This window comes from Photinus pyralis, unplaced genomic scaffold (genome assembly GCF_008802855.1).
Source record: "Photinus pyralis isolate 1611_PpyrPB1 unplaced genomic scaffold, Ppyr1.3 Ppyr1.4_LG2, whole genome shotgun sequence".
NCBI lineage: Eukaryota > Metazoa > Arthropoda > Insecta > Coleoptera > Lampyridae > Photinus > Photinus pyralis.
This window is the reverse complement of record NW_022170403.1, coordinates 7381141-7525319: the sequence shown is the minus strand read 5'-3', so window position 1 is coordinate 7525319 and position 144179 is coordinate 7381141. Positions and strand designations below refer to the sequence as shown.

The following is a 144179-nucleotide window of genomic DNA, read 5'->3' as shown; positions in this document are numbered from 1 at the left end:
GCCCACAACGATCACGACCGCGACCGCGGTTTTGTCGTTCCACTAGCTTAGAGGCGTTGTGGGCGAACTCTTAAGTGGAACGCTTTTGAGTACGGTGTGACGTCACGCGTGAGTGAACAGTTTTTCAACATGGACGCCGTTGAGGAGATCGTAATGCGTAAAGGATACAAAGTGGGGTGGATTATGAATTCAAAAGTTTGTAAATATTTTTTTATTTTTCAGTACCAATTATTGACACATACTTCTTCGCTTTACACAAGATATTGCTTCTTGTTAATAAAATATTGAAGACGACTTTTGAATTTCTATCATAAATGCTGCGGCCATACTTAATACGATGATAATGAACACTTCTCCCCAGAATTTCTTCTGGGAATGTTGCTTCGAAAACAATTTCTCTTCTTCATTCAAAACTAACATGCATTTTCATTAATCGTTGCATTACCATTTATACGAGTCTCATTCGCAATCCCTGGTAAAGCACTTTGCAGCAAACTAGTTGCAAATCTAAGATGTACAATAAAGAAAATTGTGTTAAAGCAGAATTTTCCTTAACAAATAACTTTAACATTCACGAATCAGCATATATACTTACCAGTTTGTGCATGTAGAACATCCATAGTGTAATGTCCACCACAAGGTTACGTTCTGAAACAACGTAATTATATTTTTTCCATAGCGAAAACGAAAAATTTGTAACGCATGCGTGTTCAAACCTTAGACCATATAATACATGGACTGCTATTCGCCCTATGCTTTCAATACAAAATGGATGGTCACGGATAGAGGGCACTGTAGTCGTGGGTATGTGAATCTCAGGGTAAACTAAAGTCGTGTAAACACCACTAGGATCGCTTAAAGAGCAGCTTTATAGTAACCGCGTAGTACGGGAAGCTTTAAATGCTCTTCATTATTTGCTATATGTCCACAAATAAGAATAAGTTTGCTTTTTTTGGGATATCTAGGCGATTAATCAATTGACGTTTGTTAATTTATAGGTTGACAATCTCAAATCGTGTCTCATCGGACAACTTCGGACAGACTCGTTTACCCTGAAACTCACATACCCAGGCGATGTCCTTTTTTGTCCTGTTTTTGAATTAATTGTAAGGTAAACATTTAATGTTCGGTGGAATACATATAAAATTTTTTTGTTATGAAATCAAAACTATTTCGGGTTTTAGTTAATTTGCAATAAGGTACAGATCATGGTGTATAATAAAGACAGGTGGTCGCGCGTGCTGATTTTCAAAAGAGGCTTTTGTGCGTCCATTAGAGCGTTGGACGGCGATTGAAGTTTTTGTTGGGGATTACTTTAACGTAAGATAAGGGTTACCTTTACTACAACTGTGTCAGAGAGAGGAAGCAGTGAACTTACATTATTGTGTATCACATGTTAGCAGGTGTTTTTGTTTTCCGCTAGATTGAATAGTGATGTTGCACCTTTATGTGACCTATTTTTTGTTTGTTTTATTTTGGACATTGTTGGTCCAATTCCATCTTAACAGGAGTGTGTTTATTTGTGTGTTTGAAAAATAAAACTTGTTTTTGTAATATCACGCAAGTTGTGTGTTCATTCGCACTCTTTTCACGACGAAAGTAATTCTTAGGCTCAACTACAATTAATTTTACTGATTCTGGCCCAACGTTTATTGTAAGTGTTTGTAAAAATTTTTAACAGCCCGTTTGGAATTTAAGGATTTTGATTTGGGATCAATGCACACAGTATTCAGCCAACCTATAAACATTTATCTGCCTAATTAACGATTCGAGATCACTGAGAAAATTGAATAGAACGATTGGATGCAGAACCCATTTCTAAATATTGTCCATTTGTACAGTAATTGGAATATAAACAAATCTAAGTGAAGTGATATCTTAATTTATTGTACGAGCCTACGAGATGCCACTTCCAAAACGATCATAGACAACTTGTAGTACCCTCTAAATCGTTTGGTGTATACACATTTGAAGCCAGACCTAAAAGTACAAGTCCTGCCGGTCAAGTGGGCCTCATTGTTTTCCAAGTGATGTTTTGTAGTGAAAGATGGACGGGGTGTCTAATAAGTTAGTATGGTGGGTTGATCATCCAGTCGTTGCTTTGATTAATAATAATAATAATAATAATGTATTTCTGTCAGTAGATCACAAACAATGATATAGCCAACGTCAAAGGTTTACAAACAAGATAGATAATATAAGATAAACACAAACAAATAAGGTACCTATAATAGTTGCATGGACTGTGCTGATCTCATGTTACATGTACATTTCGTTGAGGCTATAATAAGCTCTCCCCGTTAGATATTGTTTTAATCTTTTTTTAAATAAAGATGGCGTCTTGGCTATGTGGATGTTGGGAGGCAATTCATTGAAGATTCTGATACCATTGTAAAGTGGGCTATGTTTGAATTTGCTAGATCTATGTTTGGGTATCGATAACAAATTACCGTTCCTTGTAGGATACCTGTGATGGGTGTTCAGACGGTCAAACAGATTGATGTTGTTATATACAAATATGCCTAGCTTATATATATAGATCGATGGGACAGTTAACAAGTGGAATTGGGTGAAAGTATTCTTGCACGATGCTTTAGGTTTAAGTGCAAATATAAGGCGAATGATTCTCTTTTGTGCGATGAACACTCGAGAAGCCTCCGATGTACTTCCCCACGCCAATATATTATAGGCGATGTGTGGAAAAGCCACCGCATAGTACACATTAATTAGGGATTGTCTATCCAGGATGTGGATTAATTTTAAAATGATATAATATGCGACATTTAGTTTCTTGCATACGTGGTCAGTGTGATCGGTCCAGGTGAGTTGGTTGTCAATAACAATACCTAAAAACTTTGTCAAGTTGGGTTCGTTATGTGGCATCGGCGGGATATCTTTTTTGCCAAAATACAGGCCTACTGTCTTTTCCATGTTTAATATTAGACGATTTCTGGTACACCAGTCATTCATTTCGTCTTTCGCAGTATCGACAGCTTGTATAAGAGTATTTATGTTATCGGCTGAGACAGCTATAGTTGTGTCATCAGCGAAACTAACTAGATAACTATTTACACAGTTCGGCAGGTCGGCTACATACAGCAAGTAAATTAAAGGGCCCAGCACCGACCCTTGAGGGACGCCTAAGTTAATACAAAATTTATCTGAAATGGTTCCCTGCAAATCAACATATAAGTCTCTGTCTGTAAGAAATGAGATAATCCATTTTAGCATGGCACCTCTTATACCTAAGTTGAATAGTTTGTTCCGTACACATAAGAAGTTAACAGTGTCGAAAGCTCGACTTAGATCAAAAAATAACACATACACAAGTTTATTTTTGTCTTTCGCTTCATAGATGTACTGCAGTAAGTGAAATGTAGCGGTTTCCGTTGAGTGCCTTGCGCGGAATCCATGTTGCGATGCAGGCAGCAGATCAAATTTGTTTACGAAGGCTGTAATTCGGTTGTGGACCAGTTTTTCGAATAACTTGGAGAAGCAGCTTAGTATGGCGATCGGTCCGTAGTTCGAGACGTCATCGATGTTGCCCTTTTTCTTGTAGATCGGTATGACACGCGCGGTCTTAAGTATTTGGGGAAACACTCCCCTTATCAGCGACTCGTTGAATAGGAGCACTATATACGACGCAATGGCAGGTAACACTAACTTTAATATCTTCGAGGAAATACCGTCTTCGCCTGTTGAGCAAGATTCTCTTAGGGCTTTGGCTGTGGATAAGAGTTCGCACTTGGTTATAGGAGATACGAACATTGAATTATTTATTGGATGAACGGCCGTGCATGCCGTCTGGTTAATGCTTCCACGTTGCGCGACTAATGCGTCTGCAATGGAGGAGAAGTATTTTCCGAAATAGTTCGCCTGTGCCCATTTATCTTCGATGATGCCCTCGTTGGTTTTCAATTTGGTTGTAGTTGTAACACTTTTTTTGTTATCTCCAGCTTCACCTTTTACGATCTTCCAGAGAACCCTCGGTTTATTCGATGCCGTGTTGATTATATCAGCCTCTATGGTTTTCCACAGACGTGGAATGAGTATATAAATGTTTGTATTTATTCCACTTTCGGTTAGGGCAGATTTAATCCAGCGGCATGTAAAATACAGGAAAAGTTTCTTGGTGTCCCCATGCAGCAGTTGTGTTCTTTCTAATAAATATTCATGAAGAGCTGAAGCTGGGCAATTTTGTTTGCCATCGTAAAGGGTGCTCAGATGGTTTGATCCTTTTCGTTATGTCTATCTCATAGGCCGACTTGTTCTTTGAAACGCGATATAGTTTATTTATTATTATGTCATTTTCTCCCGTCTCCAGTCCAATGAGAAAATAAATAAGTGTAAGTCATTTAGATGGTAATAGAAAATTTCATTATTAAAGTGACCGGTTAGGAATGTTAAGATTTGCCCAATATTGGGTTGGAAAATAAGAATATCCGAAGTAGCTAAAGATTCGAAAAGCAGCAATCGTGGTTGTATTTCTTGTAAGGGGCAACAGATAATGCAAAGATTACTGTGTTTCAGATTACTGTAAAATCTGGAGTACTGAAGGTCAGATTATCTATAATCTCCTCTCTACTTAAAGCAATTATTGATTTTGCGGAAAATTTATAAAATTTGCAATAATTTTTGATTACGCAATAAAGATGTGGAACGTGTACAGTAAGAACATTGTTACAGGATTTAAAGCGACACGAATTTTTTGCGACTATCGATTGGGAAGCGTTGGTGAATAAAAAAATTAGGCCGCCTTTTAAGCCTGCAGTATCAGGTCCGGATGATGCATACTATTTTGATTCCGAATTCACAAGTAAAACGCCGCGCGATTCTCCTGGTGTTCCAGCAAGTGCGACCGCACATGAATTATTCCGAGGGTAAGCGTTTTAAAATTTAACGCACCATTGAATGCTTTCTTTTAGGTTTAGTTTTGTGGCACCTGGTTTATTAGATGGTCCTATGTCACAAAGTAAAGAAACTCCATTCAAATCTGTTAGGACAAATACAGGGAACTTTTTAGATGAATATGAATTGTTGCACGAGTTGGGGACTGGTAGCTATAGTGTTTGTAGATTAGCAAGGCATAAAGCTACGGGACATCACTATGCTGTTAAAGTAAATTGCATCTCTTTTTACCATTACTTTGGGTTAAACAAATTTACGTTTCAGATTATAAATAGAACTAATTGTGACTGCAGGGAAGAAGTGGAAATTTTATTAAGGTATGGCCATCATCCGGGGATAGTATCTCTTAAGGGCGTACATGAGGAAGCTGGCAAAGTGTACCTTGTTCTTCAGCTACTTCGAGGTGGTGATTTATTAGATTATATTGCAAACAAGGTATTTTATATTGTTCATCGTTCATTGTAATATCTTTATGTGTTTCTACAGGGTCGATTATCTGAAAGAGAAGCGTCGTCAATATTAAGGATTTTAGTGAACACAGTGGCCTTCCTGCATGAAAATGGTGTGGTTCATCGTGATCTTAAACCTCCTAACATATTATTCGCTTCAGAGAGCTGTACTCCTGAGAGTGTAACTATCTGTGATATGGGTTTTGCTAAACAGGTTAGATGAATGTTAGCTTTTCATAATTATTTATATACCCAAATTATATATAGATGAGAGCTGATAATGGTTTGTTAATGACGCCATGCTATACTGCCAATTTTGTGGCTCCGGAGGTGTTGAAAAGGCAAGGGTATGATGCTGCATGTGATATTTGGTCATTAGGGGTAATATTGTATATTATGCTATCTGGTCGGTGCCCATATTCCACTGCACCCAATGATAGCCCACAGCGAATTTTACAAAGAATTAGTTCCGGTCGCTTGGACTTTACGGTAATTAACCGTTGTGAATACTAATCCATTGATAAACGTACTTTTAATCGTAGGGCGAGCATTGGTCTAATGTATCTCAATCAGTTAAAGATCTACTGGTAGATATGCTACATTTGTCACCTCAAAGACGACCTTTGGCTTCTCATTTACGAAATCATCTTTGGTTAAATCCTGCTAGTCATCAGCACCCAAGTAATCATGTACAAAATCGTTGTAATATTACCCAAAATCGTGAAAGTGTGATTGTACCAGGCTTCCAGTCAAAATCTGATATAAATGCCAATGAAAAATTGCATCTAAAAGGAACCGTTGCTGCAACATTTAGGGCAATTGCGGTATCCCCAAAAGCAGCTCATTTAGGCCCTGTTGGCATGTCAGAACTTGCTCGTCGTAGATTTAAGAACAAAGGTACTGTAAGAGAATAATATTCATTCTTTTGTATTGTAAGTACATAGTGGCATAACAACTTCCTCTCGCTGTACATTTTATAAAATTAAGTCAAATGGTCTATAGGAGGGATTTAATGCATAATTAACTTATTTAAATTATTCTTCCACAAATGTAGTGGTTGCATTTTATAACCTGTACTCTGCATTTTAAGCAAATTTGTTTGTATATACTGTAAGTACTCATTTAAATATTTCTTGAAGCATTAAATTTTCATCAGACTTATACAGTTTTGATCTCATTCATGAATAAAAATCCCCAGAAACAGACAGAATAAAGCAAATATGCTATTGCCATGATACAGGCTGTTTTTTTAAAATTCTTATCACTATTTGAATTTCAGAAGATGAAATATCATGGAAAAATGTTTGTGTTGTGAAAGTATTTAAAACCAGGTGTCAAATTCTTGACAGAATAGCTTCCTAGCTGAAACCAAAAATTGCCAACATGTACGCACATACAGACGGAAAAAATAAGAAAGGTGCATTTTTTACGCATGCATTTTGTTTGCTTTTATTAGAGGGACCTACCATCCAAATTTCGTTAAAATTGCTCCATAAATAAGAAAGTTGGATGTTGCACATGCGCAACACTATTTTTTGCGCATGCATTTTGTTAGATTTTATTAAAAGGACCTACCATCTAAATTTCGTTAAAATTGTTCCATAAATAAGAAAGTTGCATTTCTGCACATGCGCAACACGATTTTTGCGCATGCATTTTGTTTGCTTTTATTAGAGGGGCCTACCATCCAATTTTCGTTAAAATTGCTCCATAAATAAGAAAGTTGGATTATGCACATGCGCAACTCGATTTTTTGCGCATGCATTTTGTTTTCTTTTATTAGGAGGACCTACCATCCAAATTTCGTTTTAATTGTTCCATAAATAAGAAAATTGCATTTCTGCGCATGCGCAACACGATTTTTGCGCATGAATTTTGTTTGCTTTTATTAAAGGGACTTACCCTAGAAATTTCGTTTAAATTGCTTCAGAAACAAGATCGTTGCGTTTTGCACATATGCAACACAATTTTTTGACTTTGACAATTTTTTTCTCCGTTTTTTGATAATATAACCCGGCCCAATTTTTTGTAGGTTGTACACAGGAAAATAAGGTCTTCCAAATAATAGAATAAAAATTTTAGGTTGCTATTTGAAAAAAAAAGTTCGATGCCGTTACGGCGCTCCAAAATTTTTTTTCAAAAATCCGGCCCGTTATTTTTCTGTTCGGTATGCCTAAAACATATATACAAAATTTCAACAAAATCCGTCGAGCCGTTTTCTCAGAAAATTGCCAACAAACGTACGTGCGTACGTACGTACAGACGGAAAAAAATTTTATTCTTTAAAAGTTGCTTAAAATGGTCTAAAACGTCGACATTTGATGAAATTTTGAAATGTTCAAAAAACGGCTATCGCAATAGCTACCTAGCACATGCTAGGAAGCTAAAAATCTGCACTTCGTTGGTCGTAAATCAATCGACTAACAGACACTAAAACCCTAGCAGTTCATTACTTAATTTTAAAATAAAAGTGAACTATTGTTTCTTTAGTATTCAATCTGTTTATATTTAGTTTTGTTTTTTAGCTTCCTAGCATGTGCTAGGTAGCTATTGCGATAGCCGTTTTTTGAACATTTCAAAATTTCATCAAATGTCGACGTTTTAGACCATTTTAAGCAACTTTTAAAGAATAAAATTTTTTTCCGTCTGTATGTACCTACGTACGTACGTTTGTTGGCAATTTTCTGAGAAAACGGCTCGACGGATTTTGTTGAAATTTTGTATATTTGTTTTAGCATTGATTAACATATAACGAGGAAGATAGACAACCACGCGGCACAATTTGCGCCGATTGCATGTTCTACTCGTTAGGATAGTTTGCATCGTCCATCTGCAGCATGGTACATGAACTAAAACGCAATTATCTCATACTTCCTCGCAGATTTCTACGTACCTAATAGCACTTTTAAAATCCAGGTCCGTAGTAGAAATTTATAAGCATACATAATAACCGATCAGCTCAAGTTTAAGTATTTAATTATAAGATAGTCTGCAGTCATAGATAAAAGACATAGGTATCACATATCTGTGCCGCAGTGAAATAATTGCGCAAATTCAAACGTCAGCATTTAATTTCATGTGTAAGATAAACAACGTCGTGCAAGACGCCGTGCATCAAAGATGCCGACTCTTCACCGCACACATTTATTGTTTCATTATGCAGAATTTTGCAAAATCAGCTGTCCCCTGATTTATCTTACGTGTTAAGCGAGGTACGAGAATAAACACGAAATCGTATTGTAATTGAAATGTAATGTCTAAACTCTAAAGGTACCCGTACCCGGAGCCTATACATGCGTTTAATGTGCCTAAATCGTGTTTGTAAAAACTAGTAAAATAATAATCATTATTGCAGTATCAACTATAAAACTATTAGCGGATAAATTTGTATGTGCGGATAGTGAAAAAAGTGTGTAGGTATTACATCTTTTGTTAGCCCATCGTATAAATTTAGACCAAGATCGCGTACGGTATACTCTTTGGATATTTGATTACTACCTATGCATGCGATTATGATAAATTGAAATGTAAAGTAAAAGTGTAAGTTTATTAAGTTGTTTATAACGATATCCGTATGCCGAGTTTATAAAAAGGAAGTTCGCAAAAAGCAAATCCGGCGGAAAATCTTCGGTATCAAAAATGCCTGACCAAAAAAAATCGATTTTTAAGATACATGTTTCTAATATCTACTACCACGTATGTCATATATTATAATAAATACATACAGGGTGATTCCTATAGTACCTGCCACCGTTTGGGAGCGTGTAGGTGGTGCGTAGGGGAGTATTTTGATATAGGACACTTGGGGTCGGAAATCTAAAATAAGGGTGCCAGAGCCAAATTACCTTCTGGAATTTCGCGCCTGTAGGTAGGCAACCCAACCGGCCGGCGGTGCACACGGAGCGATCTCAGGCGGCGATGTGTGGCTGACACATGATCAGAATTTTGTTTAAACCCACGAAATCCCGTCTGCAACGACGCGTATCAAGTGAATAAACACTATGGCAATAGTATAATAATAGTTGGCTAGATGTAGGCAGTGCATTGAGAACAACGGTGGCCACGTTGAACACTTGTAAACGTTATTGCTTTTGACTGTCGTTTTCCCTCCTTCCCTCCCATGTCGCTTCCTCGCGCTAACTCGCTCTGCATCGCTCCGCGCGAAACGTCGGTCGGTTGGGTTGCCTACATACAGGCGCGAAATTCCAGAAGGTAAATTTGGCTCTGGCACCCTTATTTTAGATTTCCGACCCCAAGTGTCCTATATCAAAATACTCCCCTACGCACCCCCTATACGCTCCCAAACGGTGGCAGGTACTATAGGAATCACCCTGTATATCAGTATATTTTATAAAATATTAAAACCGCGTTTAAGAATGTCAAAAGTAGTAGTAGATATTGGCAATATGTACCCTAATAATCGATTTTTTCCGGTCACGCATTTTTTGATCACATTGTATATTATAACTTTAAAAATATATGTAAATAAATTATGTAATATATTACATAATCGCGCACGGTTTGAAAATGACTTAAAACTAAATTTACATCTTGTAAAGACTATTTACAAAAATGCATAAGGTTCTCGTGGGTAGTAATGTCAAAAAGTAATATTGAAAATAAGAACTCTTTTTTAATCGCGTACTGTACGTAGCAATATTCATGTATGGGTTTTAATAGCTATTTATTATACAAGGGGGAAAAGTAGTAGATTTTAGCGCGAGCGCGATGTTTGATTCCCGACGCGAAGCGGAGGGAAGCAATCGCGAGAGCGCTAAAATCTAATTTTCCACCGTGTATAATACACTATTTTTTTCTATACGCTTATCATGTAAGTATTAATTTCAAAAACTGAAACATGACATAACCTCTTGAGTATTTGATTTGACATTGAATAATTGTTAAATTGCATGTTTTTCAAAAAAGCGTACGGTTATAGAAAAAAACTAATCTTATAAATCAGAATGAAAGTTGTAATATTCCGAAGCCGTTAAAAAAATAAATATAATTAATAAATATTCCATTGTATATAAATAAACATTTTTACAGTTTTTAAATAATTTTTTGTTCATTTTTTACACATCATTATACACTTCGAGCGGAAAATCTTACTTTTGGTCTTATAACGTAAATAAATATTTTAGTTATAAATACGATATTAAATAAGTTCCAAACTTAATACAAATTTGTATTGTATAGCAAAAGCTAAATAACATCTGATCGGTGCGATATCTTTTTTAAAAACCATTTTAATTTACCATTATTAAATGAAAAACCAATACGGCATACAGTACGCAATCATGGTCTATATTTATACGCTGGGCTGACGGCCTATGCGTGGATTTGGTGTTTATAGAAGTATACCAAGTTGAACTTTTAGTTTACCTTTGTTTAAATAATTGCGTTATGTTTAAATCTTTAGCGTAAACAATAATGGCAAGTGAAAGATTTAGTGTCACAAGTGCAAGTCACTGTTGTGTATATGTGAACTGTAAAAATTCAAGGAAAAATTCTCCACAGTTAAGTTTTTTTAAATTTCCTGTGAAAGATGCTTCTCGATGTCAACTCAATGGATTATAAATTGTGGTAATGTGTTATTGCTTGACATGGATGATGACGCTCTTAAAAACAAAATATTGTGTGAAAATCATTTTCTGGCATCCTGCATTCGAAGTGGTGGGGGTAAAAAACATTTACATATCTTTGCTGTGCCCCTTAAATATGACGTTAAGACAGGAGATATTGTTTTAAATGGTAAGGAATATTTTTCTTTTCTCTCAAACAGTAATCTATAACAAACCATAGGTAACGAGCTCGAAATTGATGGGTTAATCGAAGACGTTTCAAACCTTGTAGTTAAAAAATCTATCAGTGATAAAACGTACGCTGCCGCTAGTTCAAACAATTTACATTTTACGGGACAAGATTTACTAGAAACTCGTCATAATGATTCTGTTCACCTTTCTAGTTCGACTATTCTCGATGACATCATAGGTATGCCCATTGTCCAACACGTAAATCAAAATCAAGAGCAAAATTTACTTGGTTTAAAACAAAAAATTCGAAAATTAAGTAGTGCTTTGAAAAATACGAAACTAACAAATACCCGACTTCGAAAGAGGCTCTCATTTTCTATTAGTAACTCCCAATCTCAATTAAAAAACAAATCTACCGAAGTACAGACGTTTGTACAAATGCAATTATATCACCGTAAAAGGACCAGTTGGACCCCATCAGAAAAACGTTTAGCTTTATCGTTTTACTACAAATCGCCCAGTAACTATAAATTTATGCTCGATTTGGGTTTTGTATTGCCAAGTGTATCCACGATAAGAACTTGGTTAAAAGTTAACAATTTAAAGACTGGAGAAAATAACAATCTAATTGAGAAACTAAACGCCAAAGTAAAGCAAATGACGAACACGGAAAAACAATGCGTGGTTTTATATGATGAAATTGCTTTAAAAAAAGGATTAAATTACAACCACTATCACGATTTTATTGAAGGTTTTCAAGATTATGGTGATTTGGGAAGAAGAGAAGTATTAGCTAATCAAGCGTTGTTATTTTTTGTGAGGGGGTTATTTTGTAATTGGAAGATGCCTTTTTCTTATTACGTATCGTCAGGTCCAGTTAAGGGAGAAGTAATAAGTACTTTGTTGCAGAAAGTTTTGCAAAAATTGCAAGATATTGGATTGGTTCCAAGGATGGTCGTTTGTGACCAAGGAAGCAACAACCGAAAAGCGCTGGCATCCCTGGGAGCTTCAAAAGATAACGTTAAAATTTTTATAAATGGAATGGAGATATATACATGTTTTGATACACCCCATTTAATTAAAAGCTTGAGGAACAATTTTATGAATACAAAATTAAAAATTGTCGTAGACGGTAATGAAGTATCTTGGCACGATTTTGTCGATACTTATAAAATCGATCATAAAAGCAATGTAACGAGAGCAATGCTAAAAATTACAGATACGCACGTAAATCCAACAACCTTTCAAAAAATGAAAGTGAAGTATGCCGTGCAGGTGTTTAGCCACTCGGTAGCAGCTGCAATTGCAACATGTGCCGAAACTGGAGAGGTTCGATCAAGAACTGCAAAGAATACGGCTTCATTTTTAAAATACATCAACGACACATTTGACTGCTTGAATAGTCGGGTTGTTAAAGCAGCAAATCCGTATAATTGCGGATTATCAACTTACAACACCTTCACAACAACAAGGTTAGCCGAAGCATTGCAGTACTTCCAAAAAATTGAAATTTTTGAAAACGGGCGGGCGAGAAACAACATTTACTGTATAGAAGGGTTTCAGTGGACCATTAGAGCAATTCTGGGTTTGTGGGACTCCCTTGTAAAAGACGACTACAAATACATGCTGACGTCACGAATCAATCAAGATCCATTAGAAAACTTTTTTTCAGTGATAAGAAATAGAAATGGCTACAATGCTCAACCAACTGTAAAGCAGTTTCGTATAGCTTTACAACACAACATGCATATTCGTCTACAAGCCCCAGTGGACGGAGCAAATTGTGAAGTAGATGCAGACGACATCTTGGAATTGTATGACAACCACGACCATCCAAATAATTCTACTAGCAAAGATTATCAAAGGGAGGTATACACTAGTTGTAATGACAATGATTTAGAAGTTGAATACGATTGCGATTAAGACGACGACGAACAAAGAGCGGTAGAGGTAACTCATTTGGAAAGTACGAGAAAAACCGGCGTAACATTAGAAGATTGTACAAATGTGTATGTAGCTGGTTACCTATATTTTAAGCTATCAAAGAAATTCGATTGTAAAAAATGCAAAAATGCATTTTTAGATGAAAGTGAATGCCTTGACGATAAATCTCAATTATTTTTATTGAACAAAAATTATGGATCCACGCATACTATAAACTATTTAAGCAAACCAAATAAGTACTTTGCAGAAATTGTGACATTTATGCTACACAGCTTCAACACTTTATTTGAAAAGCATAAACTCAAATACGATGTTAAGAAAATTATCAAAAACTCTCTAGTGCTTAAAATAAAACAAAAATATGATACATGGTTTAATAAGCAATGTGAAGATCATCAGCTGTTTATTGTGGACAATTTAATCAAAATTAAATTGTATAGGTCAATTTCATGGGAAACAGGATCGACAAAACGTCGTAGTACGGCGCCGGCGGAGGGTTGTAAACCTCACCGTAAAGTAAAAATTTTACAAAATTAATTTACTTTTGTAATGTTTTAGCGATTGGTTCAATTCGATGAAATTGTACATGAAACATTTTTTGTAAAATTTTATTTGTTGCAAATTTCATTCAAGGCTTTTTGAGTAGTTTTAATTGAATTAATTTGTCTATTTTATATTAAAAACATTTCACATTTAAAAATAAAAGGCAAGTCTATCAGCAAAACATACATCTACAAAAAAATGATACAAATTATTTATTTTACTCATTTAAGCAGATCGGAATAGCCGATAGGCGAAAGCATTAATTTATATCGTTTTTTAAATTTTTTAAAGTCAATGTTTTGATCACGAAGGGGTATATATTATAATTTATATAATATGTAAATTTGGTTGTTTTTGTTTTCTATTTTATTTAACAGTACTTGCGTACAAGATTGTACAACGGCACGCGAGGTAAGCGCGGTGTTCTGCACACGTTACAATAGCGCGCGGCGTGCGGGCAGAGCGGTCACGTACAAAATTATTTACAAGAAAACGGTAATACATATCTAAGTAATTTTTTCACAAAAAACTATTTGTGACTATTGGCCACATTTCACACAATATAAGTATACACATTCTTTCAATAATAAAAAAGTTTCTCGCTTAATAAAATTTATGCCACGCATAAAGCAATTCCACGACTTTGTTTATTGTTTTGGCTATGTTAATAGTTTTTATTTACTATAAATTATACATCATTAGAAGCGCTCATTAATTATCTTTCAGAAACTGAAAGAATAACCTCGATAACTTATGTGGTCACTGAGATATGGCGATGTGAAGCTAAAAAAACGCGAATTTTTGAAACTCTATTTTTTCTTGTTTTTTGTAAATAAAAAATGTCATGACCACAGCAAAATGACGTGAATGGCCATTTCCGATGAGGAATTATAACACCTACAAAACGTAGTACGGCTCATGTAGTTATACCTCAAAAACATTTTTGGTACATTTTTTTGTCCGATCTCGCTCCACTATACGGCAATTTTAACTGAATACGGGCCGCCCGTCGATGTTGAAATCTTATACGCGATATCTGCTTTTTCAGTTGTGTTTGCATGAGAGCTGTAAACGTCGCTAGCGTACAGGTTCGTTACTTTTGACGAGAGGGGAGAAACGAGGAGGAAGCGTACGCTCACGATTTCACATTGCGGTTGTCTATCTTCCTCGTTATATGTTAATCAATGGTTTTAGGCATACCGAACAGAAAAATAACGGGCCGGATTTTTGAAAAAAAATTTTGGAGCGCCGGAACGGCATCGAACTTTTTTTTTCAAATAGCAACCTAAAATTTTTATTCTATTATTTGGAAGACCTTATTTTCCTGTGTACAACCTACAAAAAATTGGGCCGGGTTATATTATCAAAAAACGGAGAAAAAAATTGTCAAAGTCAAAAAATTGTGTTGCATATGTGCAAAACGCAACGATCTTGTTTCTGAAGCAATTTAAACGAAATTTCTATGGTAAGTCCCTTTAATAAAAGCAAACAAAATTCATGCGCAAAAATCGTGTTGCGCATGTACAGAAATGCAATTTTCTTATTTATGGAACATTAGCGCATACAATTCCACGAATTGACGGTTTTCTCTTCATAGCATGAGCTAGGTACAATGCGAAATTTCATCAAATGTTGACGTTTTAGATCATTTTAAGCAACTTTTAAAGAATAAATTTTTCCCGTCTGTAAGTGCGTACATATGTTGGCAATTTTTGGTTTCAGCTAGGAAGCTATTCTGTCAAGAATTTGACACCTGGTTATAGTAAGTTTTTTATTCACAAAGTAAAATGGTAACTGTGAAGTCACCTTTCAATTTTTTTCGATAAGCTTGCTGCCCGATTAAGGCATTTAGAAGCGAAATGATTGGCTATTAAGCAGATATGTGTGTGAAGTGGGTATTATCAACCAAAATTCAATATTTAAACCCTGTTTAAGTGTACACAACCCATAGCTTCTAATAGTTCAAAAAATCCCGTTCGGCTCCTACAATCAGGTGTAGGTGATTCACAAACTTGACCGAGATATTTATTAGTTACACCAACCCTTAAGGTTTGGTCGAAATCAGTTCATAATTACGAAAGCTAGAGTGTTTCTTGGAAGTGATACACAGGCTGATTCAAATTTGAGGGCCACCATGGGAATCTCGGGAACTGTAAGAGATAGGTAGGTAGATTAAATTTGGCAAAGTTGCGTATTTTGATGCTTAACAAAATGCAGTTTGAAACTGAAAAAATTCCAACTACTTACTTTCGGAGATATCCGGAAAAAAACGAAATTTTGCAAAATCATTTTTATTTTTTACTGAAGTTATTTAAAAAATTTTTTCAAAATAGATAACACATTATTATGGCCACTTTTTTCCCTCTACAAGATGCTAGTTTTAAATTTCAAATCCGACATTTCGTCTCCGGTTAACCATCATCAACTTTGTTTTTTCTTATAGAAGTAATTTTTACTTTTTATGTCATTTGATGAGTTTTTTTGTGATTTCAAAAATGTAAATATCACAATTTTTCTTAATATTATTAAAATATCTTCTTTTTTGCCTAGATAACTTTGTGTTGGGTAGTGTACGTACGTAGTTTCTTGCGTTTTTATGAACTAATAGCGCTATTTCTTATTAAAAGAGTGATTTTTAAAATCGGAAAAAAATTCTCTACCGAATGACACAAAAAGTAAAAATTACTTCCATAAGAAAAAAACAAAATTGATGATGGTTGACTGGAGCCGAAACGTCAAACTTAAAATTTAAAAGTAGCATCTTATAGAGGGAAAAAAGTAGCTATAATAATATATATAATAATATGTCGTTTATTTCGAAATAAATAAAAACGATTTTGCAAAATTTCGTTTTTTTTCCGGATATCTCCGAAAGTGCATTTTTTTAAGCATCAAAATACGCAACTGTGTCGCATTTAAACTACCTAATTATTTCTTACAGTTTCCGAGATCCCCATGGTGGCTCTCGAATTTGAATCAGCCTGTATATCTGCGGGTCGCTATAGTGAGCGGTATCCTTAAAGCTTCTGACTTGTGCTAACGCCGCCATATTGAAAAGATGGCGCTTGTAGCAGCATCGCTCCCCCCTTTTTTTGTTTTTTACGGGAATACCTCTTCGAGCGCAAATTTTGACGAGTCAAAGTACTATTTTCATTTCTGCCGTTTACTGGTGATTGATCCCATTGGAAAGCCTTAAACAAATTTCCTTTTCATTCAATCAAAAGTTGCCAAGGTGAAGATAGTATTTTCGTTTCTAGTATGCACTAGGGAGAACCTGTTTAAAGCATAACATTTTCTAAACTGTCGGGTAATGTTTTCTGTGAAAACCTTATCTCTCATATATCAAACCTTGAAGAGGCCTTTTTTTTTGAACGAAGATCAAATTTTCCATCTAAGAACGGTTTTGGGCTTGTGCGGGAGGGATGAACTCATCGTGTGCCATCCCAAGGATGTCAGATATTTTTTGAGAAATTTTTTGCTCCTAAGGTGCAAATGTTATGTTGCGTTAAAAGCGTTCTCTTCAAAATTTGCGTAGTAGTGACCATTTTAGAGGAAAATGTGGCAAATCACCAGAATATGTGGCAGTAATAAAAACGCTGTTTGGATTTGCAAATTCCAAGTATGGTTGTATACTGGAAAGAGAAGTATATTGATATACTAACGAGTGTGAAGTACAATGGTATGAACTTTAGTCTTCCTATCCAATACATATGTAAAAACACTATCAACATTTCATTGCAAAGTAATAAAAGGAGATCTCTTCCTAAAAAGTCGCTGTATCAAGTCATAGTATTAGCAAAGGTATTAGACACCCTTAATGATTAATACATTCACAGCAGTGGTCTAGCAATAGTTCATTCTTTTTCCTTTTGGGTTAACAGAATATATGCTGTAGTTACACCAACAGAAACCAATAAGAGGAATATACCAGCATAAAACAATTTGGGAGAACGAAAAACCCTAAAATGCATGTCTTGTGCGTTGTCCATGATGAAATAAGATTAATACTAAGAGTTTAGACACATATTTTGCATTTACAGTTTTAACAAATTTGACGCTGTCAAACTGCTATACCTACTGTCCAGGGATAACAATAATGCTTCGTCACTATGGTATCACCAAATTTTTTAATTGTATGTGTAAGAAAGGATTTTTCATTAAGAGCTTTCGAACTTTGAAATGAAATAGAACATTGTATCGTTCCAAGGTGAAATGACAGGACTAAATATGTATTCGTGCCAAACTTGACAGCTATCGCTTTACTAAGATGGCCGCTGTGCGCTGTTAAAGTTCGAGCGTCCCCATGATACTATAATAATCGGATATGCTCAACTGGCGAACGAATTTAGAACTTGTTTGCGCATTACGTCATCGGGTGACAAATTTAAATTTTGTTGTCGCTTGTCGCCAATGAATATTAAGAGAGATTTACACAGTAACATTTGTTGTTGTAAAGTGCATAACAAATGTGGCACAGGAAATGAATTGAATAGGATGTTTAGTTTTTCACCGAGTTCGCACTATGATATGAATGAGTCGATTTCGGGAAGGTCTCTTATCAAAAGTTGATCAGGGATAAAAATGTTTCATCGTTCGTTTTAGTGCACACTTTAGAGGTAGCTCTTATGACTAATTTCTCCAAGATGACCATTCCAAGTGAGAAGTGTAAGTTATTGAGCGATGAGACTTGGCAAAGAATAATAACAAATTATCATAAATTATACTTTATTACAATTCAAATTAAATTATCCTTAACGAAGACCATAAAATGCATACACGAGGAGGTCATAACTTAGCCTTTAATATCGAGGGTTGTAAAATACGTACATTTTAGTTGCTTATGTAATCTAGAGGGGCCAGACTAGTAACAACATTATTTAACAATTTTTACAAACTTTCTTTTCCTCGTATTTGACTGTTCTTTAATATAACGATTTAATTTTCGAATTCTAAAATACAATTTACACCTAAAAAACAGTTTTTTGGCATCAAGACTAACATCTACATTTTCAGAATGTTCTATTAAGTTTTTTATATAATTAATTTGAATTTTTAAAGAATTTCCATTTATTGCATCAAAAATCGCATTTAGCTGCCTACAATTTTCAAGAAAGTTATTTGTGGGTTTCATTAAACCGCCTTCAGACACGTGGTTAAGCCACGAAGATGAACAATCGCTGGAATCTGGAATGAATCCCAGAGTCTCCTTTTTTCTTAATTTGAAAACTACATATCCCGCTAAGTTTTCTAATCCGTCACATTGCAGTTGAGTCAGCTCATCTACTGAAGAAATTTCATCTGTTGTACCTTCGTCGTACCTATCTACATTTACTTTTAATGTACTTAACATTTGCCCAGTAACTGTTTTTACATTATCTATATCGTCACAAATATTTTTTAATGTATGTAGGTTCTCAATTATAATATTTGGTGCATCTACTGCCTGTTCTACATTTGAAGAGTTAGAAATGATTTCATCATTTCGTCCTAAAACGTAATTCCTTAATCGATATTTAAATTGTAAAGCAGTGGGATGGTCGTAGAGACCACCAATTGATCTAACTATTGAAAAAAAACCTTCTAACGGATCTTGGTTTAAGCGGTAAGTTAATAAATATTTTGCATTGAAATCTGTCTTAAGATCATTAAGCAATAATTTTAATGACGTATTCCCTATTATAATACCTTTTTGAAAAGGCAATAATGCTTTAGAATCAATTTTTCTTAAGCTAAGCATTGTATTCGACATGTCATCTATAATTTTGTTTTGATCATACAAGGACAAACCATAAGCCTTCATTCTATTTCGAGAATCACATTCGGGAACTTTTGAATTAAACACATCAAACCAATCATTTGTAATTTTGAGTAAGTGTGAGCATTCTAAAAAGCTATCACTTCGACTTAAACCTAAAGAACCTAATCTTTCAACGGCTTTTGCTATGGTGTGTGAAAACAATTTCGTTGCTAATTTTACCTTTTGCCGTTGTGGACCTTTGACTGTTAAAAAACTCTCATCGATTTTATGAGAAATGCGTAAGTCTAAATTTTTGTTGTTTTCCAAAAGTTCTACAATAGGTTTTGTGTTAACAATTTTGCCATTCAACAGGAAACCTGTATCAATGAAATGATTCCTTAAAAGTTTTATCATATGAGGCGCGTCCGCAAATACATAAATATTTTTTTTCGTTGCTGGATTTTCAAACCACGTCTTATTTTCTGAAATATTTAGCGATGTCCAAAGACCCCTGTTGCTACCTCCTAGATCTGAGTTTATCGCATACACTGGATAACCAATGTGCTCAAGATTTTTAATAATTTCGAATAGTAGTTCTTTAGTTATCTTGCAGTCGAAATCATAAAATATCGGTTGCTTCCAGTTTCCAAATAGACCTCGAGCCATAATTACTTGAACATATTTTGATGGGCTTAATGTTGTATCACTTTTTCTTTCGTACTCGAAACCAGCTTGAATTTTCATTTCATCAAACAGCACAACGCAAGCTTTGTCCATTTTGGATAGAGAATTATTTTCCATTAGCCTTAGTATTATAGTTAAGATACCTAAAAGAGATTATTTCAATGTTTAGAATATTTAGTTATAAAACCATGTACTAAATTTTACAATTGCTATAAAATACCTGGCTTGACGTCAATTTTCTCTGCCCACCGCCTTAATGTAGAAAGCCCTGGGAGTGGATAACCTCTTTTTCTCAATAAACGATAAGAGCGTGGTCCTGCTGAGAATAAGGATATTGAAGAAGCAATGTCTTCTACTCTCCATAATATGCGACTACTTGTGGATTTTAGTTTTCGTAGTTGACCATTCGTAAAAATTTTTTCCACTAATTGCAATTCTGCGGTTTTCTTTGCAAGCATACGTCTATCAGTTTCCGATTCGCGTTCAGCTTTAATTAGTTTTGCATTGACCATTTCCAATTCTTTGTTTTGATTTAGAAAATTGTTGTCCATTAATTGTAATTCTGCAGTTTTTTGGGCAAGCCTACTCTTTAATGCTTCAGATTCTTCTTCAACTTTTGTTAGTTTCTTCTTAATCAGCTCTAATTCTACGTTTTGTTTTAAAATGGCACTTTTAAATGTAATACAATCTTTGCAAGAATGTTGGGAACTAAAAATATATACGAGAAATTTTATAAGTAGGGATATATTAGAGCAAGAATTTCATTACCTTTCTTCCATTGTAGAAATCTTACTTTCTAAAGCTATTTGATCTTGAGACGAGTCTTGAGACCGTTCATCCTGATACTTGCATGTATATCCAAGCTTTCATCTTCACTTTCATTTAATTTTGGTAAATTTACAGAAGGAATGGCATCATTTTTTAAACACCATAAATGCCGTGGGTAATTTTGTAGCTTTTCTTTTAAACGATAATCACTTTCCACAAAATGTTCAGAACAAATTCTAGAATTTTCGACTTTAAATTTACGTTTTTTGTTGCAAACACGCACCCATTCATCACAAATATGTGTCAGTCTAGGAAAACGAAAATACCGACAATTTAAATTAAAAGTATAGCTGTTTCTGTTGGAATTATTTGTACAACTCATCACCGCACAATACACCATGTCGCTTACTTTCAAATAGAACGACACGCAAATCGCTACTGTCAAGCTGTCATTATGGCATGATACTATTATCATGTTACCAGTAATTCGTTTGTCACCCAGTGACGTCATTATAGATGCGCTCGCGTGCGCATGAGCATATCTGATTATTATAGTATCATGGAGCGTCCCTATTGAAAAACCCTTTATACAGGGTGTTTCTTTTTAAGATGGGCCATACGACAATGTAAAGGCGTTGAGTTATTTAAAATGGGCCATAGGGAAATTTACATTGCATACATTGTTTCAGTTATACCTTCCTCGCGAATCATCTGCCACAGTAGGTACTGTAAAAATTGTTTCTAAATCAACAAATTTATTCCAATGAGCTATAAACGTATAAAATAACAATCAGTGCTCGAATTGTTTTCCACCGGCAACCAAACAATACTCAATACTCGACACTGAATAACTCGCATACCACTCAGCTACTGTGCCCTCTCTTATACAAATTGCACTAGATGAACACCTTTTCGAGCGGCGGATTTGAGAACAATTTGCGCAATGTAAATTTCCCTATGATCCATTTTAAATAACTCAACGCCTTTACATTGTCGTATGGCCCATCTTAAAAAAAAACACCCTGTGTAATATAATATTATAATATAATGGTGGGTTTATACCTTCGGCCATTAAAACCTGGACTGCTAGCGTCGTATAATATCTAATATAAAATTTGAAGCCAACATCTGCAGCGCCATCACTGGGTATGACTAAAAATGAGAACTAAATCTGATGCGCTAAATATGAAATTTGCAAGGACAAGTATATCCACACAAAATTTTTAGACAATAACTGTTTAACTTTATACCTGACGAATTAATTTATATAATAAATAAATTTGAAGTAGATATAATTTTTGGATAATGATACCAATAGATCGTGGAATAAGCTTTGATTTAACAAATGTACATACATGTTTATTGCAGCGTCTAACCAATCTCCAGCCCTCCAGGATAACGTGTATAACATGACAATGAGGGTGTTATACAACTATTAAGATCCATATTTTGATGATCAGGGAAAGTGTTTACATTTTCACCTACTGTCATTTCTTCAACTTGTTCTTGGTCGGAGAAACTATCGACATTTTCATTTGATGGATTTGGAAAAATTGAAGGAACCAAATTTGCCTTTTACTTCGAAAAACATTTCTGTTTTAACGTCCTTGTTTTTGAGGTTTTTTACAAAGCAACTTCAGCGTCCCATTTTTAATTAATTATATAAAAGTAACACTACTAACACAAAATTACATAAAATCACTATAACGGCCAATTTCACAAAAAAAATCCAGGATTATTGTTTATTCCGGTATTAAGACATTTGATTGGATTTATATTGCAGTAGGCAGCCAATCAAATGTCGAAATTCTTGTTTAAACACAGATTTGTAGGATTTTGCTTATAATAATTCGCTTTCCTGCAACCGCCCGTAAACCACATAAAATTAAATCTCGTAACATTGACGTGTGTCAAATTTCAACGACCTAGAACAGAACACTATAAAAACTCCCCCGTAGTTAAAATGTTTCGCACTTATCATAGATTGCAACATTATATAGATATATTTCAATGATTATGACAACACATAATATGTAATGCAGGACTCAAAACTATACCTAGATGTAACCGGATAAGGTACTTTACCTTGAACAGCTTGAAATATTTTTAAATTACAAAATGGACGCTTGTGCTTCTTTCCCACCCCAGAGTACTGAAGGGCGATCTCATGATGCAACAGTTTCCTCATGATCAGATTTATTGTCCTCGATAAGGAATCACCTCCAACCAAATATAATAAATGAATCTAGAGTAAACATAACTTAAGATTTTAGAATGTATATACCAAGATGACTTACTAACTCCTTGAAAGTTGCTTCATTTTGCACAAGGGCTTCAATTTCGTTAACCTGATCCACTGTTTGCAATGGTAGAACAGTAGTAAATACAGATTGGTGCCCATCACCTACTGTGTTTACTCCTGTTAAATTTCTGTTGTCCAGTACATCCAGTCGTTTTTGGATTTCTTTTATTTCAAACTTGATCTCCACCTGGTTCTTCAATATAGAACGTAAAAGGTCTAAAATATGTTGTTTCAATAATTTGGCATCTATTATCCAATTTTAATATTTTACGTCTTGAATTATGGTTACAGACAATATAATGGCAATGCCTACCAGTATTAATAATGTTTGGTTGTGTAGAGGTTGGCGTAGTATGGCCACTTGTTGGCGTAGTATGCCCACTTGTTGCCAACGGTAAAGTATTAGCTGCTAGGGACAAAAGATTAGTGAATAGTTATTATTTATATCAAACTTACACTTTCCATGTAAACCGGCACGTTTATCAGTTGATGTATGAAATCGTTTTCTAACTAGCGGGGCATCTTCTTCTGAATCATTGTCCTCCTCTTGGTCTTGGAACCTTTAAGTAGCTGCTTTTGAATGTAACGGTACTTTTTATTATGTCGAACGCGATGAGAATAAGACATGATCTTTAAACTATAATTTCACAATGTGGGCACATGAACAGAAATACGAGCTTACCTTCTCCGATGTATAAGCACTCGTACTTTATAAACACACACACACACACACACTTAAAACTCGGTCAGTATTTTGATATTTCACAATAGGATTAACTAAAATTTTGTATACGAATTTTAAACTTAACCGTTAAGATTACTCAATGATAACCTACAAAAAATAAACGCTGCAAAAATGAGGTTATGAGGATGGTTTGGCGCGGCAATGGGTAATTGTCTCACTGCTCGTGCGCCCCGTACACCGTAATTGGAAATATTTACTAAATAACCAATATATTACAAGATAAATATATTCTTGACAATATTTTATAAATAAATGAATATATTTATATTAGAAATAAAATACTTTTTTCTACAACTGTCATAAAAACCTGTCATTTTCTGACGGATTTCGAAACGCGAAGTACTAGATTTTTAAACGGTTAATTAATAAGTAAGATTGCTCTTGACAACGTGCGCGAAATCGTCAACAGTGAAAAAAAGTATTTCGCGCACGTGACAAAGTTGAACTTAAACAGCAAATTTAATTAACAATCGGTTCAGTTGTAGAAAAAATATTGTATATAACGCTAGCGCGAAGTTATTTCGCGCATTTGACTGATATTTTAACTCGGCTTCGCCTCGTCAAAATACCTTCAGTCTCAATGCGCGAAATTGAACTTCGCGCTCTTGTTATATAATAGTATATTGTGCAATAAGTGCGTGAAGTGAGATTTTGTACACGAGCGTGGAGTGCTGCAAACCACGAGAGTGTACAAAATCCTTCACGCACGTGTTACACACTATACTTTTTCTACGACCATACATATAACAAAGTAACTTTTTATTGAACTAACATCACAGACAAATTAAACATTGGTTAATTTTCTTTGTTATAATAATTATTAATAGTAATGGTACAATTTGTCGGGTTGCTAATTTCTACCTTCGCTGAATCGCTTAATGGTTTTTCCATTACAGTGCTTTTAGCAGCAGTGTTATTTTGGACTGCCAATATTTTATTGGAAACTTCAATTTTCTTGTTGAGTGAATTTTCTACGTAACTTTCTGCGACGGTCGAAGATTTCCATCCTCCATGCTTTTTTAGAGTAAGTAAATCTCCGCCGGCTTCTACTAGTAATGTAGCAGAAGACCTTCTGAAAGAGTGACCGGTGTACTCTTCAGAATTGGGCAATTTTAAATATTTCGCAATTTCGCAAGGTACTTTGCCAATTTTATTTATGCCAATCACCTGACGAGTGCATTTTCTCCTTTGAAAATTAATAAAAGAACTTGGTTTCGGGATAGTTTTGTGGACGAAGTGACGCATATTTTTTATATAATTCCAAGTGTTCAGTTACGGTGAATTTCCTTGAAATCTTGTTCTTGGTGTCATGGACATTGGACATGCACTATAAGGATATTTCCCATATCTTGGATGTCGGTTGTCTTTAGTTTGTAAATTTCATCTCTTCTGAGAGCACCAGCCAATCCAAATACTAAAATGACCTAGACGAAACATAACAAGTACACATTTAAAGATTCATTTATAACAACTTACTTTAGCCAGTAAAAATGTTTCATCAGGTGCCTCCTTTATAAACTTCAAAATTTGTTCTTTTTCCAAAACTCTTGACTTTTTTGGACTGTATCCTTCATTTTTTCTTTTTAAATAGGCGCGTACTTTAGGATATTCACCAATATTTATGTTTTGCTTGACACTGAGAGTACTCTTCAACATCGAATAACTACTCCAAAGTGTTGAAGATTTAAAGTTTTTTGATAACTCAGATAAGTAAGTTAAAATAACATTCTCGGAGAAAGAATGAATGTTATTTTGATGCCTCCATTCCATAAATTTCTGGTACGTGTTCTTATATATGGTGAAAGGCTTAACTGGTAGTAGGGCGGTGCTCGCTTGGTTGGCTATAGCCGTGATTTCAGGCGGGGTGCCTGGCAAATCGGTATCCATCATATAGCTGCTAAATTTTATAGATTAATGTGCTGAAAATGTCTCTTAAAGCTACAATAATGAACTTACGATTGACAGTAGTAAATCTAGCGTCTAATAACAAAACGTCAGAATTGCAGCCAAAGCACACTACGCCATAACAATGCCGATGTCGAAAAGTGTGTACGCTCTTATGGCAGCGATGCGTGAAATAAATCCCATAACAATTGCATTGCATTTCACGCATCGGTATTAAATATTTCGCTTTACACATTAATATCGATATGTGAAATTTCATTTCACGAATGGAAGTAGAAAAATAACTATTTTTAAACAAAACTGACGTGTATGGGCACACCCGCATAAGTTTATATACATTATAGATACGACTAATAATAGCAATTTTTTATTGCTATTTGAGTTTAAACATTTTATTTTATAAACGAATAAAAAATATTACTAAATAAATATTGTTTTTCAAATATTTATTAAATATTGCTTGTACTTTATAAATATTTACTCAACATATAACATTGAATAAATGTAAAATATATGTATATTCAATATTTGGTGCTACTAGGGTAGTCTGATCTATATAAGCAATAGCAACATTTTATTTGTAGTTTTATTAATGAGGCCGAAGTATCATTTTCAACAATAGTTGTACAAATAACTATTCAAATCTTTATCTAAACAAGTACCGAAATTTATTAATTCTCTGAATACCTACTCCTTTATTTTCGGATTTATCGCTATTGTCTTGTCCTCTTAAAGAAGATTCAGACACATTTCGTTTTTTAACAATATTTAAGTCCGGTAACGGCCTGCTTAATTGCTTTATTTAAAGTCTATCTTCCAGAGAATGCATGGAAGAAGGTTTATTTAAATGATTTTTTAATTTGTGCATTTTACATAACAATTAATCCGGGAAATGTAATCTTACACAAAAGTAAAAAAAATTGTTTGACTTATCACGACTGAAACAAGGAAAACGGCGCAAAGCATAGTAATACACGCACACATTATTCAATTGTGCTTATGAGCCAAACTTCTGATGGCTCAAGTTGTACGTATAAAACGCTACTTCGGTTTCGCTCCTCCCACCCCTCTACTCCCCGCGGAAGTCCACACTTGTAGGAAAATACGAGCCAGTTTCAGTTCGGCACGGCTCGACCGTATGAGAAGTCCATGGATACCAATGAATTCTTCTTGGTACCTAATTTATCAAATCATTTACTTTTTTTGTTTTAAATTTTAAAACACAATTGTGTACTCTACTGAGCACAATTAATAATAGCTAATTATATTTTAAGAATTGATAATTAGCAGGTTCCTTGAGGTGGAGCCATGGCTCCTTGGCTCTTTATAGAGAGCCGCCCCTGATTCATATAACTACGAAAGTCTTCTTTACTATTTACATTAAACAAAAGTTCACTAACTCATAAACAAAACAAACAATTTAACCTCAATCCGTTATGTCAAACTGGGGTAAATGCTTGGCAAATACACAGCCGTCTATAATTACAAGTCATGCTGAGAAGTTTGGCAACGTTGTTCGAAAGTCAATCGGTGGGCCGATGTAAGTTTTAATGGCGTCTTGTTGCTCTTGAAAAATGGCATTTTCCTCTCTCCTGTGTTTCGCCTTGGCGGTTTTAATATAGAAGAAAGATATTTAGGCAGCTTACAATTGTGCATAAATATTATTTATTTACAAAAATGGATAATAACATTTTTATTTGACTTTAAAATTCGGAACGCTGTAAATTGGTAACTGCATCATAATGTGTTTTCCATCGAGATCTCCGAAATTGGTGAACTTCTGTCGAAACAGGTCGAGGTGAAGCACACGCTTGAGCACTTAATTTCGGTAAAAGGACAGTAAATCGCTGCGCATCAGCGAGGTTATATCAACAACCAGGTGTGATTCGGAATGGCAGACTTTAAGCCAGTCGCTACTCCAGTGGGTTTAGGTACGAAGCTTTTAAAGAGGAGAGCCCCGTAGACTTTAAATTCCCGTACCATGAACTCTTGGGAATAAGTTGAAAGGTTCCTTCAGAAAATATCGATTTGACATGTCCGTGCTAGAATACCTGAAATACAAACTAATTGTATTTTTTCACGACAAACACTTACCGTACTTACGTACCAGGTAGTGTGTAGGTCATATTTGAACTTGTACAGGTACTTTGAACAAATACAAGTGCTTGTAAAGGGTCCAGTAAGGAGTAGCCTGCTTTAGAGGTTATGACAACAAATCGATATATTTCGTTTAGCAACTTACCTGAATAATAATAATTTCTGTTGATTCCCTAGGGAGTAACACATATTTTCGCAATCTCGCTCTGTTAGAACAGGTAAATTGGAATATTACACCCAAAACACATATAAAATACACCCAAAATCGATCAAGTTGAATTAGGAAATCGGCCTACCATGCAGTGTTGCCATAATTCTCAGCACGGCTTGTAATTATAGACGGCTGTGGCAAATAACACTACATGATAACAGGCAAGCGCATTAGCGCCTAGTCGACTTCTAAAGACAGAAGTATGTTTCCCTGTTCCAATGTTGGCGATAGGCGTGTCCACTCGTTTATCCATATACTTCTCTTATAGGTATATATGAAAAAACACACCATTAAAGAGACTTCATCTTGATATCATGCGAAACCTGTTAAGGTGGAAACTTCTTTATGAAATCATACTGTCTGTTTGTCTGGGAGTGTTAACAGAGAGACAGGTAAAATCTGTTTTGAGCAATCGATGGCTTCGATCTGGTGTTTGTAGCAGTTTGTCAATAATCAAAATAGGATTGATTAAAAGTTCCAGATTATTAGTTGTGTACAAATTTTATTTAAACAGAGTCATAAAGCATTATTTGGGTGTCCAAGAGGTCAATTTGAACTATTATATCACAATGCAAACTTTAACCAAAAGATTTCAAAATCATCATTTATACAAATACATTAGCCCCATGGGCAAAAATTTAATTATTTTCAATTTCGATGGCCAGATGCATTTAACCAAGAGATTTCAAAATTGCTGTGTGTAATTTAAGTTAGGAAACTTCAAACCATAGTTATTCAAGTTTTTAAAAACTTAAAATTTTCATAGATTATTACAGTCCTAAGATAATACCTTTTAGCGCATTTTTGAAAAAAAATACGCTATTTTATTCGTTATGGCTGGCGGGAAAAGGAGTTCGCCCAATCTATCTCGAATTTTCACAACGAATAGAAGAATGGATTTTATATACAAATAGGTACGATTTTACTTGTACCCACCCCCTTTCAGAATTCACAAGCCGTCATTGCAAAATGAAAATTCCTTTCTGTACGGTACTGCATAAAAGATTTTCTACTGCAAATTTTCGTGCAATTTAGCTCACATCGGTAACTATCATTCCTGTTTTTAAAGAAGCTGTGTAGAAAGTAAGTTCATCTTTTCAATTGCTGCCATGTTGGAATTGGAGAGTGTAGTAGCACATAATTTTTTAATGTTTGCAAATATTCATCTACAATAAATTAACAAACCAAACTAGACTTATGAGAGGGAAGATTGTTCTGCCACCATTGTTTGAAATAAAAAGTAAATACAATTTCCTATTACGCTTATTTTACTATTTAATTGTAAGATTATGTTTCTTATTTTAATTACTATTATTTTTATCGTAGGTAAGTAGTGAAGTGTTACTCTTGCATCAATCATATTGTACATTTTTTATTATTGCCAATAGTATTGCTATTGTTATTTGTTATGTTTTGCGATGGTCAACTTACATAGTAAATATTTTTCTTTTAAAATTTATCTGAACCTTTTCATAAACATTTTAGGAAAGTGAAGATAAAGGAATATGTTCTACATTGATCATTTTGAAAATCGCTATTATGGATATTTAAAACTTGATGAAGAATATGAAATGGTAATAAGTATGTTTTTCGATGTAATATTACAAACACAACAGCTGTAATTTACATCCATGGCACTTAATTTTGAATACTCAGCCCTTAAGAAATGTGAAGAATCACTTTATTTTAAATCATTGATGACTTCATCATTCATGTCATCATTCCTTTTTTTCATGTAGCTACACTGGCACTATAATTCCATCAGGTACTGTGTTATTATTTAACTTTGTATTGATAATAGTTTGAACCAAATGCAAACAAAACCTACAATCTTTGATCGTTAAAAGATTGAGGTTTATGGTAAAAGTGTATGTACCATCAACACAAGACTTATAAATAAGAGGAATGTGTAAATAGTGTATCGTTAATCTGGGCACAGTTGTTCTGCTGGTTACTATGAGTGACTTTTACTTAGCCAAATTTTATTTTTAGGAATATCTCACAATGAATTCAACATAGTATAGAAATTGATTGGGTAGTTTAAAAAGTGCTCAAAAGTATATGTTTACTTGTGGTTGTTGTATTATATTTTTTGCTTACAGTGAGCAATGTTACATGCTTTGGCCTATATTAGGAAAACAGTTTGTCATAGTATAGAACTATCTTTTTTTTAATGTGAGTGCATTCAAAGTAATCACTTGCATTAAAAACTTGGCATCGTAGAGTGGAGGCATTTTCAAGATTTTTTCCCAACACATAAAAAACCAAAACTATCAGATGATAGATTTTAGTTGATCATTTTCTTATTTTTATCTCAGTGGACTCGACGGTATAACAATATAGAAATGAACAAGTGATGAAAACTTTGACACTCAATTGCAATCAACAAAAATGGAAATTGGTGTATTATTGCAACCAAGGTATTGTATGTGTATCGTTTTTCTTAAAACTGAACATCCTTTTCCCTATGTTCAGTTAAAAAAAACAAATCATTTTAATTGCTGAGCGTTGTACTTTTTCATCTGTGAACTCCCTTTTAATTATTTCATTTAACGTCAGACACATTTCTAAACCGACTATTGCCGTTATATCAATTTATAAAATGTATTTCAGTTTTAAGAAAAACCCACTATACGTGATTGTACAACTTTACGATATTAGAATAACATAATCACAACTGGCACAACATATAACCAAACGTGGCTGATAAACCGCAAAATATTTCCCAATGGTATGTCATTTCTTTAAACGGAGAGCTCTTTAAGCTAAGATATTTTGGGTTTTATACAACTTTACTAATTTCACCAAATTAAAGAGGCTGGCACACTATCTACATACTTCCAATCAACACTGTTGTCGATATATATTATGGTAGGTACATTATAGATATTAAGATTAAGATAAGCTACCAAACTCCTACCATATGTACTTCCACGATATACAGGATAGTTCACAGTAACTGATGAAAACTAATGGTAATAAATTAACATATAAGGAATTGAAACTTAAGTGCTTAAAGTGAGAACTTCCCACAGTGTATTAATGTAAAAATGTTCAAATCACTCTAGTTTTTCTTAGTTTTAGCACAGATAAAATACCCAATTATCTGTGGTTCTAGTGAAAGATTTACTGCGAATTGGTCAGTAGATGCTTTACACTTTTTGACTGACAAAGTAATTTGTAGATTCAAAACATTGTTCAATTTAATCTACTAATTATGTATTGTAGATCTAGTTGAACTTTTAGAATGTATGATAATGTTTCATTTGTACATGATATTACATGTAAAGGCCCGTATTCATATAGCGGAGGAATTCGGCCGAATGGGTTATTTCGAATTCTCCAAAATATGTTCGACGTTAATCTGTCCACATACCTTCGAACGACTGCTTTCTCATGCACTTGTTTATTTTCGTGGGTGTATTTGCAGTATATAGCCATTGTGAATACTATGGGGAGCCGTACACACTACAAAATATATCTAACAAATTCATCAATGTAAGCATATTCATTCGCTTGTTTTTGGTTGTACATACACATTAGCCGATCGAATCCATTCAACTGAATTCTTTCGGTATATGAATACAGGACTTTACTGGTGTGTAAGATGAGTTGGTCTCGATAAATAATGGAAGTTTGAACGCTATCAAATTAAGTATAATGTGCCCCATATTTCGAGAATGTATAATTTTTCCCTTTGGTGGTAATACACACAACTGCTATGTTGTTGTAAAGAAAAAATCTTGTAAAAAACATTCTATAATTCAGCAGCACACCTGGACATCAAATCATTCAAAATGCGAAATATTTGGGAGTTATATCCTTCATTTAGTCTTTGTGGACATGTTGACATGATTTAAGCAATTTTTTGAGTGGTAGGTACCTAATGGTAAATGTTCTTATGAAATTTTTTACAGACACTGTGTTAAATGTTCAAAAAAGATGCCAAAGCTCTTTTTTTCATTATGAATTCATTCCTTTCTTGACAGATCTGGTGCAGCTGTGTTATTAAGCTTCTTATAATGATGTTGGTTTTGATATTGGTAACATTATTGAATCAATTTTGAATGTTGTGATACCTACAACTCTAGTTAAGCCCTTCCCTAAGTTTATCTATAGGTATTCAAAGATTGGTTAGGCAGAAGTAATTAGTATTTGCAATTTAAATTAATGTATCAAGATATTGTAACAAAGCATAATAATAGCAATTTTTCTGTTTATAATAACTACTTATATTAGATACAAATACTGCATATTTTTGTATTTGCGAGTGAGAAAATAATGCCTACCACTTCTATGTACGTACAACATTAGATAATTGAATTCAAATATATTATATCAGTATTGTTCAAATTTTATGAATAGATTTCAATAAATATTAAACAATAGCTATTTATTTCATAAGGATATTACCGTTGTCATAATTAACGAGGATCCGAGTTTATTATGGCGGGTAATATCCAAATGAAATACATAGCTTTATCGAAACATACTAGATAAATTGTATCCCTGGTTACGACAAAACAAATACCGCTATTACTTTCTCCTTGGTTACGACAAAACAAATCTTAAATTTTTCTCATGATGGATAACGTCGAAATCGTTCCCCAAGATATTTTATTAGAAGCGGAAGAGGTTTCTTTAAATCTTGCCAATTGAATCCCGAGAATTATACGAAAAAGAGTACCGTGAATTCTGTACCTGGCGTGAGGCGCGTGGAGCAAAAGGAGCTTCAGAACCTATTTCACTTGCGTACTTTAAGACCAAGGTGAGTACTTAATTTGGAACTTTCCTTTTCGATCTATTCCTTGTTATACCTGTATTGTTACAACATTGTAGGCGCCTAGGCGGAAAAATATGCACCATCTACGTTATGGACTCACTACTCCATGCTGCGGACTTGTTTGGATATAAAAGAAAAAATGAAAATTAACAAATATAGGTACCTAGTGTCCTGATTGCTTTTTGTTTCAAATACAGATAGAAGTGTCCAGTGGCCAATCTATAGATATAAACGGTCATGCTAATAAATAAAAACGCGCTTTTAAGTCTCAATATACAAGTTGATATAAGTACCTGAACCCAATAGCTTAGCCGCTTTCTTCCATACAAGTTACGTTAATATTAGAACTCTTGTACCTATTATGGTAACTATGATATTATGAAGGGTAACTATGCTATTATGAGAATTTGTTATTTTGGGGTACTTTTCACGCAAGTTCACTGATAAATTAAGTACGCAATAAATGTCATGTTTCGATAAAACTATTATTATATTATTATATATTATGTTACAGAGGATGCTAGTGATATCTGTTTGTCTTGCCAATTTTTTTAATACACTTGTTTGAGCAAATTTTTAAACTGTAAACAGGTTGAAAAAAGTACATAATTGCAAGGTCGCCAATAATACTAATGCTACGATTTTTCAGAGCTCTAGTACGCCCAGTTACTACAATAAAGATAAAATATTTAAATAAGGACTCAACAAACGTTTCTCGCATCCTAATTCAAATGTGATTGTTAAAGTCGCTAGTACAAACTCTTATAATTGCTTGAAGACGGTTTTTTACGGGATCATCTTGCTCCAGATAGGTACTTTTTACAGGGAATAAACAGTGCCATTTGCATACAAGTGTTAAGTGTACATGAGCTATGGGCAGTGGACGGATAGTAAGCTGGTGACAAAGTAACAAAAAAAAAATGTATGGAAAGCTACAATTTGTTCAATTTCCAGCCATTCTATTTTCTTGGAATTGATTTTCAAATTCACATATGTAAATTCATATCCGCGAGCGAGGATCAAATGCAACTTAAATAGCACCTATTGACCAGTGCTACTTAAGATTTGGAAATTTTGAATGTAATCTTTACACAAGTGCACATGCAATAGGATATAAGTATAATCATATGACACTTCTATTCAACACAACACCGACAAATTAAATACATGTATGGTGCTAAACGCTTTCCTTTTAGTTCTGTAGGTCATACATTGTTTGAAATATTGCCCCAATTCTTCATCAACATCCTGTGAACATTTTAGCCTTTATAAATAATGTTGCACCCCAGAGTAAGAAATAAAGATAGAGATGCCTTGATGCTTGACGCTTATCAAAACGTGTCATATCGTCCTGTTTCTAAACTTTGCTGGCGGCGAACTTGTCACATTTCGCGAGACGATTTTTAAGGGAATATTAAACAACACATATTTAAAGGAACTAAATGGATTTGAAATATTTATCAGAGTTGTGGAAAACAAACAATTATAAGTTGAAATTAAGGCAGTTTAATAAGAAAATTTATTTGACAGATGAGAGGATTTCTGTTTATTTCTACAAAACGTAATTTCTGCATTTTTAGCTCATTTTATAGAATCGGTCCTACCTGCAGTGTTGCCATAATTCTCAACACGGCTTGTAAATATAGATGGTTGCATGGTATGATCATTGAATTTATAACTATCAGAAGCGCGGATCCCATATAACAGTTTGTGACCATGTGCCAACTGGCCGCCGCTAGGAGCAGTTCGATCGTTTGAAAGTCCGTGGGCGATCGAAAGTGGAGCGTTACATTGACATTAGATGGCAGCATTACAAACCATTTATTTTGACCATTCGAATATTTTCCTTTTTAATCGTCAGATGTCAGGAACTCCGGATGTTTTTTGTGTTATCATTGGAATGGTTTTATAAATAGGATTGGAATGTTCTAAAAATAGATCCCTTAAGAAGCATTGCGTAAATTTGTAATGTAAATAATAATACATTTAGACGAACGAAGCTTGCAGTCCTTGTCCTTGAAGGAATGCAATTTCATACATTCTATTCACAGGCAGTAAAATAAGCAGGTTCCACATTTTTACTGAAAGCGGGAGATTTTGTTATTAAAAAACGATCAAAAAAATTTTAAGGCAAAATATTGTCCGTTGCAAGCAGGCAGCTACATCATTTCCACATTCACATTTGATAACTAAATTTCGCGAATCAGCTTTTTTTATAACCATGCAGCATTGTGCACAAATAAATCGGTCCCAGTTTACGTGAATTCGTATACCTACTAGAGCTGAGCGATAAATGAAATTGTTATCGATTTATCGATAAGTCTGTTCAGTCTGATAATTATCGATTAATCATTAATTGATAACTATCGATAATTATCGATAACTTTAATCACTTATCGTTAACTTTCGATAATAATCGACAATTATCGATAAATCGTAAGGCTAATTTTCGATAATGATCGATAACGTTTGATAATTATCGATAACTTTTTATAATTATCGATAACTTTTGAAAATAATTAATAATGATTGTTAGCTGCTGATAATAATCGATTATTATTGCCACGAAAATTGTCTATCTCTGATATTTATCGATTAATAAATAAGTAGCGGAAATTATCAAGAGAAAACTATCGATACTTTTTCATAAATCTCATCGATATATATTCTCAATCGATATATTACATCATCCGTGCTTACACTCGATAACATTTTTGTTTTTTTGGTATTGATATTGCGAGAGATAATTTAAATAAAACAGGATCTTTTGATGCTCAAGTTGTCTGAAATCAAAGGTGATCAAGTGGACGATAATCCTCAAAAATGAGTACAGCAGTAGGTTGTGAATTGTGATCATATGGCAACTCAACAATGCTCTTACATCGCTTTTGTTGGAAGTAAACTGGTATACCTAAACATTGAAAAGTTTATGTCGTTAAAAATTCTCTCGATAATTATCTATCTTAATAGTTTATAGTTGTAAGATTAATCGATAGATTATCGGTAATTATAGGTTTATCGACCAATCCTTTAACATTTTCGATAAATTACACCGGTCTACAGCATTTTTGCGCATGGGACATATATACCTTATTTTTATTGCTTCTATAGCCACAAATAAGAATTAGAACAAAAAATGGTTATGTATTTGTTTTTGTGTGAAAAAAATGCAAAAAACCAAAAAATAAAAATACCTATAGAATCCTACTTACATAGGCATGATTTATTAAATGGTAACGTTTCTACATTTATAATTTGTTTATCTTAGAGTCTAAATGTTTAAAAATGGAACAGTTTTGCTGTTTTTGTCATGTTCAACTGAATCTGATCTTCCATCATGCTTCCAACTTCCTGGCCTTGGGAAGGTGCCTAAGTTCCATTGTCTCGAGAAAGTGTTGTCCTTATTCCGAATAAGCTCCCATATTATCCTTAAATTGATCTAAATGTGTTGTGACGTGTCTTTGGTGGGGCTATAATCAAGTGCGCGGGTTTACATTGTTTTACAACCAGTCTACTTCGTGCAGACACGATGTTATTTTATCAGCGCGTCTGGCTCACAACCGACTGTATTATTTGTGCATATTATTGTAACAGTTCATAACGTATATTCTTATAAATAAATAGTAATCGTATTTACATATCTAACACATTGGCGACGAATAGTGGATACGAAACCATGCTAGAAAACGAAAATAGTGGTGTTTCCCGGCCGGCCTCTGGTGGTCTGATGAGCGTGGGGCACATCGAGCCTTTCAACCCAGAAAACCCAGCGAGTTGGCCCGTCTATGCGGATCGCCTCAATTTCTACTTAGAAGCAAATGGAATAACCGACGATGTTCGAAAAAGAGCCGTTTTGTTAACAATGTGTGGGGCAGAAACCTACGAGATCGTGAAATCGCTCTTATCGCCGGAATTGCCAAGAAACAAAAGTTATGAAGAGATCATTGAAGTACTTGACAAGCATTTTACTCCGAAGCCGTCCGAGATTGTGGAACGATATTTCTTCTACAGGCGAAATCAGGAAGATGGCGAGTCGATTTCCGCGTACATGGCGAAGTTGCGCAAGATGGCGGAGCATTGCCAGTTCGGAAACACGTTGGAGGTCATGCTTCGAGATCGTTTGGTATGCGGGGCGAAGGACAAGAACATACAGCGCCGTCTGTTGGCTGAGAGAGAGCTTACCCTGCAGCAGGCATTTGAGATGGCTGTAGCGTCTGAGACCGCGTCAACTCAGATTACAGAGATTCGAGGGGAACCGACTAAAGGGGAGGTGTCCAAAGTTGCACATTCCTGGGATAGAGGGCGTGCGGAGACGAAAACAAGGAGTTTCGTGAATGTTATTTGTTTTCGTTGCGGAGGGCGCCATGATGCTGAATCTTGCCGATTCAGAAACGAAGAATGTAGAAAATGTGGCAGATCTGGCCATATTCAAAGAGTGTGCAAAACCAAGAAAACGCCAGAGAGGTCAGAAAAGTCAAAAAAAGCCGTGAAAAATGTCACCGAAAGAGAAATGCTGGAGGATGAAGAAGAAGTCGAGTACCTGTACTCCGTCGAAGAAGCAGTAGTCAATCACCTGGAAGAAAATATTGTACCGCCAACTAAAGTGCGTGTGTTGCTGAACGGTATCGCGTGTTGTTTTGAATTAGACTCCGGTAGCGCGTCGACAATAGTAGACTTTAGACAGTACAAGAAATTGTGGCAAAAAGGTGGCCCACGAATCGAGTCGTACGGTAAAATGTTAAAAGACTATCAAGGAAATTTAATCGAACTGATGGGTGCGTGTAAAGTTGAAGCGGAATACGCCGATAATCGCGAAACGCTGACTTTAGTAGTGGTCAAAGAAGATCGCTCCAACATCCTAGGTCGAAGCTGGTTTGTGCCTTTAGGATTCAGTGTCAAAGGTGTCAAGCAGGTGTCGAGTGATAGCGGAAAGGTAACATCAGTTATCCAAGAATTTTCGGAAGTGTTCAAAGACGAACTTGGCGAGTTCAAAGGAAACCCCATTAAGTTTGTATTCCAAGAAAACGTCAGCCCAGTTGTACTGAGGGCGCGTAGGGTACCTTTCGCACTAAAACCAAAAATCGAAGAAGAGTTGGATAAATTGGTTCGCCAAGGGGTACTAGAACCAGTGGAGCATCCTGTGTGGGCAACGCCGATCGTTCCGGTAATTAAGAAGAACGGGGACATTCGCATTTGTGGTGATTATAAATCTACGCTTAATAAATGTCTAAAATCGAATCCCTATCCGATGCCGACGGTGGCAAATTTATTCGCATGCCTGTCCGATGGAAAGTATTTTTGTAAGTTGGACCTGGCACAGGCCTACCAACAACTGAAAGTTGACGAAGAAGCCGCGGATGCTCAAACTATCATCACTCACAAAGGCGCATATCGCGTGAGAAGATTGCAGTTTGGTGTCACGGTGGCCCCGAATTTATTTCAGCGTTTTATTGACACGCGTCTCAACGGAATCACGGGAGTTTTTCCATTTTTCGATGATGTGCTGATAGTCGGAAAAACTGAAATAGAACTGAGTAACCGGTTACACGAAGTTCTTAGGCGTTTCGCGGCCGACGGATTGCGATTGAAAGAAGACAAATGCGTGTTCAACGTGCGGGAAATCGAATTTCTCGGGCACCGAATCGATTCGCATGGCATCCACCCCTCGGAGAAAAAGGTGCGTGCAATTAAAGAAGCTCCTGAACCCGAATCCAAAGAACAGTTGCAAGCGTTTTTGGGGATTTTGTCATTTTATAGTGGGTTCCTAAAAGATCGTGCGACTGTAGCTGAACCACTGTACCGTTTGTTGGACAAGACTAATACCTGGAAGTGGACAAATCGCGAAAGAAACGCATTTGAAGCTGTTAAGAATTTAATCGCGTCGGACAAAGTTTTAGTGCACTACGAGGAATCGAAACCGATCGTGTTGACTTGTGACTCATCCAGTTTCGGCATTGGTTGTGTGTTAGGACATCGTTGTGAAAACGGTCAAATCGCCCCTATCGCGTTTCACTCAAAAACCTTATCGAAAACGGAGCGTGCATACGCGCAGCTCGACCGCGAAGCTTTATCGTTAATTCTCGGAGTCAAAAAATTCCACAATTATCTCTATGGCCGACATTTCGAGCTTCAGACCGATCATAAACCCTTATTGGGAATTTTAAGCAAGGATAAACCCGTTTCGGAGATGCTTTCGCCGCGAATGTTACGTTGGACTCTTTTCCTGAGTAACTATAATTTTAATTTAGTGTACGTCCCTGGAAAGAAACTTGGGAGCGCAGACGGACTCAGCCGTTTTCCTCTTAAATCCGAAGAGTCCAAGCAAGTAAGTTACGGTGACGTGCTGATGATCGAAAACGCGCCGGAACCGCTGTGGACAGCGGAAGACATTGAAAAATTAACAAAAAAAGACAGGGTGTTGTCGCGAGTTCTTAATTTAGTGCAAAGAGGATGGCCAGATAAAGAAACAGACGTGGAGTTACAGCCGTTTTATACAAAAAGGAACGAGTTGTCGGTCTACCGAAACTGCGTTCTGTTTGGGAATCGTGTAATAATTCCTCTCGAAGGGAGGAAGAAGGTATTACAGGTTTTGCATTCCTCACACCCGGGAATCGTGAAAACGAAGGCCCTAGCCCGCAGTTACGTATGGTGGCCGAATATAGACATAGACATAGAAAAGGTTGTGAACCAGTGTGAAACGTGTCAGCAAACTAGACATTTTCCTGCTAAGGCGCCAATTCATCCGTGGGAATATTCAAGGAATCCCTGGAGCCGTTTACATGTTGACTTTTTTGGACCAATACAAGGTCAGCAATTTTTTATTGTGGTAGACTCGTACACAAAATGGTTGGAAGTGAAATGTGTGAAAACAACGTCATCCGGTTGCGCGATTCAAGTATTACGTGAACTATTTGCTACACATGGTGTGTGTGACGTAATAGTTAGCGATAACGCAACTGCGTTTACCAGCGACGAATTTAAGACATTTTGCAAGCAGAATTTGATAAGACACGTGACGGTTTCCCCTTATCATCCCCGATCAAATGGAGAAGCTGAAAGAAACGTCCAAACCGCGAAGGAATCGCTGAAACGTTTATCCGGAAATTGGTCTCTTAAAATTGCCAGGTTTCTGCACAGACAGCACATTACGCCGTCGTCTAGCACAGGTTACAGTCCGGCCGAACTTTTGATGGGACGAAAATTGCGTTCCTGTTTGGATAAATTACATCCTGATTTAATAGGAGAGAAGTTGAATCGAGAAGTGGAAGAGCGTGTAGAAAACCGGAAAGTTTCAAAATTTGCTGTAGGTGAACCTGTTTTCGCAAGGGATTTTTCGGTGAGTCATCAAAACTGGAAGCCCGCAGTAATAACAAGAACCACGGGACCACTTAGTTATCAAGCAGTCGATAACGATGGAAATTCTATCCGACGGCACGCCGATCAACTGCGAGGTAGGTCAAGTTTATCTGCGGTAAGCAATAACAGATCGCCGGGGTCAACGCCCGCTGTCGATCAATTTGCATTGGAGCGAGAAGTTTCGCCGCAAACGTTCACTGGGGACCTGCCCTTGGCCGACGAGCCCTTATGCGAGGATCCCAGAGCCAGACCGATACGAGAGCGAAGAGCCCCTTCATACTTGACGGATTATCAGTGCTAAAAGGGAGGGGTGTTGTGACGTGTCTTTGGTGGGGCTATAATCAAGTGCGCGGGTTTACATTGTTTACAACCAGTCTACTTCGAGCAGTCACGATGTTAGTTTATCAGCGCGTCCGGCTCATAACCGACTGTATTATTTGTGCATATTATTGTAACCGTTCATAACGTATATTCTTATAAATAAATAGTAATCGTATTTACATATCTAACAAAATGAGAATGTAACCTGTACATCTTTATTCTTTAGAGACATTCTATACCCCATGATACAAAACCAAATCCTGTCAGCTCGTCATAATTTTCAGCTCTATGGTTTCCCAGGAAACACTGAACGGGAAACCATGGACTATTGCCTTAAAACTGTTCCAGGATTTTTTTTCCTCTTTGCTAAGTAACCGCGGAAAAATATCACCCTCCATTTTTCTTTTTTTTTTAGGGAAAACAAAGATTCCAGCTTTAATTTTCGCCCCTGAAAGCTTTCAATCAAATCGCTGTAACTTTTGTAAAAGCAAATATTTTCGATGTCTTAATCGCACTTTTTATTTATTTTTGCTTATTATAGTCAGAATATATATTGTGTAAATCCCATGCGCAAAAAATTCTTTTTTTGTTGACCGGTCGACCATTTTTTTTAAATTTATCGATTGACTATCTATTAATCGATAATTATCGATAAGTTATCGATTAACCATTGAGAACAAATTTCAAACGTCAGAATTTAAAAGAAAAGAGGTTAACGACCTTTTTATTTTGTATCAAAATTGCCAGGTGTGATGTGTGATCCTAGATCAGGGGTCGGCAACCTGCGGCTCTTTTGATACCTATAAAGTTGCGGCTCTCCGTATTTATCTAAAGAAATTAGTTCATTTGTTCGAAATTCGCCTTTTTAATTAATCTTATTTTGTATCAAAAGTATACTTGCAGCAAATAATTATCTAATTTTTGACACTTGTTTACTTTCTGGTATTCTTTTGTTTTTTTTATTATAGCCAGCCTACTCCGATGTATAAACACGTAATTAATTAATGAGTAGGTACTTTTGTGAAAAATATTGAATAACCTAAACACTGCGGAGTTTAAGCACAGGGCACCCCTTATAAACATTTAAGAGAAGACAAAAGCGAATAGCGAAATAAAATAGTGGTAGTTCCATTTAAAAAAGAATAGTTATAGCACTTTGAACAAACGGCATTGAAACAACCAAATATTCAGGATGTTCTATTTAAAAAGATCAGTTATTAATTGACATCGTAAAAATGGAACACCCTGTACATTCAAAAATAATTTCTGTAGATCCGCAACCACCAATATTTTTACCAGGTATCTATCAGCTATGTAGGAAAAACCGACGGACTGTTGCAGGACCCTGTATATAGCCAAAAACTATAATATTGAATCAAAAATTATTTGTGGCTCTTTAAGAATTGGGAAATTTTGTAAATTGTAATTTTTAGCTCTTCCGTTTCAATAGGTTGCCGACCCTTGTCCTAGGTAGTTTAACCGACACACACAAAAATTAAGAATAGATAGGTAGGTACATTTAATTTCTGTTACAGTGATCAAGGATGCCTGCGTATTTTTTGCTTTCCTGTTCAAATGTAATTCAATCTTCCTTAAGGAATGTTAAGTAAGGTCACGATTCATGAAAGGAAGAATGTTTATCTTACGTCATTCAACATCCTGTGTGCCACATAAATGCCTTATAAGTACGTTTCTTGGGTATCTAGAATTCTGTATACAACAATTACAAATCGAGATAGTGGGTTCATTACAGATTCCTGTATAATAATTAACAAAGGTAAAAAACTGACATTATTATTCATCTTTCTCGATGGTAGAGACATCTACGTCTTGTAATTTAAACTATTGAAAACAGTCACATATCCTGCCATTTAACCTGCGCTTCTGATAGTTATAAATTCAATGGTATGATGGTTGTGACTCAACTGAAGAAATAGTTAATATTGTCAATTGGTATAGTGCCGGCAACAATTTAAGGAGCAGAAGAGACTTATTTTCTTTCACTTTAATATTAGTGATTGTTTATAAATAAATGTGATGCACAAGACACCGTAAACAACCCTCAGTTTTAATTTAACTGAGGATATGATAGGTACCGAACATTTTAATTTTTGTGGAAGAGAATCCCATAAGAAAAATAAGAGAAATAACGGCCGAATTTAATATCTGTTCAGCATAACCTAAAAACATACTATGTATTTACTGTCGCTTTTATTAAAATCCAGAATGATAGTGCAGAATGCATACAATATGTTTGGATGGCATAAAATTAGCTGTCTCGGAAGAGTTTTTGTTTTGTTTAAAAGTAGATATAGGAAATCCCTATGTCTACTTCTAAATAAATAACACTGTATACGGAAGGGCAGATTATATCAATCGATCAATAATAATATTTTGTCTCGGCTGTGCAACGAAATCAAGCACAAAATAAACATGACTACCTACTTCCAAGAATGGTTAAAAAAACTGTGATGTAAAAAATAATGCCTGCAGCTATACATATGCAAGAATTTGTTGTAACATTTAAATGAATGTATCTTTATTTTTAAAGCAATTATGCAGAAGCTTCTTCGCAGTGCTTTATATAATATATTTTAGGGGACTTCATTGTATTAGTCCGGGAGGTAGCGTCTCATCTTTGGTTTCTTTGTAGCATTCAATAATCGTCTCGCTATTGCGTGCATGAGGTGCGGAAGTTTCAATTTTGCCAGCCCAGTTTATTGGGATTTATCCTCGTTCAATTGATATCAATAAAGCTCGAAAAATATATTTTGAGACCCGCCCATAGTTTGGGGATCTAAATCATCAATTTATACACGCCGCCTTTATTTCCAAAAATTTTAAACAATCTTACTGTTTGTCTTATTTTCTCCTTAGCTTCTTCGACCACCAGAGGGCTATTTTCTAATTTTTTGGCACGGCTCCCTAACAGGGAAATAAAAGTTAGTAGCGCCTGAAAAATAATCTCACACAAACATACCTAGTCTCTCCGTGAGCAGCCGCAGCCGTGGTTAGGGCTATTAGTTTCCTTTTTTTGGTTTGTTTTGTCTCTTTTGATTTATTTTATGTCCTTAACAAATCATAAAATACAATGTTTCAATTTATGTATAATATTATTATAAAGCATGTGATACCATTTTACTCATGTACCTATTCTCTTTCAATCATATTTTTCTCCAATAATATGACATCAGCATGCATGGAAATGAGCACCTTGTGATGAAACCGAATTAGCCCGCTAAAATTCGATTTAAATATTCCCGAAATCGAGCCTGGCGCGACGAAAAAGGTCAAGATTGCGCTTTGTTTGGTTTTCGTGGAACACGTGTTTTTTTCTTCTCTGCTCTACATTGAAATGGGCCATAATTTACAATAAAAGTGTCAAATATTATGCTATGCGAGGAAACTTAATGATCCGTATCGACCCGTCTCGGAGCACGTTCAATTTTCGTCTAGGATTTACCTACACAGGGGAAATTTAAAGAGAAGTATTGGTGCTTTTGTTGAAAGCGGTAGAAAATCTTTACGTTCCGTATAGTGAGTGCGACTTCGAGAACTGCAAAGGTGACGTAGTCTCAATCCTTACCTGTATTACACCCTTTAGTAATTGTGTAATCGTGTTAGATTATTTGCCAATTTAATGTTATTCTCGTACAGCATTGATTATAGCCATTTATAACACATTCTAGATACAAATCGCACTTTTCATTATACTGGTTCTACTGTGAATGACTGACCGATTTACGTGTTTTTACTTATATTTAGATCATGCATGTCCACTTAGGGGCTATATTCAATACAAGTATGCAGTAGAACTACATTTTAATTTATAATTTCGCTTTTGTTTGCCTGAATATGTTACTGTGTATTTACAGGGTGCCTCATCTGGGGGCGAGTGACGTACGTTAGGTGGTTGATTGTTGATTATATCGTTATACTCCTACTATTTATTTGCGGGTGATTATGATTATTAATATTTGGCAGGGTGACTTGTTTCGAATATGTACTGTGCTATATTTGATAGGTACCGATATTATATCTCGATTTGGCGAAAATGGTCCGAAAAACAATTTTTTTACGTCTTTCTCAGTCTCTCGCCATCTTAAGCCACGCTTTTGAACCAGCTGACGCCCCTATCGTTGATAGGTTATGGATCAAAAATCTATAGTAGAAAGATGAACTTTGCGAAAATGATCCGGTCAAATAGGACGCTAGCTCCCGGACTATATGTCTTGCTGTAAAGTGATACAACCGAAAACCAATACAATTCATTTTATTAGCAGCTAAATATTACGTATCTTAAGCTACATAGTAAGAACCTTGTGCTCATGGAAATGGAAAATGTGTATGTGGATTGCGCTGATATCTCAAAAGTACTACAAAACAAATAACCTCACACCTTTAACATGTGTTTTTACCACCTGAAACACAACAACCAAGCATTTTTCTTTTCTAACGTTTGAAAAATCTTAAGGAGACCTAATACCTACCCTTTACTAGGAAAAGAAAATTCAAACTTCAAATACTTGACAGATATCTGCAAAACAGGCGAAAGTGTAGTAGTAACAAGCTCTGCCCCTCTCCCGATCCTCAAGCTGTTTGGTCATCATTCTTCAGATACCTTATAAAAACCGAGTTTCTGAAGACGACACTCACAAAAGGAAAATGGAACATCTAGGGGAGGTACATCTTCACGAAAGCACTAAACAAAATTTGAATAAATCCTCAAACAATTAATGTATGTACTTGCTTAGATTTCAATGTACCCTTGCTTCCTCCCTTTTTGGCCCGTCCAACTTCTCTTTCCTACTGTGTCTTACTTCCCACAGTATTAATAAGATAAATCGAGAAGGGCCGTAGCCAGATTGATTATTAAGAGCGGGTCAATAAATACCTATACCAAAGAGGTACATACATCGAGCCGCCTATTTTTGGCGGCCAAGTTGAAGCTTAAAGGTGCTCGTTCACTTATAGGCGAAGCGTCGCGAAGAGAAGCGTTGCGCTTTTTTTCGCCTTTGAAATTGCCATATAATTTAATGGCAACCCGCTCGCTTGGGCGGGACGAATCGAAGTGGCGAGTCGTTTGCCGCGCGGATGTTCTTCAGAGCAACTAGGAGTCGTTTCTCTCGACGCTTTGCGTAAATGCACGGGTGACAACCGAAGAGAAGATTCAACATTTTACCGATCCATGTCCGAACTCTAAAGGTGCTTGCTCATTTAGGCGAATTGTCGCGAAGAGAAGCGTGGCGTCTGGAACGGAATGAGGCGCTGCGGGAATATTATATATTTTTAGCATTTGAAAGTAGCGCGTTGTTCGGTGTAGATATGAGCAGGTCCTCGTCAGAAGAGGAGATTTTTGTATTAAGTTTAATTGCCAGTATGGAAGAAGAAGAACCAACCACCATCATTTGTTTAATGACTTTAGATAAGATAAAAAGAACGTTTTTTTTTAATTTCCGTAAGTCAGAGGAAAAGTTTTTTGAGTTTCTTAGTTTGTACCTTGAGTTCGGACATGTATCATTAAAATTTTGAATCTTCTCTTCGATTGTTATCCGCGCATTTACGCGAAGCGTCGAGGGAAATGACTCCTAATTGCTCTGAGGACCATACGCGCGTCAAACGACTCGCTTCTTCGATTCGGCCCGCCCAAGTGAGGGCGAGGGTGTTGAGGGTTACTATCAAATTTGTACACTTCAATGGCGAAAAAAAGCACAACGCTTCGCCTCAAGTGAGCGAGCACCTTTAAGGTTTGCCAAATTTTTCAGGGTTAAATCATAAATCTTAAATGAAAAATTTTAAATGTGACCATTAATTTCCCTGAAGCAAATTGCCATATTAACTCTAACTCTGAAATGCTAAATCTTAAATGCATAAATCAGCGTTTAAAATAAAATTATTAAAGCACCTAAGCGTTTAGTTAGAAATTCTCATTCATATCATTTAAATATTTTCGAGTACGTTTATTCGAAAACATAAATGGAATTCCTTCTAAATTTGGTCAATTTTCTCTGCTTCATGGATACATAAACCGGTACGCCTGATTCGATTTGCAATCAACGTATGCAGAGTGCATCTCGGAAGACTACTTCAAAGCAGAGCTACCTCGTCGTCTTATTAAGTTAGTTCAGCTCGACGAACTTCGAAAAATACTCAAATAAGATATTCGACCAAAACCAATATGGACCAGTATTAGATTACTATTGCTTGAGAGGCATAAAAAATATTGCCTTTATGGTCTTTGAATTCGATAATGCGTTTTTGGTATGTATATACGTACATCAGAAACTAAAGATGAAGACAAATTTTGTTCGTATATCGCTCACATATTTTGTAAGGATACGTGTCGGAGCCTATACTCGAGTGAATTATTTTTCACTGTTCCAAGAATTGTAGATATAGGTAATTATGGTGAACGTCACGTGAAGTAGGTAATTCAATCATATGGAGGATAGGTAAGGTACCTACTACAAAAATCGTAATAGATATTATACACTGTGTTTTTTTTAAAGAGACGGCAATGTAAAGGCGTTGAGTTATTTAAAATGGCCCATAGGGAAATTTACATTGCATCAATTGTTTCAGTCATAGCTTCTTCGCGAATCATCTGCCACAGTTAGCCAACCAAAGTGAGATTAAAAACTACCTGTTTACAAATAAATTTGCAAAAATGCGCTAAAAACATAACAAAACAAATTGAATGTTCAAAATGTGTGCCATTTACGGCTTGAGAGTATAGCGCGATCAATAAACTCCCTTTGCCTGTAGTGTTTTTTTTTTGTTCAAAACCCGGTCTTACTTATCAATCGCAGTTTTCTCGATAACTGTTCAATTTATAGGTATAGAACATTGTACATGAACCATACCTAGAATTGCATGTGTTTTCATTTGAAAAAAGTTGATGATCGTAACTTTAAAGGAAACACATAAAAAAATAATAAACACCTCCAATTAATTACTACATTATTTATTTAACAATGTTTGATTTTTGTTTAAATAGTTGCTTTGATTTGGTTGGTAATTGTAAAGTGGAATTTAGCCTGTTAAAAACATTAAGTTTATTCATTTAGAAATATTTGCGTGTAGTTATTGTAAAAGTTTGTCTTCGGTCAGTACGATGGGAGTTTATTACCGCCGTGTAAAGCTAATTAATTTCAATATAAGCAAATTATTTTTCACAGAAAAGACACAGGTGTCAGTTATTCAGACGCGCATTACTTCTGATTAGGAAGTGGATTCGGAAGTTGTAGAGGGGAAGAGTCGTTAAATAGAAGAGGCAGATGTTGAACGTTTTGTTTTGGTGAGCGTTTTTATTAGTGTTTGTTTTTGGAAAGACAGTCCGTCTACCTATATAATGGTGAAAGTTCATAGTATAGAAGAAAGTTACAGAGAGGGTTTAAAGAGTTGTTATAATTCAAATTAAGATAAAGCGTTGTTCACGCTTACGAAAAAATAGTCTTAAGTTGTCCCAATCGCGTCGTTAAGTTTGTCATCTGGCCCTGAGTGCCTATTTTCATTTCAGCTTTATTGATTGATTTATATCGAATACATATTGTTTTATCTGTAAATGATTAGCTTTGTGTTTAATCAAGCCCAAATTACACCTAAATAAGAGTTCTCGTGTCACAAATTTCGTATAATTCTTGTAATTCGTACATAAAAATTAATTTGAAATAAGTAAAAGAAAACACAGAGGGGACTTGGTCCGAATATAAACCTGGGTATTTCCACGATGATTTCTACTACTAATTGACCTTGTAGAAGTGAAGCTCAAAAACTAAAATTGCTTGCAAGTGAATACTCTTCAATAGCTCGTACATTAATTTGAATAACAGAAAACAGAGGAGGGGCTAGGTCCAAGTGAACCTAGCGGCCGCTCAACGTTATTGTTTTGTTATAATTTCAATTAACTAAATGCCAAATTAGATCACTCACTAGTAGGCGGGGGACACTTTGTTACCCTTAGGTCCAATTTTCAAATGAGTATAACTTGTTTGAAAAGTAATTTAAAAAACTGTTCGACAGTTTTGTTCCTTAACTCATCAAGTATGTGCACAATGAATTTCGTGGAATTCCTTCCATTTTCGTTGTATGGCCAAGAATTGCAGTGAAAACTCCTAGATACCAGATTTAGCCGGAATCAGAATTTTTTATTTAGTACCTCCATTTAGACGTGCGCCCTTTCGTGGTAGGAATTTTGAATTTTTTTGCAAAAAGGATATATCTGAAAACATATTCAAAGACGTGCCATAAGTCTTTCTATATCTTATGGTTGCTGAGAAAAAATTAAAGAAAAACGCAAATTTCACCACTTTTGTGGGGGTGGCTCCTAAACGAAACGCGTTGGACCTTCGGTTTATTTAGAAAAAGTGCTTGAATTGATCCCCTCTAACACCCACATTTTTTTTACATACTTATATGTAACACCCTGTATATTAAATCAATGCGACGTCGGCCGTTTGTACATATGTGGACCAGTTTGGCAGAATAAGCGAGGTTTTTTGACTTTTTTTATTTCTTCGAATTTCCATCATAGTTAGGTCGGTATTAAGGAAACGGTTTAAGATTTTTAGAATCTGATTTCAGTTATCGCGTTACTTGATCTTGATGACCTGCATAAAAAATAAGAATTTTAGCTGAATCCGTTAACTATATTTAGCTTCCTAGTTTGAGCTAGGTGGCTATTGTGATCACCGTTTTTTGGACTCTTTGGTACTCTAATGAAAGGTCTCAACGAAAGGAATTAATTTCTACCACCCATAGCCCTCCTCCTCGACCTCTTATCGTGATCGTGATCATGATATCCCTTATACCTCAAGAACGGATTGTCGGAAGAGGGTTCTCACAAAGGGCGATTGAGACGTCTGCAAGGAATACTATATCCATTGGTGATGTCAAATCAAAATGCCCTTTATCTGCACAAGAGTTGTGCACAATTTATACTTGTTTCAAATAGAAACCTTGAATATTCTTATTCTACTTAGGAAAATAATAATTTTTCGTGGGAAACGTTTTTGTCTAAACTTATTATTTTTTGAAGGCACTTCTAAAAGAGCTATTTTCGGATTGAGCTAGGTAGCTGTTCTGTCAAGATTTAGCAACGGGTTTCTACCGTCACGTCACTGGTCCACGCCAACCCATCTAACTAATATTTCTCCTAATGTGAACCCTTTATAAAATGGGTTGTGAAGAGACTAAGGGGCATTATCTAGGCTAGGGCATTACCTATTTCATTCACCTAATTATGCTTTCCATATTTATTATGATCAAATCATTAGCAGTCGGCCAAGTTCTTAGTTACACAGAAGAGACAGAGTTAAATGAATAGTACAGTATTAATTAAGAATACATAATAAACCAATTAGGAGGTTTCAATATGCCAACAATAACCGCCCTGGTGCCCATTCCATTGAGATAACAGGAAATTCCTGTAAAGCGAAATGTTCCGAGATCTGATTTATCGAAGAAAATTCACAATTTACTGCAGGGGATGAATTAAATCAAAAGTAAATATTAAACCATAAACGTGCCTATAACAAAATAACGAGGTACATTGTATTTGGAATGCAAGGCCCATCTGCGTGATGAACGTGACTTCAGTTATATTCGCTGAAAGATCGTTATTTGACCATTTTGTCCACTACGCGATTTCTTTGGCTAAATTCATTTTCATTTGTCCGTAAAAAGGGTGTACGAAAACATGACAGGAATTTTTAATTAACCGCACTACACGTACATTCCTAATTATTATACAGCCTTTTTATTTCGTTACATTAAATCAACGATACTTGCGGCAATTTCTTAAAACGTGGGATTTAATTAAGACTTCGCGAAACTTGCTCGTAAGGAGTCTTCCATGGCGAAATGGGTTTAGTAGTGCACTTTCAGCTTATACTTAACAAGTTGTTGTGGGAGTTTAAGATTTATCGTCTCCCTAATCTATTATTTATCAAAGCCCCGTGTCGCGCGATAAACGTACACCGTATACCACCGTGCGCGTTAATTTGTCTAGGGAATTATTCAATGCGGTTTTCGCACTTTCGCAATTATATAAAACATTTATGAAATGCCATACGATGTGATTTAAGTAAGTCATTTACATATTACTACTCTACTTTTGGGTGGTGGTTTTTAGATATTTAATTGCAACCATCCGTTGAATAACTGCTATGCAATTTATTTTGCTTGGAGGGTAGGTATGCGTTATTTTCATGGGACAAGTATTTTCATATTTCATTTCGACATTCCATTGGTTTTTCTCGGTGGAAAAGTTACATCTTCAGAAGTTTAAAAAGTGGACGACCGATCCCATTTCTTTGGAACTGGGTAAAGTACCTAGTTACGCAAAGAAAGTTTGGTGAAAAATACTGCCAATCCCTGCACGAATATTGTTTATCCGGATCCGGGATTGAAATCTCATGTATACCCAGATGCCGTAGAAAGCGGATTTTTTTAAATTGAATATGTAGCAATATGTAAGGCCATGGAAACATTTTGTCGAAACAATTTTTATGCGTGCGAAGCGCGTACTTCAAAGGAACGAAACAATACCAATTGTGAGAGCGCATTCGGAAGGAATAAATAAACTAAACAATAAAACAAATATAGAAAACGAGCTCCTAGGTATGACTATAGCATGTGCAAAACCAAATTTTAAATCTGATGTTAGTTTTGCTTTTATTTAAAGTGTATATGTATGAAATTTCATTTAATTGCTTCCATAAATAAGAAAGTTGGCACTGCACATCCTACACAAAACCAAATTTGGAAAATGGCACTACATTTGCTTTTATTCCAAGTGGCTATGTATCAAATTTTATTTAAATGCCTCCATAAATAAGAGAGTTGGCACTGCGCATGCGCAAAACCAAATTTTGAAACTGGTTTTATATTTGCTTTTTATTCCAAGTGGCTATGTATCAAATTTCATTTAAATACTTTCATAAATACAAAAGATTGCAATTCAGTTTAGAAATTGTCGAGATGCGAAAAGGGCACTGTGAATGTTGATCGATTAGGCTTAATTTTTGGAATTGTGTTTTATATGGCTAAAGCTATACGCATATTGAATTTCATGCAATTCGGTTCATAACTCACGGAGATGTCAAAAGGGTCTTCCTTATTTTTTGGACTACATTGCCAATTGACGAACTCCGATCTACAAATTTGATAAAGAGTCCATCTACTAAATTTTATCGTAATCGGTCCATTCGTTATCGAGATATCGTGCTAACGGACGGACAGACACCGCAAAATTATAAACTCGCTAGGAGTTCGTTAATATCGGACGGTGCAATATCAGGGGAATAACGCGGGTGAGGTAGCACTACGCAATAATAATAATAATAATAATAATAATAATAACAAAACAGATACTTCAGTCCTACACAAAACAGTAACATATGCAGACAAATCTTACACACCACTTAACCTACACGAAACTAATATACTCCCACCTCCATCCAAACTTACATACATCACAAATAACATACAGACATGGAACCAAAAGCCGTTACATGGACGATTTCCGCAAGAGGTTAGTCAGGATTGTGTTGATTCTATAGCAACGCACACTTGGTTGTCTGAATGTGATATCTTCCCGGAGACTGAGGGTTTCATGTTAGCAATACAAGACCAGGTCATTAATACACGCAACTATAAAAAACACATACATAAAGACAAAACAGTGACAAACAATTCTTGTCGACTCTGTTCACAAACATCAGAAACAATCCAACATATAATATCGGCATGCACACGACTTGCACAAACTGAATACAAACATCGACACGATCAGGGAGCTAAAATCATACATCAAAAATTAGCACTTAAACACAATCTCATAACAGATAAGACACCATACTACAAATACACGCCACAGATCATACTTGAAAACAACACACACAAATTATATTGGGACAGGACACTACTCACAGACAAAACTATCCACAATAATAGACCAGATATTACACTTATAGATAAAACGCAAAAATGCATTTGTATTATAGACATTGCCATACCCAACACTAACAACTTAACTAAAACACATGCAGAAAAACACCGCAAATACACCGATATAGCTATCGAGCTTAAGACGCAATGGAGAATGAAATCTACTGTTATAGTTCCCATTATTCTTAGTGCTACCGGAGTTATACCAAAGACAATACACCTCAATTTACAACTATTAGGTTTGGACAAAAACACATACAAACATTTACAAAAAGCAGTCATTATCAACACATGCCATATTGTTCGTAAATTTCTAAACATAACACAAGATACTACATACAGAAATGATCCACAACGTATACATGTAAACAACAGCACTCCCTCACAACACGGTACACAACATACTGTAATATCTCCACCTCTAACCCAAACAAACACACAAATACAACTTACCGAACAAACAAGTACAACACATGATACAACATATACTACATTCAGAGATTCACCTCTGAAGCAAACCACATTATCACGACCCATTAGTATTCAACCCAAACGCAAAAGCCTAAACAGCACTTTAGACTCACAACATGACACACAACATACTGTAATATCTTCACCCTTAACTCAACCAACCACACAAACACAACTTCCTGAACAAACAAACGCAATAAATACAAGTAACGCAACATGCACTACAAAGACGCCCTCACCCAATAAAGTTACACGGCCTAGCACAGCTAAAAAACACAATACTCTTTCCTCTCAGAAACACACCTCGTTATCACAACCCACTCGTACTCAACGCAAACGCAGCAACCTTAACAGCACTAGAGGCTCACAAAATACCGTAATGTCTCCACCAATAATGCGAGCAACAACACAAACACAACCTCTAGAACAAAGAAACACCATAAATACAAGTAACGAAACTTGCACTACAAAGACAGGTCCACCCAATAAAGTTACACGTCCTAGCACAGTTAAAAAACACAAAACTCCTTCTTCACATAAACACACCACGGTATCACAACCCACTCGTATTCAACCGAAACGCGAAAACCTTAACAGAACTACACGCTCACAACATACTGTAATATCTCCACCAAAAACCCAAGCAACAACACAAATACAACCTCAAGAACAAAGAAACACCATAAATACAAGTAACGCAACATGCACTACAAAGACAGGTCCACCCAATAAAGTTACACGTCCTAGCACAGTTAAAAAACGCAATACTCCTTCTTCTCAGAAACAACCCACTCGTATGCAACCCAAACGCAAAAACCTTGACAGCACTACTAGCTCACAAAATACTGCAATATCTCCACCAAAAACCCAAGCAACCACACAAATACAACCTCAAGAACAAAGAAACACCACAAATACAAGTAACACAACTTGCACTACAAAGACAGGTCCACCCAATAAAGTTACACGTCCTAGCACAATTAAAAAACACAAAACTCCTTCTTCACAGAAACACACCACATTATCACAACCAACTCGGATTCAACCGAAACGTGAAAACCTTAACAGAACTACATGCTCACAACATACTGTAATACCCCCACCAAAAACCCAAGCAACCACACAAATACAACGTCAAGAACAAAGAAACACCATAAATACAAGTAACGCAACATGCACTACAAAAACAGGTCCACCCAATAAAGTTACACGCCCTAGCACACTTAAAAAACACATAACTCCTTCTTCACAGAAACACACCACATTGTCACAACCCACTCGTATACAACCGAAGCGCAAAAACCTTAACAGCACCACAGGCTCACAAAATACTGCAATATCTCCACCAAAAATCCAAACAACCTCACAAATACGACCTCAGGAACAAAGAAACACCATAAATACAATTAAAAAACACAAAACTCCTTCTTCACATAAACACACCACGTTATCACAACCCACTCGTATTCAACCCAAACGCAAAGCCAAAGAAACACTTACACAATAAACTCCATTTAATAAAATTACAGGAATTATTATAATGATATTTTTGTTTTGTTTTCTTCTTTCCTGATAGCGTTGACTATTGTGGCCATTAATAGCTATGTTGGTAAGTATGAATTACATACTATCCGTAGATTTCCAATGCGAGTGTGTGAATATTTTTTTTTTTTTTTTTCTTTAGAACCCTACATAACTTCACCAGACACAGACACTAATCGTTACTTGATTTTAATCCGTGCGATTAGTTAACCAGGCTAGACCTGAGTTCTCACAAGAAACACCGACCATAATAATAATAACCCAAACGCAACAACCTTAACACAGGCTCACAAAATACTGTAATGTCTCCACCAATAACCCATGCAACAACAGAAATACAACTTCAAGAACAAAGAAACACCATAAATACAAGTAACGCAACATGCACTACAAAGACAGGTCCATCCAATAAAGTTACACGCCCTAGCACAGTTAAAAAACACAATACTCCTTCTTCTCAGAAACAACCCACTCGTATACAAACGAAACGCAAAAACCTTAACACAGGCTCACAAAATACTGCAATATCTCCACCAAAAACCCAAGCAACCTCACAAATACGACCTCAGGAACAAAGAAACACCATAAATACAATTAAAAAACACAAAACTCCTTCTTCACAGAAGCACACCACGTTATCACAACCCACTCGTATTCAACCCAAACGCAAAGCCAAAGAAACACTTACACAATAAACTCCATTTAATAAAATTACAGGAATTATTATAATGATTTTTGTTTTGTTTTGTTTTGTTTTCCTCTTTCCTGATAGCGTTGGCTATTGTGCCCATCAATAGGTATGTTGGTAAGTACGAATTACATTATCCCTAGATGTCCAATGTACGTGTGTGATTTTTTTTTTTTTTTAAGGACCCTACATAACTTCACCAGACACAGACACAGACACTAATCGTTACTTGATTTTAATCCGTGCGATTAGTTAACCAGGCTAGACCTGAGTTCTCACAAGAAACACCGACAATAATAATAATAATAGAGTTTATTGTCCTACAGACTTTTCAATCCAATTATAGGACAAAGATAACATTATAATAGGTAGTGTACATAAATGTTAAATAAATCTAATTAAAACAAGTTAAAAAGTAATCGTAAACGATTTACATAAAGCGCATTTCCACTTGCATTCATTTCCCATTTATAAGATGCAACTTCTGTTAAAATCGTAAAAATCCGGCCACAAATATGAAAATAGCGTTGCACATGGGCAATCCATTTTTGACGTGTTACTTCAATTTCAGTTTATGAGAAGAATTTAATTTCAATGCTTTTCTAAATAAGAAAGTTGGAACTGCGCATGCGCAAACCTAAATTTTAAAACTAATGTTTAGATTTTCCTTTGTTCCATCGCCTAAGTATCAAATTTCATTTAAATTCTTCCATAAATAAAAAAGTTGGCACTGCGCATGCGCAAAACCAAATTTTGAAACTGGCGTTTGATTTTCCTTTATTCCAAGTGCCTATGTATCAAATTTCGTTTAAATTCTTCCATAAATAAAAAAGTTGGCACTGCGCATGCGCAAAACCAAATTTTGAAATTGGCGTTTGATTTTCCTTTATCCCAAGTGCCTATGTATCAAATTTCGTTTAAATTCTTCCATAAATAAAAAAGTTGGCACTGCGCATGCGCAAAACTAAATTTTGAAATTGGCGTTTGATTTTCCTTTATCCCAAGTGCCTATGTATCAAATTTCGTGTAAATTCTTCCGCAAATAAAAAAGTTGGCACTGCGCATGCGCAAAACCAAATTTTGAAATTGGCGTTTGATTTTCCTTTATCCCAAGTGCCTATGTATCAAATTTCGTTTAAATTCTTCCATAAATAAAAAAGTTGGCACTGCGCATGCGCAAAACCAAATTTTGAAATTGGCGTTTGATTTTCCTTTATTCCAAGTGCCTATGTATCAATTTTCATTCAAATACTTTTATAAGTAAAAAAGTTTGCAATTCGGTTTATAAATGGTCGAGATGCGAAAAGGGCACTGTGAATTTTGAATCGATTCGATTCAACTTTGGGCATTGCGTATTATATGGCTAAAGCTATGCCCATATTGAATTTCATGCAATTCAGTTCATAACTAACGGAGATGTAAAGGCGATCGAACATTTCTAAACAAAGTTATCGTTCACACGGACAGATAGATGGACAGACAGACAAAGGAACAGACGGAGAGACCAACCGGCAGGCGACAGATAGCAATGCAAAATTATAAACGATCTCTAGGATCGTTAATAAACGGCAAAAGTGTAAAATTATGGAACATGTAAAAAACGGTTTTTTTGTTTTTTTACAATAACTTTTTTTGTAAGCGGTACAGAAAAAATTCCTTCCTTGGTACAAGACTCGACACCATAACGAACCAAATAGCGAAAAAAGTAGAACAATAGCTCTTAAGATAAAAACTAGTAGCGTCGCAAAGTTAGCGGACGGACGGACGGACGGACGGACGGACAAAGTGGCCACAATAGCGCATTTTTTTTTATTTTTGTGGAAATGCGCTAAAAATAATATAATAAGAAAATTCACCTATATTAAAGAATTATTACCTGCATTATTAAGACAGAAAGAGAGAGCAAGGGCTCTAATTGGTGACGGAACATGCAGATATATGGTTATCCGCATGCGAATAGGACCCTCAAGTCACTGAATTCATCGAACTTGAGTCCCTGCGACTTTTTTTCTTATTCCCAAAACAAAAGACGATTACGATTAAGGACATATAAAAACCGCATCGCTCAAGGCCATACCAATAAGCGAACAACAGAAGTGCTTCGGTTACCTTATTAACGAGCTCCTCGCGAGTTTACAATTTTTACGGTGTCTGTCCGTCCGTCCGTTAGCACGATAACTCATAAACGAATGGACCGATTACGATGAAATTTTGCAGGTGGATTCTTTATTAAATTTATAGATCGGAGTTCGTGAATTGGCAATGTAGACAATAAAATAAAATAGACCCTTTTCATATCTCTGTTAGTTATGAACCGAATTGCATGAAATTCAATATGCGCATAGCATTAGCCATATAAAACACAATTCCAAAAGTTGAGCCTAATCGATCAGCATTTACAGTGTCCTTTGCGCATCTCGACCATCTACAGACCGAATTGCAAACTTTCTTATTTACGAAGGTATTTAAATGAAATTTGATACATAGCCACTTGGAATAGGTAAAACAAAATTTATCACCAGTTTCATAATTTCGTTTTGCGCATGCGCAGTGCCAACTTTCATATCTATGGAGGCATTCAAATGAAATTTGATACATAGCCACTTAAAATAAAAGCAAACGTAGCGCAATTTTCCAAATTTGGTTTTGTGTAGGATGTGCAGTGCCAACTTTCTTATTTATGGAAGCAACTAAATGAAATTTCAAACATATATACTTATACTACATATACACTTTAAATAAAAGCCCAACCCAACTAACATCAGGTTTAAAATTTGGTTTTGCACGTGCTATAGCCATACCCAGGAGCTCGTTTGCTGCTATATTTGTTTAATGAGTATTTCAGTGTATCATTAATCGATCAAGCGAATTTACCTTAAGTGAAGTTCGATCGTAATTATACGAGGGTCCAGTCCGAAGATATCACTTAATTTTTATGTAGATGTTTAAAGCAGTGTCGAAGTTGCGAGGAGGAGGAAGCGACCATATTTCCCCAGAAACCAAACCAATCCGCAAACGCCAAGGATTTAATATGCTCTAAATTTCAATATAATAGCAATTATGATAATAGTTAACTAACTGACATACTTAGGTCAGTAAAATTAAGTAAGACTTAGGTCTAACATTGTTTTTGCACACGTGTAATCCGAATTTAGAGGTTGTAAAATCGCGCAAAAGTTGATTCCTGAGACCATCCAACTGTTTTACATATTAAATCTGTTGATATCCCTGCGCGTCGGACAGCCGACGTTGAGGCGTGTCTCGTGGAATGTGATTTGTATATGTTACCGGCAAACTGCGAAATCCGGCATTTTGCAAAATGCCTAGGCATTTCGCGAACTGACGAATGCAACAGGCAAAGTGAGAAACGGAGCTGCAGTTCGCACTTTGCCTGCCTCTCTTTAGGGATTTCGCGAAATGCCTAAACATGCAGGCAAAGTGCGAAGGCTTCGTCATTTCCCACAGATTGCGCATACAGCGTTGCCATTGGATGGTAAACGACGCGACGATTGCGATTTTATTTAAGTACTCGCTAAATATTGCGCGCTCCCGTTTAGACTGCATTTCATCATTGACCTAAGTTTTCTGTTGAGTCAAGCTTTGGATTTACTGTGGAGAATATATCAGATGGGGGAAAGTACTAACGCGACGATTTTACGTTTGGCACCCCCGTACGCGCAATCTGTGGAAAATATCCGAGCATTCTCACTTTGCCTGAACGTTTAGGCATTTTGCGAAATCCCTAAAGAGAGGCAGGAGAAGTGCGAACTCGAGTTCCATTTATGACTTTGCCTGCTGCATTGGCCATTTCGCAAAATGCCTAGGGATTTTGCAAAAAGCCGGATTTCGCAGTTTGCCGGTAACATATACAGGGTGTTTTTTTGGGAGCTTTAGTTAAACGTTTCTGGGAAAGTAAAATACGTAGGTTTTTGAAAATTTGTACTTAGGAGTTACTCTGAAGGCCGAATCTATGTAAAATATTTTCAAAATGTCCGCACTTCCGGAAACACCGGAAGTAGATAGTAACTTCGTTATTTTAAATGGCAACCCCTATTTTTTATTGCATTTTTGTATTCTACGTGAAATTTCACTTCTTTTGATACCCATATGTCGGTATCTGCCATTTATGGTTTTTAAGTTATTTTGACTTTAAGAAAAAAAATCGCGGATGCAGATTGTATCTTGATAATTGATTACTTGAAAAAGGTTATAATCATGGCAACCCATTTTTATCAGTGCATAGAGAATGAATAGGGCTTTCTTTTAGCGTACTTAAAAAAAAGTTAAATTGCGTACAACCGCACCTATCGAGATCCAAATTTAAGAAACTTCAAAGTCTATAAACTCAGTTTTTTAAATGGAATGACCATGTTCTTAATATTGCATGAGATAGAGAATCGAAATTGGCATATTTTGATATTACACGTTTCTATAGCTATCTTTAACAGTTTCTGATTTATTCCCATTTCATTGAATTGATCTCGGAATTGATGCCATTTTTTTTCGCATTTTCTTTTTAGTAGTTGGCCATGATTTTATAACAATCGAATTTTAAACAAATCAAGGAATGGATTCTTTAATACCATTGATTCTAGTTCTAGTCTAAATAATTCATTAATAAATAACTCATTTATTAAGGATATAGGACGGAAAATTTTTGAAAAATTTGTTAATCTTGCATTTGCAATTCAATTCATTTTCTTAAATATTCTCTTGTAGAGCTTTGTATCACTTGTGCTTCAACGGTTTGTAGTGCATTAGGGGTACAAAATTTCCAAAATTCATACAATTTCGTTCCAGTTTTCGAATGAATGTACGGAAAGCACGCGCCGCGATTCTGCCCATTTCCCCATAAATAACAATTAAATTCCAAAATAGGTGAAACCACTGCGTCATTTTTCGATTTTTGAAAAACTTATGTTAACCTATAACAGTGGGTGATGGATTAGTATCACTAGATTTGTTTAAAATTCAATTGTTATAGAATCATGGCCGACTACTAAAAAGAAAATCCGAAAGAAATAGTGTCAATTCAATAAAATGGGAATAAGTCAGAAACTGTTAAAGATAGCTATAGGAACATGTATTGTCAAAATATGCCCATTTCGATTCTCTATCTCATGGAATAGTAAGAACATGGTCATTGCATTTAAAAAAACCGAGTTTTTAGTCTTTGAAGTTTCATAAATTTGGATATCCATAGGGGCGGTCGTACGCAACATAACTTTTTTTTAAGTGCACTAAAAGAAAGCCCTATTCATTCTCTATGCACTGATAAAAATAGGTTTCCATGACTACAACCGTTTTCAAGTAATCAATTATCAAGGTACCATCTGCATCCGCCATTTTTTTTCTTAAAGTCAAAATAACTTAAAAATCATAAATGGTAGATCGACATATGGCTATCAAAAGAAGTGAAATTTCACGTAGAATCCAAAAATGCAATAAAAAATAGGGGTTGCTATTTAAAATAACGACTTTACTATCTACTTCCGGTGTTTCCGGAAGTGCGGCCATTTTGAATATATTTTACATCGATTCGGCCTTCAGAGTAACTCCTAAGTACAAATTTTCAAAAACCTACCTATTTTACTTTCCCAGAAACTTTTAACTAAAGCTCCCAAAAAAACACCCTGTATATTTACGTCCACTCCACTATTAGCAAGCATCTGTCTTAACCATCTGCTTAGAGTATCTTTGGTCACGGTCGAATGTGGTTTCTTAAGCGACAGGAATAGAAAATCGCTATCCCATTTTCTGTAAACCTGGGTTCTGGTGATGTACTCCTTAATTGTGCGAGTCACACACAGTGACGGTTTATCAACAAACGATGGTGTTGAATCCAGCAAGCTGAGTTGGGGTAGATGTTGATTTGAAATAAGAACAAGTGCTTTCACGGTTCCTTTATTCTAGCACCTTACACTAATTCTTACACTAAATGGACTGTATTTACCAACTACGCTTACTGAACTAAACTTAAGCCTAGAAAAACATTAATATATATCGTAAGATGGTTAGGGAGTCCTTTTCCCAAAATGGGCGGATATTGCCGCTCGTTAATCATGGCTCACTTCTAATTCTCCGTGTCGAATTATGAGTTCGCTCCCTAACATTCTCGCCCCTTTGAGGACGAGTCCTCAACAAAACTGCGTAATTGCAGAGGCAGTGGACTTAATTTCGTCACTGATCTTATAAACTCACCATTAACTGTTTTTAATTTGACTACCCGGACCTTATTATCGCGTCCAGGCATCACCTCTAAAATTCTGGCTAGACACCACTCAAGAGGGGGTAAGTGATCCTCCCTCACTAACACTAGATCTCCAACTAGTAAATTGGACTCCGAAGTTTTCCATTTTGGTCGATTTTGTAATAAATTTAGGTAATCTCTCGACCACATTTTCCAAAAATCTTGCCTCAATTTGGAGCATTGCTGCCAAATATTGAGACGATTAAGTGGCAATTCTGATACGTCCCTTTCCGGAAATGAAGATAGTGGTTGGCCTATTAGGAAATGCCCCGGCGTTAAACAAGTCAAATCGGAAATTGAATCTGACATGGGCTGTAGCGGCCTTGAATTCAGAATTGCTTCTATTTGGGTCAATACAGTACATAAAACTTCAAATGATAATACTGAATTTCCAATTACCCTTTTTAGGTGGAATTTTGTACTTTTTATGCCAGCTTCCCACAATCCACCCCAGTGGGGGCTACTTGGCGGTATACACTTCCATTGAATTTCACTAGTGGATACGAAATCCTGAATCTTGCAAACGTGTTCTTTACAGAACTTATAGACCTCATGCAATGCATTATTTGCCCCTTTGAAATTTGTCGCGTTGTCACTACTGATAGAAATCGGATTTCCCCGCCGAGAAACAAAACGCTTTAGTGCTAGCATAAAATCATTAGTAGACAGACTACTAACTAATTCAATGTGTATGGCTTTGGTAGCCATGCACACGAAGAGTGCAATGTAAGATTTACTCACACGTGCCTTACGCAACCGTGACTCCTTGACCATTATAGGACCTCCAAAATCGAGACCGGTGTGCAAAAAGGCACGAACCAACTGTGTTCGCTCAATAGGCAAACTCCCCATAAGTTGCTTAGAGCCAACTGCTCTAAATCGGTGACATTTCACGCACCTAAGTATAATTGCCTTTATTCGTCGCAAAGACCTTATAGGCCAAACCCGTTGTCGTAGACTGTTAAGGACTGCCCTTGGGCCAGCATGGCCTAACCTTAAATGTTCGCCTTCAATCATTATGTCGGTAACATGATCCTTACAAGGAAGAATAACTGGATGCTTAGCATCAAATGACAAAGGAGCATTTTCCAGTCGTCCTCCTACTCTTAGCAACCCATTCGTAACCAGAAAAGGGTTCAGAGACAAAAGTACACTGTTTTTTGGCAGTGACTTATTCTCTTTTAAACATGTTATTTCTTCCGAGAAGTATTTCATTTGAACGATCCTAAAAATACAAATACGAGATCTGCTAATGTCCTGTGTAGAAAGAGCGCCATAAACCTTTAAAGAACCTTTCCGTGTGTTTGTTACGAATCTCATCATATAAGCAATGCATCGTTGCATCCTAATAAAGGAAGAGAACCTGGACAAAATTTGTATGTCAATCGTTGTTGTTTGAATGAGCGAAACCTGTTTTTGTTCAGGTACCGAAGAAATTTCTAGTGTTATCTGTTCCGGTTTTAAAAAACACTCTGGATCCGACAAGAATTCAGGCCCCTGAAACCAAGTCTTACATTCCAACAAACTCTCGGGGTCTAGTCCGCGAGATATATAGTCTGCGGGATTTAAAGCCGATGAGATGTGCCTAATCTCCGCATCCAAAGTTAAGTCCTGAATTTCTGATACCCTGTTGGCTACAAATGTGGTCCAACGTGAAGGCGATGACTGCGTCCACGCAAGTACAATTTTAGAATCACTGTATAAAACAACTTTATCCCATTTAAATTTCATACATGACCTAAATTTATCACCAATAATAGTAATCCGCAAAGCTCCAGCCTAGGCAAGGAGACCGTTTTGAGAGGCGAAACCCTAGATTTTGAGCAAACAAGATTACACGAAACCCTATTATCGTCGTATAAAACCCTGACATACAGACAAGCTCCATACGCCACCATGCTTGCATCGGAAAACCCTATAAGTTGTATACTTGTTACCTTTCCAGGTTCCAATATCCATCGCTTTATACACAGCTCCTTTAACCTTGGCAATTTCCTATAAAACCCTAGCCATTCAGTTAATAACTGAAGTGGTAAAATATCATCCCATTGAAGCTTTTGTGCCCATAACCGTTGCATGAATACCTTGGCTGAAATTGTCACAACCCCTACAAATCCTATAGGATCGAATATCTGGCCTATGATGCCTAAAACTTCGCGCTTAGTAAACCTATCCTTTTTTATTAATTCCGGTATCGATACCTGAAAGAAATCAGACACAGGATCCCATAAAACGCCCAAAACTTTAGAAGTCATTTCTTTTTGAAAAGACACCAAAGACCCGTTATTAGAATTCCATTTATGCAGTTTAAACCCTGCCGACGCTAATAATGAGGTTAATTCAGTTTGTAATTTAATTACTTCATCTAACGTATTAGCTCCTCCTAATATATCATCAACGTACGTCTGTTGTAGCAAAACCTGCGCCGCCAACGGATAGGACTCTTTACCCTGATTTGCTAATTCTACCAATGTGCGAGTTGCTAGAAACGGACTGCAACTGCTTCCATAAGTGACTGTTTGTAATTCGAGATGACGCATTTGTGCTGATGGGTCATCCCTCCAAATAATATTTTGTAAAACTCTATCATCCGGATGAACCTGTACGCACCTAAACATTTTTTGAATATCACTTGTTAAAACATATTTAAATGTTCGAAATCTAACAATAATGTCAAACAAATCCGGTTGAACTGGATTTCCCTTTAGCAAAATGTCATTCAGACTTAAACCGGAAGTAGTTTTCATCGATCCATCGAATACTACCCGATATTTTGTAGTTGACTTATCCTCTCGAATTACGCAATGATGCGGAAAGTAGTATCTACGTTTTTCTAAAAGCCTAGCATCATTAGTAATATCCTTTGCATGACCTAATTCCAAATATTCTTCAATAAAAGCCGTATATTCCTTTTTTAAATGTGGATCCCTCTGAAACCGTTTCTCTAACGACAAGAACCTTTGTGTAGCCATAGAAAGAGATTCACCTAACGATGAAGCCCTATAATCCTTCCGAATAGGCAACCTAACTTCAAATTTACCTGAATCTAACCTTTTCGTAGTTTTGAAATAAATTTCTTCACACGTCTTATCCTCAGGGGACATGTGTCTTTTACCTGAAATCTCCTCTAATCTCCAAAATTGTGGGATCAATAAATCTAAGTCTGGGCCTTGCGAAAATAAAGAGACCATCACGTTTGACCATATGCTTGTTCTACTAGGACCACTCTCCCCTATAACCCAACCAAACAAGGTATTTTGGAGAACCGGAAGCCCGTCACCTAATTTTAGAATCCCCTCAATAAGCACATTGAAGTAAATATCCGCTCCCAACAGTAAGTCTATTTCCCGTGGAACACCGAATTTTGCATCGGCCAACTCCAAACCGCTGGGTATGTTTAAAGAACCGATATCAACGAAAGCCTGAGGTAATGGACCAGTAATTTCTCTCGGCATAATAGCACACACTGTAGCAACCCTTTCCCTGGAATAACATTGGGACTCAATCTCAACCCTTACAACACTAGTGATCTTAACATCCCTTTTCGCAAAACCAGCAATGTGAATGTTTGCCAAATTCCTTGGCAACCCTAATTTTTCTGCCATATGAGACGTAATAACTGAACACATAGAGGCCGAATCCAAAAGTGCTCTACCCTGTATCCTGGAACCATCATGGCAAACCAAATTGACCATAGCTGTTGGTAATACAACCTGAGTCTCCGCCTTGGATACTAAACATGGAACCATTTTTTCAGCTGTAGTAGATAACATTACCGTCGATGTAGACTGTGGTAAATCTCTACCATTCCCTTGTGACCTATCATCAGTACCCTGGTTGTCTCTTTGCTGCCAATTAAACCTATTTAGACCTTGATTCACCCCATTACTTCCATCCCCCTTTCGTTGTTTCTCCTCATGTAACGAGGAATGATGCCTTCCCTTGCAAATTCTACAGCCATCCGATTTACAGCTGTTTGCCGTATGTTTATATCCCAAACAATTGTAGCAAAGCCGATTCTTTGTTACGAAGTCTCTTTTATGAGCTAAATCAAATGTTTGAAATCTGTTGCACCTGTGGATAGCATGCTTGTCTAAATTGCAACAAATGCATTTGAGTGTTGCATTTTCTGTTGCCCCTGTTAATGATAAATAACTAGCCTTGAATGATTTTTGTTTGTACTCTGGTTTAGTTAATGATTCCAGAGCGGAACACCGTTTGTCCAAAAAATCCATAAAAGTTGAAAAACTTGGCAATACCGTAGAATCACGCTCAAGCTTATAAGCTCGGTGTGTGTCAAAATCTAATTTTGATGCCATTATATACACCAAAATTAAGTCCCATGCCTCTACGGGAACCCCTAAAGCTGCAAGAGCATTGTAGTTTTGTTTAAGTCTTGTGATAAAATTCCTCAAAGATGGTGAATCACCCTTTAAAAGTTGTGCTTCCAGTAAATTTTGAATGTGGCAGTTTATTGTAACTAATTTATTATCATACCTTTTCTTTAAAATCTCTAGCGCAACATCATAATTTGACTCGGTAGTTTTTAGGTCCTTGATCACTAATAGTGGCTCATTCTTTAAAACTGACTTAAGATATATGAACTTCTGAACCTTATTTAAGTGCTTATCACAATTAATGAGAGAGTCAAATAACTCTATAAAAGAGTTATACTCTTCGTATTTGCCGGAAAAAGTTGGTATATTGATATTCGGAAGTTTGACCTTAGAAGAGGAACTTGCTGAAGGCCCTGAATTATCCGCGACATTACTTGACTCCCCACCACCTTGCTGTTCTGAATTTAATCGTTTAGAAATTGTAGTTTTAAGTTTGCTATGTAAAGATGTATATTGTAATTCTACTTCAACCCTATCACTCTCTTGGCTACCATCTATTTCCTCTAATTGATCCTGAATGTTCTCATATTCTTCGTACGCCTTAACTAACATAGTTTCCCTAATTACAAATTCATTACTGTCAATCAATAAATTGTCATCATTTGCCGTTACAAAATGTTCAATTCTAGTAATTTTCGCCTTAATTCTACCTCGCTTGTGGACCATAGTATCCCTATCTGCCATTTTGTTAAACTTATTGAAAACGTATAAATATTTCGTTGACAAGCCTTATTTTCCTACAAAATAGTCATTTCTCAAGCGTGAAACACAATCAACCTATGTTCCTAAACAATCAAATGCATGCGTACCTAATGTTAGCTTGGATTGAATATACAATAGCAAAAGTAACCTATTCCAAATTAAATTCTTATTGCGTGAAAAACGACTTAATTAGTTTGAAAAAGTCGCAAAGTGCCTAAATTAACTATAACTAATTTTATTAATGTCCGTTTGTGATAAAAAAAACTTCCTTTTCTATAATTAACTATTGGGTGTAAAATGTAATACAAACAGTTGCCTATACCTTCTTTGATCCCTTAAAGTACCGCCTATGGGTTTTGTCACATCTGTTTTCAACAAAGTATCAAATTACTGTGGGCATTCGTGTCAACCAAACTTTTACTATGTATTTTAATAATCAAACTAAACATCTACTTATAGTTAATCAATCCAATACTAATCCTAAAGCGTAAAAATAACCTTTCTAAATTGAAATAGTGCACCCTTTGTAACATTTCTTTCCTTACTTTTCTGTTTAAGCCTTCCCTTGGTATTAAGTTATGCTAACAAGTAACTTGAATACCAATATGTAATAGGTACCTATAACGTATGTGTAACGTGTAACAACATAAAAAGATCTGACCTTGTGTTTCTCGAAGATGCTGAAGCTTCACCGTTGTTCAACCCTTCTTGTAAAATATCCTTGAAACGATCTCTTTACAGTGCGTATCCTTGATGCTGTTGTGAATCGGTTTTGCCCGTGTAAAAACCGTCCTTGCATATGCTCAAGCTGCCACCAATCCACAATCCTTGCCTTAGTCCAATCCCGCGAAACCACTCGTACGAACCCTTTTGCTCTCGATCAATCCGCCTCGATGTTGTCGATAAGTCCGTCCAATCTTCAATTAATCCGGGTCGAAGATGACCAATGTTGAATCCAGCAAGCCGAGTTGGGGTAGATGTTGATTTGAAATAAGAACAAGTGCTTTCACGGTTCCTTTATTCTAGCACCTTACACTAATTCTTACACTAAATGGACTGTATTTACCAACTACGCTTACTGAACTAAACTTAAGCCTAGAAAAACATTAATATATATCGTAAGATGGTTAGGGAGTCCTTTTCCCAAAATGGGCGGATATTGCCGCTCGTTAATCATGGCTCACTTCTAATTCTCCGTGTCGAATTATGAGTTCGCTCCCTAACAGATGGAATATGCAGCGTAGGGTGATGAGGCTTACCCAACCGGCTTGTTTTAATTGGGTCGGAAATCTTGATTGACAACCCTTCTGATGTAAACATTAGATTGGAAATTCTAATTAAAGACAATGTTTGTAGCCTTTCCCCTGTAGTCAGGGCTAACAAAGTCACTAGTTTCTGAGAAAGGGTTTTTTAATTCTGCGGGTTCGTAAGCTTCTCGATGTAGTTCAGCACGGGGGATGGATTCCAGGTCGTCTTATATCTTGCCTTTGGTGGTCGGATTCTAAACAGTCCTTTTTTAAACCTCTTAATTAGCGGGTTAGGGCAAAAATCTGTAACGCATAGAAACGAAAGAGCCGAGACATGCGAATTACAATTTCCGTAATTTAAATTGGAAGTATTTGCTAATTCCTGAAGAAAGAATAAGACTTTTTTGGTTTCCGGCTCAAAAGGTGCTATATTCTCCTTAGTGCAAAAATTCCACCACAATCGGAACGAGATGTTATATTGTCGTAGAGTAGACTCCGTTACTGAAGAAGTTAAGGTGTTTATAGCAGACTCCGGGACGCCCTTGTTTAGAAACGCTTCCCTGATAATTTCGCTCCTACCAGGGTAAGCGATCTTGCCAATGGATGCGTTCTGGAAAAAGGAGGCGAAAGTAAATTAGGCGAAGGTGCGTCAAAAGTTCCACTTTTCCGATAATTAACTTGTCTAGTAAAGGGTACCACGGTTGTGAACGCCACCAAGATACCACTATAATGCCTTCCGCTTTATCTTGGATAATTTTTGTAAGGGTACGCAAAACTAAATTGAAATTGAAGTAGTAATTGCTCCACTTAACTGTGAAGGCATCTACTGCGAAAGAGCCCGGGTCTTTATACCAGGAGATGTATCTGGAGCATTTGTTATTAATGTAAGAAGCAAACAAGTCTACTTCCGGTTCGCCAAATGTCTTTACTAAATGATCATAGGCCGAAGAAGATAATTCCCACTCTTTTTCTTACTTCGCCTTCGGGATTCCTCGTCAGCTACGAAGTTATCCTTGGAGCTGATATAAGAAGCGAAGATCCAAAGATTCTTTTTTTCACACCACTGCCATGTTTCTCTCGCTAGTCGACAGAGGTTTGGAAACTGAATGCTTCCCATTCTATTAATGTACGATATGGCCGTGGTGTTATCGCATCTTACTAAAATATTATGATTCCTAAGATTACGAGTGTAACATTGTAACGCATAAAAGATTGCTTGAAGTTCCAGGTAATTTATGTGTCGGTCTTTAAGCGAATCTGTCCAAAAACCGTGCGTCTTACTCATCGTTCTGAATGTTATTATCCACTAGAAAGATATTGTTTGTCTACCATAAAATGTCAGGTAACGCACTCTCTGGGATCGGCATAATCGCGTTATAGTTCAGGTTATGGTTTTGAAGGGCTAAAAACTTTGCCCTTTCCAGAGACTTCGTATAAAGAAAGCCGTACTTTACCGCCGGACAACCCGAAACTAAAATGCCAATGAACTTTGCAAATTCTCTAATCCTGCACCTTTTGCGTGTTAACAGGTTTGAAGCTAAAGAAAAACACCATACTTTCTCTTTTCTCTGTTGGGAGTGTCACCTTCAAGGCACTATCTATTATAAAACCCAAGAACTTTTTGCTCTTACTGGGAATTAAATTACTTTTATCATAGTTTACTAAGAAACCCAGAGATTCTAATAGTTCTAAAGTAAGCGCCGTATACCGGGTGCATTCTTGGAAGGAGTTTCCATAGATTAAAAAGTCATCCAAGTAATTAACTATTGGAATATTCACCGACCGAAGATATGTGATCACTGGTTTCATGTTTGGTAAAATTGTAAGGCGCTGACCTTAAGCCAAACGGAATACGGGTGAACTCGTACAATTTGCTTTCAAAGTAGAAGCTCAAAAATTTTCGAGATTCTTGATGTATAGATATAACGTAAAACCATAGTATGGTAAAACGTAGTATGCCTCTTTAAGGTCAATGGTGGTCAAAAACAATCTTGGCGGACGAGTTTTAACGCCGTTCTTAGATCTTCCATTTTAAAATGGGGAGATTCTACGCAAAGGTTAAGCTTCTTTAGATTTAAAATAAACCTTTTATCTCCGTTTGGTTTGTCCGCTAGAAAGATGCTGGAGACAAACTGAACTGCACATGGTTTACAAGCCTCGGTTACCTTGCGATTAAAAAGGTCGTTAATGGCCGAACCTAGTAAGGCGGTTTCAGAAGTAGAAAAAGAACTCGTAAAAGCGGCTGTGTTAACCGGAGGGGCCAATAGAAAAGGTATTTTGTACCCTTCGATCCAAGACAAAATTGATGCATCACCTTTTTTTTGCCAAATAATTATTAGTGTATTAGTTTAGTTTACTACAGTAGGCAATTTTTCAAAATTTCAAAATTTTTTTTTACTTCAAAACTACATTTTTTTCAACACTAACCACTTTGCTCCGGTCAAACTTACAGATCATATCAACCATACATAAATAAAGTAAATTCTAAAGCGGTAACGCTTAATTACAATTAGGGTGCTAATTAAGGGGTGATTTCCTCAATTTTTTTACCAAAAAAAGAACCAACTTTATTTTGAGCGTAACTCACTTAGTTTTGATACTAGGAACTTTTCTTAAAAACAAAATGAAAGGTTTTTTCAAACACTTTAAAAAAAGTATTCATAGGTTTTCCCCGAAAAGTGCTTCATTTTTTGGTTATTTCACGTTGAAGTACTCGATTTGGAATTTGACGAATGAGAACCTACTTTTCATGAGCTACAACTTTGTTTCTACTGGGTCTATAGACTTCATAGGTATATAGACCATTTTGTTTGTTTTTTTATAAGCTATATTTTTGCTAAGAATACTTTTTTCGATACAATACTTACTTTTAGAGTTGTTTGCGAAAAACCGTCTGAAAACGTGTTTTTTTTTGTTGAAAAATGAACATTTTCACTCGCAATTAACTCGAATACTATTGACTTAGTGAAAAAACTCTAGAGAACAAAAGTTGCTTAGAATTACTCAATTTATCAATTTTCGGACTTATTTTGAACGTATTCACGCCCCAAGTAAAAGCAACCCTGGGCTCAAGTTCACCTTTGAAGTAGAGGGTAAGAGGAACCTAAATCCAAATTTTGAAGCAAATCCGTCGAGGCGCGAAAAATTACACGGCAAAACGGTCATTTACTGGCCTATGAAAGACATGCTGTAACTCATCAGTTTAAGAGGCCGTTCTCTGCATACGACTAGGAAAGCGCTTCAATAGAAATTATATGGGATGGGTCGAATAGCGTGTCTAGGTGTGGGACTTAGTATAACATTTTGAGTAAATTGGATTCTATACCGTGTTGTTAGGTGCCGATGTAAAGATAAAGGACACATCTATGCCTCTATTGTAACAGATTTTTGATTTAATACTCAAATTTTGCATAAATAATTGTAGAAGTACTTGATATTTATGGTATTTTCGGGTGCCGTAATTATTAATATTTAAAAAATATCAAAAATCTGTTACAAGAGAGGCGTAGAAAAAAGGTTTTAGAATCAAACATGACTTTGTTGATGCTAACTAACACCGTTTTCGAAAAAATCGCTAAGAGCGGAGCCTAAAAATGCGTAACTATTTCATGCGCGTGACCGCCTCTTAATATAATTAAATAAATCACCGGAAAATAGTTCACTCGTATACCTCGTACCTTCCTACTTATAAGATTATACGCCTGAAACCTATCAAGCTTTCTAATTGTATGGAAATTGGAAATCACGCACGGATCTAGCTTGTATTTTACAGCTAATAAGACGCTGCTAATCTCATTGTAAAAGCTCTATTGTTCAATCTCGGTAAAGTAGATTAGTAATTACCATTCTATTTGAGCTCGTGAAGGCGCTATATTAGTTGCAATTATTAGTCCTTCAGATTGACTTTGTCTTGTACGCGTTCGGGGTTCCCTTGTTCCAGTCGTCACCCCTACATATATTTATAAGCCAATCTTTATACGACTGTGCATGTCAGATACGAAAATCCCATTAAGACATACCGATTAAATTTATGTATTTCCATATGGGGTTTTGACAAAGCGACTAACAAAACTTTTACGCCAAGGTTAGAGGTAACAGTAGGAAAAAATAACATGGAAGGTATACTGGGTGCCTATCAATGCACCTAGAAAAATGTTTTTCAAAATAGCGGTTTTCGAGATATTGATATCAACTTCATTATTTTAAATGGACATTATACAGGTATATACAGTGTTAATTATTGTCATGCAGATATTTCCGAAGATACAGGAGGTGATAGCACTCGTTAAAATAAAAAAAATGGAAATATGTATGTGGTCTAAAGGCCGTCATTTTCGATATACAGAGTGACAAAGTTTCAATTTTTTCTCGTATTTTATTATTATTATTAATTGTTTCAAAAACTTGATATATCACTTAAAAATAAAAGCAAATAAATAAAAAATAAATAAAAATTATTTTTTATAATCTCTCCAATAAAGCATCAAAACCATCAAAATCACGTTAGCCCCCCACTTTTTGAATTTTCAAAATATTTTTATTGCAATCGTTTGTTGGTGTTTGTTAGTTACATTTTTACGTTTGTTGGTTGATCGTTACTTAATTATTCAAAATTCAAAAATTTGGGCGTATAGTTGGCCCCCCCACTTTTTGAATTTTCAGAATATTTTTTTGCAATGGTTTTCTGGTCGTTTGTTGGTATTTCTTAGTTACATTTTCACGTTTGTCGGTTGATCGTTATTTAATTATTCAAATTTCAAAATTTAGACGTAGAGTTTTCGCCTTAGTGCTGATGTGGGCACAATCGACATAGTGTCCGTCGGCGTAGTGTCCCTAGTCGGCGATATGGACCATAAAAAAATCTGGTCGGCGTTGTGGGCATTCGGCGAAGTATCCTAGGCCCTTAAATGACTGCGTGCGACATTAGATGTGGCCAAAGAAGAAGAAATTAAGTATTTTTGTCTGTATCTGTATAATATAGAGTACAGCAAGAACTTTGGGATTTAGGTATTTTCGAGGGTATTTTAGATGATTTGCATAAATAATTAAGGATAAGGAAGTGTAGGGACTATCCTTAATCTTTAATAGTACGTACCATGGCGTATTAGGCCATGGTACGTACTACCACCCACCAACTTTCAACAAACGATTACTGTTTCTAAAATAAATAAACAATTAAAATATTTTGAAAATTCAAAAAGGGGGGGGGGGTAACTTGATGCCGGTAGCATCAAAATAGTTGGTCTCGGTATACAGGGTGTTACATTTTTCTTTGCCATCCTGTATAAGGAAGGCGACGGCTGTTAGACCATTGAATTTATAACTATCAGACCATGCATATATGACTATATGTATTTGCATTTTTTTTATTTTGACGAGTAGTTTCAGCCCCTGAAATATCTGCATGACATTAATTAACAGGCTGTATCGAGGTTAATATTTAAAACAGTTATTATCAGCAGACGCAGCGTAATTCGTACCGCGCCTAGCAGTCAATGTCCCCCTAATTCCAATTCAGCGGAGTTGAAGATTAGGTTATTTGTAGGTTTAAAAAAGGTTTAAAATTGTGTTCCCACATTTTTTAAAGCAACGTTGTACAAAAATGGTATAGTTATCCGAAGGGATAACGAGTCTGCTATTTACGATTATTTCTCCCGTGTACGGATTTTTACGTTCGTGGTCCGTCAGTCATTATTCCCTTAAACTTGAGTAATTTTCGCGCCCCTTCTTGTCTGCAACGTAAGCGGTGGGCTACACGGCTTACACAACTTACGCCTAAAGCCGGCCCTGGTGTATGTTGTCGGACAACCTGTCGGGCACGGAAATGAAACTATTTATGATGCTTGTTGCATGCAGACTCGTGGAGTGGAAAATTTCGTTATTCAATGGTCAAGTTGATAATGATAGGCAACTTTCGCTGCATACAAACCTGACGTGCTTGTTGCTTGTTGAAGCAAGATGAGTGTAGTGCGAGACAGGAAATGTTATAGAAAGAGTGCAAGCACAAAGAAGAAAGAACATCGTTCCGTTCTCCCACAAAATATAAAAATGTTGTTTTGTTTTGGTTTGAAAAATTCAATTTGTATCGGGGTGTATTTCAATTAAAACTATTAATATCGTTGCATACGTGAGTGAGTGACTAACACTTGCCTGTTCTTCCGTTTGTGGGAATATCATTATAGGTAAGAAGTATCTATAATTGAATGTACCTAACCTCACACAACCGGTAAATGTTCATTTTGAATTTTGAACGTCAGTTTATTATTTGCGCCATAAATGTCGTAGTCTAGAGCTACTGTTGCGCATTTGTGTATGTTCTATTTTTCCGAGGGCGGAAATTCAAGATTATTACTATCTAATTCCTTTGTAGTTAAATCATCATATTAAAAATGTTGGACAGTTTGGTATTTTCGCTGTAGCTTTGCCGGTATGTCGTTAGCGCTTAATTTTTGAAGACACGTTCTTTACTTTTTCTAACTTATGTATATCATTGGGCATTTTTGAACACCCCGAGCAATTCACAAGTAAACAAGGCTATTAACCATTGAAGATGAGATTTGAACTATACTGTGGGCATTCCTAATTACAAACCGGCAAAGCTACAGCGAATATACTTATATAAAATGCCCAATAAAATAAGGAACACAGACAATAAATAAATTTATTTTAAATTGCTACTAAAAAAGACCAGTCCAATAGGTACCACAACCACTGAATACTGATATGTACTCACGAGTGTACTCATCTCCCTAATTAGTGCAGCGGAGAGACCCGCGAAATCGTTCAAAACATTTTTTCGGAGTAGAAAGAATTGGGATGGGACCCATTCCATTTTGTTCAGAAATGTTTGAACCTTTAGAATCTCGCTTTACGACATTTTCCCGTGATCCTGACAAAAGTTATAGGCCGCTAAAGTTGAACCATTGAATTTATATCTCAATGGTTGAACTTTACTCATTTTCGCGCGCGCGATTAGACCACCGAAAGTATTTTTCTCAGCAACTAAGCGATATACATCAATAATTCCTTTTGTAAAATGAAAGTACATTTATAGCAAAATCTAAAGTATTCATATTTATTTACCTACCTTGTTATGCACAATTTTTAGAAAAATGGCCGTCAACTTCCAAAATTCGTGTAGCAGATGAAAAGTGCGCACTTTGAACTATCATAACTTTTTATTTCACGATATCGATTTTCAATATTTATAGCTCATTCAATGCTCCAAAGCATTGTTATTATTTTATTTTCTATATCATTACCGTGAACTTTTCGTAATAAAAAAGTTACGGTCATTTAAGTAAAAATCCAAGGATGCTATATAATATAAGGATTGCTCGATCCCTATACTTGCAATGTTGCCCGCGTTTAATTCATATGTGACGTCACAAACGGACCTGTCAGAATTGACAGTTATAATTTTGCTAAGTTGTCAACGTTGTTGCATTAGCGTTATAACCTCGGTTATAACTGTCTGTCTCGCTGTGTGTATTAGTGTTCGCCATATTGCAATAAAAATGCTTAGACGCCGACGTACAGTATTGGACTGTAATAACAATTTGGGGTGGTATTCACATTTTACATTCAACTGGCGCTCATTTTAGCCAGTGTCAAAAAGAACGTCGAGAAATCGTTATTTTAAGATGGACAAAGTTTAAATAAACTGATTTAGCTGCAATTTCCATGGATGAAAACCAAAAACGCAGGATGAAATGGATTCACTTTTTGAGTATGCGAAAAACCGAAGGAGAATTTGTAGACTTGTAGACGATGAATGACAAATGTTTCTAATTTAAATATCTACCTATAACATCCATTTGGACGTATTAGAGCCCCTTCTTACCAGGCGTTTTTTGAAGCGGCTGGAAGCCTGACCCCTCGCCTGACCCCTTCACACGGTGCGATTTGCAGCGCCACAAGTAGCACGAAGCGATTTTCAGAAGCGCGTTCACGCAACAAAAGCGCACGTACCAAGCAGGGGCGTCGTTTTTTTAAAAAATGGTGTCTGGTTTGAGGAGAGTTGATTTACATCATTTACCGTAGTAAAGAGCGTACATATTTGTCTACTGATATTTTGTACAGGGAGATCAATAATCATATGCTGCGCCGCTCTTATAAAATATCACATTAGTAATCATTTGCCGCAACCAGGTATATGTGTACCAATACAAAACATAACCTATAATTTTACAAACCAAAACCATGATTTGTGATTTTTATTCGAATACTTTGGTCCCTTTCAAAAAGGCTTTTTTCAAGACTACCAGTTTCTTTCGAATATTTACAAGGTGGGTAAATTACTTGTAAATTACAAACAAACGTTTTTTTAGTTGTAGCGTGTAATAGGCAATAGGTTTACTCCGACAAGCCTTTTACTTTAGAAGAGAATAAGATGCGTTTGCTGTCCTGTTTCCGTAATGGGACTAAAGACGAAAGTGGAGTTTGGGAGTACTCGATACGTTTGTGTATACAGGAGTTTCGATAAACGATTGTCAACCATGACGAGGATTACAGCAATATACGCCGAAATGCTCATCGCTTACTTGAGCGGTTTAACATACAGGAAGTCTTGCTTCTGGGAAGTCACCTGGCCGCTTAGTGATTGCTAATAAGGAGGTTGTAAAAGATGCTCTTGCTCGTCTTGAGCAAAGTCGGAAAAAGCAGCTGCGACAATGTGTCCCACTAACGGGCATCTCATACGGAACTTGTGACGCTATTGCCTGGAGAAAATTGTACTTCTATCCTTTAAAGTAACCGTGTTACAAGAACTCATCGTCCAGACTTGCAAAGCCGTTTAAATTATTGCATGCAAATTTACGAGATGGCAACGTATTCGAAATCGTTTACACACCATTGCCGAATTCCGAGCAGGTATAGAAGCTGCCGTTTGAAACATTACGCAACAGCACTTACATGCCGGCTTCGAAAACATGAAGAAAAGAGCGAGTCCCTGTCTTAATAATGGTGGCGAGCACTTCGAACAGTTGTTATAGTGTGCATGTAATTTATCCAATTACTTCGATATTAACGAGTTGTAAAAGAAATAAAATCGTTTCAATTTTTGTAGTAATTTGCTATTCGTGTAGTTCCACATAATTTGGAAACTTACAAGGTGGTTAAATCGTTGATTTAGGTTAAATATGGTTAAACGTCAAAAGTTTACTTTAAGGTTATGTTTTAGTATTGGTGCACCAGGCCTGTTGCGGCAAATGATTACTAACGTCATAATTTATTGAAGCGGCGCAGCAACTCAATATTGATCGCACTGTATATAAAGCTAAGTTTGTTATGTTTAAGATTGATATGTGGGGGTTGTAGTTCGACCTTTGAAGGAAGGCGAAACCGTATTAGGCTAAACACTGCATATTGTGTGGTAAAAACCATATTGTAGCACGGTGTGGCAAACTCCAAAGTTACAGAAAGTAACAGAAATTGTACAGAAGAGACTTGTAATCAATTTCAGTTCGTACTCATCTGAGAAATAAAGTTAATTTGTGAGGAATGGATCTCCTCATAACCGTATCTTTTTTTCGAAGAAAATTTCCACTCTGCAGCGTTTCAAAAACGCATAGTGAGAAGGAGCTCTTAGAATCTTACATAATGTAAAATACAAATATTCTAAGAGCCCGCGACGCAAACCATTACCATTCAACTAGCAGCATAAAACCGAGCATAAAACGTATACATGAACACGTATTAGAGGTCCCAATACACGAAACGCTCGGTCGGTCGGACCGCATTTAGCCGGAAGGTAAACAAATTCAATTGTTTATTTGTATATTTCATAAGAAATCATTACTTTTAAGAAAAGCAGATCATATGTGGTACCAAATTAAAGCTCTTGACGTCAGCTGCACAAATAACTCGGTCTGTCGGCAGGCAAATAGCCGGAAGTCCTTGACAGACCGACATTTAATCTGCTGCTAGAAGCCGACATTTCATTTATAACTCTCGCCAGGAAAGATTGCCGGTCACAGCACACCTTGTGTCAATTTACAATCTATGTTTTTCTTAAGATGCGAGCGACTTTCGGAATAGGATCGTGCCAATGTTGAACGAAAAGACTTTTTGTTCAACATTGGCACGATCCCATCCTGAAAGTGATAGTGGGAATGTTTGCACGTATCTGGTAATTACGCGAATGTTCTGGACTTACATTGCTTGCGTGTATAAATGGTTGCGGACCGAACATCGCGGCAGTTTTACTACCGAACGAGATCGAGTACAGATGAAACATAGAGCGCCGAAATATAAATTGCGAAGTGTGTGATATAAATAGTCGATATAAATTGTACGGTTTTTATAGTGTTTTAGTTTTGTTTAATAAATATTGATATAAATCGAACCCGAATTTATAAATCACGTTACATTGGTGTCAGGAGTGGAATTAATTTAATTAATTAAAAGTAAGATTAAATTAAGTGCTTGTGCTTGTGTATGCCTGTAACAAGATCTGCTGCCGCTAAAATGGAAGAAACGATGCCCAATTTGCTCCAGCAAATCCAAAATGGCCAACATGTGTTGCAACAAGAAATAAAAAGCAACCAAGAGAAGTTGGAAGAAAATTCTAGAAATATTCAAGAGAAGTTCGAGAAGTTGGAAGAAAATTCTAGAAAGATTAATGAAGAAAATTCTAGAAATATTCAAGAGAAGTTCGAGAAGTTGGAAGAAAATTCTAGAAATTTTGAAGAGAAGTTCGAGAAAATGGAAGAAAATTCTAGAAATATTCAAGAGAAGTTCGAGAAGTTGGAAGAAAATTCTAGAAAGATTAATGAAGAAAATTCTAGAAATATTCAAGAGAAGTTCGAGAAGTTGGAAGAAAATTCTAGAAAGATTATCGAAGAAAAAGTTGAAGATTAGAATTACGGAAGTTTCCAAAACATTTAAAGCAACATTCGTTGAGATTGAGCACAAGTATGAAGAGCTGCGCGAGCAATTCTTGCGACTGACTACGGAAGAGCGTACTAGTAGTGCCCCAGATGAATTACTGATGGACCGTCTTCTTGAGGTGCCACAGTCTACTCATTACAAGAAGGTCGACCCAGAAACAAATACAAGAGTAGAAGGCGACGTTCAGCAAGCCCGAGTAAAGCCACCTACTTTTGATGGTAAGATTCCTTGGACCACGTACGTTCGACAGTTTGAAGCAGCGGCTGCGGCAAATAAATGGACTCTTCAAGATAAAACTACAGCCCTGATTCTTGCTCTGAGAGGAGATGCTCTGGATGTGTTGCGGACCATCCCCGAGGATCAACAGAACTTCCAACAAATAGTAGCGCGACTCGAAATGCGATATGGCGATAAACACCTTCAGCAAGTTTACTATGCCCAAGTCAAGAACCGAATGCAGAAACCTGGAGAAAGTTTGCAGGAACTTGAAGCGGACATCGCTAGACTGATTCGATTGGCATACCCTACGGCACCGGAGAGCTTTCTTGATCAACTGGCTGTACAAACATTTATCGATACCGTTCGTGATGGAGATGCCCAGCAGGCTTTGAGACTGGCTAGGCACGACAAAATTGAGAAAGCTTTGGCCCATGCGTTAGAATTCGAAGCCGCCAAGAAAGCTAGTCATGGAAGTGCGCGAGTACGTATGGTGGAACATCGCAGTGAGAGCCGGGTAAGAACCATCGAAGAGGAAGGTGGCTCTGAAAGTTTTGAAGAAAAGGTCAGTAAAGTAGTGGAAGAAAAGGTCAATAAAGCACTACAGTCACTGGCAAAGAAACGTGAACCACGATGTTGGAATTGCGGCGAGATTGGACACGTTCGCCGCAACTGCCAAAAACCATTGCAGCAGCCGGAAAACTAAGAAAGGTCGACAGAAAGGGACTATCGTCGACCTGCAGAAACAAAGCCCCGATCTTCACTGTAAACATTACGTCGTCTGGAAAAGTTCTGAGTCTGTACATCGACGGCCGAGTTAATGGAGAAGACAGATCCTTGCTAGTAGACACAGGTGCAACAAGAACTATTGCAAGACCGGAGTTATTGAAGAACCATTCTCGGATCTCATCTTCGACAGTGCAGTTAAAAACATCAACTGGCGAAAGAATAAAAACGCACGGAGAAATACAAATGTCTGTCACCATCGGAAAGACCACCATCAATCACCAGGTGCTAATTGCTGATATTTCTGATCAATTCATCTTGGGGATGGATCTTCTTAAGAAACTCGGAGCTGTGTTAGACGTGAAAAAGGGCGTGTTAAAGGTCGGCGATGAAGAACTCCCTTTCCATGAAGACAAAGAAGATGTCATCCGCCTGTTAACCACTCATGACGTCATTATACCCGGACTTAGTGAAAAAATTATAATGACCACTTTAGATGGATATTGTCGCCAGGGAAGGACAGATAGTCGAAGCACTAAACGAAAAGGAATTTCTAGTGGCTAGGGCTCTGGTAAAAGTTCAAAATGGCGTTCCGATTCGAATTATGAATTTGAAAGATAGTCCTGTTAAGCTAAGCAAACGAACTGTAGTTGGACAGTGTGTGCCCATCTCGGCTATTCGCTCTGTGAGATCGGAAAATCTATCTAAAGGAAAGTATCCAAGAGAGCTGATAGATAATTAAAAACACCCCAGATTTGGACAATAGACAACGACAAAAGGTGAAAAATATGCTTGTGGAATTCCGGGATGTGTTCGCGGTAAACGACCAGGACAAGGGAAAGACAAGCATAGTCACCCATAAAATAAATACTGGAAATTCGCAACCGATTAGACAACAGCCAAGGCGACTCCCATTGGCTAAACGAGACGAAGCTGAGGAGATTATTAGAGACATGAGAAAACAAGGTGTCATCGAGCCATCGAATAGTCCTTGGTCATCACCGATAGTGCTTGTAAAGAAGAAGGATGACTCCACAAGATTTTGCGTTGACTACCGTCTGTTAAATTCGGTCACCAAGAAAGATAGCTATCCACTGCCAAGAATAGACGACACCTTGGACACTCTATCTGGAGCCCAATGGTTTTCCACACTCGATCTAAAGAGTGGTTATTGGCAAGTGGGGATGGAATCGACAGACCGAGAGAAGACCGCGTTTTCTATAGGCTCTGGACTTTGGCAATTCACAGTAATGCCTTTCGGATTGTGTAATGCCCCCGCGACGTTTGAGAGACTTATGGAAGCAGTTCTAAGGGGACTAACGTGGCAGACATGTCTGGTATATTTGGATGATGTAATTGTCGTAGGAAAAACTTTTGAAGAACACCTAAAGAACCTGAGAGAGGTGTTTGGACGATTACGAGAGGCCAATTTAAAACTAAGTCCCAAGAAATGCTTTATGTTCCAAAAAGAAGTTAAATATTTGGGGCACATCGTATCTCGTGATGGTGTTACAGCTGACCCAGAGAAGATTATAGCGATTCAAGAGTGGCCGATTCCTGAGAACAAGCACGAGATTCGGTTTCCTCGGTTTGTGCACCTATTATAGACGATTCGTGAAAGGATTTGCCAACATTGCCAAACCATTAATAAAGTTGACAAAAGAGGGCAATGAGTACGAATGGAGTGAAGACTGTCAAAGAGCTTTCGAACATCTCCGGCAAGCTCTTACTAGCGCACCTATCCTTGGCTACCCCAGAAATGAAGGAAAGTTTGTGCTAGATACCGATGCCAGTAACACCGCCATTGGAGCTGTTCTCTCTCAATTGCAAGACGGACAGGAAAGAGTCATTGCCTATTTCAGCAAAGTACTGTCGAAACCCGAGAGGAATTATTGTGTGACTAGGCGAGAGCTCCTGGGTGTGGTAAAGGCATGCGAACATTTCCATAAGTACCTTTACGGCCGCAAGTTCCTGATAAGGACAGATCATGCAGCGCTAAAGTGGCTCTTGCAGTTCCGAAACCCAGAAGGACAGGTGGCAAGATGGTTAGAACGTCTTCAGGAATATGTCTACGACATTGAACACAGGGCTGGAAAAGTTCACAATAATGCAGACGCTTTGTCAAGAAGACCGTGCAAAGACAACTGCACACATTGTTCTAAAATAGAAGACAAGATTGGCCATCTGCAACGAACAACTGTAGAGAGTGAGGAGTGGAAGCCAAGCGAAATCAAAACGGCCCAAGAAAACGACCCAAGTATAAAAACTGTTCTGAATTGGATGCGCCACGGACAAAGACCAGACTGGCAAGACATTAGTGCCACAAGTCCTGAAGTAAAGAGTTATTGGGGCCAATGGAATAGCCTGACTCTGAAAGACAACCTGTTGTATAGGACCCTTGAAAGTGAAGATGGCACCGAATCGACGCTGCAATTAGTAGTACCTAGAAGCAAAGTGTCGGAAGTATTGCGAAAATTGCATGACGGCGCTTCCGGAGGACACTTTGGTATTACGAAAACGTTGCAAAGGGTACGTGAGCGATTCTATTGGGTCAACCGTAAAGAAGATGTCCGGCGATGGTGTCAAAAATGTGAGTTATGTGCTACTGGAAACGGACCAGTTTCCAAGAAGAAGGCACCCATGAGGCAGTATAACGTTGGTAGTCCGATGGAACGAGTTGCTATCGATATCGCAGGACCGTCTCCCGAGACAGATGGCGGAAATAAATATATCCTAGTGGCTATGGATTATTTCACAAAGTGAACTGAAACTTACGCTATTCCAAACCAAGAGGCAGCAACAGTTGCAGAAGTGTTGGTAAAGGAGTTCTTTACACGTTTGGTGTTCCTATAGAAATCCATTCAGACCAAGGAAGGAACTTTGAATCGGCTTTGTTCCAAGATGTTTGTCGATTGGTAGGAGCCAATAAAACCAGAACAACACCTTCGCATCCTCAGTCAGATGGAATGGTTGAGAGAATGAATCGAACGATGGGTAAATATCTTTCAAAAGTCGTGGCAGAACATCAGAAAAATTGGGACCAGTACCTCCACCTGTGCCTTATGGCATATCGATCAGCCGTTAACGAGACCCCGGGTCAGACTCCTGCCTGCCTTATGTTGGGTCGTGAACTACGCCTTCCATGTGATCTCGAGTTTGGGCGTAAACCCCATGAAGAATATGTCGCAGGTGAAAATTATGTTGACCAACTAAAGGCGAAGATGAACGATATTCACGACTTGGCTAGAAGTCATATTCAGATTGCCAGCGATCGCATGAAAAATCAATACAACCTCCGCTCGGCCAATAAAACTTTTGAAGCTGGAGATCTGGTATGGCTGCACAATCCACAGAGACGAAGAGGTTTTTCTCCCAAGCTACAAAGACAATGGGAAGGTCCGTATGATGATCAAGAAAATAAATGACGTGATATATCGTATCAGAATGAACCACCGGAAACCGAAAGTTGTCTACATTAATCGACTCGCACGATATGCCGGATCCAACAACAACGAAGAAGTTAGAGGTATTCGAGAAGAGGAACGCAGCTTTGGGATCGAGCCAAACTTTAACGATTTTATGTCAAATTACGCCCAGCGGAAGAAAGCTCGATTTGGCGTTACTCGGGAAATTTGTCAAAATATTTTTGAGCTTCCGGTTAACGTTTCCATCGCCCATTGTGTCGCCGAAGGCCTTCGCATGGGTAGAGGAATAGCTTCCGTATTCCGGAAAAGATTTGGAAGAATAGACGAGTTGTTAAAGCAAAGACCACGAGTGGGTAAAGCACTGCGCTTGGAAGATAGTCAACGCTCTTTGTTCTACTTGGTTTCAAAGAAAACGTCAGAAGGCAAACCCACCTATGAAAACCTCTGGTCTGCTTTAAAAAGCTTAAAGAAACTCATGGCATACTATGACATAAATAGCTTGGCGATCCCGAAGATTGGATGTGGTTTAGATGGGTTGGACTGGAAGATAGTGCGAACCATGATCGAAGTGATTTTTAGAAACACTAGCGTTCGAATTACAGTATGCTGCTTCAACCCACAGGGGACGACCCTCCGCAAAACTGTGGACTGTTACTTTTTCAAGAAAGGTGTTTGTCGAGCAGGCTCTGACTGCAGATTCCGACACGAGGCATTAAAAAGTAATACTAACGCAGTTTCTGAACGAGACGTCCAGAATTAAGAAGGGGGCAGTGTAACGGAAACGCTCCAGACATGACGTCGCCTTTGACGCTCTGGAATTTTCTAGGCGCGCGATAGTGGGAATGTTTGCACGTATCTGGTAATTACGCGAATGTTCTGGACTAACATTTCTTGCGTGTATAAATGGTTGCGGACCGAACATCGCGGCAGTTTTACTACCGAACGAGATCGAGTACAGATGAAACATAGAGCGCGGAAATATAAATTGCGAAGTGTGTGATATAAATAGTCGATATAAATTGTACGGTTTTTATAGTGTTTTAGTTTTGTTTAATAAATATTGATATAAATCGAACCCGAGTTTATAAATCACGTTACAATAACAATTAAATTCCAAAATAGGTGAAACCACTGACAGACATTTTTAGATTTTTGAAAAACTTATATTAACCTATAACAGTAGGTGACGGATTAGTGTCACTAGATTTGTTTAAAATTCGATTGTTATAAAATCATGGCCGACTACTAAAAAGAAAATCCGAAAAAAATAGTGTCAATTCAATAAAAAGGGAATAAGTCAGAAACTGTTAAAGATAGCTATAGGAACATGTATTGTCAAAATATGCCCATTTCGATTCTTTATCTCATGCAATGGTAAAGAAATGGTCATTCCATTAAAAAAACTGAGTTTTTAGTCTTTGAAGTTTCATAAATTTGGATCTCCATAGGGGCGGTCGTACGTAACTTAACTTTTTTCTAAGTGCACTAAAAGAAAGCCCTAGTCATTCTCTATGCACTGATAAAAATAGGTTGCCATGACTACAACCGTTTTCAAGTAATCAATTATCAAGATATCATCTGCATCCGCCATTTTTTTTCTTAAAGTCAAAATAACTTAAAAACCATAAATGGCTATCAAAAGAATTGAAATTTCACGTAGAATCCAAAAATCCAATAAATCCAAATAAAATTGGGGTTGCCATTTAAAGTAACGTATCTACTTCCGGTGTGTCCGGAAGTGCGGCCATTTTAAAAATATTTTACATCGATTCGGCCTTCAGAGTAACTCCTAAGTACACATTTTCAAAAACCTACCTATTTTACTTTCCCAGAAACGTTTAACTAAAGCTCCCAAAACAAACACCCTGTATATATATATATATCTAATCTTGTGTGTAAACAAAAGATATCTGGCTTAAAAATATTAGGGATAAACTGAGAATAAACCCACATTTTTGGCTATAATAACGAAATCGTTTCATTCTGCGTGCCTGTTTCGCGCTGCAAATGTATTTATATAAAAGCGGCAAATGTCCTTTTAAGTTGCAAAACATTTATTATTGTTGGTTAAGGTTCTGGTTCAATAACTACTGGAAGTACAAAATCAGAACTGTTTATTCATAGAGACCATCAGCAGTGTAAAGTTGTAATTCTTCATGTTTATTATAGAGCCATTAGCATAATAGCTCGGTGTATAACGTCTTGCAACTGTGCCAAGTTTAATGCGATTATTGAGTGCGTGTATTCTTCAAAAATATTTTAAATGATTTGTTTTGATATACGGTGCCAATGTTAATAGGAATTCTTTTATTTATTTTATATCAGTAAATATACACCTACTTACTGTTCAATTTTTGAAGAAAGAAATACCGAATGATAAAATTCGATACTTCGTTGAATGTTTCTTTAATGGTATAAGTACAGGATAAGTACTCTTTACCTAAGCGCAACTTTTTGACATTATAGTGTATAAATGATTATAGTGTAGCGAAGAACTTTTACTTTCGCTTTCTAAAAAGTGAAACTGAGTTCCGCTTAAATGATCCCTTTTGTACAGGACTGAAAGTGACCGATCCTTTTCACATCAATTATTCGACACGCACATGTGCTACCCATTATAAGTATGGGTTGCGCTGTTGGACATCAGAAACGTAACCCTTCACGGCGACACAGATGTTTATAAGGGTAGTTCCTATTAGATGAGTTAGTTTGGTTCCTCGTTAGGCGCTTGTTGTAAAATCATTTTTGTTGCTATAATAAAGGTTTATTAATTGTTTGAATCCCAAATACAAACAATTCCTGAAGTGCGCATATACCCAGCACCTCAATAGCACTATAGCAGCAAGAGATAAGATGATATTCTTGCTTTGTCAACTCCTGTCTTGGTCCTTAGTTAGTTCCCACCGACACTGTGCAGCGGCGCCACTTGTTACACTCAAATTGTTGATTTATCGCCCGCCAAGATACAGACTTTATTTACAAAAATTATGATTTCATTTTTTGGGGCCATGTTTAGAAGTAACTTATCTAAAAAACTGTCGGTTTACTTTTTCCATAAATCGTCTTGATCGAAAGTAAAAAAACTAAAACAGATTAGCGCAATAATCGGTGCGAAACATCTAATCTTTAAACAGTCGGTATTCAGTTGCTATAAACTTAAAAAAAAATAGTCCGAACATTTTGTAGATAAAGGTCTAAATTTATAAAATAGTTCTTAAAAAAATTGTTTTTTGAAAAACAACTAGAGTTTTTATGGCGGACGCTTTTATGGAAATTTACATTGGGTGCAGTGGGTACAGAAGACCTTTAACAGTAGAATTGTTAAAATAAGCGGTAGAGCCGACTGCCGAGAGTAGATTTGTTTCACTAGCGCCATAAAGCAGGGCGCTCATTGAATCGGATCGGATCGGATCGGCACGGAACAGTCCTGTCGGAATGATTTGAAATACGTAGAAATAGATTAACATCCGCGCACTGCTTCCGCCACGCTCGGCAACGTCCATCGGTTGGCTTTGGAATCAGTAGAGAGGGCAAAAAATACCGAAGGTCCGATGTTTTCTCGTTGTGTTTGATGTGACACGTGCGTACACCGCTACCTTGTAGTTTGTAGTTGATTTTGTGTGCTATTTATTGTTTACAATGGATGAGGAACTTTTAATTGATACTGTTAGAGAATATCCACACCTCTATAATCAAGCTAGTAAATATTATCATGACAGTTCACGAAAGGAAAATGCTTGGGAAGAAGTATAGGAAAAATATCATCTTCGTCGGAAGATGAAGAGCTCATATTATATAAATTATTAAGTATTGTTTATAAAATTCTAACCGAACTAAAATGAACTACAAGCCACCAAAATTATATTTCGACTGATAGACTGAAGCATACCGATTTGGTGAGCGAGTGTTGGACGTTTCCGGACTGAGCGATGCCGTGCCGATCCGATCCGATTAAATGGACGCCCATTGAACCCAGTGACCTTAAAAAATTGGCTGTGTGCACTCTTTGTGCATTTAACATAAAATTTTTGTATACAGGGTGTTTTTTGGGAGCTTTAGTTAAACGTTTCTGGGAAAGTAAAATACGTAGGTTTTTGAAAATTTGTACTTATGAGTTACTCTGAAGGCCGAATCTATGTAAAATATTTTCAAAATGTCCGCACTTCCGGAAACACCGGAAGTAGATAGTAACTTCGTTATTTTAAATTGCAACCCCTATTTTTTATTGCATTTTTGGATTCTACGTGAAATTTCAGTTCTTTTGATACCCATATGTCATATCTGCCATTTATGGTTTTTAAGTTATTTTGACTGGCGGATGCAGATGGTACCTTGATAATTGATTACTTGAAAAAGGTTATAGTCATGGCAACCCACTTTTATCAGTGCATAGAGAATGAATAGGGCTTTCTTTTAGTGTACTTAAAAAAAAGTTAAGTTGCGTACAACCGCACCTATGGAGATCCAAATTTAAGAAACTTCAAAGTCTATAAACTCAGTTTTTTAAATGGAATGACCATGTTCTTATTATTCCATGAGATAGAGAATCGAAATGGGCATATTTTGACAATACATGTTCCTATAGCTATGTTTAACAGTTTCTGATTTATTCCGATTTCATTGAATTGATCTCGGAATTGATGCCATTTTTTTTTCGCATTTTCTTTTTAGTAGTTGGCCATGATTTTATAACAATCGAATTTTAAACAAATCAAGGAATGGATTCTTTAATACCATTGATTCTAGTTCTAGTCTAAATAATTCATTCATAAATAACTCATTTATTAAGGATATAGGACAGAAAATTTTTGAAAAATCTAAACAGAGTCGTTCAACTGAATTTCTTAAACAACGTATAAGTCTGGAAATTAAGAGAGGTAATGCGATATCTGTTCTAGCAACAATTCCATACCAAAAATGTTTCAACGAAGTTTTTTATATTTTGCAATGAATTTATTTTGTTAATCTAGCATTTGCAGTTCAATTCATTTTCTTAAATATTCTCTTGTAAAGCTTTGTATCACTTGTTCTTCAACAGTTTGTAGTGCATTAGGGGTACAAAATTTCCAAAATGCATACAATTTCGTTCCAGTTTTCGAATGAATGTACGGAAAGCACGCGCCGCGATTCTGCCCATTTTACCATAAATAACAATTAAATTCAAAAAAAGGTGAAACCACTACGAGTCATTTTTCGATTTTTGAAAAACTATGTTAACCTATAACAGTAGGTGACGGATTAGTGTCACTAGATTTGTTTAAAATTCAATTGTTATAGAATCATGGCCGACTACTAAAAAGAAAATCAGAAAAAAATAGTGTCAATTCAATAAAATGGGAATAAGTCAGAAACTGTTAAAGATAGCTATAGGAACTTTATTGTCAAAATATGCCCATTTCGATTCTCTATCTCATGGAATAGTAAGAACATGGTCATTCCATTTAAAAAAACTGAGTTTTTAGTCTTTGAATTTTCATAAATTTGGATATCCATAGGAGCGGTCGTACGCAACTTAACTTTTTTTTAAGTGCACTAAAAGAAAGCCCTATTCATTCTCTATGCACTGATAAAAATAGGTTGCCATGAATACAACCGTTTTCAAGTAATCAATTATCAAGGTACCATCTGCATCCGCCATTTTTTTTCTTAAAGTCAAAATAACTTAAAAACCATAAATGGTAGATATCGACATCTGGGTATCAAAAGAAGTGAAATTTCACGTAGAATCCAAAAATGCAATAAAAAATGGGGGTTGCCATTTAAAATAACGAACTTACTATCTACTTCCGGTTTTTCCTGAAGTGCAGCCATTTTGAAAATATTTTAAATCGATTCGGCCTTCAGAGTAACTCCTAAGTACAAATTTTCAAAAACCTACCTATTTTACTTTCCCAGAAACTTTTAACTAAAGCTCCCAAAAAAACACCCTGTATGTTACCGGCAAACGAAATCCGACATTTTGCAAAATCCCTAGGCATTTTGCGAAATGACCAATGCAGCAGGCAAAGTGAGAAATGGAACTCCAGTTCGCACTTCCCCTGCCTCTCTTTAGGGATTTCGCGAAATGCCTAAACATTCAGGCAAAGTGAGAATGCTCGGCTATTTTCTACAGATTGCGCGTACAACAGTGCCAAACGGAAAACTGTCGCGTTAGTACGTTCCCCCATCTGATACATTCTCCATTGTAAATCCAAAGCGTGACTCAACAAAAATCCAATAGAAGGAATGCAGTCTAAACGTGAGCGAAATATTTACCAAGCACTTAAATAAAATCGCAATCGTCCCGTCGTTTACCATCCAATGGCAACGCTGTATGCGCAATCTGTGGGAAATGACGAAGCCTTCGCACTTTGCCTGCATGTATAGGCATTTCGCGAAATCCCTAAAGAGAGGCCGGCAAAGTGCGAACTCCAGCTCCATTTCTTACTTTGCCTGTTGCAGTCGTCATTTCGCGAAACTCTACTTTTTTCGCTATTTGGTTCGTTATGTTGTCGAGTCTTGCACCAAGGAAGGAATTTTTTCTGTACCGCTTACAAAAAAAGTTATTGTAAAAAAAAAAAAAAACCGTTTTTTACATGTTCCATAATTTTACACTTTTGCCGTTTATTAACGATCCTAGAGATCGTTTATAATTTTGCATTGCTGTCTGTCGTCTGCCTGTTGGTCTGTCCGTCTGTTCCTTTGTCTGTCTGTCCCTCTATCTGTCCGTGTGAACGATAACTTTGTTTAGAAATGTCCGATCGCTTTTACATCTCCGTTAGTTATGAACTGAATTGCATGAAATTCAATATGGGCATAGCTTTAGCCATATAATACGCAATGCCAAAAGTTGAGTCGAATAAATTCACAGTGCCCTTTTCGCATCTCGACCATTTGTAAACCGAATTGCAAACTTTTTTAATTATAAAAGTATTTAAATGAAATTTGATACATAGCCACTTGGAATAAAAGCAAATTTAACGCCAATTTCAAAATTTGGTTTTGCGCATGCGCAGTGCCAACTTTCTTATTTATGGAGGAATTTTAATGAAATTCGATACATAGCCACTTGGAACAAAGGAAAATCTAACTTTAGCTTCAAAATTTAGGTTTGCGCATGCGCAGTTCCAACTTTCTTATTCAGAAAAGCATTGATATGAAACTCTTCTTATAAACTGAAATTGAAGTAGCACGTCAAAAATGGATTGTACATGTGCAACGCTATCTTTCATATTTGTGGCCGGATTTTTACAATTTTAACAAAAGTTGCATCTTACAAATGGGAAATGAATGCAAGTGGAAATGCGCTTTATGTAAATCGTTTACGATTACTTTTTAACTTGTTAATTCTGTTTCAACTAACCGACGCAATAAAAAGCGTCTATGGGGTAATCTTTTTTTAGAGAATGTAATGCTGCATCTGCATCAGATACCTACTATTTGTTTAACATTTTCCGGAACCAAAGTACATAATCGAAGAAAAAGAAATAGATTTGAGGAAGAATTGTTGTTAAACTTATATTCGGATTTTCCGCTACTGTAGCCAAAACGTTGAATGTATTGTCGTTTTCCTGATGGTTTTGACGGACATTTTTACGATATTGCACTTGCAGTTATTTAACTAACTTATAAACAAGTATAAATTTAATATACGTTAAAGGCGCAAATAATGAAAAGTTATCGCTGTTTTTTAGGTAATTCCACGGCATATTTGATTTATTGTAAAATGAACCTTTTTATTTTGTCAATTTCTACGATGTTGAAAAACGGAAAATTATGAGTAATAGTATGAACAGATGCAGTATTTTTTTCTCTAAAAAAACGTATTTAGACTTTTGCTCTAAAATAATTAGGGGAGCTAGTAGTTGACTATAAACAAATTACCATTGAAATTCCTATGCTGCGTCGCGCTAGGCACCACCCCGTATACGGGATATGTTTCGAGGCTGTCATTCTACATTGTTAGTTGAGAGTGGAGTGTCAACCCTCTTTGGGCTCTACGGGTACTTTTTAACACAGTTGGGTGATACTAGTGTCGGGCGGCGGCAATAACTTCATTTTCGCTATCCATTCTCTTGCAACTCGAACACACCTACTGCGCTGGCGCAATATTATAAAATTTGCCAAAGTAGTTCGCCGAACTATCCGGAACGCAATGTATGTAATGTATACAATCGTTTTTAAGTAATGATTAATTGTTTACCTTGCCTACGTGAAAAGGTATTGCTCTTAATCGTTATTAGATAGACTATCTCAGACTATAACTGCCAAATCTGACAAACGAAATGAATCATCAAGAAGTATGATTAAAATTTATCAAAATTTAACTGCCATATCTGTAAATGTATTAATAGATTATTATTGATGTATTGAGTGTGCGGTGTCCATATTACTTTAAAATCTCTTTCTGTGTTTTTATTGTGATTAGTTTTAATGGAAGAACAGTGAGTAGGTACTTGAACAGTGTAATCAGCCATGGGCATTGTTTAAATAAAGTATTTAAACGATGCCATTTGGTAAATAAATTCTCTTATCGAACTGAGTAGACATTAAAACGTGATCAGAGAACTTTGAAAAATGAAGTCTTAAAGGAGCTATAGTTTTAAGTTTTGAGTACACAGTATATTATCACAGATTTAAACACTCTTAAATCTGTGATACTATGTAGGAATGTAGGTACTCAAAACTTAAAACTTTTACCAAAAAATGGTCACAAATGTGTCCTTTGCCACTCGGAATACTAAAATGGTTCTTATCTTTTAATGCAAGGTTTACCACAAAACTTCATTATAGAAGGTTTAAGATCGTCGAGGAGCTGGCCAGAACTCCAGTCAGAACTTCAACCTTTTACAAAAAAAAGTGGTGTGTATTTCTAGATGCACTAACGTTAGACTGTAAAAACCTCGAACCGTTTCCTTAACAATCGACCGAAAGTTCGAAAAATGTCGTTAATGTTGCGAAAGAGTTTTAGATATAACATGGAATAAAAAGGCACCAAAGAAAAGATTTTCAAAATAGATAAAGATTCCCTTTTTTGCATGGCCACCTCACTATTATGTAAATTACATATAACTAAAACTAAAAAATTTATGATTGGAATATAAAAACCAGGAAAACCAACATATTTCGAAAACTATCAGAGATAGGTATAAGACATTATTATCAAAAGTTGAAGGTTTTTGGAGGAGCTAAATGATGACAGAAAAATATACAGGGTGTGCCATTTAAAAAAAGTGAGATTTTTTAATATGAAGTTTTGCAACTTTGGACCTATCAAAAAAACACCCTGTAAGCTATATTTTTAATGTTTCATAGTAGATGTATTTATTTGACTTTTACTTAACCGAGGATAAAAGATATAAAACTTGGAATCAAAATTTAAGTAATAATTTTGACAATATACTGACGCTAGCAAATGCCCAATTTTTCTTAAAAATCGAATTATGTTTAAAACTACTAGCTTTTCGGATATTAACATTAACCATATAATAAAAAAGACGTACAATTACACGTAGAATTTAAAAATGCATTCAAATACAGGGGGTTCTATTTAAAAAATGTACTATTTTGGCGCCCTATTTTGTGGGCACACCCTGTATATTTCCAAATATTTTTTAAATGTGGAGAATATTCAACCATATCATAATACAAAAGCACTCTCGAAAAATCTTATCTTCAAGGCATTAAGTTACTCCGCACAATCCTTGACTCACCCTGTATATGTATGTTCCGCAGTTCCGCCAGATCTCGAAACCATTACTGTACTACTTGTAAAAAATACATCACACATGCCCAACTTTCAATTTTTTTGGAACTCGGAGAGAATCAGAGTTCAAAATTGATTGAAAAATAATTCCTCAGCATTTTGGGTATGAAACATCCTCTTAATCTTCTAATGATAAGATTTACCAACTTTATGATGAAAACTATTGAGGCGTTGTCCAGAACTTTAAGGCAAAGACTATAAAACAAATTATTTGCCCACTCCAACTGTACCGAGAGAAAGCTCAAGTTTTAGAGCGCTATATCGATACCAGGACTATTTTTTGTCTAATACAAATTTTCACGTAGCAGTAGATCTATAAGAGATGGGTTTAATTGGCACATAAAGCTCAGTCCTGAGGTGTTTCAAATCCCAAATCAGTGATTTTTTTATTTTTGGGACTATGAAATAGGACTATTTTTCTTATAATGGTGGAAGTTCTGTTTGAAGTTATGAACGTCCCTTTAATCATTCTAAATCATTCTCTAATGAAATTTTGTGATAAAAACAAAGAAATAAAGAGGCTTGTTAGTACTTCAAGTCCCGAACGAAATATTGGTGACCATTTTTAGGGAAAAGTTTTTAGTAGCTCTAAAAATATAGTAGGGATTTGTGCAATAACTTGTAAAAACAAAAATATAGTAGATTTTTATTTTCGATACTGAATACAAAGTTTCTCGTAGAGAGTTGGATCTGCGGACTGGAGTTCTAGTTCTAGCACCGCGCTAGTTATAAACTTTTCGCAACAGAGCTTAATTAAAAGTTAGGGTGAGATTTGAATCAACATTTTGATTTGAATTTCGTAATCTCAAAAAATGTTTTAGTAAAAAAACTACCTTATTTCATTCTGCATATTTTGTCTCGTATATGTATACCTCTATCCCCAACAATAAGGAAAATACCTCGCGACTGAAATGTTTATTACACTTCTCGCGCGTATACAGCTTTAACAGTTTAGTTGTTAAAGGCAACATTGACTTTCTTTTTGTTCTGTGAGATGGCAAATACAATGAGCTTTCGAATGGTGCACAAATTCTTAAAAAATATTCATAAATAACTTCGGAAATGCAATGTAAAGGTAAAATTTCTAACTTTTGGGAAGTGCGAAATTTTGTACAAATTATTTTTTTCTGGCTATCTGCAATCGCTGCGACCATCGCGCCCTCCTGATTCCGAATCGGCATCTAATTTTGCACAAGATACGTATTTTTCAAAATGTATATCTTCGAGTGCAGGTGGCACTATTTTAGAAGCGGCTTTTTGGTACCGAGATTCCTGACTAATCAGAAGATTGCTTAATAGATAAGACGAGGGGTAAATCACTAGGCAAAATCGTGTACACCAAACTTCACACTTCACGTATTTCACCAATACTTCATGGACTTCATCAGTACTTCACGCACTTCATCAATATTTCACCGACACTTCATGTATTCTACCAAAAATTTCACGGACTTCACTGATACTCGTACTTTATGAATTTCACTGATATTTTGCACTGGACAAAATCCCATCCTCCTTTTTCCTAGCGTTCTTGCAATTAAAACAAAGCAGTTAAAGATGTAGAATGTATTGATATAAATGATAATTGAGGCACAACAAAAAATGAAACGGTACTACAAATTTAAAAAAACATATTTTGTTTATACATCGAGATAAGTACATACACGAAATTGAAATGAATCAATTTTTTTTTTAAATTAAAAAAAAATTTGCTATTGTTTGCGTTTTCCCGTCCGTCCGAACTACTTCTAGGGGAATGGTCCTAGAGTCCTGGAATTTTTTGCAATATATGTAGCCTATACCTTGAAGGTCATCAAATCAAATTTCGCTGTCTTTAAAGAGGTGGCCTCCATGAATTATTTTCCGAGATGCTGTTTTTGAAAGTAAAAGTAAAACGTGCATTACTTTTATATACGGCAATCAATTGGTCTCAGATTTTGCATACGAATGGCTTTAGTGGTGCAGTAGGTAAAGATTTTGAAAATGGTGGGGGGGGGGGGAGCACACGTCCCACCCTTCAGTCTCATCGAAATAAATTGGTTTGTACAAATTATAACGTTACCGCGCGACTCTTTTTCGAGTTCAGTTTCATGGTGTTCTAATTAAAGGTCTCAACGACAGAAACCGTTTTCTGCTAACTACCGCTTTCTCGTCCCTTATCAAAAAAGACGATTTGGGCTCGGATTTGGGGAGTCGGGGGGTGTGGAACTGGTTTTATGCTTCATGATACTCTAATCAAAGGTCTCAACGAAAGGAATTAATTTCTACCAACCATAGTCCTCCTCTTCGGCTCCTTACCATGATTGGATATATCTCCACAACAAATTATCGGAAGAGGCTACTCACAAAGGGCGATTGGGACGTCTTAAATAATTATATCCATTGGGTATGTCGAAACTTTAAGAGCGAATATCTCGAAAACGGATTATCGGAGGAAAGTTCTCTCAAAGGCAAAATCAATCGGGAGTGTCGGAGGATTTTGAATGTTCTCCCCATTAATCATCTACTAAGAAAGTAAATATCGATAACGTGCTACTACCTTCTAACAAAACCATCTACTAAGCTATTTCGGTTTAAAAAATTGCCCTTTATCTTTATTCGCACAGGAGTTGTGCACCATTTATACTTGTTAAGATTTTATAAGATTTTCTTATCAAATTTCTGTTATATGCAGTTATACTAAATAGTTCTGGGTCCTGTTAAAATATAACGTTTATTAACAGATTGGATATCTTATATCTGTCTTTTTATATGATATAAAGGTGTCCAATTCTTCTTTTAAAAATTTCATTTTAACAAACAAAATAAGCGGAAAAATATTGCGTAGGTTTTGTAAATGGTATTGTAACTTTATTACCCGACCAATAGGTTGCATTTTTAGGGGATTATTTTCAAGAAATGGTGTTGTTTGTGGAATAGTATTGACCTCGGGATTGACATTATAGTCGTAAATAACACAATGGCCAGGAACTTGATTTGGGAGAGGCTGATGTACTAAGTTGTGGAGGGTGCTGAAATTTTAAGGAAAACAAAAGCCGCTATCCACGTGACTAATTTTCCGTCTGTCGATTTTATTTTGATATACCTCGTGTTATCGAAGTGTTATTTAGCTACCTGAACCTGATGGTAATAAAGGAAAGGATTTATTAAATTTTTAAAAAGGAAACAATTTACGATCTTTGTACTCATAAATACGACGCAATGACTATCAGTCAGTACGTCTTACGACTTACGAGTCGCTGTCTCATCAGGGCGTCTGTCGCCTGTGTAAGTTTTATTTCGCAGAAATTTATTTAATTTTATTTTACATAGTGGTTACAATCGTGAATTGAACTACCGTACGATTTTTGTTAACGGGATTTGATTATAAACTTCGCCACAACTTCATGCATTTTTCCAATAGTTCACTTAAACTTCCCTAACTTCACCAATACTTCATGGACTTCATCAGTACTTCACGGACTTCATCAATACTTCACGGACTTCGTCAGTACTTCACGAACTTCAACAATACTTCACGAACCAATATTTCATGGACTTCACCAAAACTTCATATGAACTTCATCACACTTGTACACCATACTTCACCCCTCGAGATAAGAGCTACTTCAATGATGTTTCAAATTAAAGAATATTGTAAATAATACTGTGTGCAATGGAAAGCGGTGAACTCCTTCACATCACCTACAAAACCTCATATTGACTAAAATTAGTAATTTGGGAGACTCAGTGGCCTCGATCAACTTGCGAAATTCCAAATAATTTATTCAGCAAATTTTTGTTTATCAACACCTGAAACAAATTATGGATATGAAGAGAAAAATCTGACATAATGAGGGTCGTACAAAGGGTTCGAATAAACGCATAATTAATTTATTGAAAATGACAAAAAATTATTTCAAAACACATTCAATGAAAATAAAACAAAATTCCTGAAATAGAGAGAATCTTACAAAGCTTGATTTTACATGGTACCCTGTAGGTACGTAGACGGTCGATAATTAAAAATAAGAAAATGTTATTAGTTTTTTTCTTTTTTTAATAATCCTAAAATCTGGTCGTGGATCGGCTTGCAGTAAACCGAGGCACTTAACATACAGTTGCTTTAGAACTTCACTTTTCTTTAACATAAAATCATTATAGTACAGTGCAATTAGACCCAAACCTCAACATCCAAAGTAAAAGTTTCCCTCCAACTGCAAATTGTTCTATACAGTCCACAGATTATTTGGTAGAAATTTACACTATTTTAAGCGTCGGGTTTGGTTGGGAGAGGGGAGTAAAGTTGGAAAATTAGTAATTCTGATTAGTTGTTCTTAAATATTTAGCAAACTATGTTGTTTAGTGCGAAGTGCCGTATACAAAAATAATCTAAAATTGCGAACAAAAATGGCCTTGTATACAATCTTGCTAAATTGAACCGTTCCGGAGGGTTATGGAGGGTGTAACAGTAGAAATTTTTCATCTTTTTTTTTAGATTCTTTTGGAAAAAATATGAGATTATCACTAAGGAAACTATTTTTTTTTGTTGAAACCGGTTAAAGCAAATTGCGCTTTAGGGACCGGTGGTATATTACTGATAAGTCCTTGAAGGAACGATAACCTTACCACCTTCTCAATGGGGACCACTTTTTAAAGAGACTTCCACTATGAGGGACAGTAATTCCTGGGGAGTTGCAGGATGTGTTGTTATTCCTCTCAGGTGTTCGACAATCTTCAATCCCCACTTCAGCGGGTTCTTCTTCTTATACAGCCACTGCTACACCTGATGGTACGTTCTAAATGAATGTTCTGCCTGGTAGCTGCTGAAGTGGGGAGAAGCGCAGCCAACTTGAACAGTGAATGTATAGGATGGTTTAATTTTTCCAGAAAATCGAAAAGATGCGAAAAATGTCTACTTTTACACCCTCCGTAACTCTGGAATCGTTCACTTGAGCAAGATTTTACACAAGACCATTTTTGTTCGCAATTTAATGTACTTGTAGATTATTTTTGGATATCGTACTTTTCTCGCCAAACCCCATAGTTTTCTAAATATTTAAGAAAAACTCCAAAAACTACTAATTTACCAACTTTCCTCCCCCCTCCCATTCAAACCCGACGCTTAAAATGGTGTAACTTTTTACCAAACAATATGTGGACTGTATTACTGTATAGAACAATTTTCAGTTCTACCGTACTATTAATGCAACCTTAAAAATGGGAATTAAAACAACAGTAAAAATCAAGCAGATTTTGATTTCTTACTTTCGTTGCTAGATATACATTCTCCGGAGCTTGACGTAAAAACGTGTTAATTTGCTCAGGAGTGAACGTTTTTGATTTTTTGGGTTGATAACCTTCAGATTTTCTTTTTAAAAAGGCGCGCAATCTTGCATAGCTATCGATGTTCACACTATTATGAATGCTAATGGTGCTTCTCAACATTTTTCTGAAAGCGAACTTATCGATTTTGTGTTGCGCCAATCCATAAACGTTTTGTACACCATTTCATATTTCTTGCGATATTTTTCAGGAAGTAAATTAAGGGTAATTTGGTTTGCCGTTTTTTCAACATCCGGAGGAGTTAGAACTATATCGTCGTCACTGCTCATCATGATTACACTACTGTCACAGCCGTCTATAATTACAAGCCATGCTGAGAAGTTTGGCAACATTGTTCGAAAGTCAATCGGTGGGCCGATATAAGTTTTAATGGCGTCTTGTTGCTCTTGAAAAATGGCATTTTCCTCTCTCCTGTGTTTCGCCTTGTCGGTTTTAATATAGAAGAAAGACACTTAGGCAGCTTACAATTGTGCATATATATTATTTATTTACAAAAATGAATAATAACATTTTTATTTGACTTTAAAATTCGGAACGCTGTAAATTGGTAACTGCATCATAATGTGTTTTCCATCGAGATCTCCGAAATTGGTGAACTTCTGTCGAAAGAGGTCGAGGTGAAGCCCACGCTTGAGCACTTAATTTCGGTAAAAGGACAGTAAATCGCTGGGCATCAGCGAGGTTTTATCAACGACCAGGTGTGATCCGGAATGGCAGACTTTAAGCCAGTCACTACTCCAGTGGGTCTAGGTCGAAGCTTTTAAAGAGGGGAGCCCCGTAGACTTCAAATTCCTGTACCATGAGCTCTTGGGAATAAGTTGAAAGGTTCCTTCATGTGGGAATATGAGGTAGACCGAATTAACATTTATTTATGTAACAAAGTAAACTGAACACTTCAACTAAAACTTAAGAACACAATGTATGTCTGTAAGTAATAAATGTCTGTTTGTATGTAGGTATTCAATATTTGTGTGTGTGTCTGATTTTACAAAGTTTGACAAGTGACAAGTGATCTCGCCACACAGCCGACTAATACTACACTTCAGAAAATCGATTTGACATGTCCGTGCTAGAATACCTGAAATACAAACTAATTGTATTTTTTCACGTTAACCTTTACCGTACTTACGTACCAGGTTATGTGTAGGTCATATTTGAGCTTGTACAGGTACTTTGAACAAATACAAGTGCTTGTAAAGGGTCCAGTAAGGTGTAGCCTGCTTTAGAGGTTATGACAACAAATCGATATATTTCGTTTAGCAACTTACCTGAACAATAATTTCTGTTCATTCCGTAGAGAGTAACACAAATTGTCGCAATCTCGCTCTGTTAAAACAGGTAAATTGGAATATTACACCCAAAACACATATAAAATACACCCAAAATCTGTCAAGTTGAATTAAGAAATCGGCCTACCATGCAGTGTTGCCACAATTCTCAGCACGGCTTTTAATTATAGACGGCTGTGCTACTGTCCATTTTCACAAAACTGATTTCTCGTAATTTGTTTGATTGACATTAATGTTTGACAACTGAATTTATCGCGATCCGAGATCCTGATTTTTGTTAAATACATGTTTCCAAGGCAACCCTACATAATATGACCTGAAGAGTAATGAAATGACAAACTCGGAATACGATTGGCTGACAACAGTTGAATAATGAAAACATATTGAACAATAGATACCTTTCTCAATTATAAAACCCATCAGTATTCTCGAGAGTATTCTACATATTATTTAATATGAGTAGAAAAAATAGTTTTTTTTGCACTGTAAAAGCCTGGGTCATAGATATCCGTCACCTGTCTCCATTGATCAGTTCGCTATTTAACAATAAGTTAATTTGATGAATTGATAATTTAGTATTTAGTTATTGGCTAATGGGTCACGGTCAACCGAGATGGACAAATGGAAAGCCATGAACCAGGCATTGGAAAAACCATGAACCAGGCTTTGGAAAAGCCATAAACCCGGCTTTAGAAAAACCATACATTTTTTTTTGACAAATGCCAAACATAATCTGACCAGAACATTTATTGAATGCCCTTACCCATTCCTTACCTATCATTGTCAAAAAAGTTGCATGTATTATTAGTACATCTTCAAAGTTGTTCTCTAATGGCATTGTCATTGACACCTCCCCTATGCATTAACCAGTTAGTACAAAGTATCATTGCATAAATTCTAATACTGCTTCTTATTTCAGATTTCCAAATATGTCTAAGTTGTCTATCGCAAATGAAGTGCTGGAGAAGCTGCGATGTTCCCTCTGCAAGGAGTATTTATCACAGCTGCCGGTTTATATCTATCCAGGTCAAGAGGGAACAGCCTGTGGTCGATGTCCTGTGCTAAGCGAACAGAACCCAATACGGGATACAACCTATGAAATCATAGCGCAATATTTATACTTCCCTTGTCGTTACAATCCCTATGGTTGTTTGGACAACGTCTTGGCAGTTAATATGGAAAATCATGAAGCGTCGTGTTCATTTAAACAATATTTTTGTCCTTTTATTCCATTAGCGTCTTGTCCATGGCAAGGACCATCGAATGAGCTATTCTCTCATTACGAAGAGCACCATAAAGTACTTGCTTTACAATCACCGGTTTTTGAGGTGGACTTGGTAAACATGTACGAAGACAATTACATGTTACTTCATAGAAATGAAACGTTCCTTATTCATGCAAAATGTGATTCGAAGGAAAAAGCTTTTTGGTGTTCCGTACGTTATATCGGTAATAAAAAAGCAGCAAAACAATACTTATACCAGGTCGAATTAAAGAAATCGAATTCAATTGAAAATGTGACACTTTCCAAGAAAGTTGTGGAATCTGATTGTTCTATGTGCTTAGACAAGAACACTGCAGTTTGCGTAAAATCTGATGAGATTAGAAAAGCATTGGGTGATCCAGGTTCTATGCTTTGTAGCATTTCCATTACGCCAAATGAACAAGTAGCTACAGATTCAACTGATTGCTCAGGTGTTAAAATTACTACCAAAATCAATTCTCCCGATGTTGACCATAGCCTTCTTTTTGAACTCGAGTGTCCTGTTTGTCATGAATACATGGTACCCCCGATTCACCAATGCATTGCTGGACATAGTATCTGTGGGACATGTAAAACACAAGTGAAAAACTGTCCCACTTGCCGCGAAGGAATACTTGATACACGTAATTTTAGCTTGGAGAAAATGACCAGCTTCATAAATTATAGTTGTAAGTACAGTGACTTTGATTGCCCATTTGTATCATCTGGGAAAGAAATTAAAGCGCACGAAAGCACCTGCAAATATGGACCTTATCTTTGCCCCTTTGAGCAGTACGATGATTGCAAGTGGAAGGGAAGATTATCCGATGTAATGGAACATGCCAGAAACCATCACGAAGATGGTATTTTGGATGTTGGTTATGTTACATTCCCTTTCCAAGAGGATGTTGACTATTGTGATGGAGATTGCTTTTTAATGCAAGCGCATAATGCATTATTTAAATTGATTTTTAAATATGACGAAAAGAATTTTTATTGGTCTATGCAGTATGTAGGTCCTCCAGAAGAGAGCAAGAATTATATGTATGAAATAGATATTTGTGATAATTCTGAATTTAATCAGAGGTTGTACATAAAACGAAAGTGTAGTAATCTTATTGAGAATGATGTGGAAGCTTATGAAGATCATAATACATCCATACAATTACCACTAGCTGCAATATGTTCTTTATTGAATGAAGGAAATTTGGTTTATAAGTGTCGCATTGTCAAAGTCTAATTGCTCTGTATTAAGAGAGACTGAAAAGGTATTAGTCTAAGAGCTCGCGACGCAAACCATTACCATTCAAATAGCAGCATAAAACGTATACATGAACAAGTATTGGAGGTCGCCATATACGAAAGGCTCGGTCTGTCGGACCGCATTTAACCGGAAGGTAAACAAATTCAATTGTTTATTTGTATATTTCATAAGAAGTCATTACTTTTAAGAAAAGCAGGTCATATGTGGTACCAAATTAAAGCTCTTGACGTCAGCTGCACAAATAACTCGGTCTGTCGGCAGGCAAATAGCCGGAAGTCATTGACAGACCGACATTTAATCTGCTGCTAGAAGCCGACTTCAGTTAGTTATAAATTTCTACGGTCATTTTAGCAGACTAAATGTCGGTCTGTCAAGGACTTCCGGCTATTTGCCTGCCGACAGACCGAGTTATTTGTGCAGCTGACGTCAAGAGTTTTAATTTGGTACCACATATGACCTGCTTTTCTTAAAAGTAATGACTTCTTATGAAATATACAAATAAACAATTGAATTTTTTACCTTCCGGTTAAATGCGGTTCGACAGACCGAGCGTTTCACATATGGGGACCTCCAATACTTGTTCATGTATATGTTTTATGTTGCTATTTGAATGGTAATGGTTTGTGTCACGGGCTCTTAGAATATATTTCCTGTTTAAAAGAGTAACAAAAATTATGTTTTAATGCGTTTGTTTTGTACAGGTTTCTGAGTAGCCTGGTTAAGGTAACGACAACCTTTTTTTTATAATGAAAACTACTAATGTATATTATTTTGCCAGTTTGTAATAAAACAATGAAAAATAAACTGACGTTTTTGTTCCAAATCGCAAATATTAGGAGGGTGTTTTTTAACCTCCGATAGGGTACATAAAAATTAAAAGTTATGTCAAAGCGAGTGTCAAAGGTTATGTGTACAATAAAATAAGTTTTACCAAAAGTTACATACACTTCTGAATTTTGTTCAACAATTACAGTTTTGATTTAGGCATTGAATTGATGGGTTCTTCACAGTGTATGCACCGAAAAAGTTTAAGCGGGCTTAGTTTAAGTGTAGCTTAATATCCATGTAACGTATATTTGGACAATGGTGGCCAATGATTTTAAGCTAAGCTCAGCTTAAATTTTTAAGGTGCATACGCCCATAAGAAATTAATGAGCAGAATAAATCGAAACGATCAAAGTGGTATGGTGTACATCACTAGGTAACCAGTTTATTTGTCAAGATTGAAATTATGAGCGAGGTATTCGGCGGTGGCCGAATGGTATGTCAAAGATCAAATGTAATGTAAGACTGTTGATTTTGAACTGATTGTTTTTAAAAAGGCGTCGGTAGTATTTTTACCTGAAACCATCAAGAAAATCTAAATTTCAGGGCTATTTTGACATTAGAAAGTTGAACTTTACCTGACAAGTACTGTAATATTTTTTATTTCATACTATCTAGTAATCGCCGCTTTCCCAGACTGATTTGAGTCTGGTAAATCGTATTTTACCAGACTGAAAATTTTTACCAGACTGGAAATTTTGCCTAGCAACCGCAACTGACATCCATCTAAACGTGATATTTGATTGATTGATTGATACTGATATTTGTCAAACTACTGTCAGATCAAACAAATCAAGTGATCGACTTTTGCTTTTATTTTAATGTGTACCTACAACATTCTAATAAAAATGGTATTTTAATAGAAATAGAGCAGTATGAAATAAAATGTTTTACATTATTTGTATGTTAAATCAGTTAACGTTACTCGTTTCGAAATTCCTGCCTCAGCTACGCTTCGGCAGTAAACATCTCACTCGTTAACGTAAACCTTGATTTACCATACTCATATGTAAATAACTATTATTTGTTACTCAGTTGTAAACGTTGATTAACAAGACAAAACGCAAACGGGTAAACGTCATGTTTAAACGCTACTGACTTGTAAAACTGACAGCAGACCTGTAAAACTGACAGCAGACCTGTAAAAATTTTACAAGTTAGTAATCTAGTAATTTCATTGGCCAGAATTAATGCGAAGTCTCTGTTACATGGATAACATGATATTTTAGACATTTCTTCAAGATCAATTTAAGAACTAATTATTTACGTTTAATATTGTTTACAAATGAGTAACAAATAAAATATTGTACATTATACGCAAGGTAATAGTTTTTACTGGCTCTAGGAGATGACAAACTCGCCTAACGGCTCGCTAGTCAACTTCTCCTATCGCCAGTAAAAACTCACTTACCTGGCTAATAATGTAAAATACTATGCCTGACTCCCATTACAGTCCTAGTACATGCAAAATAACAATTAGATCGTTCATTGAATAAGTTATTCAATCAACGATTGGATAATTATAATGCAGACTGTGGATATTTTTAAATATTAATATACCTACGTATAAAGGATAATGGTTTTTCAATTACTAACAATTAATGGAATATGTGTGGAAATAATTATTCCTTTAGCCAGTCATTAAAAGGTTTGTACGCCTTTTCGTACCTCTTTCTTGACTTTGTGGGGAGTGAATATTGCACTACGGCGACCGCAGCTTCGGCTACATTATAACGTCTCGCGTAGGTACTTTTCTTCACTGATACCTGCTTTTGTAACTTATAAAGACTGTATAGTTGAAAAGTACAAAGCATAAACTGCAAACTGCATTAAAAATGACACTGATTGTTTTAATTATTTTGAAATCTCTATGGAAACAATTAAATAAAGTGACTTTAGCATGCGTGATTAGGGATCAAAATTTCACACATGAAGAATTCAATTTTAAAAAGTTATCTACATGTTGCGGTTTCAGGTAAAATTTTATACATAAATAATAGGTACGTCATGAAAGTGAGTCCACCTGACTTGGAGGCATTAAAGAGATACTCGCGTCCTCATACTTTTCAGTAAGCCTCCGCGTCATGTAAACGACTACTTTCATGACTTATTATGTAAATAACTCTTGCTGTTCTGTTTTTAGATCGGTAATTTTGACGTCGTTGTAACATTGAGTAATAAATCCTTCACTCAACGGTTCCAATTCCACATACTGTCATGGAAACATATGGTAAATAGTCAGAAATGACCGATCGCGTAAAAAGTTTCATAAGTGGTGCGATCCGTGCGTCGTGCGATGGGGTGTCTAAAGCGCGGTTTAGACGCTACGATCTTGGCTTCGATAAATCGTAGATTGTCCAATTTATCGTTCAATAAATCGAAAGAGTGCGTACGGTTTACATGTAACGATTCCTTGTTCCAATCTCATTGTCGATCACGGTTTAATAGTTTTTATTTTTTTACTTTTCATCTTGTCTTTTGGTTCTGTCCACTAATATAAATTATACTCGCATTTTATTGCTTATAATAGAATCTTAATCTCGATTATGATTTATGAGTAGCCATGTGTCGCTAAATATTTTTTTTGGGTGGCCAAACTTGATCGCCACTCGCCAAATGTAAAACGTGTGCGCTAGAGACAGTCCAAGTAGCCCAAATGGATACAAAAATGGTTCACTTCGGCAACATTAGTCACAAATCGTAGCGATAAATCGCTAAAGGCGATTTCTTTCGGCTACTTCGCAATCATGATTTCGAGATCGGGATTCGTAGGATCACGTTTTACGAAAGAACGCGCGAATTTAAATCAAAGTATGGTTAAGTTTACGAAGTAGACATTTGCATTCGAATTAGGTATTTTTTGTTTGGATTATGAAAATAATTGAAATACAAGTGGAAGTACTTGCACGATTATGCTCCTCTTCAGTTACGAAAATTGACTAACCTAACATTTGAGCAAAAATATCCTTGCATTTATAGGTTAGGAATTCGTGATCATAAAACTTTTATGTTCAGTTTGTTCACGATTTTAGCAATCATGATTATAAGACCACACTTCGAAAGAACGTGATTTGACAATCCAAACGCGTTTGGATCACCGAAAGAAAGCGCCTATTGTTTACACGCAGGGGCGGACTGGGTACTTACGGGCCAGGTGGAATTGCATAGGTTACCGGGCCATTGAAGAATATTACATTTTGCCTGTTTGTTCCATGGCATACTTCAAACCAAAACTCCGTCATATTTATTTGAAAAGGTAACATGCAGAGCTGACGTCCATAATGTCAATGTTAGAGATCGGTTTTTTATAACTATACCTACTCACAAAACGTCACTATTTAAACGCTCCTTCAGTTACAATATTGCAAAGACGTATAATGAATTACCATCTCATTTAAAACATTTATCGAAAAGTCTTTTTAAAAAACGCTTGCGCCTCATACTCCTTGCAAGACAGCATTAAGTTCCATCGTTAACATCATTATTGCTATAATTTATTTTTTTTTACATTTTTTTTAGGTTTACATTTGTGCCTTCATACTGAATGGTTTTTATTATCATATAGTTTTTTCTTGCTAGGTTTTTTTTGTCTTTGTCTCTTGTTAATTTCATATGAAGGGGGTTGAGTGGTAGAGCAGACGGAATAACACGGTTTATTCCAGTCTGAACTTCGCCCTATTGAGCCACCCATTATGTAATGTAATGTATAATATCTGTTCTTTGTATGGTGTGTGCTCAATAAATGTCATTATTATTATTATTAAAGTATTAGTGTAGTTTTTTTTTAATTGCAGCTGATAATGTAACAAAATATACAAACCAGTCGCCTATAATTGTGTTTCAGCACTTTCAAAATACGACAGAAAATGATAAATTTATTGTAAAACACTTCAATAAAAACAGAATTTTTTAATGAACAACCTAACATCAACCACAATGAGAGAAACGTGTTAATAATTCATTAATAGTGTAAGAAACTAAATACAGCACATACTTTAAATTTTCAACGGGCCAATATGACCTACAGGCCAGGTGGCAATCGCCACCCGGCCCGCGTATTGGCATTCTGTACTATTATTCAGAGCAGCTCTGGTCTGATTCGCAGTATACTATGGCTTCACATTATACGCAATTTGATAATACATTATATACTGAGATTCAGAGCACCGATATGGTTTAGAGTTCTGAAACACTGTATATAATGGGTTTCTATAAAACACATCATACACTTACAAAAAGTGTGTTTTTATTGTTCCCTTTGCAAGAAAAAAGCATATTTTTTGTTGTTTGTGTGTAATCAAGGTTCTCAAACTGCACTAAAATGATCTATAAAGAGGCATTGGTTGAAATGTGCCACGAGAATAAGTTTTCAATGATCGTATATATTTGGAACTAGTAGAACATGGATTTAAAGCGAAATTTTAAAAAGCGGGTGAAGATATTAACAGTGTTTGGTGCGACAAGTGCTTAGCTGATTTTAGTAATAAAACAAACACGACACCGAGCACTAAACCATATCGGCGCTCTGAATCGCAGTATATAATGTATTATCAAATTGCGCATAACGTGAAGCCATAGTATACTGCGAATCAGACCAGAGCTGCTCTGAATAATAGTACAGAATGCCAATACGCACCCGGCCCAGTCCGCCCCTGTTTACACGTTCCAATTTATCGCTACGATTCGCAGAAATTGAAGCCGGCCGCCATCAACCATCCAATCCAATTCCAATAAATCGCTACAATCCTCTGTTCACACGCAACGATAAATCGTAACGATTCGATCGTTACGATAAATTGTAACAAACCGCGCGTTATGAAACAAAGTGTCATACTATTTTTTCTATTAACAATTCAAGTTATGTATAAAAAATCGCATAAGCCGCAGTGCAATTGTCACTTTGACAGCGGCAAGTTACCCTGCAGCTTTTCCAGCGAGATGCACTATTCATTTTAAGAAGGTAGCGGTAAAAAGCCACAGCCGTCTATAGTTACAAGCCATGCTGAGAAGTTTGGCAACGTTGTTCGAAAGTCAATCGGTGGGCCGATATGCACAGGCGATAAGTACCCAAAAAACGTCAATCTGAACATTTTGGGGGGGAAAGCTGGACTTTGTTGAAATGTCTCAGGTTAGGTGTCCCGAATAAGGTACTAAAAGTCCAGACCCCCAACTGCGCCGCTCATCGAGCTGTGGCACGTTTTTGCCCCCTGAAATCAGTTTTTCGTTAATATCTCGAAATGTAGCAGGCTTAGAGAAAAACTTTTGAAACAAAAAATGTTCCTCGTAAAATTTCCTACACGATAGCTTATTTGCAAGTTAGCCTAGGCCTCTAACCGTTAGCCTACAGCGTTCATTTGAGTAGTCTAATATCGAGTTTTTCGCGAATTTCCTGCAGTGAATAGACCGAGAACAGGGTCATATGTCAGTCTACCTGCAGTGTACACTATTTCATTTTCATGGAATGAAATTTTCAGCCGTTAAAAAGAGAAGAAGCGACTGCGTGATCACCATGAAAGCTCTCAACACAATGAAAGTGCGCGATGAAAACCGTCTGGTGGATCCGTTAATACTGTTTAAAAGGATTTCAATTTTGAAGAAAAGTGACGCTCAACTGAAAAAATACCTGGAGTATGAATTGGCACCATACCCCTTGGCGCTGTTTGACGAGAAAGGGATGCGAAAATGTGTCAAATCTACACTCTATAAAATCTTTCCAGAGAGTGATTTGACTCAATATGATAAAACTAAGTCAACTTACGTTATTGATGCTGGCTTCCTGCTTCGTAAAATTCTGTGGGAGCGTGGTGAGACATACAAGGTAACATGTCAGAAGTACGTTGAGCGTCACTATGGCCAAATTTGCTTCCTTGTCTTTGATGGTTATGATGACACTAGACTAAGTACGAAAAGCGTCGAGCAAAATCGCCGGTGCAGAACATACGCCTCTGTTGAAGCAATTTTTGACGAATCAACAGTGGTCACTCACTATTACACAAACCCAATTCATGAGGAGAAACGCAATTAAGCAGAGACTCGCGCAGATGTTAATGGACATCTTCAATGGAAAAGGACACACAGCTATCCAAGCCGTTGATGACGTATTAATATGTAGTACTGCGATCAAAATTGCCGAAAAGAAGGAAAAAACAGCAGTAGTTGTCGGTGAAGATATAGACTTGCTGTGTATATTGGTTGGTACACCTGCATCATGCGCCGCTTCAATTCCATTCATGAAGTCCGGAAAAGGGATAAAACCCGCGTCTCTGTACTCCGTGGAAGATGTTCTGAGGGAGAGACCCCAACTCCAAAATATTATTTTATTCGGACACGCAGTAGGTAACCGGATGCGACACTACGTCAGCATTGTATCGTAAAGGCAAAGGATGCAGAATGTCGTGTCAGTGTTCAACAACCGAGCAAGTACAAAGGAAGAAAATACGATCGCCACGTGCTCGTATGCATTACGATTATATGGCGCTAAGGCAACTCAAAAGTCTATCACGGACTACCGATACGTCAGTTTCCTTGCAAGTGAGATGAAAAATTCAGTCTACCTAGCATCTTTGCCGCCTACTGCCGCTGCATTCAGTCTCCACGCCTACCGATGCTTTCATCAGGTGCAAAAATGGAGAGGAAACAGAATGTTGATGAAATTTCTTAAACTAACGTTCAAATCGGCTATCCTATGGTACAATATGTGAGAAGTATGTCTTACATCAATTTAGGCGTCCATACAACCATAAGTACAAAAAATCATCAAAGAACTCAATATTAGACTACTCAAAAGAACGCTGTAGGCTATCGGTTAGGCCTGGACTAACTTGCAAGTAAGCTATCGTGTAGGAAATTTTACGAGGAACATTTTTTGTTTCAAAAGGTTTTCTCTAAGCCTGCTACATTTCGAGATATTAACGAAAAACTGATTTCGGGGGACAAAAACGTGCCACAGCTTGATGAGCGGCGCAGTTGGGGGTCTGGACTTTTAGTACGTTATTCGGGACACCTAACCTGAGACATTTCAACAAAATCCAACTTTCCCCCTCAAAATGTTTAGACCGATGCACTTACCGCCTGTACTTGGTAACTGCATCATAATGTGTTTTCCATCCAGATCTCCGAAATTGGTGAACTTCTGTCGAAAGAGGTCGAGGCGAAGCACACGCTTGAGCACTTAATTTCGGTAAAAGGACAGTAAATCGCTGTGCATCAGCGAGGTTTTATCAATGTCCAGGTGTGATTCGGAATGGCAGACTTTAAGCCAGTCGATACTCCAGTGGATCTAGGTACGAAGCTTTTAAAGAGGGGAGCCCCGTAGACTTCAAATTCCCGTACCATAAACTCTTGGGAATAAGTTGAAAGGTTCCTTCAGAAAATCGATTTGACATGTCCGTGCTAGAATACCTGAAATACAAACTAATAAAATAATAATTGTATTCTTTCACGATAAACACTTACCGTATACGTACCACGTCGTGTGTTGGTCATATTTGAGCTTGTACAGGTACTTTGAACCAATACAAGTGCTTGTAAAGGGTCCAGCAAGGAGTAGCCTGCTTTAGAGGTTATGACAACAAATCGATATATTTCGTTTAGCAACTTACCTGAACAATAATTTCTGTTCATTCCGTAGAGAGTAACACAAATTGTCGCAATCTCGCTCTGTTAAAACAGGTAAATTGGAATATTACACCCAAAACACAAAAATACACCCAAAATCTGTCAAGTTGAATTAGGAAATCGGCCTACCATGCAGTGTTGCCATAATTCTCAGCACGGCTTGTAATTACAGACTTGCAGATGTGTTCCACACTGACTCCCTGTACTGCGCAAACGCAAGCGCGCTAAAATTTGAATTTGCTTTAACGTGCCACGTTTGTTTTGTTTATAATACCAGTTCCTGCTGACTTCCATATTACAAACCAAATGTCGCTGTATTTTCGGAAAGAATATGTTCTTTTTCTCGAATTAAAGCCTTCGGTCACTACTGTGAATTCCAGTTAAATACATTATAGCGCCAACTTGAAAGCAAATCTCTACTTTAGCTATCAGTCATGATCCTTGTAGTCTGGTTTTTTGTGATTCGTTCAGCACCAGACTCTCTCTTTACCATAGGTCAATGTTGGTCTGTAACGTTATTGCTGTAAGTAAATATCATTAGCTCTTTCTAGTTAACTATTACAGTACTTACTGAAGCAGTTTCCTAATATCGCCTTTGGCATACTCTATGACCATGCACTCCAAATGTAGATAACAACAAAATTCATCTTGATAACATGGCATTTTCATATACCTACTACATATAATAGGTAAGCAGGTAAGCTAAATTATCTTCAATTATAACGTTTGCAGGTTATGTGTATATTATTTACCCCTTAGAGAAGGAAAGAATAGTCTAAGATTTACCCCTTACACTTGACAGCTGTACACAAATTCAAATTTTAGCGCGCTTGCGTTTGCGCAGTACAGGGAGTCAGTGGAACACACCTGCAAGTGTAATTACAGACGGCTGTGAAAAAGTGTAGAGAAGCTTTGACCTTCAGTGTGATTGGTTAAAACTCGAGTCAGTATTACGCTGAAACATAAAACTAGTAGCGAATTTTGCCAGCTGATGGTAGTTTCTATTGCCAACTAAACTCTTGAAGTGTCATTAGCTGTTAATATCAAAGATTTATTTCTGTTTGCAGTAGTCGATATTTCTACTTTAAGGCCGCTTGACATGGAGCAATACAACGCGCAAGAACTTGCAGAAAGAAATTGCAAGGTCAAATCCTTGCATGCATTGGTGTTTGACATGGTGCAATTCTATTTCAATTGCCACATGTCTGCCAACAGAAGAAACATATGGATTTGTCAACAAAGTAGTTAACCTCAAATGAAAATTAAATTTTGATTGCTTGAAGAAACATGAAAATTACAAGAATAAATAAGATTAATCAAAACAAGTAATGAGTGCGTCTCTCAGCATCATAGTTGCCGCCGCTGTATTTTACTAGGTTGGTGACACAAAAACAACTAGATTTATCCCTAGAATTGCACGATTCATGCAAGAAAAATAGCACCGGTCCTATAAAAATTGCATGCAAGTCTCTTGCAGCAATTGATCAGCTGGCTTTGAACTGCGCATGCCTTTCGCAATTTTTCTTGCAACTTGCATGCAATTGCAATTTTTATTGCTCCATGTCAAGCGGGCTTTACAATAATTTGGTGCCGTTTTATATTTTACCTGTGTGTGCTTATCTTCAAGCACGGCGCCATCTACTACCTTCTAATGCTACGTTTACACGCTTCGAACGGAACAGCTGCAATAACATCTACGTCCGCCATGTTTGGTTGTGAGCTTGTTCTGAGTTGTGCTCAGATGTGTGTAAACAGCTTGCTTTGTACGCGGGGATTCGCCGAGCAGGTTACCGAGATCGAGATGCTTGCCAAGCTGCTTGCCGCGCGTGTAAACGTAGCATTACAATGAATGCAGTATAGTGGTTTTTTCACTTATTCATTTTCGAACCAATTATCGCATTATCCTTTCCCATATGACTAGTTTGACGTCTGTCAATAATTGATTAGTTTGGTGAATTTCTTGTTCGTTAAATTTTCCTGCCGAATTACACTTGAGGTAAGGTGACCAGACGTACTCTTTTTAAGAGTAATGTTCTCTTTTCTGACTTGTTCGGTGTACTCTTACTTTTTAATTAAATCATTGAATAATAATTCAGATTTATTATTCAATGATTAAATGGAAAAAATGTTCTCTATTTCGCAAAAGGGAAACAACAACCAACGCTTTGGTTCGCCTTTACTAAAATTAAATTAAATAAAAAATAACACAGTCATTTGCCTCGTAAGAGTCGTAACTCGTCCTTGCGCACCGAATGCACGTTCAGCACTTTACGGGGGAATTCGGTGACCCTACGCTACCAGTTAGCTGTTTAGCCGTTAAGTGAGCCACAGAATACGGCCTTCTCAGAATAGAAACAGCAATGTTACAAATTTGTATGGTATTTTGGCGGACCCTGGTGGGTGTACTGTGAACTAAAGTATCAAAATCAGAGCAGCCATGAAGTAATTTCCCCAATTCGATCCAATTCATAAATATCGATAAAGAATACACAGTTGTTAAATTAAAGTGTATTTAGATACAATCACATTACATTATTTAACACATCAGAGAACTTAAATTACATGTTTACAAATTACATATAAAACTCAGAAGTGAGTGGAACTTACGCTTTGTAGATGTTGACACTATGCAGAAAGATCCTTACATAACGATTTGTCGTACGAAATATTTGGTTTTAATTGCTGTTTGGACTACATATTTTTGTTAAAAAATATCTTTAGAACTAAATTTTTTGTTCCAAGAGGTAATAAAACCGTTTCAGCAAATTGTCACACAAGTTTTTGACAACAAATGTTAACTTGATCCTGGTGCTTACTTGTTACTTGAGAAGCGAGGGTGGAAGTTGTTGAATTATCTAAAACGTATTTTTTATTCATTATCTAAAAGGAATTACAATATAAGTATCTACGTCTATATAAATATAAAACTTAAGTCTACACCCTGGTCTACACCCTTTTGCGCCTATACCGTTGGTAATTTATAAATTCAATACCTTGCATAAATAGGAGAGAAATAACAGCACATTTCAACCCTCTTCGCGTTTCGAGCACAAAACAATCTGTTTCAAAATATGGGAAACGATGCCTTTTTGATATTTTATCGTTACAATCCGCCACACAACACTTTTTACGGTCACATAACTTGTTCCTATTTTAAATCTTTCAAAAGTCAAAATTGACATGTGTAAAACCATGTGTACGTATAAATTTTGAGTTGGATCCATCGTTCCTCGAAATGGGGGTTGAAATATATTATGTTATCAAAAATCTCTAAACCTTCCCCATATAGTTCTATATGGGGAAGGTTTAGAGATTTTTGATAACATAATGTACGTATAAAATTGACGGTAAAAATATTTCCTGTAACGAGCAAAATTACAGGTTTTGCAAAAAAATATTTGAGTCTGCGATAAATAGTTCTCCGTACAACCACGGGAAACGCTGTAATCAGTGACAATTTAGCGCCATTTATGTTTCTGTTCTGTGTAGGTCTTATTGTGTGAAGTGAGCTATGACGTCCCTGAAACGTGAATTTTCATATTGCACTGCACTTGCTTCTGTAATTTTGTGGTACAAACTTCGCTGTCTTAACTTAAAAAAGTAAATTTACTTTGTGTTTACTTTATGCCTTGCGATATGCGTACGTGGTATATGCATTTTTTTTATTTTTAGTAATTTTGAAGGTGTGTTTTCAGTAGCGGTGAGTGTAATTACTCTTCTATCACCATTTGAAGAGCCTGAGAACTAACCCTACGTCACACCCGATCGATTATTGCAACACCTGTTCGTTGTACCTACTCTTTTAATATCTAATATTCCTGGTCACCCTACTTGAGGTTTGTATTTAAACTGAGTAAATTTGGGTTGCTGCAATTCAAATCGGTATCCTTTTAGCAGTTTAACTCGAAAATCTGTCAACCTAAAAATGCTCCACCTTCGGTGTCACATTTTTATTAATTGCTAGGCAACAGATTTTCATTATCTAAACAACCCAAATTTTCTCACTTACAATTGCACAAGAGGTTTGTATTTTACCGAGTAAATCTGTTTGTTTTAATTAATTTACTTCAGAAATTGGTAGGTACATTAACTGTGGAACAATTTCATAAAGGTAAAATAAAATACAGTCCGTGATCCTTTAACATGTTTAGTCTATGGGCCAACTGGCTAAATTTAAGGAAATGGTATAATTTGGGGGTACCAATTTTCCTTTTTACCACGGTTAGACACATGCATTAGGGCCATTAGGATGTAAAAAATCGATAATTGCCATCTCAAAGTGGTAGCTAATAGAAATGGCGGCCAATCCAAGATGGTGGATGTTGAGTTTTATAAAATTAACTGTACCTATCTTTAGAACTATTGGTCCGACTTCATCATTTTCTTAAATGAAAGCTTTTGTGTGTGCTACAATATTGTCATAACTACATTTCCGATAAAATCAACAATTTGTAACTAATGCATGAAGTAAACGAACGGAATTTTTTTTAACTCTTAACATTTAATGAAAACTAAATTAACCCCATCGTTACTTTCAAAAGTTTCATATACACTAAAATCTGCTCCTTCTTCCTTTTCTTCAGTGACGTATCCACAAGTTGGCAGTTTGCATGCGCTTGTACACTTTAAGTTATTAGCATTACGTAATGGTAGTTGTCAAGAGCCAGCTTGGTAATTCTACGTGAGGTGATATGGAAGCCAAACTTAGGGTTATCTTTCATCTTTTTGCTGCTTCCGGAATAGCATCTCTTTGATTTTGACGTACAATTTTCCAAAGTATTTTTTGTTTTATATAATCTAAGTCAGTCTTGTCAGTTGTAAAGTTCTTGTTTACCGTTAAGCGGAAACGTGTGTCACGTTTTACGAAGAAGTTAGTGGAAGTGCTGTGTTTATCGAACAGGCGTCGCTTATCTGAAGCCTTTCTTTAAGGTTTTCCCAGTACTCGTTAAAGGGAGTTTTTTCACATCTGTAATTACAACGAACCCAGTGTCGTCCAAATTGGGATACAAGTTCAATTAAAGTAGAGAAGTGAAGGTTTAGAAACATAATCCGCACATACCAATTTCATCATCATTTGTTATTTGATCATGGCTCTTCAGCTACAATATATCTATAGACGTTACTACAATGATTTTTGTATTTAGTAATTATTTTAATTTTAATTCAATTGTTTGATCAGCTAAAGCTGTGAATAATCGTTTACTTTTGGTTGTCTTATATGAGATTTTGTGTATCTTCGGTTTGCAATATTTATTAAACCGAATTTATTTTTGCGTATCTTGCATATTTTGATATCCTTTGCATTTACATGATAGAATTGCATATTTTAAGATGTATTTAAATTTTTGTTAGATTTAATCGATTTTAATTTCAATTTTTAATACATTTTTTCGGATTTTTATAACGGACATACTGCAAAAGCCGAAAGGAAGATTTATTGATTTAATTGATGTTTAATTTCATCATTTCCAAACTATTTTATCTTTCTCTTTCTCTACGGTGATGATGGGTGATATTGTGGAAGGTTTGGAAATTGCACCCAATAGTTTGTCCTTTTCTAATGCACCTATTACTTTAGTTGATGTAGAGTATAGTTTCTCTGCTTAGTGCTTATAAATTAATTCTTAGCGACAGGAGACAATCATTTCGTGCAGAAAACTTAGAGAAACATCTTATTGCTAGTGTTTATCGTAATTCCTTTTTTATTAGAAATTATGCAACATATATAATTTTGTATACGTGTGCATATATATCAAAACTGTTTGCATATTTTTCACTAATATTCTGCATAATATGCGCATAATTTTACCATTCATTGTGTATTAATACAGGCAGTAAAGAACATTCGGGAAACAATTAAAAAAAAACATTTTTTTAAAATTACTTATTAACAGTTGATTTTATCGAAAAAGTACTAATAACAATATTTATAGCACATATAGCTTCCATTAAAAAGATTAATGAAATTGGATCAATAATTCCAGAGATATAGTTTACTTTATAAAACTCTACATCCACCATCTTTGATTGGCCGCCATTTCTATTAGCTACCGCTTTGAGATGGCAATCATGATTTTTTGGCATCCTAATAAACCTGTATAACCACTGTAAAAAGGAAAATTGGTACCCCCAAACTATACCGTCATGTCGACTGGCCCATGGACTAGTTATGTGAATTCAGTCGTGTCATGACACATGGCGATTAACTACCTAGTGTAATAATAACCCAGTGAAAGACTACTATTTGAAATACACTTTTATTTCCACTTTTACAAACACATCTAATTCCTAGACAGTTCAACATCTCATCATGACATAAGCCTACTCCTCTTTCTTGTCCCGATCTGCATCCACTGCGGGTCTCCACATTCCTCCCTTTCTTAACAATCTGAGTGGATTTACTACCTTCAGGGTCTCAGATGGCTCGAGGGACGTGCTACCTTCTGTGTTAGTCGAACCGTCCTCCAAATCCTGTAAACGTTTCGATTTGTTGGACGTCTCCGGATTCGAGGTAGGTGATACGGCGGCAGGCTGTTGAAAAACTGTATCCCCGATTTTCTTGACGTGGCTGACGTGTCGTCGAATAACGCGCCCTGCTCCCACAATAACCAACTCATTTCCAGACCGTTGTTGAACTTTATAAGTGTCCTTGCTAAAATTCGGAATCCCCTTTATGGGGAACGACGACATTCTTGACTAAAACTACGTCTCCAACATTTATGTCAATTTCTCGCGCGCCCCTTGTCTGGTCTTCCCGGTCCTTTCCTTTTTGTTTATTTAGCAGGTCTCGATCATAGGCTTCTTCGTCCGTCTGCTCACTGTATAAATCGTAGATAGTTGGGATTTTGTCTCTAATATTTCTGCCGTAGAGAAGCTCCGACGGAGATTAATTACTTGTTGTACTATGCGGTGTCGTATTATACATCAAAGTAAATTCCTGCAGTTCAGATTTGTAGTCTTTTCCAGCAGTGTGGCTTATTTTCAACCGTTTTAAGATTGATCTGTTTAGATTTTCCACTTCCCCATTGGCCTGCGGCCAATAAGGTGTTGTGTGAATAATCTCAATATTGCTTCCCTCACAAAACAAGTGAACCTCCTTACTTGCGAACTGGAGCCCGTAGTCAGCTCGTATCGAATTCGGTATTCCAAGTCGAGAAAACATTTCCTGTAGATGCGCGATAATGGTGGCTGCCGTAGAAGACTTGGAGCTCAGGCAATAATACTGGACTTCTCTACCTTGGTATATAATGTACTATTTTTCACTACTAGCGTCTGATGACATGATTATTAACCTTTTTTTCACTTGTAAAGTAGGCTTTCTCGGCAGTAGTTCAAAGTGGTTAATATGTGGACATTATTAACTATAACTCTCGCCAGGAAAGATTGCCGGTCACAGCACACCTTGTGTCGATTTACAATCTATGTTCTTCTTAAGATGCGAGCGACTTCCGGAATAGGGTCGTGCCAATGTGAGCGAAAAGTCTTTTTGGTCAACATTGACACGATACTATCCCGGAAGCCGCTCACATCTTTAGAAAAACATAGATTGTAGGCCAGGATCAAGTGTTCTATGACCGGCAATCTTTCCTGGCGAGAGGTTTAGTATACTCTGTTTTTTAACTAGGAAGACAGATTTAAAAACCTGATTTACACTGAAAATGTCACTAGAATCTAGTAACAAAAATAATAGACTCATTTCTACGGTTTTAAAAAACGGAAAATTACTAGAAATAGTATATTAAGATACAAGTGTATAATCAAGTCTTTAAAGCACGCGCAACGAGTTTAAAGGCACGACGCAAAGCGGAGTGCCTTTAACGTTGCAAGTGCTTTAAAGAACAATTATACACGTGTATCTTATAGTATTTTTTATTATACCTGCAATATAATTTAAAAATAGGAAATTCAATGAAATCATATTGACGTTATACTCGAATACATGTCTAATTAAGTGGGCTGGGTGTTCGTAATTTCACGATTGCCATGGAAATGTCACTTGACGTTTGCTTATAAAAATCGTCGTCTTTGTGAATAAAACGATTTCCGTTGAAAACGATAATACACCGTCCATTAAATCGCTTGTTGTAAAATCTAAACAAACGTTGGTAGGTGTAAAATCTCAATCTAGTAAAGCCTATTATCAAGCATATGAAAAGTTATTTCCATGGATGAATAGGAAGTTACTTACGAATAAAGTCTTAAATGCATCGATAATGCTGGCATATATGAAGGAAATGTCAAAGGTATTTAAATATTCTATCTTTTGGTGCATTCATTCAAAACTTCACTTATTGCTGGGACTAAAAAGTGGAACAGATTTGGAAGCATACCCTAAATTACGCGCGTTTGTAAAAGCTTCAACCAAAGGATAGGTACAAGCCAAAGAAATGTTCTGCATTTACAGAAAGCGACCTAAGAGGATTTTTTATTTCAGCCTCAGATGACAGTTTCAAAAGTCATACTTGAAGTATCGTTACTTAGCAACTTTAAAGCACGTGTGTTTTAAAGGCCTTTTTTCGCACGCATTTGAGTGTTTAAAACGGAGATTGTGATTCAGGTATAATAAAAAATTATAAGTAGGAGATGTAATGGGTTGGAGTTTTTAAAAACTAAATTTACACATTCTTTACGTCCTAGAAAGAATTTTTTGATTACAATGTAACTTAGATATAAAGTGCAAAGGACAGATTCTATTTTTAAAGTGCTTTTGTTTCATTTTTATATGAATGCGATTTATACGGTGCGAGGGGAATTTTTATGCGGAGTAAAAGTGCAGAGAGTCGGCGTTCAACCATCGAGTAGTAAAGGTGGTGATTAGTGTCTGGAAATTTGCAGTACGCGGTATACGCAGTTAGCGTACTACGATTTCAATACTCAACAAAATGTCAAAAGTGGTAGTGTGACGTCGCCGAACGTTTTAAAGTTGATGTAGCGTACCTAAATAAAGTTATCGAGATATTTTACACCCACATCGTTATCTAAGAGTGGAATTTGGGGTCTGCGTGCCAACGTAGTTTGTTTCCCAGCCTGGAAGAGGAGCCTATGCAGCGTTAGTTTTTCCCGCCGGCGTATTGTTTTCCGCCAGCGAGTATTTTTGGGTATTTCCACCTTGAGAAGATTAGATTTGGGAAATTTGGCAGTCCACCACCACCAGTTTGATTTCCTGTAACGACAAAAGCGAACGCCTGGAATGCGAGGTCACCAACCTGTTCCCAGCGGATGTAAGGCGATTAGATAAGAAGCAACGCCATTACCGAGATGAATTAAGGTAGAATTTGCAGTTTTATATTTGATAAACTTGATTAAATCGTGAAGTTTGCGTATTTTTGATCGATCTGAACAATTTTATATTTGACTTTTGGGGCTTTATGTATTTTAGGGGATTGTATAACAGTTAAATTTGATTAAGGTACCAGTTAAAGGAAATGTCCGTTATTTTTGATTATTAAGCTTTACCGTTCTTTTAAGGGCGGAGATATTTATATGTTTTAAATCCATTGACTTTCAATTAAAGGTATTAAAGATAATTAATGTTAATTCTCTGTAATTTCTCAAGGAGGTCAAGAAGTTTGCGTATAAAGGAAACCCAAATTGTTGCATTTACATACCAATCTCGGAAGCATATGAGAGTAGTAACGTCAAAACAACATTCTTCCAAATTTTGGTTACGTTTCTATGATTAATGAATGTTATACCGTGAGCTAGAATAGAACGAATTATCTTCCTATTTGCACCCATGTTATTATCTGAGCTAGCGGGTTAAAGAGGTACAGAAGGTAAGTCCTAAGTATTTTGAAGAGAGAAAAAGAAGATTTTTCACACCGACACGAACCTGAAAAATTACTGTTATTTTGTAAAGGGAAACATCCACGGCAAAATGGCGTACCTACGTTCAGTTTGTTAGGAAACCTTTACCAAAATAACGATAAATTGCGAGCAAGTTAAGGAAACCGCCGCAAATGGCACCCAATCGGTGGGCTTCGAACCATCAACGCCTGTAAAGAAGAGTTTCATGCAAATTATACCAGCAGAGCAACGAAGAAACTTTTTAAGAAACAAGAAAAAAGAAAATCAAATATTACAATCATTTTATGGAATTACGGTCCGGGTTTAAGAAAGCTGATCGAGCAATACAGAAAAACAAAATGGAGGGCACACAAGCGAGTGAGGACATCGTTTTTAGTCAAGAAAGCCAAGAAATTTTAGAAGCAGCTCCAGTAGCCCATATACAAAATATGGATTTGTCAATCTTAATGAAAGCAATACAGGGAATGCAACAAGAAATGAAAACAGGACAAGAAGAAATGAAAGCAGGACAAGCACATCTAGAAAACAAAATGGAAGCAGGACAAGCACATCTAGAAAACAAAATGGAAGCAGGACAAGCACATCTAGAAAACAAAATGGAAGCAGGACAAGAACAGATTATCAAAACTCAAGAAAAGAATATCGAACAGTTACGAAACGAAATAAGAGGTCAAAAACAAGAATGCGAACGAAGATTTACGATTCATGAAAAGAAAATTGAAGGCTTACATCAGCAGCACGTTGGTTTCACACAGCAGGTGGACTACGAGTTCAAGAAAGTAGAACACCAGATAGCAAAACAGGAAAAAATAACTGATCAGAAGATAACTGACCTCGACAACAAAGTGGAAAGAAACACAGAAGAAATTGAAGAGATAAAAGAAAAAATAAAAGAAGAAAAACCGATTAATACACAGAATGCGAGTACGATCATTTACAAAACTGAGGGATTAACAACATTGAAACCAAAGAAGTTTGATGGAAGCTTCCGAAGTGTGCACCCGGTTAATTTTTTGAAATCCCTAGAGAATTATTGGATGAATATGCATCTCAAAGAACAGAAAATGAATATAATGGAAGATTATTTGGAGGGATGTGCTAAAGCGTGGACCGACCTACATCAAAGCGAATGGAGAAATTTTAAAGAATTCAAGAGAGAATTTCTGGAACAATTTTGGTCAACGGAGAAGCAAAATAAAATCCGGCATCAACTAAATACGCCCAGACTATATAATGCAAGGAATGGAAGTTACACGGACCATGTGTGGTACTGGGTATCGAAAACTGCACACCTGGAACCAAGAATAAAGGAAGATCAGCTAATAGAAGCACTAGTAGATCATTTCCCAAGAGACATCCAGATGGTACTATATGCGGCCCAAGCAAAAACGATCAAGAATTTAACAGAAATTTTAGAAAAAATTCAAGAAACTAATCGAGATTGGAGAAGAGATTCAAACAGGCCAGAAACAAGAGATCAAGATCAAAGACCTTATCAAAACCGAAACCGAGAAAATCAAGACAGAAGAGAAAATAGACAACAGTATGAAAGAAGAGATCAAAACCGAAATAATTATCAACAAGACAATAGAAGAGAGGCCAACCCAGTGAATTATAGAAGAGGAAATTATGGAGCATACAGCAGAAGTTATGATGACCGTAGGCAACATGAAGGAGCTGTAGATAATCAGCCAAGAAGAAACAACCAGGGAAACTAGATGCTACTGGACAAGGAGCTCCACTTGGCCAGCAGCAACAACAGCAGGAGCAGCAACAATTAATTAATTTTATAAAAGTATATTATAACCAATGCAAAGCCAATACAACACCCAAAGAAAATCATTTACCAAATAATCAAGAAATTACCAGTGAAGATGACGATTCAGAAATAGAAGAAGTTATTGGTAGAACGGAAGAAGAAAGCACATACAAACCAATGGTCTTAGGAAAGGTGGAGGGGGTAACTCAGCAATTTTTAATAGATACCGGCAGCCAAATAAGCCTTATATCTGAAGAACTATACCAAGAAATTGAACCCAGAGGGGTAATAGTGTTACCTGCCAAGGGATTAAGCATACAAGGAGTGAATGGAAGAGTATCCAAAGTGACGAAACGAGTCCTTATGTCTGTGGAAGTTGGAGAGAGCGAACATGATTATGGATTTTATATTGTTAAAGGAATCAATCCTCCAGCTATTCTGGGAATGGACTGGATGTTTGAGAAAAAGGCCACTATTTACGTTGAGGAAAAGAAGATGACATTTATGCACGATGAGGCCGATTATTATGTAAAGTTTAACGAAGATGGTTATCGAAGATACACATCAAGACACATAGAATTTTATGATGAAGATAAGAACCCAGAAGAGACAGAAATGTTAGAAAAATTATTTGAAGAAGTCGAAGGAGTATTTTCAACTCGCCCGGGACGTGTACATAATTTTGTAGCTGAACTAAAAATCAAGAATTCCACTCCATTTATACAGAGGAACTACCCGATCCCATTTTCTAAACGTGAGGCTGTGGAAAAAGAAATACAGAGGATGCTAGATCACGATATAATCGAAAGATCAGATTCACCATTCTCAAATCCTATAGTGGTCGTGAGTAAAAAAGAGGGAGCGGTTAGAATATGCCTTGACGCGAGAAGACTCAATCAAATCATAGAAGAGGATAGAAATGCTCCTCCAGTACTAGAAGAGACACTAGAGAAATTTGGAAACCCACAATTCATTAGTTCGTTGGATCTGACCGCAGGGTATTGGCAAGTGCCACTCCATACGAATTCCAGAAAATACACGGCTTTCCTAGTAAATGGACGCAGTTATCATTTTAAAGTATTACCATTTGGTTTGAACGTGTCAGTGGCCATATTTAATAGATGCTTAGACTTCGTATTGGGACCAAAAGTACTATCCTATGCCACTATATATGTGGATGACATACTTATAACGTCGAAAACACTAAACGAACACTTCGAGCAGTTAAGAGAAATATTGTCAAAATTAAAACAGGCCAACATGACAGTAAATTTTAAGAAGTCCAAATTCTTACAGTCCGAAATGAAATTTTTAGGACATATTATTAAAAAAGATCAAGGGATTACTATGGATCCAGCTAGATTGAATAGTATAAGAAATTGTCCACCACCAAGAAACAAGAAAGAACTTCAATCCTTTTTAGGAGTATGCAACTTCTATCGAAGATTTAAGGATCATTACTCGGAAACTGTATGCAAATTGTCATCATTATTAAAGAAAAATGCACCATGGATATGGGAGGATGAAAGCCAAAGGGCGTTTGAAGAAATACAGAATGCTTTTAGTGAAGATATGATACTGAAATTTCCTGACTTCACAAAAACCTTTTTTCTATACACGGATGCGTCAATGAATGCTGTGGGAGCTCATCTTTTCCAAGAGGGAGAAAACGAAGAAATTTTAAATATTGCTTTTGCAAGTAGAACGTTGAAGGATGTTGAGAAACGATATACAATCACGGAGTTAGAATTGTTAGCTGTAGTTTTTGCGTGTAGCAAGTTTAGAAACCTCATCCTAGGATACCCGATAATTTTATATACAGACCACAAGGCGTTATCGTTTCTTTTTACCTGCAAACATCTGAGTTCAAGATTACAACGATGGGCCTTATTAGTACAAGAATTCAATTTACAAATCAAATATTGCAAAGGAAGCGAGAATAAAATTGCCGATTTTCTATCAAGATATGGGAAGGCCAACCAAAACAACAATAACTTAATCGTAGGAGCAATAAAGAAAAATGAAGAGGAAAGGAAGTTAAAGAAATTATTAGAAAATTTAGAAGAGGAGCAAAAAGAAGATAAACATCTAAGTTGGATAAGAAAAGAACTGGACGAAAATAACGAGAACAAAAGCGAAAAATTAGAAAGAAATTATAATATTTTTGGAGAACTCCTTTTTAAGAGGGGAAATAGATCAAAGGCCTGGTGGATAGTCTGCATACCTGAAAAAACAGAAAGGGAACTTATAAAAACTTACCATGAGATGCTAGGTCATTTTGGAACGCAGAAAATAGTAGCAGCTATAAAAGAAAATTGTTATATTCCCAATTTAGGCAAGAAAGTAAGAAAATATGTATCATCCTGTGACATCTGCCAAAAAGCTAAAGTCACCAATCAAAAACAAGAAGCCCTGATGCAGAATGTACTGGTAGAAAAACCATTAGAGATGGTATCAGTTGATTTGTTCGGACCATTACCAAGGGCAGCGGGAGGAGTAGAATATATCTATGTAATGGCGGATATTTTTACGAAATACGTGAAATTGTATCCAATCAAGAAAGCAAACACAAGAACTCTGCTAAATAAAACTTTGAATGATTTTATACCCAACGTAGGCCAACCAAAAATGATATTGTCAGACCACGGCAGTCAATTCACTTCCAGGAGATGGCAAGAAGAATTAAGGAATAATAATATACAAGTAAAAATGACTTCAGTGTACCATCCAGCGTCCAATCCAGTAGAAAGAATTATGAGGGAACTGGGAAGATTATTCAGAACCTACTGTAACGAAAAGCATACCAACTGGAGTAAATGGGTAACCCAAATTGAAAAATGGATAAACATGTCGGAACATGACAGTACTGGTTTCACACCAGTAGAATTGTTAAAAGGTCAAAGATGTAACCATATTATTGAGAGTCTAGTAGAATTTCCAGTGCGTACAGACCCAGATATAGAAACAAAGATCATTTTTGCTAGGGAGAGACTTCAAAGTCGAGCTGAACAAAGAAAGGGAAAGCATGATAAACAAGTTAAGGAACCTGTTAAATATTATCCCGGAGATTTGGTGTTACTCAAGACACATCATCAGTCTTCATCGCTCAGCCATGAAATAAAGAAATTTTTCCTGTTATATGAAGGCCCTTATGGAATAGTGAAAGAAATGGGAACAAATGCTTACCTTTTGAAATATCCAACGAGAGACGAAAACAGAGGAGTACACAATGTCGTAAATTTAAAGAAGTATAGGGTATCAGAACCACCCAGTAGTACCATAAACTTACCGGTAGCAACCTATACCATACCTAACCAAACCTAATACCTGAGATCCTTTGTTATCAATTTTGAAAATTCTATTTTCACTGTATATATATTTTGTAAATAAGTTTGATTTTTTTATATGAATGTTTTGCTTTTAACTCTTAGTATGTTGTTTTCGATTCAACAGACCAGTTGTATCAAAAACAAGGAGGGGGTACTGTAATGGGTTGGAGTTTTTAAAAACCAAATTTACACATTCTTTACGTCCTAGAAAGAATTTTTTGATTACAATGTAACTTAGATATAAAGTGCAAAGGACAGATTCTATTTTTAAAGTGCTTTTGTTTCATTTTTATATGAATGCGATTTATACGGTGCGAGGGGAATTTTTATGCGGAGTAAAAGTGCAGAGAGTCGGCGTTCAACCATCGAGTAGTAAAGGTGGTGATTAGTGTCTGGAAATTTGCAGTACGCGGTATACGCAGTTAGCGTACTACGATTTCAATACTCAACAAAATGTCAAAAGTGGTAGTGTGACGTCGCCGAACGTTTTAAAGTTGATGTAGCGTACCTAAATAAAGTTATCGAGATATTTTACACCCACATCGTTATCTAAGAGTGGAATTTGGGGTCTGCGTGCCAACGTAGTTTGTTTCCCAGCCTGGAAGAGGAGCCTATGCAGCGTTAGTTTTTCCCGCCGGCGTATTGTTTTCCGCCAGCGAGTATTTTTGGGTATTTCCACCTTGAGAAGATTAGATTTGGGAAATTTGGCAGTCCACCACCACCAGTTTGATTTCCTGTAACGACAAAACCGAACGCCTGGAATGCGAGGTCACCAACCTGTTCCCAGCGGATGTAAGGCGATTAGATAAGAAGCAACGCCATTACCGAGATGAATTAAGGTAGAATTTGCAGTTTTATATTTGATAAACTTGATTAAATCGTGAAGTTTGCGTATTTTTGATCGATCTGAACAATTTTATATTTGACTTTTGGGGCTTTATGTATTTTAGGGGATTGTATAACAGTTAAATTTGATTAAGGTACCAGTTAAAGGAAATGTCCGTTATTTTTGATTATTAAGCTTTACCGTTCTTTTAAGGGCGGAGATATTTATATGTTTTAAATCCATTGACTTTCAATTAAAGGTATTAAAGATAATTAATGTTAATTCTCTGTAATTTCTCAAGGAGGTCAAGAAGTTTGCGTATAAAGGAAACCCAAATTGTTGCATTTACATACCAATCTCGGAAGCATATGAGAGTAGTAACGTCAAAACAACATTCTTCCAAATTTTGGTTACGTTTTTATGATTAATGAATGTTATACCGTGAGCTAGAATAGAACGAATTATCTTCCTATTTGCACCCATGTTATTATCTGAGCTAGCGGGTTAAAGAGGTACAGAAGGTAAGTCCTAAGTACTTTGAAGAGAGAAAAAGAAGATTTTTCACACCGACACGAACCTGAAAAATTACTGTTATTTTGTAAAGGGAAACATCCACGGCAAAATGGCGTACCTACGTTCAGTTTGTTAGGAAACCTTTACCAAAATAACGATAAATTGCGAGCAAGTTAAGAAAACCGCCGCAGAGATAGTATAACAGATGCAGTATTTTTTCCTCTAAAAAACGCATTTCGACTTTTGATAATTAAGAGAGCTAGTAATTGATTATAAATCCCTATGCTGCGTCGCGCTAGGCACCACCCTTTATAAAACTAAAACAGACAAATCCAACGTTTAGTAGACACTATATAAGATCAAGAAATCTAATTTATCTGAAGTTCTTGTTTCAGTAACAAACACAGCATATTAAGAATAAAACACAATAATACTGTGTAGGTAATGAGAGATTCCACGTAGAAGTCCCATCTGTGTGTAAGGGAGAATATAAAATAAATCTGAAACTGTTTAAATTCGAATAGCAGCGGTTCAATCCGGATGATATGCAAATCGAAAACGGGGCCGCTTTTGTGGAGCATTACGTTGGTTAAATGAATGTTATTTAGTTGTACAAGTCACATGTCAGCCGTTTCATTACATGTCAGATTCGTGAAGATTGTTAGAGATTTCCATTGGGACACGATTGGGTGGGATTATGCATATCATTTCCATTCCGAAATTCGATTCGGAAGTTATGAATGACTATTTACATTTGATTGTGTCGGCGGTCGACTTTCTTGATCAGAAATAGGTAGATGTACAGTAGGGTAAACTATCGCAATAATACCTTTTCACAAATCGATCATACAAATACTGAGGCTACACATATTTAAATCACTTGTCCAAATTACCTACTAAAACAAATATACAATGTTTCGATTCAAAAAAAGCGTACATATTATTACGACTGCTTTTAGAGGTAAATACGGAATAAATAAACCGATACAACGAAATATCGAAGGATCCTCAGTATTACAATCACTTTTTTCTATTTCGGTGTTACAATGAGAATTTTGTGCAACTGTTTTCGGCAAAAACAGTGTTTCAATGAGTTCCATTGTAACATTGTTTTTGGTAACTTTTCATCTCTAAGTTGGCAGTTCGCCAAGACGTCAACGTCAAATCATCAGATGCATGTGAAATCAAATTACGTAAAATTTATGTGTTTTCCTTGATTTTTGGTACACGAAGAACTTAATACATTCCAAATCAGCAGTTTACACATCCACCATAAATAAATTTATCTAAGAATAAAAAATTACACATTCACGGAATTTAAAGTTTCCAAATGTCAGTGTTGTGTTTATCTACGCTGCCAACTTAAAATTTGTCAACGTAAATGGTGTTGCCAACTTAAGACATATTGATTCTAAAGTTTCCTGTAGTTTTTCATAATTACTTTCTAATTAAATTAAAGCCCCGAAATCGAAAAAATAGTATGAAAAACACGTGTTACAATGCTTTATTGTAATACTCCTATCTTGTGGACACTCGTGGCTCCGCTTCGCTACGCCACTCGTGCCACAAAATAGTCGTATTACAATAGGTCGCATTGTAACACTTGTCTTTCAATATACTATTTTCTATTTCGGTGTCACAATGATGATTTTGTACAACTGTTTTCGGCCGAAAACAGTTGTACAAAGACAGTGATTATAGTCGTTTTTTTTTGGTAACTCATCTCTTAAGTTGGCAGTTACTAGTTAGTACAAGTACGGTCTATTCAGTACACAGAGTTGTATATAAGTAAATCAGAGACTTGCTATAACTAGACTGCGCTTAACGTATCTAAGGTGTTGTCGACACAGTATGCAACACACAATGCACCGCGGGGCAAAAATCGCAGAGATGATGTGCAATATAATGAAATAAGCTGTTATTTTAGATGTTCCGTTCATTAATCATTCTCGTGATTAGCTCGAGTTAGTGAACAGATAAATTTCTGTTGAGAATAAACCAATAAACTTAGGTTAACTCGTTCCTATCAACATGTACTCTGCCGATAAATTTTTAAATAATATGCTGATTTTCAACGGATAAAAGTTTAAAGGGCCAATGGATCAGAGCCATTCGAAGAGAAAAATTTACTCCTACCATAGTGCATGAATGGATGAATGAAGCCGATTTTAGAAAGGTACCGACGAAGGTGTTAAACAATAATGCAATACCGAGCGTTTTCGACTTTCGCATTCACTTAAAATAACGTAGAACTATTATTCGACATCCTTTACCAGCAAGACAACGGCAATACCTATTTGCCTATTAGGTATAGACGTAACTAAGTACTTACTGGTACTAAGTATATTTCAGGTTTTGTTACAAGAAAAATAGCTAAGTCTGTTAAATGTTCCATATGTGCAGATGCGATATTCGCATCAGAGAGTCATTCAAAGCTTTTAACTAGAAAAAATCGTGGAGGATTGTTGCACGTATCAAGCGATGCATTAAAAATTTGCCAAATTGCTGAAAATGTGTTCAGGTTTTACATTCAATCCACACCACACCGCGTTGTAAACAAAATGGTTATCAGCAGTAGCAGTCTAAGAAAAATAAATAACAGTTACCAATAAATTCGATTAAAACAGTTAACAGCTACATATATGTTATCTTTTTTGCTACTAAAATTTATAATAAACATGGCTAAAGCAAGTTGCAGAACGTACGTCTGCCCCGCGATGAACAGTTGGTTGCCTATCCTATCTTGACAACAGGCGTTTATAGTAAAATCTACGTTACGCGCGGTCTAGTTATAACAAGTCTCTGAAGTAAATACTAAATAGAGAGACAGTCTTGTAGCGAAAAATTGACTCCAATTGAACCTTGCGCAGGCCGTTGGTGAGTGTGCGCAGTAATCGACAACAGAACCGGCTTCAAATTAAATGATCCTTAAAGCAGGTTCGGCTTGAGAATAATATGGTTTCTCATTGCAACAAAAATTGAAAAAAAATTCAATGTGTGGTGAATGATGTTGTTAACACTGTGTCTTGAATAAATAAGAAAGATTACAATCGTTAAGAACTTTTAATACAGTAGACTACAATACAAAGCTGGTAAGGGGCTTACATCAGAATCGAGAAAAGATTTTTTGAGATTCTGGTATAAAGGAAATCGTATATTTTTAGTTTAAGAGTTTAAAGATCTATTTATGCACTCAGTGAGTATAAAAATAAGCAATGAAAGAATAAAATAAGTTGAAATTTTATTTTGGTGCGGGACAAAATTTCAGGTGTGCAATGCCGAAAACATAGTTTGAATACGGGTAGCCACAAAGTCGACAAACTTCAAATGCCAATAACTCAAATATCTCAAAAATGGAGCATCGGCAGAGGGTATGTACAGTGGCACCACGCTCAGAAGGTCCCTGACAGGGCGTGTCCGAGGACGCTGGAAATGTAGACTGTACATTCTCATGCAAAATTTGACTTTACTAAATATAAATAAGTGGGCCACGCGATATGAGTTGCATTACTTCAAGGGGAAACAGTAAAATTAATAATTTTATTTCTACAAAACGTAAACACATTTAAGATTGTGTTCAGCACAATTTACAATTCTGATGCACTTCTCCTGTGTAAATATGAACAGTTATTGAAACAATCACATTGAAATTAATAACACTCACATTGACTAAATTAACACACAACCTTTAACTTTTTTCATTCATTATCGTCACTTGGACCACTAAATCTTCATCGGAACTCCCGGTGTTCACAATAAATTGTACATTGTCAATAAATTCATTTCTCGTAGGAATGTTATTTGCTTCTAACCAAGAACGTATCACTTCCTTACGATTATTCATTGTTGGTGGCTTATTTATTTGAACACTGATAAGGTGCGTGAGTTTGCTGGTAAATTTGGTATAAGCTGCTTCTCTAACCAGTGCATAAAGTTGGTATGATTCATATCATCGTAATAATCCCCCGATTTACTGTGCGACATCCTCTACAAAACCAGAACGACTACAAGCATACTACGATGTCCTCTGACCAGCCCTATTATAAACTTCCGATAAGTACTTCATCTGATTGTTAGCATTTACTCACTCCGTACGATGGGTGAATATAGGTTTCATCCAAGTATATAACGGGTTTCTTGTCACATTCAGGTTGTTCATTTTCTTTTAATCTTCTTAAATAACGAGATGCCATACTACAATGTCACTTCTTTCCATTACCAACCTACGTTTGTCCCGACACTTCTTGTATCGAAAACCAAGTTTCAACAATTGCTTGCGAATAGTTTTCCTTCCACCCATATATTTGATCTTTTCTTGCACTTTTCTAGGAGCATTTTAAAATCACCTTTATTTATTTACAGAAGTACAGATCGTCGCCTACTAAACATTGAAATGGCGGTAAAGAGTATAATGTAATGGGCATGCTTAAATTATTACTCCAAAGCATTTACAAATGAATCTGAAGCATCTGAAAAGTTATTGCTGTTTCGTTTTGTGATTATGTAACTGAATGCACCCAAAAATCGTGCTGATTCCCTTTCACGCACTGCGCATGAGTCCCAACGGCTCCGCCATTAAAAGTCGGCCACTGTAGTTGGAGTTATTTTTCCACGCGCAGGTCGTATGTACCTACTGCCTCTCTATTTACTTATATACAACTCTGTGATTCAGTATATCTTCCGTTGCACGTCATTACCTGAAGAAAACAACGTACCAACGTAAACAACGAAAGTAAGCAACACATTAAGCATGTAGTTTATTTTAGCCGCAACAATTGGTAGCATTTCGCTATGTTGTCGCGTTTAAATTTGTACATTTGATAGGTTGCTTTTGGTTTACTTTTCGTTTGATTTGATTTTGATTATTTTCTACGTCTTTCGCTGTGCATTGGTTTGAAGAGAAATTACTGAAGAATTTAGATAACCCGTCAGTAATTGTGTTCGATAACGGGAAAACAGACAACATTAAAGTGTGGTTAGGTGATCATAATGTGCAGTTCTCCGAAAATGATTTTACAGCCGAACTGTTGAAAAGGTTGCACAGTAAGTACGTTCGCAAATTATTTGATGTTATATATAAATCTTGTTGATACTTTTAGGAATAAATCAGCTAAAATGTACCGCATAAGGCATTGACCACTTAAGCCGGATTTATAGTTTCGTAGCCGTAAGAACGTAAGAACGGAACCGTAAAATCTTACGTTAACGAAAATTATACGATTTATAGTTACCGTAGTGGTAAGAGATGAGCTTGCGTATTTATCTGCCATTGTATGTCATCTGTCAGTAAGAGTAACGTGCATTTCAAAATAATAATAACCAACAAAGTGTCAATAATTATTGTAAATAAACGAAACGAACGTCAGGATAAACTCAACTGTTTGAATTATCCGAGTACTACCGAAGACAAGCGCGTTAGCACGATTTACCGTAAGAAATAAGATTTGGGCATTTCCTACGTACCGTAACCGTTCTAACGCAACGTTAACGGGAACTATAAATGTTCACGCGCAACAAGTAAGGTTTAATTCCAAACGTTACGGTACGGTGTTGCGGGTACGGAACTATAAATTCAGCTTAAGCCGAGCAATACGGTTACTTCGTTTTACGATTACCACCCTAGCATCGCGTTTTTAATCCTATCGAACATATTTGGGGCATAGCGAAAAATTACTACAATCGACACATTGGTAGAGATGGACGAAGCATTGAAAATTGCATAAACATGCGACAAGAAACACTACAATCGATAACTTCCGAAATGTTGCTCAATTGAGTTAAGGATACGGAAACTGTAATACACGAGTGGTACGAAAGAGAAAAGCAATTAGATCTTGAAAACGTTGCTACTATTATTATAAACTTTGAACACGAAAGCAGTTCCGATGATTCCGATTAATTTGAATATCATCCATCACATCACATAACCTGTACAATTTTATATTTAGTACTTTCTCTGTAAAAGAGATGCTACATTTGTACAGTTCATAAGTTATTAAAGTATATTGTATGTATATTGTGGTTCCAATTAACGAAATGAATAATAAAATTTATTTTATTTTAAGGTGTGGATTGTTCACACAAAGAATGCACTGTCTTGTTGACAAGTGACATAACCTAAATCGCTCAAAACTAGATTTGGCATTATTGCATAGTAATTACGTCACAGAAAATGATGACGTGCAACGGAAGTTATACGGAATAAAGTGTATTATCCTCGCCATTAGAGATTGCCGGTACGTCATAGTTCACAATCGTATGGTTTAATATGAATAATATGAGTCAAATTACTTCCGTAATAATGCCAACTTGATTAGAAAATATACCCCGAGATGGCGACAGCTGTCATTTATTGGATGTTTATTTGAAGGTGCAAAACTGTCAAATCGCAGAAAGTATCGTTAGTCGATTTTGGTTTTAATTGGTATAAAATATAACGTAATAAAGACGGTGAGAAAACAAAATCCTTGTAATCTAACAGGTCATTAATGCGTTATTTTTACAGGCCATATAGTAAGATAAACCCATTGTTGTAAGCTGCCTCATTACAATGGAATTTTTCCAAAAATGTGAACATTTAGTAATTACGCTACGTCAGAATTATTACAATGGTCGGGTCTTGCATTCATAAGTGAGTTTGCCGATAAAGAATTCACAATTAGACTATTCAATTTATAGGTTATACGATTTTCATACACCCAGCTGCACATTGCAAGACTAACACTTTTCAAAGTTACTCACTGTTACTTATGATGGATTAGAATAAGGATACATTCAAAATGATACACAATGGATATTAATTATGTTCATACATATACTACATATATTATAATATACGACTGTCACTATCACTCTACTTCTATTCTATTTCATATTTATACTTTTTTTTACATTTTTAGCACAATGTTAGATTACTAGGAATCAGAAATGAGAAATAAGCAGCCTCTCAACTGGATCCTGATGTTGATCCTCCTTCTACCCTACGCAGTATAGAACGTGTGTAGAACGAAACAGGTCAGATTTGGCTCTCTTGCGGGGCCGTTTCTTACCCGGGCTTTCCAAAACAGGGTTAGATGCCGCTCTTGTCTTGATGCTTCGCAACGTCCTCTCAGATATACCCAAAGCGTTGGCCACTCGCTATAATTGTGTGTTTGTACTAAATGAAAATATAAGTATATATAATCACACTTACTTCTTGAACAGCAGATACGGGTAGCAATGGACCACCGTTTTCTTTCTCCTTCTCAAAATGTTGCACTAAGTTTAACACAAGCTGTTGTGCTTCTGTATGCAAAGTTTTACCTTTACAGACATGGAAATTCGTAAGTGACGGATTAGTTCTCAAAAGAACTGATTTAAAAGTGCGTGACAGGTAAACAATTAAAAATCACAACTGTCAAACAAATATACGGAAGAACTATTTTAGTCAAATGAGAGTTCAAATTCACACGGTTTACAAAACGCATTGGTTATTCGTTTTTGTTTTTTCTCTTTCTACCACATTATCTCATTCAATAACTCACTTTGTTTCCTTCAAATGCACTTCGAATATTCACTGTCTTTATTTGATGTGCTGTTTTTCATGTGACTTTACTATAAACGTTTTGGATAGCTAGAGTCATTTACTTATGACGTAGCGGCAATCTCTAATGGCGAGGATAATATAGGGTTTTCGCTATAAAAAGCGTTGCACGCTTAGACCATATAGTACATGGACTGCTAATTGTAACTAAAATATGGTCAAGGACATCGCCTGGGTATGTGAGTTTCAGGGTAAACGAGTCTGTCCGAAGTTGTCCGATGAGACGCGATTTGGGACTGTCAACCTATAAATTAACAAACGTCAATTAATTAATCGCCTAGATATCCCAAAAAAAGCAAACTTATTCTTATTTGTGGACGTATAGCAAATTTTGAAGAGTATTTAAAGCTTCCCGTACTACGCGGATACTATAAACCTGCTCTTTAACATATATATAAGAGAAGTATATGGATAAACGAGTGGACACGCCTATCGCCAACGTTAGTGGATGGAAATATACTTCTGTCATTAGTTGGGAACTAGGCGCTAATGCGCTTGCCTGTTATTATGTAGTGTTATTTACCAAGCATTTACTCCAGTTTGACATAACGGATTGAGGTTAAATTGTTTGTTTTGTTTATGAGTTATTGAACTTTTGTTTAATCTTAATAGTAAAGAAGCCTTTCGTAGTTATATAAATCAGTATACGTAAGTGATACACAATAATTGTAAAGGAATACCTAATGTTTGGCAATTTTAGTGTGTTCATTACTTAGAAATAAAGAAATGCAGGTACTTGTGGGAAAGTGGATTCTTCGGTTTCATGGCACAAGTAAGTTACAATGCAATTATCTGCAATCAATTCATTTATGCCATACTTGTTATTAGATATTCCCAAGTGAAAAAAGCAACAAGAATCGGTGACTGCAAGCATGTGAACTATCGGAATTCGATGATGTAAAAACAAGGTTGTGTTCTCGTCATTTTAACCGCTATGACTGCATTGATTTGGATGCACGCAAGCATGATGGGGGCACGAAGTTATATGGGGGTCACTTAACACCTAAAAGATTTCCAACTCGACAATGTTAATTTTATTTTAAAATCAGTAAATGTCTTTAATTTAATGGTGTTTCTTTGAACATTGGTAATGTATCACTTTATATTACCTATAGCTGATGCGAACTTATCCAATTTCATGTTATATTCAAGATATAATCCCTATAGGTATATTATTTCAATTGCAATTTAAGTTTCTAAATCGTTACAAAGTTTGCCTTCGAAGTTGAAGGGTGTAACCGTAAACAAACTCCGCTGAGGAAGCTCGAAAGTTCTCCGTGAAAATGCTACAGTTTCCAAGCAGAACGATACGGAGTACCTTGAACCAGAACGCACTGGGTGGCACGTGAGCGCTGATTTGAGTTGGCAGTGAAATCATTCAAGTAGGCCATTGACTGCAGGTCCCGAATCCTTGTGTGCCGAAAACAATGTTGAGGGCACAAAAAAGGGAAGATTCAAATTGTCGTCGCTGATCGGTGAAGATGCTAGTAGGGGAATCGAAGCGATATAGTCAACAGGTAAGAAACGCTTCGGCGGCGATTGGTCTTGGGAGGGTGGGCCTCGGCCAGCTAGTATACTTATCTAAAGACATCACAGGATCAGACAATAGTGATAGGAGTCGGCAGGTGGAATGGGGCCAATGTGGTGAATATGAACCTGCATGAAGCGAATAGAAGTCTGGGTGAAGTTTCCGAATGGTGCGTGGTTGTGTTTACATATGGTAATTGCACACAATAATGGTTTAATAAAATTTTAACCCTATTTTCGAGTTATAGGTTATGAAATTTGAAATTGGCGCTACTTAAAAGTAGGCGGAGAGAAGTAAATATTTACTTGGGGAGTTTGCGCATAATTACAGAGTTCAGGACTAAGGAATAGGGCAGCTCTCTTTTATGGCGAACAATTTGCACATTGCAATCATAGGCGGTTATCCATATACTTCTCTTATATATATGCTCTTTAAGCGATCCTAGTGGTGTTTACACGACTTTAGTTTACCCTCTATCCGTGACCATCCATTTTGTATTGAAAGCATAGGGCGAATAGCAGTCCATGTACTATATGGTCTAAGGTTGCACGTCATTGATTTGATGACATCAACAATACACGGCATTGCCAAATATTTCTAAGGTATGCTGATATATTAATCTTTTATTAAGGAAACACTTTTAGGTTATGTTTCTACCATCCAGATTCCAGAGGGACTAGAAAATTCAGAGATCATTTTTTGGGCTCCCTGTGTGAAACCAACCTACTGTGCATCAATAAAATTTCGGAAGTTATAAACCATTGCATAGGCCATCAGCAAATAAATATCAAGTTAATGCTAAAATGCTTGCTTGAAATCTTGACTGATTTTACGTTATTTGACCAACTCTTGCTGTAGTGGAATTTGAGACTAGTAAGTTCAACTGAGACAAGAAATTTTATTGAACTAAGTACATAAAATGATAATTAACATAAACTGATATGATCGTAAAAAGGTGAAAGATACTTTTCAGACTACGTAACATTCCATTTTGTTAACATAAAACAAATAAATTTTAATACACAGTTCTCGTGACTTGGGTAATTGCAGTTTTATTTATTGTCCAGTTAATCGTCATCACTCAACTATCATTTTCACCCAGTTTATAATAATTGGGGCCATTTCTGCAATATCCAATTGTTTTTCGCGTTCATACCATTCCTTTATTAACTTTTCGGTGTGATTAATTGAATTTTTCCACATTTCTGAGGTTACAATCGCAAGTTTATTGTGTAACGAATCTTGAAAATCTGCTTTTCTCCACGAGTTGTTCGGATTTTGTGTCAATAAGGTGCTGTGGTAAGAAGCATTGTCCAATACAAGATCTGCGATATCAAAGCTTCGTTTTGTTTAAAAGCTTGGGAAATTCTGCTGACCGTAGAAATGTTTAAATGTAATGCTGCCGCAACGCGCTGAAGGTAATCACAATTAGTAGAAGTAGTCAGAAGTAATTGAAACCATTCTTACCTCTCGAACTGAACCTAATGGTAATAAGGAACCCCCATTATCTCGTTCCTGTTCAAAATATTGAATTAAAGAGTCAAGGAGTTCCTTCACTTTACTGGTCAAATGTTTCGGCATTGTGGCGAGTACAAATGCAAATAACGGTAGAATGTACACAAACAGCAATTTTGTTCTGAACAGAATACATTTTTTTGCACTAAGAGTGAAGATGAATAATAACAACAACCACAAGAATAAGCGAAAACTTTCACACGCAAAAACATATATATATACTTCTCTTATATATATGCGCAAAAACCGAACAAAAGTGTCAAATGTCAACAAATATTACAAATAACGTTTGGCAACATTGTAAAAAAAATTCCGAATCTGCCAACTTATTCTCCCAAAAAGTAACTAAATAATAATGAATATAAATCCGTCAAATCTTGATTTAAATTGGCATGCCATTTTCTTCTGTTGATGACGTGCAACGCTATTTATAGCGAAAACCCTATAGGTACTTCGTTGGGTACTTCCAAGGATAGGGTACTTCCATGTTTGAACTTCAAAATGTCAGTCTTACTATGCTGCCAACCTAAAACTTAACGGCATAAAAAGTGTTCCCAACATAAAACATGTTAGTTCTAATCACAGAATACGGCCTTCTCAGAATAGAAACAGCAATGTTACAAATTTGTAAGGTATTTTGGCGGACCCTGGTGGGTGTACTGTGAACTAAATCATCAAAATAAGAGTAGCGTCATCTGGTGACCAGCTTCTAAAGCCATGAAGTCATTTCTCCAATTCGATTTGAATCATAAATATCGATAAAGAATACACAGTTATTAAATTAAAGTGTATTTAGATACAATCACATTACATTATTTAACACAGAGAACTTAAGTTACATGTTTACAAATTACATATAAAACTCAGAAGTGATTTGCACTTACGCTTTGTAGATGTTAACACTTTGCAGAAAGATCCTTACATAACGATTTGTTGTACGAAATATTTGGTTTGAATTGCTGTTTGGACTAAATATTTTTGTTAAATCTTGAGAACTGAATTATTTGTTCCAAGAGGTAATAAAACCGTTTCAGCAAATTGTCACACAAGTTTTTGACAACAAATGTTAGCTTGATCCTGGTGCTTACTTTGTTACCAACCCTTACTCTTTGCTTGTTACTTGAGAAGCGAGGGTGGAAGTTGTTGAATTATCTAAAACGAGTTACAATATAAGTATCTACGTCTATATAAATGTATAAAACTCAAGTCTACACCCTTTTGCGCCTATACCGTTGGTAATTTATAAATTCCATAACTTGAATAAATAGGAAAAAATAACAGCACCTTCAACCTTCTTCGCGTTCCAAGCACAAAACATTATGTTTCAATATATGGGAAACGGTGCCTTTTTGATATTTTATCGTTACAATCCGCCACACAACACTTTTTACGGTCACATAACTTGTTCATATTTTAAATCTTTCAAAAGTCAAAATTGACATGTGTAAAACCATGTGTACGTATAAAATCGACGGTAAAAATATTTCCTGTAACGGGCAAAATTACAGGTTTTGCAAAAAAATATTTGAGTCTGCGATAAATAGTTCTCCGTACAACCACGGGAAACGCTGTAATCAGTGACAATTTAGCGCCATTTATGTTTCTGTTCTGTGAAGGTCCTATTCTGTGGTTCTAATGTTCCCTATAGTTTCTGATAATGATTTTTTTAATTAAATTAAAGCACCGAAATAGAAAAAATAGTATGAAAAACGCGTGTTACAATGCTTGATTGTAATAGTCCTATCTTGCGGACACTCGTGGCTACGCTTCGCGTCGCCACTCGTGCCATAAGATAGTCGTATTACAATAGGTCGCATTGTAACACTTGTCTTTCAATATACTATTTCACGTTCGTACCTAAAAAAATTAAAGCAATAATAGTTATTTATGCATCAAGGGCATTAAGGCGATATTTATGCCGAGGGCGACAGAGCCCGAGGGCCCCCGGCCCGAGGGATTGTAAGTCGCCCGAGGGTTAAATATTGAGTAATGCCTGAGGTGCATACAACAATTTATTTTTCATCGTTCCAAAGAATGCATTTCCAATATACAAATGTCATGATTATTGTTTGCCCAACATTAAAGTGCTCCATACGAATCAAGTTGCATCTTTTTTATGACATAATATACTGACAGGAGACATTTCTAGAGACATTTAACTGTCAGACACTGATTGTTTGAACACGCATGCGTTGCAAATTTTTCGTTTTCGCTATGGAGAAAATATAATTACGTGTTTCAGAACGTAACCTTGTGGTGGACATTACACTATGGATGTTCTACATGCACAAACTGGTAAGTATATATGCTGATTCGTGAATGTTAGTTATTTGTTAAGGAAAATTCTGCTCTAACACAATTTTCTTTATTGTAGATCTTAGATTTGCAACTAGTTTGCTGCAAAGTGCTTTACCAGGGAATGCGAATGAGACTCGTATAAATGGTAATGCAACGATTAATGAAAATGCATGTTAGTTTTGAATGAAGAAGAGAAATTGTTTTCGAAGCAGCATTCCCAGAAGAAATTCTGGGGAGAAGTGTTCATTATCATCGTATTAAGTATGGCCGCAGCATTTATGATAGAAATTCAAAAGTCGTCTTCAATATTTTATTAACAAGAAGCAATATCTTGTGTAAAGCGAAGAAGTATGTGTCAATAATTGGTACTGAAAAATAAAAAAATATTTACTAACTTAATGTGACTTTTCATAATCCACCCCACTTTGTATCCTTTACGCATTACGATTTCCTCAACGGCGTCCATGTTGGAAAACTCACGCGTGACGTCACACCGCACTCAAAAGCGTTCCACTTAAGGGTTCGCCCACAACGCCTCTAAGCTAGTGGAACGATAAAACCGCGGTCGTGGTCGTGATCGTTGTGGGCGTTAAGTGGGACGTACCCATAGGCAAATGAAAAATAAAATAATAAAATACTGATGGGTTTTATTTACAAATATTAATATTAAATGTGCAATTAGTGGGATTAACAATTTGAATCTTGGAAGCTGATGCTTGATTTACATTCATTAAATGAGTGACACTGACAGATTCGTCAACCTCTTTAAGAATATCATCATTATGCGCAGTGGAGATTATTGGGTTGGAAATATTTCGGCAAGTTTGATTTGTAAACATTTTACTGGCGCTGTCCATTTTAGTTTGAAAAGATTCATCGACGTATCCTTCTGCAACGGCGCTCGACTTCTGTTGTATCTTAAAAGTACGCACTCTAAGAATGAAAAGAAAATGTAAAAAGACAGTTACGCATCGCACGTCATTCATAATAAGTAATAACATTGTATAATTTGTTCGTTCATAAGTTCAGTTCTAATAAAGAAAACCTTGTTATGTTCTTGTGTTCTACCATCCAGAAATTATAAAAGTGGCGACGAGGATTAAAAGTTTATTGACTATGTTAAAAAGTGCCGTGTTTTCGAAATAAAAGTTCCAATACTCAACGCACGTACCTACGTAAACGTCAAATTTTCTTTCAATTATGGATCCTAATCAATTTCAACAAATGATGGCAATGCTTGCCCAATGTTTACAGTCAAGTCAAACTATTCAACCGCCAGTTCATAATGTTAATGTTGTGGGTAACATTGACAGTTTCGATGCAGAGAAGGAAAGTTTCGAAAACTACAAGCAAAGGTTAGAAAATTTTCTACAGTTGAAAAACATTTTTGGTGATAAACACGTTTGTGCAAAAGTGTTATTAAATTGCATAGGACCGCGATATTATGAATTGGTTAAGTCATTGGCTGCACCCGAAGATGTTACGGTATTGGGATATGACAAAGTTGTGGAATTACTTTCAAGCCATTTGTGTCCTAAGCCAAATGTAGTGGTCCAACAGCATAGGTTCATGTGTCGTTTTCAAGGAGCCACAGAATCAGTCGCAGATTTTATAGCCGAATTAAGACGTCTAGCTTCTACTTGCAGTTTCAAATGTGACTGTGGTAAGTCAATCTCTGATATTTTTCTACGTGCTCAATTTATACGAGGGTTGCGTGACACGAACATTCGCGAACGAATTCTAACAGAAGAAAAAGAGACATTAACATTACAAAAAGCAATAGATGTAGGATTAGGATTAGAAGCTTCTAGAATTGACAATGCAGAAATGTCAAAACAGTGTCAAAGTCAAGTAGGTTCCAGTTCAAATACGTCAAATATTAATCTAGTCAATAAGTCAATACCTCAGAATAAATTTTATCAAGACGATCGTTCAAAATCAAGAAGTCGTCGTGAAAATCGCGATAATAGGAGCCGTCCGCGTTCAAAAAGCAGACTCAATTATAAAGATTTGGGTATCGATCATTTGTGTATAAGATGTGGACGTGACAATCATAAAACTAACGAATGTCGTATTGCTCTGTATAAGTTAAAATGTGAATTCTGTAAAAAAGAAGGTCATGTTGCAACTGTATGTATTTCTAAACTATTGAAAAATCAGTCTAAAGCTCATCAATATCAAAGGACAAAGACAGATTCGGTGAACAATATTTACAAATGTGATTTTAGTGATATTTGTATAGTAGACATTTTTAAAAATTCAGATCCAGATGTCCGTAAATATTTTGTAAATGTATATATAGAAGGTGTAAAACAACGATTCGAAGTTGATTCTGGTGCAGGCTACACCTTAATATCAGAAAGTGTTTTCAAATCATTATCTCTTCAAAATGTTCAAATTAAACCCGCAAATGTTCGTTTTCGGTCGTATACAAGTGAAATATTTGATCCAATTGGGGTAGTTGAAGTTCATGTGCAATATAAAAATAAAGTAGGTACACAAAAGATGTACATTGTTCCGGGTGATCATGTGCCGCTTCTTGGACGATCATGGATACGACAACTTGATATAAATCTAAAAGAATTAGACTTAGTAAATGATGTGAACAGTCAAACCATTTATTCAGTAGAAACGATTAGCAAAGATTTACAGCAAATTAAAAGTCAATTTTCTACTATTTTTAAGCCAGTAATTGGTTGTGTCAAAAACTTCAAGATGTTCACTAAAAATGCGCGATAACGCAAAACCAACATTCTTTAAAGCGCGGGAAGTTCCGTACGCACTACGAGAAAAGGTAGAACAAGAACTATCCATACTGGAAGAACAAGGAATTATTTCAAAAGCAGACTCATCAGACTGGGGATCAACATTAGTTATCATTCCGAAGCCAGACTCTACAGTGCGGTTGTGTGCCGATTACAAAATTGGAGTAAATCCACACATAGTTCAATTAAATTATCCAATACCTAAAATAACTGAAATGATAGATAAGTTGCGTAACGCCAAATATTTTTGCACACTAGATTTGTTTAAAGCATATCTACATATTCCTGTAGATGAAAAGAGTTCAAAAATTCAGACGATAACTACACATCGTGGAACGTATACTGTAAACCGTCTCTCATTTGGTATTAAATCAGCGCCTAGTGAGTTTAATCGCATATTGGACAGTATTTTAGAAAATGTGCCAGGAGTTTAATCTTATTTCGATGATATTATAGTCTATGGTTCAAATTACGAAGAGTGCAAGAATAACGTAATACAGTGTTTAAAACGGTTACAGGAAAATGATTTACATTTAAATTTCAAAAAGTGCACATTTTTTCAAGAAGAAGTTACATATTTGGGTTATGTGATTAAAGCCGGTATTGTTTCCAAATCACCTGACAAAGTTCAATCAGTAATAAATGCACCTAGACCACATAATGCCAGTGAAGTAAAACAGTTTCTTGGACTAGTAACTTATTACTCCCGATTTATTCCCAACGCTTCAACTCTAACGTATCCGCTTCGACGATTACCTACTTCAATTAAATACTAAATTCTACTGGTCTGCAGAGTGCGAATCCGCATTTATTCGAATTAAAGCAGAAATTGCTAGTGATCGTGTTCTTACACCCTATAATCCTGAATTGCCAGTAATAGTCGCTTGTGATGCAAGTCCTGTTGGTGTTGCAGGTGTTTTGTCACATATAATAGATAAAGTTGAAAGACCCGTTGCATTTATTTCCAGATCATTAACAGCAACAGAAAGAGGGTATAGCCAGTTAGATCGTGAAGCTTTAGCTATCTATTGGACAATTCAAAAATTTTATAATTATCTTGTCGGACAACCGTTCACCCTTGTCACTGACAATCAGCCGTTAACAAAAATCGGTTGCTCCGTTATGCAACATTTCTCAGTGGTTTTCAATATAAGGTCGAACATAAAAGGGGTAAAAACCACCAGAACGTTGACTGTTTGTCAAGATTACCTTTAACAAGAAATACTCTGGTAGAAGAAGATGACACTGACATTATTAATGATCAAATAATAAATCAAATTTCAACTTTTACATTAAATAGTGATTCAATTCGAGAAGCTACATCAACTGATAACGAACTCCTTAAATTACGTGAGGATTTACAGAAGGGGACAAATGCTAATCCAGAATACAGTGTTAATCGAGATATTATATTTAAAGGCCAGCGTGTTTACATTCCAAACAAATTGCGTTCACACGTTTTAAAAGAGTTACATTTCACACACTTGGGAATTTCAAAAATGAAAAACTTATCACGCAGACATTGTTATTGGCCAAAAATAGATTCTGATATCGAACAATACGTCAAAAATTGTCAAGAATGCATCAGTGAAAACAGAAATCTGCCTCCAAAAGCCGAAACACATCATTGGCAAGAACCTAGATATAATTTTGAAAGGGTACATATGGATTATGCCGGTCCATTTCAAAATAGACATTTCCTTATTTTAGTCGATGCAAAGTCAAAGTGGCCAGAAGTCCGTATTTTGAATGAAAATTCAACATCAACTGCCACAATTAACCTGCTACATAAGATATTTTTGCTTCAAGTGGATTTCCTCAAGTATTAGTGTCCGACAACGCAACAATTTTTAAAAGTACGGAATTCTGCAAAATGAGTGGAATTTCACAAAATTTCATCGCTCCAGGAAACCCGTCAACGAATGGTCTAGCCGAAA

At 36.2% G+C, this 144179-nt stretch overlaps 4 protein-coding genes and 1 long non-coding RNA gene across 6 annotated transcripts in view; 4 read left to right on the top strand and 1 right to left on the bottom strand.

Moving 5' to 3' along the window:
* Positions 1–6518, top strand: part of LOC116164703 (ribosomal protein S6 kinase 2 beta) — a 16810-nt gene extending 10292 nt beyond the window's left edge. For both annotated transcript variants that reach the window (XM_031478905.1, XM_031478906.1), the window contains 6 exons: positions 4687–4880; positions 4926–5118; positions 5173–5343; positions 5395–5571; positions 5625–5846; positions 5900–6518. In XM_031478905.1, the coding sequence (XP_031334765.1) occupies positions 4687–4880; positions 4926–5118; positions 5173–5343; positions 5395–5571; positions 5625–5846; positions 5900–6271 (1329 nt within the window). In that variant the 3' untranslated portion in view covers positions 6272–6518. The remainder of the gene's footprint in view (positions 1–4686; positions 4881–4925; positions 5119–5172; positions 5344–5394; positions 5572–5624; positions 5847–5899) is intronic.
* A 29990-nt stretch (positions 6519–36508) lies between these two features.
* LOC116163180 (uncharacterized protein K02A2.6-like) lies at positions 36509–40489 on the top strand. The gene has a single exon (XM_031477031.1). The coding sequence runs from the start codon at positions 36509–36511 to the stop codon at positions 40487–40489; it is 3981 nt and encodes a 1326-aa protein (XP_031332891.1).
* A 33209-nt stretch (positions 40490–73698) lies between these two features.
* LOC116163595 lies at positions 73699–102682 on the top strand. The gene is made up of 2 exons (XM_031477609.1): positions 73699–73937; positions 100291–102682. Exon 2 carries the CDS (start codon positions 100301–100303, stop codon positions 101852–101854), a length of 1554 nt encoding a protein of 517 aa, XP_031333469.1. The 5' UTR covers positions 73699–73937; positions 100291–100300; the 3' UTR covers positions 101855–102682.
* Positions 102683–110043: 7361 nt separating this feature from the next.
* Positions 110044–110366, bottom strand: LOC116162652. Its single transcript, XR_004143576.1, has 3 exons — positions 110305–110366; positions 110159–110253; positions 110044–110104 (listed from the first exon to the last, which is right to left on the bottom strand). It is a non-coding gene; the product is annotated as an uncharacterized LOC116162652 (long non-coding RNA).
* A 9469-nt stretch (positions 110367–119835) lies between these two features.
* LOC116163404 lies at positions 119836–122024 on the top strand. Its single transcript, XM_031477307.1, has 2 exons — positions 119836–120643; positions 120710–122024. Exons 1-2 carry the CDS (start codon positions 120412–120414, stop codon positions 121843–121845), a joined length of 1368 nt encoding a protein of 455 aa, XP_031333167.1. The 5' UTR covers positions 119836–120411; the 3' UTR covers positions 121846–122024.
* Positions 122025–144179: the final 22155 nt, after the last annotated feature.

What these genes read in the sequence shown, in the direction of transcription:
- LOC116163180 (XM_031477031.1), top strand. Translation starts at nt 36,509, where the DNA reads ATGCTAGAAAACGAAAATAGTGGTGTTTCCCGGCCGGCCTCTGGTGGT.
- LOC116163595 (XM_031477609.1), top strand. Translation starts at nt 100,301, where the DNA reads ATGTCTAAGTTGTCTATCGCAAATGAAGTGCTGGAGAAGCTGCGATGT.
- LOC116163404 (XM_031477307.1), top strand. Translation starts at nt 120,412, where the DNA reads ATGGAATTACGGTCCGGGTTTAAGAAAGCTGATCGAGCAATACAGAAA. An exon ending in AATGAAAGCAGGACAAGCAC is followed by an intron (nt 120,644 to 120,709) that starts ATCTAGAAAACA and finishes CAGGACAAGCAC; the next exon opens with ATCTAGAAAACAAAATGGAA.